This window comes from Bufo bufo, chromosome 10, assembly GCF_905171765.1.
Source record: "Bufo bufo chromosome 10, aBufBuf1.1, whole genome shotgun sequence".
Lineage (NCBI taxonomy): Eukaryota > Metazoa > Chordata > Amphibia > Anura > Bufonidae > Bufo > Bufo bufo.
In genome coordinates, this window is record NC_053398.1 from 109,326,032 (window position 1) to 109,470,210 (window position 144,179).

Sequence of the window (144,179 nt, forward strand, 5' to 3'; positions counted from 1 at the left end):
GGGCACAACTAAACTGCCACACCTTACCTGTTATTACCCTAAAAACAAGAACCACCATCTTTCTTCTGCACCAAGACTACTGGAGCAGCCCAAGGACTTTGACTCTCCTGGATCACCTGGTTTTCCAACATGCTAGCTACCATATCCTTCACCTCCTGGTACATTTTAGGCGGGATTTGCCGGTAACATTACTTGATCGGTGCAGCATCGCCGGTGGTAATTTCGTGTTCGATGGCGGAAGCACACCTGAAGTCCTCATCATGTCTCGAGATTGCCTCCAGCAACTTCTGTTGTCCTGGAGTCAGGGTCTTGCAGTCCACCCCTATCCGGGCCATGATCATTCGACAGCTCCACTGATAGGCTGATCTCCTATCTGGCTGTAGCATGAAGCTCCTTCGTCGAGGAATATCCCCTACAGACACATAAACTTTGGCCAGCAAGGTATTCCCAGGAGCGATTAACTCGCAGTCTTCAACATTGAGGCAGCGTGCAGGCACACATCCATCCTTCAAATTAGCAAGGGCCTGTGCTACCAGTGGGGAAGTCTACGTGTCCTCTTGGTAAGCGGGCTCAATCCGGACCTCCAGTCCATTCAATTGTCATCCAGCCCCCACCGGCAGCATCAATATTTGTTCTTGTCGAGGTGGGATCTTCACCGGGGTCCTCCGTGGCACCCTCACGTGTGCAATTGGCCGACCGGACATGTTGCCCTTTCGCAGACTACAGATCCTCATCATCTGCTGTAGAACCTTCTGGGTTGGCCGGTGTGTGGCGGCCCGTTGACAATACTTCGGCCCTTCTTTGGCATAGAGTTGATGGTCTAGGTCTCTCAGCACGTTCATACCTATCATCACATCCATCCCTCTCCGGGACGAATGGTCCACCAGCACTACACCCTTCTTGCCGACATCTTGCCCAAAAAGCCGTACCCTTCTGGCCTTCTAACTCTGCTTCCATAACAGGGCTGCTGGCATACAGGTCGTGTTCCTCACGCATTAGGCTTAGCTTTCTGGTGTACCGCCACACGACGCCCAGCTACTGCTGCGGTCGGAAGTTTAACGTCGGCTCGGACTTCATCTGTTCTGGGCACTCTCTGGCCATATGGCCATACTGTTGACAAGCCCAATAGAGGGGCCCCCTTTTGATGTGCCCCCGCGCCTAAGTTATCCTGGGTGGATGGTGCAGGGTGCTGGGGTGATTTCCAGGGGCAAGGGATATTCTGCCTTCATCTGGGACTCATCCAGCCAAAGTTATCTCAATTCTGTCGGCAGGGCCTGGAACCACATCCTTTAAGGACTCTGAGTCTTCAGATGCAGACCAACCTCCTATAGCAAAGGTACTACTCACTACTCTCGCCGCCACAGGCATGTACTCTTCCTGTCTCTCCACGGCGGCTAGGAAGATGCTGTAGAATGTCATGTCGGGCGTCGTCCAGGTCATCTGTTGCAGCTTGTCCTGTAAGAATTTGTTGGAGAGCCCCACTATGAACTGGTCTCGTAGCAGCCGATCCACGTCCCGGAAAGTTCCCATGGCCTCTGGATCTCGCCGCTGTATTTCATTTAGCATCTCCTGTAAGGCATTGGAGTACTGCATCTGGGTCTTGCCCTCTCGCTGTGGTCGGTTGAAAAAGTGGCTCCGCAGCTGCACTACTTTAGCACGACCCCCTTGGACTCTCTCCAGCAGGGAGAATATTTTCTCTAGGGTGTCTCTCTCGGATTCGGGCCTTACCATCACTGTCTGTCTGACGTCAGCCTCTAGAGCCCCCAATGCAACCTCTGCCCGCAGCTCAGGAGTCAAGTTACACATTCTAACCGCACTTCGCACCCTTTCAGTCCAGTCCTGCAAAGTCATATTTTTATCGTCAAATTTTGGCAGATGACGCAACAGCGCCCCCATGGGGATATACCCTACTGGGACGGGCATGGCAGGGGCAAGCTGTATCAGCGGTATTGGAGAAAGTTGGTCTTGCACTGCGCACCCTGAGCTGGTCCCGGACCGGTGCCATTGGCAAATAGGGGGAAGATCGACCGCCATAACGGTCGCTGTAATCCTGTCGACTACACCAAGATGTAAGCCGTGTACCGGGGGTGGGTTCCCCAGATACAGTGAAGTCACGAACGAGGAAAGCAACCCCAACCCCAGCTTTTGCCAAAACAGAATTTTACTTAAATGTGGCAATAAACACAACCACAAATGCTGGGAAAATACACTCAATTTACATACACCCAGCCCAAAGGCTTAGATCCTGTGCTGCACAGCACAGTGCCCTCCGATAGATGAAGGAGGAAAGTGCATTAATTTACCTACTGGCGGGCACAACTAAACTGCCACACCTTACTGTTATTACCCTAAAAACAAGAACCACTGTATGGTGTGTGTTACGGGCTATACTATGGTGCAGCACAACAGCTTTACAGTCTTACCAAGTTCTACAGTATTCCCCCTCCCATAACAGGTCCTGTAGCACGTGCCTGAGTATTCCCCCTGAGCAAGAAAATGCCTTCCTGGCTTGAGTTTGTGAGAATTTATCAGCTGTCCAATGTGAAATATCACTTTAAGTTATGGAGTCCTTGAAATGAACAGTAGTAACACTTGTGGCCTGACACAAACAGAAACCCTAACTAACTAACTACAGGCCTAGTCTCGGTCTCTAGGCACCAACACTGTGATAAGGTGCGTGCACGATCCTACCAACCCAGGTCTGCTTTGCATCCGCTGGTGAATCTGAAAAGAACAAATGTCTCTCCAACAAGCTTGTGGTACAGCAGTATATGTTGCTTTGTTCCTCTGCTCTCATCAGCATTCGTGGCAGCAATCCTCCTTCCTCTGGGCAGAATCAGGATCTTGGACACGATCAGCTTCACTTAGCTGCAGCTCTGGTCACTGAGGGATGCTCTCACACCTGGATGCCGTCAGATTCTCTGCTCACCCCAATTACTTAGTTTCACCTCCCTCTAGATGCGTGCTCTCTCTTTCTCTTCTCTCCAGACTCTGTGTAAAAACCCACCTCTCTCAGGAATATATGTGCAGAATGTCGCGGTGTTTAAGAAACAGAGGCATATAACTTCAGGACAATCATGATATGACAACTTTTTTTAATGTTTTGAAGCAACAGTTTGGGAACAACTATGTTTCATGTTACCCATCCGTGCAAGCTGTGACACCTTTGCACTCTCCCACTCCACTCCCACAAAGTCCCATGAACAGTGGATCACAGTTCTATTTTGGTAGCCTTCAGTGTGATTATCCCATAATTCAGGCCTCTCCTGAACCCCGCTGATCAGCATGTCCAAGTGGATCTGTGACAATTTGGCTGGACAACACTTGGCACACCATCTGTGGTGTAGGAGGCAAAGCCAAACCAAACAATCCAGTTTGGCATTCTGCTACGGGGATCAGTTGTCCTCATTTAACTGGAGCAGCAAACACATATGCATGTCTACTTCTCCTATCATCTCTGTGGGACTGACGGATATAGCTGGGTATAAGTGCTTGGCTATCTCCAACATCCCCATAGAGCTAAATGGAGCAGCAGTGACCATGCATGATCGCTGCTCTATTCAAATTATGGAGCAAAGGCCCCGGTTCTTGTGAATGGAGAAGGCCCCCATGGTCAGATCCCGCCGATCAGACACATATCATATCCAATGCATAGGGGATTTGTTGTCTTAATGGTACACCCCTTTAATTCTACCTCAACGAAACCTCTCTGGGTGAGCTTCTAGCAATACTACAAACTAACACTAGACCCCTACACATAGAAGACTGATGGCAGAAAAAGCCCCATGGTCTATTGCATCTGCCCTTACATTATTTCCTTATTATTTTCTCTTAGGATAGATATGTGTTTATCCCAGGCATGTATACATTTACTTACTGTCTTCCCTAGTAACTGCTAGCCACCGGACCTAGTGCAAATGGTAGAGAAGCAATATACATTGTTAATTACAGAACACACAGTATATCCTCATACAGTGTATATACAGATTTACAACAAGAAGAGGAGATCTGTGGCACTCATCGATACACAAAAAACATTGTGACTTCCAAGCAATTAAAATATTGCAGCATGATGGATATATAGACAACACGGGCAATAGTCATCTTGTGCTGTGTGCACTTAGGGCTGAGCACCACCATTTACTGCTGGAATGATAAGCTTGAGATCTGTGAGCGTTGGTGTTTCCTCTCTTCAAGCCTGGCTGATGTACACTGCGTGCAGAATTATTAGGCAAATTAGTATTTTGACCACATCATCCTCTTTATGCATGTTGTCTTACTCCAAGCTGTATAGGCTCGAAAGCCTACTACCAATTAAGCATATTAGGTGATGTGCATCTCTGTAATGAGAAGGGTGTGGTCTAATGACATCAACACCCTATATTAGGTGTGCATAATTATTAGGCAACTTCCTTTCCTTTGGCAAAATGGGTCAAAAGAAGGACTTGACAGGCTCAGAAAAGTCAAAAATAGTGAGATATCTTGCAGAGGGATGCAGCACTCTTAAAATTGCAAAGCTTCGAAGCGTGATCAATCGAACAATCAAGCGTTTCATTCAAAAATAGTCAACAGGGTCGCAAGAAGCGTGTGGAAAAACCAAGGCGCAAAATAACTGCCCATGAACTGAGAAAAGTCAAGCGTGCAGCTGCCAAGATGCCACTTGCCACCAGTTTGGCCATATTTCAGAGCTGCAACATCACTGGAGTGCCCAAAAGCACAAGGCTGTGCAATACTCAGAGACATGGCCAAGGTAAGAAAGGCTGAAAGACGACCACCACTGAACAAGACACACAAGCTGAAACGTCAAGACTGGGCCAAGAAATATCTCAAGACTGATTTTTCTAAGGTTTTATGGACTGATGAAATGAGAGTGAGTCTTGATGGGCCCAGATGGATGGGCCCGTGGCTGGATTGGTAAAGGGCAGAGAGCTCCAGTCCGACTCAGACGCCAGCAAGGTGGAGGTGGAGTACTGGTTTGGGCTGGTATCATCAAAGATAGCTTGTGGGGTCTTTTCGGGTTGAGGTTGGAGTCAAGCTCAACTCCCAGTCCTACTGCCAGTTTCTGGAAGACACCTTCTTCAAGCAGTGGTACAGGAAGAAAGTCTGCATCCTTCAAGAAAACCATAATTTTCATGCAGGACAATGCTCCATCACACGCGTCCAAGTACTCCACAGCGTGGCTGGCAAGAAAGGGTATAAAAGAAGAAAATCTAATGACATGGCCTCCTTGTTCACCTGATCTGAACCCCATTGAGAACCTGTGGTCCATCATCAAATGTGAGATTTTACAAGGAGGAAAACAGTACACCTCTCTGAACAGTGTCTGGGAGGCTGTGGTTGCTGCTGCACGCAATGTTGATGGTGAACAAGATCAAAACACTGACAGGAATCCATGGATGGCAGGCTTTTGAGTGTCCTTGCAAATAAGGTGGCTATATTGGTCACTGATTTGTTTTTGTTTTGTTTTTGATGTCAGAAATGTATATTTGTGAATGTTGAGATGTTAATATTGGTTTCACTGGTAAAAATAAATAATTGAAATGGGTATATATTTGTTTTTTGTTAAGTTGCCTAATAATTATGCCACAGTAATAGTCACCTGCACACACAGATATCCCCCCTAAAATAGCTAAAACTAAAAACAAACTAAAAATTACTTCCAAAAATATTCAGCTTTGATATTAATGAGTTTTTTGGGTTCATTGAGAACATGGTTGTTGTTCAATAATAAAATTAATCCTCAAAAATACAACTTGCCTAATAATTCTGCACTCCCTGTATACATAGCTTTAGGTTATCACATCCAACCTCCATATGTTTGGATCATCACATCCAACCTCTATATTGCCAGCAGTGCCAAGAGGAATAGTAAACGTTGCCATGTCTTATCCCAAGTCTGTCTACAAGGCATTGCAACAAGATGTAGCACAGTCATATACCCAAAACTGATAAGGGTGGACCCACTGGAAACGGAAAGGTGTTCTGCTCACTCTTCAGTATCTGGACATCCTGGGTCCTATCTTGCTTTTTTCACCAGATGTTTTAGGATAGATTGATAAAGGTAACTGATAACCTATTCTCGACACGCAGAATTCCCGCCGATCAGCTGTTTTTTTAAGGCAAAGGCGCTCACAGTAGCGCCGCTGTCTTACCAGGCAGTGCCATACATTGCATAGTGGCTGTGCTTGGTATCACAGCTCAGCCCCATTCACTTCAATGGGACTGAGCTGCGCCTAGGTCTTGGGAGTGAACAACGTAACGTCACATGGCCTAAGTTAAGCTGCGAGAAAGCCGCAGCGCAGCCTATGTCATCAATATAAAGGTTGCTGAAAACCCTTTTACTGCTGAGATGAATACACTTTATTAGTTAAAGGAAAAAGTTCTGTTTCAGGAACAGAGCCGTTAATGTTCATGGACTAATATCGCATCTTAGCCCCATTCAAGTAAATGATAATAAGCTAAAACAGCAGATACAGCCCATGGACATGAAGAGCACAGGTTCTCTAGAAGACAGGCCCTTATTCTATTCCCAGATATCCTCTGTAAATGCTAAAACTAAAATATGACATCAAATTTATCAATAGAAAATATGTGATAATGTATATTCAAATACATTGTGTCCCTATATTATGGAAACTGAGTGAAACCATCTTGTAAACCACAGAACTGTGACCTCACAGTAAGAGATATGTCAAGGCACTTGTAGAACTCCAGTACTGTGACCTCACAATTACCAAGAAATATGCCATAAGTGATGTAATGACATCATTACATTCTAATTCCAAGTCAAACCACTTGACCAAATCACTGCCTCTTGCGACTCGGATAGGAGAGGTGGTCGCTCTGTGTTTCGTTTTAAACGAAGCGATTATTGACATTTACAATGATTTTATTGGAGGAAAGAAGAAGAATCCTAAGAGAAAGGATTCTTCAGAGGATGAGACGGATCATGGGAGATCCGGAACCTTTGTTCACTGTTGGACAAAGGAATCAGCAACCACTGGATATGGATAGTGACACCTCAGAAGTGGTGTCCAAAAGGAAAGATCTGGAGAGAAAAAGAAAGATCAAGAGAGATGCGATCCTCACCGAAAAGAGGATAATGGAGAGCCTCAAAGAGGCTGACTCTGCAATCTCTGCCTATAAACAACTGCAGAAGACCATTCTCAACAACAGAAAGAACATCAGAGAAGAGGTACCTGCAAGACGGAGGATCAACAAGGAGAAGGTCCTCAAACAGCGCAGAAATATTAACAGCGCAGCGTTAGTACTAGAAGAGCTTCTCCAAGTAACACCAAAACGCATCACTTGCCCCAGATCTGAAAGCTCAGAGAGTCTAAACCTCCGAAGATTGGAAACCCAGAAAAGGATTAAGAACAACAGAGACTGGGTTCTCCAGAGTAGGAGGAGACTCAGATATCTGAGCCCAGTGGAAGACAAAAATAGCGCAAACAGGTCCAGGCCATCATCTATCAACACCACATCCAGACAATACGAACATCACAGCTGCATGGTGTCTCCAGCCAATACATCAGGTAAGATGGGAACAGGGAAACAGAATCAACCTGGAGGTAGATGATGGGGTTTGTACTGTTATTTTGTTGCATCATGACATATAATATATAGGATATAGATTTGAGTTCTGTGTTATGTAATATATTATAAGTGCAGATGATCTACAATTACCTGATATTTTTAATGAGGGCCTATTTTAGAGAGCATTTCAGGCCATAACGTGTATAGATAAATAGAGACAATCAGAATCCGATTCAATACGATATATAAAATATTTCTATTACACTAGTTTTTAATGGTCATTATGTTAATTCAGAAAAACTAACTATCCTGATAATGGACTGTGGAAGTATATTTAATAATGTATTTATTATCTCAGCAGGTGAAAGCCTAAAGCCATGTCCTGGCATTTGGCTCATCCCAACTGAGCACTCCAACATCATGGCCCTACCAACAAAGGGCTCAAACATCTGTGACATGCCAGCAGACAGCTCTGATATCTGGGATATGCCATCAAAGGGCGCTAACATCCCGGACATGCCAGTAAATGGCTCTTTTAAGAACTGGGATGTGCCGGCAGAAGAAAGCCTTTCTCCATCATGTGGTCTTATTAACACCAAAACATCTATTGACCATGAGGACCTCCATTTCCTTAAAGAACTCGGAAAAGGAGGCTATGGAAAGGTAAGTGACTGATTTATATCCATTCATAATAGGAATATTCCGTGTCCCAACCAACTTAATAGTAGCTGTAGAGGCCGAAATATAATTTTATATCTGAGTAATAATTTCATTCGATACTTTACTGAATCGCTGTCCTGTGTCTTCTCCAGGTTCTTCTGGCACAAGATCAAGACACCGAGGAGCTTCTGGCTGTCAAAATAATGGACAAAAAGCTCATGAACACCAAAATCTCAGTAGAGCTTGAGATCATGGAACTGGCTGTTGGGAGTCGCTTCCTGACCTACCTGCGAACATCTATGGAGACAGCAAAGTATTTCATCATTGTCATGGATTATATGGCCGGAGGAGACCTGCGCCAATTTATGGCAGGAAAGCTGCCTTTAAATATGGACACAGCAAGGTAAATGTCTTACTGATATATTTGCACTGACGTCTCAGAATGAAGGAAACATGTTTTGGATATGAAAATAAATAGATGTCTCATCATTGTGTGTTCTGTGTATGTTCCTGTATATAACACTGATCAACTCTCTTCTCCACTTCACAGATTCTTTGCATCAGAAATGGTCTGCGGACTTCAGTTCCTGCATGAACACGGCATCATCCACCGGTAAGTACAGCTGTTACATTTGATGACAGGACACAAGAGAACATTTAAATACTGTTTTCTTATATCCTTTCCTGGATTGTTATGTGTAACATATCAATGACACCGTGCTTACCCCAACCTACTGCGGTACACTTACTACACATTGGAGAAGTCACAGACCAGTGGGCTAAATGCGGGAGCTGCCGTAACTTCCTCAGAAGGAACTGCCGTACCTGTGTCCCAATGGATTTCTGGTACCAGCTACGACCCGTAGCTGGAATAGTGACGTCACTATCCACTCGTGAGCGCGCGAAGTACAATTTGTAGAAACGGCATTGTTCCACCGGCCGGGGCACGTACCGTGTAACAAACAACCCAACCAAGTACCCGGTACCACTTTTAACTACAGCCTACAGGAGCAAGCAGCCACGGAGCAAGCATTGGGACACAGGTACGGCAGTTCCTTCTTAGGAACTTACGGCAGCTCCAGCGTTTAGCCCACTAGTCTGTGACTGCTCTATTGTGTAGTAAGTGTACCGCAGTAGGTTGGGGTAAGAGCGGTGTCATTGATATTGAGTTTATACTTTTACATTTGATAGCAGTTTGTGCAATTCTGCTACGGCACTGCAGCTAAGGATACAGAGGAGATAACAAGCGCCAGTATTATTACTTTATGTGTAAAATAGTTTCATCTAATCCCCAATCTAATACTTTTACAATGTTTCTCTCCCCAGTGACATAAAGCCTGCTAACGTCCTCCTAGATAACATCGGACACATCAGAATCGCTGACTTTGGACTATGTGCCATTGGCGTATTTGGGGAGGACATGCAGACAGGCTATGCAGGGACAGTTGGATACATCGCCCCAGAGGTAAGGAATATTCATTATAAATTATTACTGGGCAAAGGAGCTGCAAATGTGTCATGGAGGATGGGATCACCTATCGGTGTAATGTTTGGCATATGTGGACTGTACAAGCGCTACCATATCTGTAGACACATTTGTATATCTGTCATTATGAGGGTAGATACGATCAGTTTGGGATTATACTCAGAAAAATGTAGGTGAGAGATAAGATCCTTATAATATATGAGAAATAACAATGATCTGAAAAGTTCCTGTGTGCATTTCTATTTACTTGCATCAACTTACCTCTAAACTGATGTCATTACAGATGATGAACGGAGAACCTTACAATCATCTGGTGGATTCCTTTTCCTTTGGCGTCACTGTATTCAGGATGCTAACAGGTGATCAGCCATTCAACGGCTACGGGACAAAAATGCAGTATAAACGATCTCTGCAAGAGGACGAGCCTTATTATCCAGCATGGATGTGCCCAGATGCCATCAACATCCTACAAGGGGTGAGTAGGATCATCAGGAGAAGAATGAGGGCAGGGAATAGAAGAAGTGGTGTCAGAACATTAGATTAGACAAGAGAGAGGAGTGTGATTGTGAAATCTAATCCTAATCCTATACAGACCTTTATATCGTGACCTATTTTGTTATATTTATCTGTAATAATCCAGAATAATAATGGTTGATGGTCTCTCATTATGTTTTTAGCTCCTCAGCAAGTCCCCATGTAGCCGCCTGGCAGTAACATCTACCATCAGATCACAACCGTTCTTCAGACCAGTAAACTGGGCCAATGTGGAGTCTGGCAGCACCCACCCACCTTTCCATATGGACATTGTAAGTGTAATACATAGTGACACCCATAGTGTTATCATCCGGCTCTGTGATATCCATATATACAGTATAATTCTCATTATTATGGCCTATGATCTACCTTCATGGCTGCAGACAAATCACACATGATGCACTTGTAATTGTAATAATATGAAATACTTACCTGGAGGTGTCTGTGTGTCCTCTTACAGCGACCATCTCATAGTCCAGAACTGGAAAGGAGAAGACGATCTTCAACATCATCATCATCGTCTTCAACATCTACAGACTCCTAGATCCTGGCAAGTCCACAACATCTGGACACCTCATCTAATATATTAACATCAAGGAGCCAAGGACAGAAGAGTCTTATAATTCACCCTTAAAAAAAAATAAAAAATCCTTACCCTACCCCATCCTTCCCCACCCTACCCCATCCTTCCCCTCCCTACCCTACCCCATCCTTCCCCTCCCTACCCTACCCCATCATAACCCCTTAAAAAGAAAAAAAAAAAGAGAAAATTCCCTACCCTACACTACCCTACACTACCCTACACTACCCTACACTACCCTACCCTTCCCCACCATTCCCCACCCTACCCAACGTTCCCTCATCATAACCCCTTAAAAAAAAAATTGAAAAATTTCATCACCCATTTTCATTTCCAACCCTTTTCCCCTCATTATCACCAAAAAAAGAAAACAAAAAAAATCTCATCATCCATCACCACCACCATCCCTTTTCCCCATTCCCCCTCCCCAAAAATAAAAAATTAATTAAAAAAAATCTATTTGCATGATAGTGTCATCTTTTTTGCACATGTTCTTTATTTACATGATAACATCCTTCCATCTTTAGTGCATATGATAAAGATTTTACTATCTTATATGTGACTGTACATACATATTCCTGGTTGCCAGCCATCCGTAAATGTACAGACAATCCCCAAAAACTTGTTTTTCTAGGCCTTTCGTTTTGTTCAAGCAGAAATTTGCAAGTCAAATACCATCTGCTATGCACAGTGCAGACTGACAGGGTCAGGCAGTGGCTTATTGTTCAAGCCGATGTGACTCTAAGGCCCGTGATCGACTGCAGGACGAGACCAAGGCGCTTCCTGGTTCCAGCCGAGAATGGCAAGACCTTTCGACAGGTTAGGGTGGGTTCACATAGTTTAACATGTACAAAAAATTGTATATGTTAACGGATGCCTCAGCCTGATCCATACAGTGGCATCCATTCACTATAAAGTTCCAGTATTAAAAAAAAAAGTATACTGTTTTATTACCGAACTTTGCAGAATACAAAAGCGCGGTGTGCTATGTTTTTGTATTCCTTTTTTTTCCCCAACGTCAAACAGGTGGCAAAAACATGATATGAAGCCACCCTTAGACCTCATGCATAAGGCCGTTGCCGTATTGCGGCCCACATACAGCAGGTCCGCAATACACAGCTACCGGCTGTGTGCATCCCGCATCATGGATGCGGACCCATTCACTACAGAGTGCTTCCGTGGTGTTTCTGTCCCTGCCTCCGCACTGCAAAAAAAAAATAGAACATGTTCTATGCCGCCGCATGGATGTTGCCCGTGCATTGGGGACCACAAATTGCGGTCCCCAATGCACGGAACAGCTGCACAATGGCCGTGTGCATGAGGCCTTAGTGTGCATTAGGCCTTAGTTACAGTGAAGTCACGAACGAGGAAAGCAACTCCAACACCAGCTTTTGTTAAATGTGGCAATAAACACAACCACAACTGGGAACATACAATCAATTTACATACACCCAGCCCGAAGGCTGAGACCCTTGTGCTGCACAGCACAGCGCCCTCTGATAGATGGTGGAAAGTGCATTAGTTTACCTACTGTTGGGTACAACTAAACTGCCACACCTTACCTGTTATTACCCTAAAAACAAGAACCACTGTATGGGTGTGTGTTACGGGCTATACTATGGTGCAGCACAACAGCTTACAGTCTTACCAACTTCTACAGTATTCCCCCTCCCATAACAGGTCCTGTAGCACGTGCCTGAGTATTCCCCGAGCAAAAAAACTCCAGCCTGGCTTGAGTTTGTGAGAATTTTATCAGCTCTCCAATGTAAAATGAACAGTAGTAACACTTGTGGCCTGACACAAACAATAACCCTAACAAACTAACTACAGGCCTAGTCTCAGTCTCTAGGCGCCAACACTGTGATGCGGTGCGTGCACGATCCTGCCGACCCGGGTTTGCTTTGCATCCGCTGGTGACTCTGAACAGAACAGATGTCTCTCCAACAAGCATGCAGCACCATAGTTAATGTTGCTTTGTTCCTCTGCTCTCATCAGAGTTCCTGGCAGCAATCCTCTTTTCTCTGGACAGAATCTGGATCTTGGACACGATCAGCTTTACTTAGATGCAGCTCTGGTCACTAAGGGATGCTCTCACACCTGGATGCTGTCAGATTCTCTGCTCACACAGTTCCCTAATTTCACCTCCCTCTAAGATGGCTCGTAGAGTCCCATAGGTAGGATGAAGGCCGTCTTCGCTTTGTCCTTCTTGGCCATACCTGCCAATACTCACTGGCCATGTCAAGAGTCGAGAAGAAATTCACATGACTCAGGATGGACATTGACTTCTCAATTCGCGGAAGGGGGTAGGCACCTTGAACGGTCTGGGCATTCAGCTTCCGATAATCCACGCAGAATCGGAGACTCCCATCTTTCTTCTGCACCAAGACTACTGGAGCAGCCCAAGGACTTTGACTCTCCTGGATCACCTTGTTTTCCAACATGCTGGCTACCATATCCTTCACCTCCTGGTACATTTTAGGCGGGATTTACCGGTAACATTACTTGATCGGTGCAGCATCGCCGGTTGTAATTTTGTGTTCGATAGCGGAAGCACACCTGAAGTCCTCATCATGTCTCGAGATTGCCTCATAAAATTTCCAAAGGGTGTCTTTTTTAGCAACTTCTGTTGTCCTGGAGTCAGGGTCTTGTAGTCCACCCCTATCCGGGCGATGATCATTCGACAGCTCCACTGATAGGCTGCTCCGTATAGTAGTAGAATGTATTGGCTCAGATGAGCCAAAGTTATTACTGTGCGAAGTCTCGCGAGACTTTGCATAATAACTTCAGAAATTGATTTATACAGCAAAAAAACATTTTCCTAACTCGGCTTCGGTTCCAAGGTACTACTTGGAACCGAACCCGAGTTCGGGAAATGTTTTTTTACAGTCTAAATCAATTTCTAAAATTATTATGCAAAGTCTCGCAAGACTTCGCAAAGTAATAACTTTGACTCATTGGAGCTAATACATTCTAATATTGTACCCAACAGCGATCAATCATGGGAGGCAATATTTTATGTGGCAGCCTCAGTCCTCTGGAAAAACACGAGGCTGCTGCAGCTATGTTCCCGTGGAGACTGCCTATGGCAATATTGAAATTCTTACAGAATCCAATGCTAATACATTGCAGTCTATAAAAACAAACTAATGATCGTTTGTTCAAATTACCTAGGGGAACTTTTAAAAAGTTAAAAAAATAAAATAAAATAAAGAAATATATAAACAAATTTAAAAAATATTTAAAAGTTCAAATCACTCTCTTCCTCAAAATTTGAATCAAAATAAACAGTATAAATAATAAATATCATAAGCATTGCTGCATTTGAAAACGTCCGTATTATTAAAATATAAAAATACCATACGGTCAACGTTGTAATAGAAAAAATCAAAACAGCCGATTCACCATTGGTTCATTGCTTCACCTCCCCAAAATACTGAACAATAAAGAATGCTAAAAAAGTCACACACACCCTAAAATTGGATAAATAAAAACTACAGATCATCCCACAAATAATGAGCTCCCACACAGCTCCGTAGACATAACTTTAAAGTTATGGGGGTCATAATATGGAGATGAAAAGAAAAAATATTTTCCCAAAGTTTAGATTTTTTTCAGAATTCAAACACAACAAAAACAGATATGGTATTACTATAATCGTACAGAAAGGACACAGGACAGTTTAAACCCTCAGGGAACACAGTAAAAACAAAACTCAAAACATAAACCTGTGGCAGGATTGCTTTTTTTCCAAATACCACTCTGGAATTTCTTTATCTTAAAAAATATTAAATGTTACTTTAAGAAAGTACAACTTATCTTGCAAAAACAAGCCCTCATATGACTATGTGAACTTAAAAATAAAAGTTACTACTTCGGGAAGGCCAGGAGTAAAAAATAGAAACACAAAAAACAAAAAAGACCAGGTCCTGAAAGGTCTGCAGCTATCTCTTGTTTAGCACTATACTGTAATTGACATATTTTGTGTTTTAAAGAGTAACTAAACTTTAATGCCCTAATAATAATTTTTCTTATATTCTTTATTAAGGCATTTTGTATTTGTATTACAGTTTCCACTCCCTAAAGTGCACCATTCCCCGTGCGCTTAAAATTGACATTTCTGTACACCACTGTCAGCTATTAGCTTAGCGAAGTGGGCAGAAGCAGGAGCCCACTCTGCTCAGCTAATCCTGGCATAGCACATGGGTACAGGGTGTGTCAGATAGTGTCAGAGTTAAACGGATCCGTCCCCATTGACTTGCATTGTGGGTCATGACGCATCTCATGACAGAAAGAAAACAGCAGCATGCTGTGGTTTGCTCTCCGGTATGAGAAAGCTGACTTGAACACTCTGAGTGATTGGGCTTAAACTTGGCAAATGAAATTATGCATTTTGGTAGTAAAAATCTCTGTGCTTCATATGTCCTAGGTAATGTAACACTGGGAGAGTCACTTATAGAGAAGGATTTGGGTGTCCTTGTGGATGGTAGATAAAATTACAGCATACAATGTCAATCTTCTGCTTCTAAGGCCACCAGGATATTATCATGCATTAAACGAGGCATGGACTCACGGGGCAGGGATGTAATATTACCACTTTACAAAGCGTTGGTGCGGCCTCATCTGGAATATGCAGTCCAGTTCTGGGCACCAGTCCATAGAAAGGATGCACTGCAGCTGGAAAAAGTACAGAGGAGAGCGACTAAAATGATAAGAGGCATGGAGGGTCTTAGAAAGATTAAAAGAATTGAATTTATTTAGTCTTGAGGGGGGACATGATTAACCTATACAAGTATATAAATGGGCCATACAAAAAATACAGCGAAAAGCTGTTCCATGTAAAATGTGCTCAAAAGACAAGGGGCACTGCCTCCGACTGAAGAAGAAAAAGTTCAGTCTCCAGAAGCATCAAAGCTTCTTTACTGTAAGAACTGTGAATCTGTGGAATAGACTTCCTTAGGAGGTGGTCACAGCAGGAACAGTGGACAGTTTCAAAAAGGGTTTAGACAAATTCTTAAAAGTAAAAAACATTAATGCTTATGAAAACGTGTCTCACTTCCTTCTGGGATTCGCATCCCCACCTATCCCTTGGTTGAACTTGATGGTCATATGTCTTTTTTCAACCGTATTAACTATGTAACTATGTAACGCAACCAAATGGAACTGAATGGATTTTGGAGCATTCCATTCTGTTCAGTTACATTTTGTCCTCTTTGACAATGAAGGGGGACAAAACAGAAGCGTTTTTTCCCGGTATTGAGACCCTATGATGGATCTCAATACCGGAAAATAGAAACACTAATGTGAAAGTAGCCTAAGGTGTTCTTATCAGCAAGCCTTTCAAAACATTCCTAAAAGGATTTGAGGCATTGAGGAACAGTTTACATGATGTAACATGAAGTGAGAAATGATGCAACAGAATAACATTTTATAGGGTGCACTGGTTCATGACAATGAATTATGTAATAATTAGAACCCTAATTGCTTTAGTGACACGGGGCTAAGATGATTTAACTTGGAATGTTAGGAAACAGATTCTAGACGATTATAAGTATGCCAGCCTGCATTATACATGACGTTGGGTTTAGCGTGAGGGATTGTTGGGTTATTAGTGCTTAGAAAATTAAGGTTACTCTCATTTATAACAAAGAACAAAAAGGGATGAGTCTTCATTTTTTCATGAGTAGAATCACTGCACAGAGACAGCTTTAAATTTATGTTTGTAATGATTGCTACGTGCCCCATTAAGACCACCTCTAACTGAACTTAATTTGCAGCAGAAAAATGTACATGTCGACTTATTTTTCAGGATAGTTTATGGTGCATCCTGCACAGCTGTGCCTAACTGATTAAAGCCTTGCAAAATTTAAATAGGAAAGCCATTATGTCGACAGAATTATCTCCATTTGTCATTTACACATTTCCCGTGTAACTCTCAGAGCTTTGTGCTACAGCCTCTGCAATGATTCATTAATTATGCACAATTATGTACTTTCACATTTTATTGCTTGTTTTCCTTTATGTTATTGTTCCCTTTGACCTTTGCTATATTTTTCCTTTTCTTTACACGATTGTTACTTTTACTTTGATTGGATAACAGAATATGTAATCACATTTTGGTTTGTCTTATGTTCTAAAGCAAGTTTTGTTTTTAATTAGTGTTAGGGCCAGTTCAAACAGAGTTTTTTGGCTCTGATTTTGGAGCATTTCTACCTCAAAACCCCCCCCCCAAAAAAGTCCTCAAAACAGCCTCCCACTCATTTCAATGTATAACAGCACTTGCTTTATTTTCCACGTGGAAAAAAGAAGTATGGGGGAAAAAAGCAGCATGCCCTTTTGGCACTGAATCTCCCATAGAAATGAATGGAAAGCATAAAAAAATAGCTCCATGCATTTTTGTGCATTTTTTTTCTGCATAATTTTTTACGCAAATCTGCGCAAAAAACCTTGAGCAATTTTATATTGCAGTGTACACCCACTGGTAAAAAAAAGACACTTAAAAAAACAGCATCAAAAACACGTTGAAATATGTTTGAAAAGAACACGCTAAAAAAATATTGATTCTGCATTGATTTTTTAAGTGTGCTTTTCAAAATCAGTCATGTGAACTGGTCCTTAGGATGCATTCACACTACAGTGAAAAAAGTTCAGTCACTTGGCTATTTTCAGAATGATGGAAGTCTATGGACATATTTACATGACGCTTTTTTTAAAGGCCAGTGAATAACAGTCGCCAAGAAATAGGACATTTCCTGGTTTGGCCATTTTCACAGACGAACGGCCACAATACAATAGAAGGATGTTTTTAACTGCTGTTTCTTAGAAAGCATCCGTTTAAAAAAACAGGCCTGTTTTGCTGTTTTTATCAGACTTTTTTTTTTAAATAGTCATGTGAATACCCTTAGGTCAGTTTTACATCTGTCTAATATAGAGAGTGTCCATGTAAGTGTCACCTTCACCTCTTCGATCTTAATTGGGTTTTATGGGTGAATTAAGAAAATGCAACAGTCTGAACTGATAGAATGGTATTCCTCAAAACCTAAAGACAGAACCCAATCGATAGTAGAGATGAAAACGAAACGAATTTGAGTTCTAAGAAATTTGTTTTCTAATAAAATAGATAGATAGAGAACTGTAACTTTTTATTCACCTGCTGCAAAAATATGGTTCACTGCCAAAAAAGTGCATCTAAATTCGCTCACAAAGCACAAATTTGACCGGAAACTGCATGTAATATTCACACAAGTCCTAAAAGTAGACAAAGATAACCAAATTAAACAAATGTGACTGTGAGTAGTGTGACACAGTGAGGGGTTGTGTCTGGCAAGGCAGGTATTTTTACTCCCAGCATGTGCGGCTGGGCTGGTTTCCAGCCAGGTGAGGTCAAATACCAGACCAGAGTTAAAGTGCCGGTCCGGGTTTTGGCAGCACCTGGCTGTCCTTAAATAGGCAGCTGGGCTCGGCAGAGATGTCTCTGTTTTTGGGAGGGCTTGAGGGCTGAAAGCTGCATGCTAGGGAAACAGGCCCCTAAAGCCTGCTGTGGACTACTAGAGGCAGAACTGCCAGCAAGGTGACTTGTGTTATATGAACTTTCCATTGTGTGTGAATTAACACCAAGACTGCAAAATTACGTGATGTTTTGTGCAATTGCCTCAAGTGTGAATAAACACTGACGTTTGAGTTAAGAGCTTTTATTTTGCCTCTGTACTGTGCCCGCTTACCCTATCGACCAGAGTGAAATCCCACAATTGTTGGATGATGCGGTCAAGAGCAGTGAGGCTGGCGTGAACGCCGATATTTTTGGTTTCTGCATTTTTCAGGCACGGTTTTATGTTGTACATTAAACCAGCTGTATTACAACCAGTGCCCAATGACAAAATGGAGGCTGTTGTAAAGGCCCTCATGGAGGCTAATAAGCAGCAGCAGGAGACTAATCAGTTGCTGCTACAACACGTGATGGCTTTGCAGACAGCAGGAGAAACCCAGAGCGTCCACGATGCCCGGAAAGCAGTCCGTGCCACGATTTCTAAGATGACCGCCGCAGACGACATCGAAACCTACCGGACAATGAACGAGAAAGTGGCCATCAGGGAAAAGCTACCCCATGACCAGTGGGCTGAGGTCGTCGCTTCATTCCTGGCATCTGATTCCCAGCGGGTGTATTTCGACTTTCCAAAAAGCAAAGGGTGAGATTTTGTCAAGACTGGGGGTGAATGTGATGATCCTGGCCCAGCAGGTACATCAGTGGGGGTTTAAGCCGGCTGAGCCTGTGAGGACCTAGTATTATGACTTACTCCACCTCTTGCAAAAGTGGATACAGCCTGATGTTCTGAGTCCCACGGCTATGCTGGATAGACTATTAGCTCTGCCACCCCCTCTCCAGCACTGGATCGCCCAAGTTTCTCCTGGCAACGCTCTAGAAATGGTGGACCTGGTGGAGCGCTATGAGGCTACTAAGACTGTTACAGGGGGTTCTTTTGGGAGGGAGGTAGTCAAACCCCGTAAATCTCCATACCAGACCCGGCGACTTGTACCAACCAAACCCACCCGGGGTGTACCCTCTACGGACCTGGCTCCGATAGTCTGCTGGCGGTGTCAGGAGCCGGGCCATGTAAGATCTGACTGTCCCCATCAGGTGGAACCCATGGATACTAACTATGGCTATCGTCAGTCGCTATATGCCAGGAAGCTGTGTGCAGCAGGTACCCAAAAAACTCTAAACAACCTGTGCCAGGTGGAGGTAGGAGAAAGTCAGGGAGTCTGGTGTCCCTAGTAAGAGCTCTCCTGGTGCGGTCAGCAGAGTATACTGGCTGGAAAGTCAGGGTCATGTGCATCCATGGAGACTTAAAAGACTATCCCACCGCCCTGGTGTCTGTAACCACAGGGGCTGGCAGGTGGACTCACGAAGTGGCAGTTGCCCCAAATTTACACTACGAACTTATAATAGGGAGAGACTTCCCGGGCTTTCCGGCACTGTGGCCTGCTATGAGAGTGAATGATACCCATGAAGCAGGGGTAACCCTATTAGAGTGGCCCAGCTCAGGGGGGAGACCAGAACCCTGGGAACCTGAGACCAAAGGGCCAGCAGTAAGGGTGACCGCCACTTCTGTGGAAGATGGGGAGACAACCCCGCTAAGTGTGATGGTGGGAGATGTGGAGGACTTGCCACCGGGTCCTGAATTGGCAGACCTCAATGTCTCCGGGAATAATTTTGGTACCGCCCAACGTCGGGACCCAACCCTATCCCGCGCCTAGGAAAATGTGTTAATAGTAGATGGTGAACCATAGCAACCTGGGGCAGAGTCAGTGTTTCCCCCCCAGAGGGCATCAACACATCTTAGTCATTCTAGACTACGCCACTCGGTACCCGGAGGCAATTCACTGCGCCATACCTCAGCCAAACTCATAGCTAAGGAGTTAATGGAGATGTTTTTCCAAGTAGGACTACCTAAAGAGGTTCTGATCGACTAAGGGACCCCTTTTATGTCCAAGGTGATGAGGGAACTCTGTAAGTTGCTGCACATAAAACAACTACGGACGTCCATTTACCATCTGCAAACAGACGGTCTGGTAGAACGGTTTAACCAAACATTAAAAAATATGTTGAAAAAGGTAGTGTCTAAAGATTGGAAGGACTGGGACCTCCTTCTGCCCTATCTCATGTTCGCAGTGCGAGAGGTACCCCAGGCCTCTACTGGGTTCTCGCCCTTTGAACTGCTATATGGCAGACACCCTCGCGGTCTCTTGGATGTGGCCAAAGAGGTGTGGGAACAACAACCCACTCCACATAAAAGTTTCATTGAGTATGTTACACAGATGCAAGATCGGATAGAGACAGTGTTGCCTCCTGTTAGGGAGCATATTGAGGCAGCTCAGCGAGCCTAGAGTTGGGTCTATAATCGGCAGGCTTGGGTCCGGATCTTTAACCCGGGTGATTGGGTTTTGGTTCTGGTGCCGACCGTGGACAGTAAGTTCCTGGCTAGGTGGCAGGGGCCCTACAAGGTACTCGAGAAAATTGGAGATGTAAACTACAAGGTACACCAGCCAGGGCAGCGAAAGCCTGATCAGGTTTACCATGTGAATTTACTCAAACCGTGGAAAGATAGGGAAACCTGTACAGAAGACAGGCCAGGGAGTTCGTTAGTCGGAACACGGATTTGTTCTCGGACCTCCCTGGACGCACTTCCATAATCCAGCATGACATTGTCACTGAGCCTCAGGCAAAAGTCTGATTAAAGCCATACCAGGTACCCAAGGCTCGGCGACAAGCCATATCGGAGGAGGAGCAGATAATGTTGCAGATAGAAGTCATTGAGGAGTCAAAAAGTGAGTGGACCAGTATTTATACCCAAACCGGATGGGACGTTGCGGTTTTGTAAAAATTTTCGGAAACTTAACAAAGTTTCCAAATTCAATGCGTATTCCATGCCCCGGGTAGATGAGCACATCGAGAGGTTAGGAGAAGCCCGGTATTTTTTTTTTTTTTACCTCACAAAAGGGTACTGGCAAGTGTCCTTAACGGAGGCTGCCAAAGAGAAATCTTCCTTCATCACGCCCGAGGGGCTGTATCAATATAAGGTCTTACCCTTTGGTCTGCATGGCGCCCCCGCCACTTTTCAGCGACTAATAGACATTGTGCTTCGTCCACATCGTCGGTACGTTTTGGCTTACCTGGACATTATCCTGGACCTGGACAGTACCGACTGGGAAAGTCCCCTACCCAAAGTGCAGGCTGTAGTGGACTCTCTACGGAAAGCTGGCCTAACCGCTAACCCAAAAAAATGTGCGATAGGGTTAGAAGAGACTAAGTACCTGGGGTATTTCTTTGGGCACAAAGTCATCAAACCCCAAGTGAACAAAATAGAAGCGATACGGAATTGGCCCCGACCTGTCACCACTAGGCAAATAAAGTAATTCCTGGGAATGGTGGACTATTACATGAGGTTTGTTCCCCACTTTGCTACTCTGGCCGCACCCCTGACAGGGCTCTTGAAGTGACGAAAATCAGTGAGGGTTCGCTGGGATGATCCGGCGGAAGAGGCTTTTCCCGCTTTAATGTCGGCCCGGTGTAGGTCACCGGTTTTGGTGACGCCCAACTTCAAGAGGGAGTTTGTGGTACAAACGGATGCCTCCGAAGTAGGCCTCAGTGCTGTACTGTCTCAGGAAGTCAACGTGGAGGAGAATCCCATTGTCTTCCTAAGCCGCAAGCTCACCCCAGCTGAAACCAGGTACAGTATAGTGGAGAGAGAGTGCCTGGCTATCAAGTGGGCACTCGAGTCTCTCCGCTACTATTTCTTAGGGAGAAAGTTCTGCCTGGTGACCGACCACTCCCCTCTCAAGTGGATGAGCCAGGCAAAAGGCAGGAATGCCTGGCTCACCAGATGGTTTTTGTCTCTGCAGAACTTTAAGTTCTCGGTAGAACACAGAGCAGGCCGGATGCAAGGAAACTCGGATGCCCTGTCCCGGGTGCATTGTCTGGCATGTGTCCACCCCCTCAGCGTTTAATAAAGGGGGGGTATGTGACACAGTGAGGGGTTGTGTCTCTCAAGGCAGGTATTTTCCTCCCAGCATGTGCGGCTGGGCTGGTTTCCAGCCAGGTGAGGTCAAATACAGGACCGGAGTTAAAGTGCCGGTCCTGGTTTTGGCAGCTCCTGGCTGTCCTTAAATAGGCAGCTGGGCTCGGCAGAGATGTCTCTGTTTTTGGGAGGGCTTGAGGGCTGAGAGCTGCATGCTAGGGAAACAGGCCCCTAAATCCTGCTGTGGACTACTGGAGGCAGAACTGCCAGCAAGGTGACTTGTGTTATATGAACTTTCCATTGTGTGTGAATTAACACCAAGACTGCAAAGTTATATGCTGTTTTGTGCAATTTTATCAAGTGTGAATAAACACTGACGTTTGAGTTAAGAACTTGTATTTTGCCTCTGTACTGTGCCCACTTACCCTATCTACCAGTGCAAAACCCCACAGTAGCAAAAGTATGTGAACCTTTGCTTTCAGTATCTGTTGTGATCCCTTCTGCAGCAAAACATGCAAATAAACATTTCTGTTAATTGTTCTTTAGTTCTTTACATAATTGGAATTTTAATGGGTTTTCTTCCATGAACTGCTTGCTTCAGGTCCTTCGACCACATTTCCATTGGATTACAGTCAGGATTTTGACCATTTCATTAACGTCATTCTTTTTTAACCATTCTTTGGTAGAATGTCTTTTGTGTTTAGGATTGTTGTCTTGTTGCATAACCCACGTTCTTTAGAGATTCAGTTCGCAAACAGATGTCCTGATACTTTTCTTTAGAATTTGCTGGTATAATTCATTGCACGGCAGTGCACGGCAAAAGGCCGCCGGACTAAAAGTCCTGCATGTCCGACTTTTTAGTCCAGCGGCCTCTCACCGCGTACTGCTGTACTGCGCCGGAGCTCCGCCCCGTCCCCATTTTAGGCAATGGGGACGAAACGGAGGTCCTGCGGCACGGCGAAATATCAGAAGGACAGATCCGACAGGGTGAAAAGCCTGACGGATCCGTCCTGCCGCAAGTGTGAAAGTACCCTTAGGCAGATATGTACATTACACACCCCTGTTTCTGACCGGAACATTTCCAGGCCCTTAACAGAAGGAAATTTAGTGTCATGGCACCCATTATGTCTCCTGCCAGTAACAGCCAGCCACCGTTGCCTTTGTTTGCTGTGGTGTCGTGAATAACAAACCTCGACTGCTACAGACTAGAACCGTATTGTCTTTAGTGATGAATCCAGGTTCAATTTGGAATCTGCCTTCGGCTGGATTTGAGTATGGATCCTTTATGGTGTGCGTTCAATTCCAACTGTTGGTGTAGTGATTTAGGGAACCATTTGCATGTGGCAGTCGGTCACCCCTAGTAGTTATATGAGGGACACTAACAGCTCAGCGTAATGTGCAGGGTGACCTGAGACCACATTTGTTGCCTCTCATGGCAGAGCTTCCAACTGGTATATTTCAGCAGGATTGCCCAGGACTGTTTCAGCAAGATTACAATAGTGGGCAGATATATCGCCAGTCAAGCATTTATGGGTTCAGCTGGGATGCCAGCTTAGGCAGCCTACAAGTGTGCATGATCTACAGGCCTAGCTACAACATTTGTGGACAAATATGCCAAAGAATACCATTTGGGACCTATATTCCTCCATGTCCAACTGCATATCATCTTGTATCCAGGCTAGAGGCTGCTTAATTGGATGTTTGAGACTCCTTTCAATTGAACAGATTTCCCCAGGCATATCCTTTCCTTTCATTCAAATATTGTAATCACTTACATATATTATTACTAGTGTTGAGCGCGAATATTCAAATAGCAAATTTTTTTTGCGAATATCAGCACTTCGCTAATTAGCGAATATTTCGAATATAGTGCTATAAATTCGCTATTTTGAATATTCATTTTTTTTTTTTATTGTTATATTTTTTTCTTTCCCACTTCCCAAAATTAGTTTTTACCTGTCCTTAGGATTCCTGGCTTCCTGGGTTGCTCCAGTCAGTGCCCGTTGCCGCTTCTGCTGACTTCCGTGCTCATGGAACGCCTCCATACTATAATGTACTGTCGGATTTGAGAATTACGTTGAAATCGCAATGCGATTAATATGACCTGAAGTAATCGCATTGCGATTTCAACTTAGCACTGCTATATTCCATATTCATTAATTCTAGCCTAGAATTAACGAAGTTAATGAACGAATATGGAATATAGCAGTGCTAAGTTGAAATCGCAATGCGATTAATATAACTTGAAGTAATCGCATTACGATTTCAACTTAGACCTGGTTTACTATGGTTGGCTTGGTAGAATTAGCGAAGATGACGAATATGACGAATGTATTCGTCATATTCCTCAAAACGAAGTTAACGAAATATTCTCCATCTTCGTTTTAGCTCCATATTCGTCAACTTCGCTAATTCTAGCAATCAAATAGGAAGGTTCACTATAGAGACAGCTGTGTTTAATTCGCTATGCGATTATATTACTTTGCTTTTTTTTTTAAATAAATAGAATCATTATAATAATCAAGTATTATAATTATTCTATTTATTTTTTAAAAAAAAGCTAAGTAATATTATCGCATAGCGAATTAAACACAGCTGTCTCCAGTCAACTTTCCTATTTGATTGCTAGAATTAGCGAAGTTGACGAATATGGAGCTAAAACGAAGATGGAGAATATTTAGTTATCTTCGTTTTGAGGAACATGACGAATACATTAGTCATATTCGTCATCTTCGCTAATTCTACATATCAAACCAATAGGACAGTTGCATTAAGTTAAAATCGCAATACGCGATTATTTAAATCGCATATTAATCGCGATAACTAGAATAATGACGAATATTCGATTTTGACGAATATGAGATGAATATTGTAGTGAATATTCGCGAATTTCGCTACAATTGAATATGGCACGTCCCGCTAAACAATAATTAGTACTAGAGATAAGTGTTATCTTTGGGGGTGCACACAGCAGAGAGTGAATAGGGGATGAGGAGGGTATTAGTGCAAAGGAAAAATATATTGTACCATTTTGGGCAACAATAAATAAGGTGATAAATTAGGTTTTTCAATGTAACGTTAAGATTACAATAAAACTTGTTTTAATTCAGTTGTTTGATGTACAACATGCACCCATAAAATCTGCCTTGTGCCTGTTTTTCCTCAACACTGCTAAGATCTTGATTCCCAGGAACTGGCTGAAAACATATCCACCTACTCTAAAAGAGTGTTACATAGAGATGAAAAGAATCCAAAGCTTTGAGAAGATGAGATGGACTTTGGAATTTGATCTAGAAAAATATAATACTATTTGGACTAGATGGACAGCTTATCTTACGTCTTACAAGTTTGCACAGTTCTTGCTTTAATTTCAGCCTTCTTTTTTTCTTTTCTTTTCTTCTTCGTTATTTCTGAATTAATGGTCCACTTGGGTGTTAGCCTGATTAAGGTGAAGTGATACCTGACTGATCAACTATTCCCCTATTTTCTCTATTTCACTCTCTGCTCCTTCTTCCCTTGCTTCCTTGTTTTCTCTTCCTTTTTATGTTTTGTTATTTTTGAATGTATGCCACATATGAAGCTACATCATGTATAGGAATTTTGTTTTCATTACAATGTTATTTTTGTATCAATTTGAGTGCTGTAACTCAACTATATTTTTGTTTTATGATGCTACTGATTGCTTGCATATATTTAAAATAAACAGAATTTACAAGAAAAATATATTTGCCGTTCAGTGATGCAGTTATATGTTCTAAAGCCTTTTGTGTCGTCTATAAGTGGGAAAAAAAATAAGGGCCTATTTGCTGTTCAGCGGTGCAGTTATATGTTCTAAAGCCCTTTTGTGGAGTGTATAAGTGGAAAAAATAAGGGCCTATTTGCCATTCAGCGGTGCAGTTATATGTTCTAAAGCCTTTTGTGTCTTGTATAAGTGGGAAAAAAAGGGCCTACTTGCCGTTCAGCAGTGCAGTTATATGTTCTAAAGCCCTTTTGTGAAGTGTATAAGTGAAAAAAAGAAAAATATATTTGCAGTTCAGCAGTGCAGTTATAAGTTCTAAAGCCTTTTGTGGAGTGTATAAGAGGACAAAATACAAATATATTTGCCATTCGGGGTGCAGTTATATATTCTATAGCCTTTTGTGGAGTGTATAAATGGAAAAAAATAAGGGCCTATTTGCCGTTCAGCGGTGCAGTTATATGTTCTAAAGCTTTTTGTGTCGTGTATAAGTGAAGAAAAATAAGGGCCTATTTGCCATTCAGTTGTGCAGTTATATGTTCTAAAGCCCTTTTGTGAAGTGTATAAGTGGAAAAAAATAAGGGCCTATTTGTCGTTCAGCGGTGCAGTTATATGTTCTAAAGCCTTTTGTGTAGTGTATAAGTGGAATAAAATAAGGGCCTATTTGCCGTTCAGCGGTGCAGTTATATGTATTAAAGCCTTTTGTGGAGTGCATAAGAGGAAAAAAGAAAAATATATTTGCCGTTCAGGGGTGTAGTTATATGTTCTAAAGCCTTTTGTGGACTGTATAAGTGGAATAAAATAAGGGCCTATTTGCCATTCAGCGGTGCAGCTATATGTCCTAATGCCCTATTTGTCATGTATTAGTGGCAAAAAATATATATTTGCCATTCAGCGGTGCAGTTACATGTTCTAAAGCCCTTTTTTGTGTGTATTAATGGCACAAAAAAGTATTTGCCGTCGTGTGGTGAAGTGAGAAAATGACAGCCCTTTTTGGCGTATATTAGTGGGGAAAAAAAGGGCTTATTAGCCATTGTGTGGTGAAGTTAGAAAATTACAAACTTTTTTGGGGTGTTTTAATTTCCTTTTTATTTATTTATTTATTTATTTGATTTAATAGTATGTCAGACAGAGATGTGCCAGGCCCTGCACTGGGGAGTGGCAGAGGCTTAAATATTTCTGGCGCAGGCACAGGTCGCAGCAGAGTAGGGGGGCGTGGCAGCAGAAGTAGCAGCGAGAGGCCTGAGCTCCCGGTGTTGCCTAGCGGTCTTGACCAGCAACCCAGCGGTTCTTGAATGGTTGACTCGGTCGTCCACCTCGTCCCAAGTGACATCAGACTCCCCCAGCCAAGAGTCGTTGGGTTCGTCAGACACAACCCTTAGATGGCCTGAGAGCAAGCCCTATGCCCTCCCCTGTCCTCAACCTGCGTCTGTCCTTTTCTGTTCCCGCAGCCAGATAAGTATTATATGCTGTGGTCTCAGCCCCACTATACAGTGAGGATGAGCTACTAGAGGACAGTCAGCAGCTACTGCCCAGCCAAGATATGGAGGAAACATCTGCCGCTTGCTCCGCTAGGCGGGCAAGTAATGGTGAGGAGAGTGGCGTGGGAGCTGGTGTTGTGAGCGCTGAGGCTCCTGACCCAGAGACCGTTGAGGAGGACATCAGTGACGTGCAGACAGTACTCAATGATGATGATGTAGCTGATCGCACTTGGGAGCCGGGTGATGAAAGGGCTCTATCATTATCGGTAGAAGAGGGTGGCAGCTTGCCTGTGAGGCAGCGGCGGAGCCAGCAAGTCGCTAGCATGACCGGGAGTCAGCAAGGTGGCAGCAGTGGGAGGTCGGAAGACAAACATGCCAGGGGTAGACCATCCACTTTGCAGGAGCCTACCTGCTTAGAAAGTAGTGGTGCAGGGGTTCATGGAAGCAGTCAGTCAGTGCGTAGTGTTGGGGGTAAAATCACCTACTCGCCAGTGTGCCAGTTTTTTGTTAAACCGCCGGAGGAGGTGAACATGGCCATATGTAGAATGTGTGGGCAGAAGGTGAAAGGTGGCCAGGGTGGCAATGTTGGCACCATGACCCTTCATCAACATATGCAGCGTCACCATAGAGTGGCCTTGGAGAACTGTGGCTCCGATGTGGTGGTACAGCCTGCCGCAGCAACCGCTGCATCACCCAGTGGCACACATCCGGTTTCAGGCAGTCAAGGATCCACCACCTAAGCCGAAGGGAGCTGTCTGTCTTTCCCATCATCTGCTGGTCCTGATGCTCCTGCTCCTCCTCCTCCTCAGTCATTCCGTCAGCAATCAATAACCAAAGCAATTACCAAGAGACAACAGTATGCGTGCACTCATCCAACAGTGCAGAAGCTGAATGTGCTCCTGTCCAAGTTGTTGGTGCTGCAGTTCGTCCCTTTCCAAGTGGTGGACTCTGCACCTTTCAGAGAACTGATGGCTTGGGCCGAGCCGAGGTGGAGAGTCCCAAGCCGTCATTTCTTTGCCAAAAAGGCAGTACCAGCCCTGCACACACATGTAAAACAGAAAGTGGGCCAGTCCTTGAACCTGTCGGTTTCTGTTAAAGTGCACAGCACCGCCGACGTGTGGAGCTATAACTACGTTCAGGGACAATACATGTCCTTTACGACCAACTGGGTGAATGTGGTTCCTGCACCTCATTTTCCTGGGCGAACGGAGTCACACAGGGGAGGAACTGCTCTGTGTCCTTCATCAAGAAATTGAATTCCGGCTTTCTCCATGACAAACTCAAAATCGGAACCATGGTGACCGACAACGGGAAGAACATGGTGTTGGTGCTGCATCAAGGAGGGCTGAGCCATGCGCCCTGCATGGCATACATGTTCAATCTGGTTGTCAAGTGGTTCCTGAAGTCTTTCACCCATCTGCAAGACATCCTAACAATGGCCAGGAAACTTTGCATGCACTTAAGCCACTCGTACACCGCCAAGCACACCCCCCCTTGAGCTTTAGAAACAGAACGGAATCCCCCAGCATAGGCTGATATGCAATGTTTCCATCCGTTGGAATTCCACCCTCCATATGTTGGACCGACTATGCGAACAGAGAAAGGCCATACATGATTTCTTGATGATCCAAGCAGACAGGAGTACTCCTCTGTGTAACTTCGTTGTCAGCCAGTGGCAGCTCATGCGTGACACTTGCTGTTTGCTCAGGCCCTTTGAGGAGGACACGATATTTGTCAGACGCCAGGACTATGGGATGAACAACGTCATTCCACTGCTTCATGTCCTGGAACAGATGCTGGTAAATCTGGCTGGTCTGGGGACTAGAGACTTGGCGCCTAGATCTTACGGCCACATGAGCCCTGAGGGGGCTGAACTGGGAGGAGGAGGACATTGGAGTACAAGCAATCTGTAGCGAAATGGCTGCACACAGGTGACAGGAGAGGAGCAGCCAGAGAAGCTAAAGGGTGATGAGGCAGAGGACCCAGACACACCGTGGCAGTATGCAGTGGAGATTGAGGCAGGGAGTCCCTCCGAGTCACTTGCAAAAATGGCCCGATGCATGCTCACTTGCTTGCGTAGTGACAGCCGAATTGTCACCATTCGGCAGAGGGATGACTTCTGGCTCCCCACCTTGTTGGACCCTCGCTACCGGTCCAAAATGCGGGCCTTTTTTACACCTGCTGAGAGGGAGGACAAACTCAACTGAACTACTATTGAGACATCCTATGCAGTGAGTTGGCCGCTGCCTATTTGCTCCATCGTCTATCCTCTCGCAGGTCTGACTGGGAGGCCTTCTGCACTCACGTCTCTCTGCCATGTGGCAGGGTGGTGGGTAGGAGCAGTTCCAGATCCATCAGCAGCAACTTAAGTCTAGAGCCACTGATGAGCAGATATCTTCACCCGCCTAGTGAAGAAACTACTCACCAGAAGCCGCAGCTGGACCTGGAGCAGGACTTGAACCAGCAGGTGGTGGCATACTTGGACATTACCCTGCCACCCCACATTGAAGATCCACTGGACTACTGGGCAGCAAAACTGGATTAGTGGCTGCAACAAAGCTGTCCTGCCCGGTCAGTAGTGTGGCATCAGAGCGGGTGTTTAGTGTGGCAGGGGTCATAGTTACCCCAATAAGAACTCGCCTGTCCACCCAAAATGTGGAGAGACTGACCTTTGTCAAGATGAATCAGGCGTGGATCAGCCAGGATTTCCACCCACTAATGCCTGATGCATCAGACTAGATCATCCATGGTGCCACAACAACACTTTGACAAAAGAGACCGGTTTCCTCTGGCTACCTGCCTTATCTACTATTCTGATGCTGCCACCTGCCTGATGCCACTGATCTGATGACAAGTGCTCCGTCTTTCACCTACCATCTTCAGCTGGTACTCGTATTGCCACCCACCTCCCCACTCTGTCACCGGGTCACTCTGTGGTCTCCTGATGCTGCTGCCACCTCCACACTATGTCACCTTGCCACTCTGGTCTCCTGATGCTTCTGCCACCTTCACATTCTGTCATTGTGCCGCTCTGTGGCCTCCTGATGCTGCCACCACCTCCACACTGTCATTGTGCCACTCTGTGGTCTCCTCCTGATGCTTTCACCTCACCACTATGGTCGTTTCAGAATTGACTTGTGATTTGGTAGCCAAAAGCAGGAGTGGGTACAAAACACAGAAGACATGCAAATATTCCATTCACATGTCATCTCTGTTTTGGATCCACTCCTGTTTTTTTGTTATTAGTAATACTGATGGTTTACTGACCAAATGCTGAGCGAGTGAAGGCAGATGCTCAACAGACAGGATCCATTATTTGGGGGTTATTGTTCTGACGGATCAGAGGAAGGGCAAAATAATCAGTGATGTCAACACTAACTTACTGCTCACACCCTCTCCACTCTGTCAGGGGTGCTCTACTTGTATAAGCGTTTAATAGAACAGGTTCTGTAGACATCTATGTGGAATCAGCTGATGATGGTGTTAAAGGAGTGCACTTCTTGGTGCTAACATCAACCTGTAAGGCTGAGTTCATACGTGAGTTATTCGGTTTGTTTTTGCCCCGTGACTGCCCAAATAAGTGAATTGTGACGCCTGTCATCTGCATGTCATACTAAGGGTACTTTTACACTTGCGGCAGGACGGATCCGACAGGCTGTTCACCATGTCGGATCCGTCCTTCCGCTATTTCGCCGTGCCGCCGGACCGCCGCTCCGTCCCCATTGACTATAATGGGGACGGGGGGCGGGGCTCCAGCGGAGCTCCGGCGCAGCACGGCAGTGCACGGCGAGAGCCGCCGGACTAAAAAGTCGGACATGCAGGACTCTTAGTCCGGCGGAATTTCGCTGTGCACTGCCGTGCTGCGCCGGAGCTCCGCCCCCATCCCCATTATAGTCAATGGGGACGGAGCGGCGGTCTGGCGGCCCGGCGAAATAGCGGAAGGACGCATCCGACATGGTGAACAGCCTGTCGGATCCGTCCTGTCGCAAGTGTGAAAGTAGCCTAACCCACGGTACTATTTCACTACCACAGCAGACTCCCTATGCGTGTTACTGCAAGGTACAGTGTTCTACACCACTATAAAGGATCTCTGCAGACAGGATATAGACTTTTTTTAATGCGATTCACCACAAATATATTTCGATCAAACCAAATTTTTTCTAAAGATTCGGCGAACCGGCCGAATAGAATTTTTCAAAAAAATCACTAATTTCGAATTATTACATTCACACATATAAAGTTTTATTTGTTTCTAAGAACTCCTTGTTGGTGTGTTAGTTTTCTTTTTGTCAATGAATGTATACATGTATAGAGAGAGACTAGATTGACTAATATATTGTCTCAGTTTCTTTGTGCTGAGATGAATTATACAACTAAATTACAGTCATGGCCAAAAGTTTTGAGACACAAAGTTTAGTTTTACACAAAGTTTGCTTCTTCAGTTTTATGGTCTTAATTGCCTCAACTCTAAATTGAAGTGTGATCAGATTAATAGCAATTGATGGCAAAGTCATTTCTTACCATGAAAATGTACTTTATTTCACAAACTCCATTTCCACTGCATTTCAGAACTGCCACAATATGACCTGCCTACATAATTTAAGTGATCTGCTCTTTAGCTCAAGAGAAAGTGTTAACAAGGATAAGGCTGATTTAGAAAAGCAGACTAGTTGCTTTAAAAGTGGGTGGTGCTTGAAATCATTGTCTTCTTTGCATCAAAAGGACTTCACAAGCAAGGGCCTTGCTGCTTGTAAGATTGCACCTAAATCAGCCATTTATCAGATCATCAAGAACTTCATGGAGAGAGGTTCAACTGCTGTCCAGCTAGTGCTAGAGTATAGGGTTACCGCGAGTACAGAGCTTTCTCAGGAATGTTAGTTGGCAGGTCTGAGTGCATCTGCATGCACAGTGAGGCAAAGGATTTTGGAGGATGGTCTGATGTCAAGAAGTGCAGCAATGAAGTCAGTTCTCTCCAATAAAAACAAGGACAGACTGACATTGTGCAAGAAGTAAAGGGATTGGACTGCAGAGAACAAAACACTGAAATTTTGGCTCCATGGCCAGGAAACTCCACAGATCTCCATCCCATTGAGAACTTGTAGTCAATCCTTAAAAAGTAGATGCACAAACAAGTGAGAAATTGTAATAAACACAAGCACCGATTAGGCAAGAATGGATTGTCATTGGTTAGGATTAGTTAGTCATTAGTTAGAATTTTTTGCATAAACTTGATGTATACAGTGTTTTCCGAAAGTCTTCAGACCCTTTCACTTTTTTCAAATGTTATCTTGCGGCCTCGTGATGTGCAAACCTTGTAACATCATACTGAAAAAGACTGGAGGCTGTAATCGCTGACAAAAAGGGGCTTCCACTAAGTCCTGACTAAAGAGTCTGAATACTTATGTCAATGCAATATTTTAGTTTTTACTTTTCAATAAATTAGCAAAAATTTCTAACATTCTGTTTTAACTTTCTTATTATGGGATATTAAGTGCAGAATGATGGGAAAAATGTGAACGTTTTTTATTTTATCTCAAGGCGCAACATAACAAAGTGTGAAGAAAGGGTAAAGGGTCTGAAGACTTTATGATTCTGAATGCACGGTATGTCAATAAAAGTTAAAAACAAAAACATAAAAAGCGCTTTATTGTACTTCAGTACACAATAGAAACAAAAAGACAAAAAGATCTAAAAACACTGAAGCAGCAGAATTTTTAAAAACTAATATTTGTGTCACTCTCAAGACTTTTGGTCACAACTGTAAACATAGTTCTAATAGAAACTCTTGAATAAAGGTCAGATCGGCATCAATGGATGTGACTAAAAGAAATACAATTATTTCCGCAATTTTCAGTTAAAATGCCACCTTTGATGCACTGGATGCAGAAACACACATTGCAATTTGATGAGATGTCAGCTTTGCTTTGAACACATCATATAGGAGGAATGAAAGTAGTAACAGAAAGCAAATATTTGACTTGGGTCATTTAATGTTAATGAGACCTGGAAAGTGGGATGGACATTTCACCTGTGTATTACAATGGAAGCTCTTTTACTTGCCGCTTGATTTCATTTCTGGAATTTTATATTGGAAAAGGGCACATGTCTTACACATCCCAGACACTTGGACCTGCCAGTATGTATGATGTGCATGACCATGCCAGTTCATTTTAATGAATAAATGAAAAAACACATATGGACTTACAGTTTAACTGCACTTTCAAATGATTTTTCGGAATAAGCTATCATGTGAGTCTAAATTTGGTATAACACTATATCCAGCCATCATATGACTTGTATAGGACATTTTTTTAAGTTTTCCTTCTGCAGGCTGTCATGAACTAGCAGGTGTGAACCCACTGTGCCACATGACCAATCTCTTCTAAAGGCGTTGTCTGTGAATCCCTCTTTCTTCACAGTACCCCTGTTGGTGGGGGATAGACTTTCCCAAGGGAAACACCAGGTCGCCACCTCTTGAGTAGGATTGGAACACAAAGCATCTTGTCCAGGTGAACTAGGAGGTACCAGAGCAAGGTACCAAAGATATGGGTGTAATCAACAGGCTGAGTCGTAACCAGGAGCGACAGTGCAAGACTGAGATGAGGGAGAGGGATTATCATACAATCAATAGGCCAGGGCAGGTGGCACAGATACAGGACAGGCAATCCGGATCGGCAACAGAAGAGTCAAGCTATAGCAAGCAAGGATTAGACAGGAAATGGGTTAGGAACACAGGAACTCAAGCCCAGACAAATTCACCTTTGCAGGACACAAGGACATTTGACGCTCAGGCACCTGGGAAGGGCGCTGGACCACTTATATAGATGGCTGGGATTGGTCACACAGGTCACATGTGCAAAACATTTAAGCAACAGAAAGTGACACGTGCTGGCCCTTAACAAGGTGCTACAGGGAACAGGCTGGAAGGCAGGCAGTGTGAAGGCTGGAAGGAAACCATGGAGTGGATTCCAGGATGGACAATGCCTGCAAGGATAGAGCCCACCACTGTGTTGAATGGGAAGACACCGGCAACCGATCATCGCAGCTACCTTCCCCATAATGCAGTGAGTAGTGTTGATCACCAATATTCGAATTGCAAATTTTTATTGCGAATATAGGTACTTGGAAAATTCGCAAATATTTAGAATACAGTGATATATACAGTATTTGTAATTTCGAATATTCAAGATTTTTTTTATTGCGAATTTTCGTAAATGCAAATTTTTATCGCAAATTTTTCAATTGCTGAGCAAAAACATGATTCCTCCCTGCTTCTTGCTTGTGGGCCAATGACTTTTTTTCGAATATTCGCTATATTGCTATATATTCTTGTTTTAGAATATTAGGAATATTCGAAAAAACTAATATATTCATTTTTTTAAATATTTGTAATATTCTAAACCAAGAATATATAGCAATATAGCGAATAATCCAAAAAAAAAAAAAAACGAATATAGAGCAATTTAGCTAGTATAGTGCTATAATCTTCTTTGTCTAATAGTTGTCATTTTTTTCTCATCTGAAGTTCAAATTGTAAAAAAATTACAGCTATTAAAAAAAAAAGATTATAGCACTATATTAGCTAAATTGCTCTACATTAGTTTTTTTTCCGAATATTCGCTGTATTGCTATATATTCTTGTTTTAGAATATTACGAATATTTGAAAAAAGGAATATATTCGATATAGTGCTATGGCTCATGTTTTTGCTCGGCAATTGAAAAATTTGCGATAAAAATTTGCATGACGAAAATTGGCATATTACGCTATCATTACCTTGTCTATTTTTCGAGTAAAAAAATCGTATAATATAACTAATATTCGAATATTCGCTGAATATTCGACTAAATATTTAAAAATATTGCGAATTCGATTATGACCCCTGCCGCTCATCACTAGCAGCGAGTAGGGGAACATCAGCTGTCAGCAACCACTGTTACGCAGGCTATGTATCTATAAGGATCTATCAGGTCTCCCTGAGCTAGTGGGTAGAGACTGGCTGCTGTCATTTCTCCTATAGAGTGTACATGGACCAAACATGAGATTCTGTCCCCTATTATAGAGAATTCTGATTAGTAGTGTTTTAAATAAAGCACTTAGGGAGAGCTAGAACACTTACTATCAGTTGCACCAGCCTTTGTGCCTGTACATATGTTTCACTCAATGCAGTTCACTCCTCCCTGCCCCCCATCTCCATGGACCTATGGGCACCTACAATATGATCCTTTAGTGAGCTGACAGTCTGTCTCGGTCCCAAAAGAGAATTTAGAGTGAATGTTTGTTTAGGAAAGCTGGGGTAGGAGAAAAAGAGCTGATAGCTGGAGAAAAAGACATATTGCATAGTTTCTTATATTCATCAATATAAATAAACCGTTTATGGCAAAAGGATGCCATTGAAAAAGAAAACCATGATGCAAGCACACATGCATACATTCAATGCAGTATATAAATGTTACAAACAGTGTATGACATTACCATACATACTGTTGATGTATAGAGTTGAGCGAACAACTGGATGTTCGGGTTCGACGAGTTCGGCCGAACTTTCGAAAAATGTTCGGGTTCGGGATCTGAACTCGACCCGAACTTCATCCCGAACCCGAACCCCATAGAAGTCAATGGGGACCCGAACTTTTGGGCACTAAAAAGGCTGTAAAACACACCCGGAAAGGGCTAGAGGGCTGCAAAAGGCAGCAAAATGTAGTTAAATCCCCTGCAAACAAATGTAGATAGGGAAATGATGAGTTAACATAAAATAAATGAAAATTAAACAATATTAATTGGAGTGAGGTCCCATAGCACAGAATCAGGCTTCAAGTCACCCACCAATGGAGAAGGTCACTTACTATTATTTTGACCACAGCACCCAGACAAAGGAGAGAGGTCCCACAGCAGAGAACCAGGCATCATATCACCCACCACAGGAGTAGGCCACCATTTAGTTACTTTGACCCCTACACCCAGACGGAGGAGAAAGGTTACACAGCAGAGAATCAGGCATTTAGATCACCCACCACAGGAGTAGGCCACCATTGAATCAGACCCCGGCAACCATGTCAGATGGCACAAGCATAAGCTTTATATCAATCAGCACAGGAGAAGGCGACTTTGACAGACTTTGACCCCTACACCCGGACGGAGGAGAGAGGTTTCAAAGCAGAGAATCAGGCATTTAGATCACCCACCACAGGAGTAGGCCCCAATTTAATGGGACCCCGGCAACCATGTCAGATGGCACAACCATCAGCTTCATATCAATCAGCACAGGAGAAGGCGACTTTGAAAGACTTTGACCCCTACACCCAGACGGAGGAGAGAGGTTTCACAGCAGAGAATCAGGCATTTAGATCACCCACCACAGGAGTAGGCCCCCATTGAATCAGACCCTGGCAACCATGTCAGATGGCACAACCATCAGCTTTATATCAATCAGCACAGGAGAAGGCGACTTTGAAAGACTTTGACCCCTACACCCAGATGGAGGAGAGAGGTTTCACAGCAGAGAATCAGGCATCATATCAACCACCACAGGAGAAGCCACCATTTAGTTACTTTGACCCCTGCACCCAGGAAGAGGAGAGAGGCACCACAGCACATATTCTGGCATCATATCAGCCACCACAGGAGAAGCCACCATTGAGTTACTTTGACCCCCGCACCCAGGAAGAGGAGAGAGGCACCACAGCACATATTCTGGCATCATATCAGCCACCACAGGAGAAGCCACCATTGAGTTACTTTGACCCCCGCACCCAGGAAGAGGAGAGAGGCACCACAGAACATATTCTGGCATCACATCAGCCACCACAGGAGAAGCCACCATTGAGTTACTTTGACCCCTGCACCCAGGAAGAGGAGAGAGGCCCCACAGCACATATTCTGGCATCATATCAGCCACCACAGGAGAAGCCACCATTTAGTTACTTTGACCCCTTCACCCAAACAGAGGAGAGAGGTTCCACATCAGAGAATCAGGCATCATATCAACCACCACAGGAGTAGGCCACAATTTAATGGGACCCCGGCAACCATGTCAGATGGCACAACCATCAGCTTCATATCAATCAGCACAGGAGAAGGCGACTTTGAAAGACTTTGACCCCTACACCCAGACGGAGGAGAGAGGTTTCACAGCAGAGAATCAGGCATTTAGATCACCCACCACAGGAGTAGGCCCCCATTGAATCAGACCCTGGCAACCATGTCAGATGGCACAACCATCAGCTTTATATCAATCAGCACAGGAGAAGCCACCATTGAGTTACTTTGACCCCTGCACCCAGGAAGAGGAGAGAGGCCCCACAGCACATATTCTGGCATCATATCAGCCACCACAGGAGAAGCCACCATTGAGTTACTTTGACCCCCGCACCCAGGAAGAGGAGAGAGGCACCACAGCACATATTCTGGCATCATATCAGCCACCACAGGAGAAGCCACCATTGAGTTACTTTGACCCCCGCACCCAGGAAGAGGAGAGAGGCACCACAGCACATATTCTGGCATCATATCAGCCACCACAGGAGAAGCCACCATTGAGTTACTTTGACCCCTGCACCCAGGAAGAGGAGAGAGGCCCCACAGCACATATTCTGGCATCATATCACACACCACAGGAGAAGGCCTCTTTCAGTGATTTAGGCCTTTGGACCCAGACAGAGGAGAGAGGTCAGAGATTAGCTTCATATCCCCCAGCACAGCAGAAGACCGCTTTATTTGACTTAGGCCTCAGCACCCAGACAGAAGACAGAGGTAGCATGGCAGAGGTTATGGCTTCATGTCACCCGTTAGTTTAACCGGCCACTTTCATCTGGTTAGGCCCCGGCGCCCAGACAGAGAAGAGTTTCATTCAACTGTGGGTTTCATAAAATTTGTATCAAATAAAGAAGTGGCCCGTAGCACAACAAGACATGTTTTAGGCAGTTAATAAGGACTACTCTGCACAAGGGAGGGACAGGTCCTGTGGGATCCATGCCTGGTTCATCTTTATGAAGGTCAGCTTGTCCACGTTGGCTGTGGACAGGCGGCTGCGCTTGTCAGTAATGACGCCCCCTGCCGTGCTGAATACGCGTTCAGATAAAACGCTGGCCGCCGGGCAGGAAAGCACCTCCAAGGCATAACATGCTAACTCTGGCCACGTGGACAATTTCGAAACCCAGTAGTTGAATGGGGCCGAACCATCCGTCAGGATGTGGAGGGGTGTGCAGACATACTGTTCAACCATGTTAGTGAAATGCTGCCTCCTGCTAACACGTTCCGTATCAGGTGTCGGTGCAGATAGCTGTGGCGTGGAGACAAAACTTTTCCACATTTCTGCCATGCTAACCCTGCCCTCAGATGAGCTGGCCGTGACACAGCTGCGTTGGCGACCTCTTGCCACTCCTCTGCCTTCACCTTCCACCTGTTCCCCTGTGACATGTGGGAATGCTCTCAAGAGCGCCTCTATCAGCGTGCGCTTGTACTCGCGCATCTTACGGTCGCGCTCCAGTTCAGGAATTAAAGTGGGCACATTGTCTTTATACCGGGGATCCAGCAGGGTGGCCACCCAGTAGTCTGCACACGTTAAAACGTGGGCAACTCTGCTGTCGTTGCGCAGGCATTGGAGCATATATTCGCTCATGTGGGCCAGGCTACCCATGGGTAAGGACAAGCTGTCCTCTGTGGGAGGCGTATCGTCATCGTCCACCGTATCCCCCCAGCCACGCACCAGTGATGGGCCTGGGCTGCCACCCCGCTGTGAACTTGCGTCATCCTCGTCCCCCTCCACCTCCTCCTCGTCCTCCAGTACAGTGCCTTGGCTGGCGACTTGTGAACCTGTCCTCTGCTGCTTAAACAAACCTCCCTCTGAGCCACTTCGAACAGACTGGCCCGAAAGTGTTAGAAACGAGCCCTCATCCTCCTCCTCCTCCTCCACCTGGGCCACCTCGTCTAACATCATTGCCCTAAGTGTTTTCTCAAGGAGACATAGAAGTGGTATTGTAACGCTGATAACAGTGTCATCGCCACTGGCCATGTTGGTGGAGTACTCGAAACAGCGCAGCAGGGCACACAGGTCTCGCATGGAGGCCCAATCATTGGTGGTGAAGTGGTGCTGTTCGGCAGTACGACTGACGCGAGCGTGCTGCAGCTGAAACTCCACTATGGCCTGCTGCTGCTCGCACAGTCTCTCCAGCATGTGCAAGGTGGAGTTCCACCGGGTGGGCACGTCGCATATGAGGCGGTGAGCGGGAAGGCCGAAGTTCCGCTGTAGCGCAGACAGGCGAGCAGCGGCAGGATGTGAACGGCGGAAGCGCGCACAGACGGCCCGCACTTTATGCAGCAGCTCTGACATGTTGGGGTAGTGGTGAATGAACCTCTGCACCACCAAGTTCAGCACATGCGCCAGGCAAGGGATGTGCGTCAAACCGGCTAGTCCCAGAGCTGCCACGAGATTTCGCCCATTATCGCATACCACCAGGCCTGGCTTGAGGCCCACCGGCAGAAACCACTCGTCGGTCTGTTGTTCAATACCCCGCCACAACTCCTGTGCGGTGTGGGGCCTGTCCCCCAAACATATGAGTTTCAGAATGGCCTGCTGACGTTTACCCCGGGCTGTGCTGAAGTTGGTGGTGAAGGTGTGTGGCTGACCGGATGAGCTGGTGGAAGCAGTGGAGGAGGAAGCCGAGTAGGAGGAGGAGGCTACAGGAGGCAGAGAATGATGCCCTGCGATCCTAGGGGGCGGAAGGACGTGCGCCAAGGAACTGTCCGCCGGGGGCCCAGCCGCCACTACATTCATCCAGTGTGCAGTTAGTGAGATATAGCGTCCCTGGCCGTGCTTACTGGTCCACGTATCTGTGGTTAGGTGGACCTTGCCACAAATGGCGTTGCGCAGTGCACACTTGATTTTATCGGACACTTGCATGTGCAGGGAAGGCACGGCTGTCTTGGAGAAGTAGTGGCGGCTGGGAACCACATACTGCGGGACAGCCATGGCCATCAGCTGTTTGAAGCTGTCTGTGTCCACCAGCCGGAATGACAGCATTTCAAAGGCCAGCAGTTTAGAAATGCTGGCGTTCAGGCCAAGGGCTCGAGGGTGACTCGGGGGGAATTTGCGCTTCCTCTCTAAGGTTTGAGATATTGAGAGCTGAACGCTGCTGTGTGATATAGTGGAGACGCTAGTTGACGGTGGCGGTGGTGGTGGTGTCGGTGGCACATCCTCTGTTTGCTGCTCGGCAGGTGGCAACATTCCTCTCGAGGCGGAAGCCGAGGCAGCAGCGGTAGAGGGAGCAGGGGGAGCCTCAGCGAGTGCCTGGTTTTTAAGGTGTGTACCCCACTGCAGTTCATGCTTTGCATGTAGATGCCTGGTCATGCAGGTTGTGCTGAGGTTCAGAACGTTAATGCCTCGCCTCAGGCTCTGATGGCAGAGCGTGCAAGTCACTCGGGTCTTGTCGGTAGGACATTGTTTAAAGAAGTGCCATGCCAGGGAACTCTTTGAAGCTGCCTTTGTGGGGCTGGGTCCCTGTTGGCGATGTCCAGTAGCAGGCGAACTCTGGGGGCGGCGGCTCGTCTGCTTTGGCCCCCTGCTCCCTCTTTGGCTTCGCTGTTGTCTCGGTCTCACCACTACCTCTTCCTCTGAACTGTGAAAGTCATCGCCACGACCTTCAGTCCATGTGGGGTCTAAGACCTCATCGTCCTCTGCATCGTCTTCCACCCAGTCTCCCTCCCTGACCTCCTCCTGTTCAGTCTGCACACTGCAAAAAGACGCGGCAGTGGGCACCTGTGTTTCGTCATCATCAGAGAGTCGGTGACTCTGCTGTGGTGGTATTCCCATGTCCTCTTCACCTGGAGACATAAGTGGTTGTGCGTCAGTGCATGGTATGTCTTCCTCCACTGGGGAAGGGCTAGGTGGACGCCCCTGGGAAACCCTGGAAGCAGAGTCTTCAAACAGAAGAAGAGACTGCTGCATAACTTGTGGCTCAGACCGTTTCCCTGATATGCTTGGGGGTGATGTGACAGACTGATGGGCTTGGTTTTCAGGTGCCACCTGTGCGCTTTCCGCAGAAGACTGGGTGGAAGACCATGTGGTGAACGTGCTGGAAGCACTGTCGGCCACCCAATCGATTAATGCCTGTACCTGCTCAGGCCTTACCATCCTAAGAGCGGCATTGGGCCCCACGAGATATTGCGGTACATTCTGCCTGCTAGTTGAGGGAGTTCGTTCCCTACTGTGTGCGCCTGGGGCCGAACGGCCACGTCCTCTACCAGCAACAGAGGCTCCACGGACACCACCACGATCGCGTCCTCGTCCCTTAATAGTATTTTTCTTCATTGTTGCGATTCAACTCGCACCACAATGAAATATATTATTTTTTATAAGCAAAATCCCCTCACTGGAATACTTTCAGTCTTTTGACTGTATGGATTACAGATGGAATGACTGTTATATGTGAGTACCGCTTTCTTTGACAGATTCTAGTATGGGTACATATATGTTTTCCCAACCCCAGCACATTAGTTTGCTAATTCCAGATGTATGAAACGCAGGCCTAACTGTATCTAGTATATTGAACGCCAGATAAACTAACTTGGCCTTTTTTAAATAAAAAAAAAATTCCCTCACTGGAATACTTTCAGTCTTTTGACTGTATGGATTACAGATGGAATGACTGTTATATGTGAGTACCGCTTTCTTTGACAGATTCTAGTATGGGTACATATATGTTTTCCCAACCCCAGCACATTAGTTTGCTAATTCCAGATGTATGAAACGCAGGCCTAACTGTATCTAGTATATTGAACGCCAGATAAACTAACTTGGCCTTTTTTAAATAAAAAAAATTCCCTCACTGGAATACTTTCAGTCTTTTGACTGTATGGATTACAGATGGAATGACTGTTATATGTGAGTACCGCTTTCTTTGACAGATTCTAGTATGGGTACATATATGTTTTCCCAACCCCAGCACATTAGTTTGCTAATTCTAGATGTATGAAACGCAGGCCTAACTGTATCTAGTATATTGAACGCCAGATAAACTAACTTGGCCTTTTTTAAATAAAAAAAATTCCCTCACTGGAATACTTTCAGTCTTTTGACTGTATGGATTACAGATGGAATGACTGTTATATGTGAGTACCGCTTTCTTTGACAGATTCTAGTATGGGTACATATATGTTTTCCCAACCCCAGCACATTAGTTTGCTAATTCCAGATGTATGAAACGCAGGCCTAAATGTATCTAGTATATTGAACGCCAGATAAACTAACTTGGCCTTTTTTAAATAAAAAAAATTCCCTCACTGGAATACTTTCAGTCTTTTGACTGTATGGATTACAGATGGAATGACTGTTATATGTGAGTACCGCTTTCTTTGACAGATTCTAGTATGGGTACATATATGTTTTCCCAACCCCAGCACATTAGTTTGCTAATTCCAGATGTATGAAACGCAGGCCTAACTGTATCTAGTATATTGAACGCCAGATAAACTAACTTGGCCTTTTTTAAATAAAAAAAATTCCCTCACTGGAATACTTTCAGTCTTTTGACTGTATGGATTACAGATGGAATGACTGTTATATGTGAGTACCGCTTTCTTTGACAGATTCTAGTATGGGTACATATATGTTTTCCCAACCCCAGCACATTAGTTTGCTAATTCCAGATGTATGAAACGCAGGCCTAACTGTATCTAGTATATTGAACGCCAGATAAACTAACTTGGCCTTTTTTAAATAAAAAAAAAATTCCCTCACTGGAATACTTTCAGTCTTTTGACTGTATGGATTACAGATGGAATGACTGTTATATGTGAGTACCGCTTTCTTTGACAGATTCTAGTATGGGTACATATATGTTTTCCCAACCCCAGCACATTAGTTTGCTAATTCCAGATGTATGAAACGCAGGCCTAACTGTATCTAGTATATTGAACGCCAGATAAACTAACTTGGCCTTTTTTAAATAAAAAAAATTCCCTCACTGGAATACTTTCAGTCTTTTGACTGTATGGATTACAGATGGAATGACTGTTATATGTGAGTACCGCTTTCTTTGACAGATTCTAGTATGGGTACATAAATGTTTTCCTAACCCCAGCACATTAGTTTGCTAATTCCAGATGTATGAAACGCAGGCCTAACTGTATCTAGTATATTGAACGCCAGATAAACTAACTTGGCCTTTTTTAAATAAAAAAAATTCCCTCACTGGAATACCTTCAGTCTTTTGACTGTATGGATTACAGATGGAATGACTGTTATATGTGAGTACCGCTTTCTTTGACAGATTCTAGTATGGGTACATATATGTTTTCCCAACCCCAGCACATTAGTTTGCTAATTCCAGATGTATGAAACGCAGGCCTAACTGTATCTAGTATATTGAACGCCAGATAAACTAACTTGGCCTTTTTTAAATAAAAAAAAAATTCCCTCACTGGAATACTTTCAGTCTTTTGACTGTATGGATTACAGATGGAATGACTGTTATATGTGAGTACCGCTTTCTTTGACAGATTCTAGTATGGGTACATATATGTTTTCCCAACCCCAGCACATTAGTTTGCTAATTCCAGATGTATGAAACGCAGGCCTAACTGTATCTAGTATATTGAACGCCAGATAAACTAACTTGGCCTTTTTTAAATAAAAAAAATTCCCTCACTGGAATACTTTCAGTCTTTTGACTGTATGGATTACAGATGGAATGACTGTTATATGTGAGTACCGCTTTCTTTGACAGATTCTAGTATGGGTACATATATGTTTTCCCAACCCCAGCACATTAGTTTGCTAATTCCAGATGTATGAAACGCAGGCCTAACTGTATCTAGTATATTGAACGCCAGATAAACTAACTTGGCCTTTTTTAAATAAAAAAAATTCCCTCACTGGAATACTTTCAGTCTTTTGACTGTATGGATTACAGATGGAATGACTGTTATATGTGAGTACCGCTTTCTTTGACAGATTCTAGTATGGGTACATATATGTTTTCCCAACCCCAGCACATTAGTTTGCTAATTCCAGATGTATGAAACGCAGGCCTAACTGTATCTAGTATATTGAACGCCAGATAAACTAACTTGGCCTTTTTTAAATAAAAAAAAAATTCCCTCACTGGAATACTTTCAGTCTTTTGACTGTATGGATTACAGATGGAATGACTGTTATATGTGAGTACCGCTTTCTTTGACAGATTCTAGTATGGGTACATATATGTTTTCCCAACCCCAGCACATTAGTTTGCTAATTCCAGATGTATGAAACGCAGGCCTAACTGTATCTAGTATATTGAACGCCAGATAAACTAACTTGGCCTTTTTTAAATAAAAAAAAAATTCCCTCACTGGAATACTTTCAGTCTTTTGACTGTATGGATTACAGATGGAATGACTGTTATATGTGAGTACCGCTTTCTTTGACAGATTCTAGTATGGGTACATATATGTTTTCCCAACCCGAGCACATTAGTTTGCTAATTCCAGATGTATGAAACGCAGGCCTAACTGTATCTAGTATATTGAACGCCAGATAAACTAACTTGGCCTTTTTTAAATAAAAAAAATTCCCTCACTGGAATACTTTCAGTCTTTTGACTGTATGGATTACAGATGGAATGACTGTTATATGTGAGTACCGCTTTCTTTGACAGATTCTAGTATGGGTACATATATGTTTTCCCAACCCCAGCACATTAGTTTGCTAATTCCAGATGTATGAAACGCAGGCCTAACTGTATCTAGTATATTGAACGCCAGATAAACTAACTTGGCCTTTTTTAAATAAAAAAAAAATTCCCTCACTGGAATACTTTCAGTCTTTTGACTGTATGGATTACAGATGGAATGACTGTTATATGTGAGTACCGCTTTCTTTGACAGATTCTAGTATGGGTACATATATGTTTTCCCAACCCCAGCACATTAGTTTGCTAATTCCAGATGTATGAAACGCAGGCCTAACTGTATCTAGTATATTGAACGCCAGATAAACTAACTTGGCCTTTTTTAAATAAAAAAAAAATTCCCTCACTGGAATACTTTCAGTCTTTTGACTGTATGGATTACAGATGGAATGACTGTTATATGTGAGTACCGCTTTCTTTGACAGATTCTAGTATGGGTACATATATGTTTTCCCAACCCCAGCACATTAGTTTGCTAATTCCAGATGTATGAAACGCAGGCCTAACTGTATCTAGTATATTGAACGCCAGATAAACTAACTTGGCCTTTTTTAAATAAAAAAAATTCCCTCACTGGAATACTTTCAGTCTTTTGACTGTATGGATTACAGATGGAATGACTGTTATATGTGAGTACCGCTTTCTTTGACAGATTCTAGTATGGGTACATATATGTTTTCCCAACCCCAGCACATTAGTTTGCTAATTCCAGATGTATGAAACGCAGGCCTATCTGTATCTAGTATATTGAACGCCAGATAAACTAACTTGGCCTTTTTTAAATAAAAAAAAATTCCCTCACTGGAATACTTTCAGTCTTTTGACTGTATGGATTACAGATGGAATGACTGTTATATGTGAGTACCGCTTTCTTTGACAGATTCTAGTATGGGTACATATATGTTTTCCCAACCCCAGCACATTAGTTTGCTAATTCCAGATGTATGAAACGCAGGCCTAACTGTATCTAGTATATTGAACGCCAGATAAACTAACTTGGCCTTTTTTAAATAAAAAAAATTCCCTCACTGGAATACTTTCAGTCTTTTGACTGTATGGATTACAGATGGAATGACTGTTATATGTGAGTACCGCTTTCTTTGACAGATTCTAGTATGGGTACATATATGTTTTCCCAACCCCAGCACATTAGTTTGCTAATTCCAGATGTATGAAACGCAGGCCTAACTGTATCTAGTATATTGAACGCCAGATAAACTAACTTGGCCTTTTTTAAATAAAAAAAAAATTCCCTCACTGGAATACTTTCAGTCTTTTGACTGTATGGATTACAGATGGAATGACTGTTATATGTGAGTACCGCTTTCTTTGACAGATTCTAGTATGGGTACATATATGTTTTCCCAACCCCAGCACATTAGTTTGCTAATTCCAGATGTATGAAACGCAGGCCTAACTGTATCTAGTATATTGAACGCCAGATAAACTAACTTGGCCTTTTTTAAATAAAAAAAATTCCCTCACTGGAATACTTTCAGTCTTTTGACTGTATGGATTACAGATGGAATGACTGTTATATGTGAGTACCGCTTTCTTTGACAGATTCTAGTATGGGTACATATATGTTTTCCCAACCCCAGCACATTAGTTTGCTAATTCCAGATGTATGAAACGCAGGCCTAACTGTATCTAGTATATTGAACGCCAGATAAACTAACTTGGCCTTTTTTAAATAAAAAAAAAATTCCCTCACTGGAATACTTTATGGCTTTTCACTGTATGGATTACAGGTGGACTGGTATTAGTAGGGGTGACACAAGCACACCCAAGTCCCTGATGTAGGATTTCTATGGCACAGACCACTATTACAAGTGATTAATGGACGTTGGGAGAGATTGTGCTGCAGCACTAGTCCCAAGATGGCCGCCGCCTATCAGCCCAGTAACATGTGCCACAAAATGGTCTGCACAACCTTTAAAAAAAATAGCCTTGGACTGTGCTGCTAAATCGCTATTGGTCTGAATCCCAGGTGTAGATGTCTGACTTGTTTGGAGCTTTGGAATGCACACTGTGGCAGCTTCTGCTGCAGCACTACAAGTCGCAAAATGGCGGCCGGCGGTCAGCCCAGGTACATGTGGATGGAAAAATCACTCTGGCCACTCTAAAAATAGCCAATCCCTATCAAAAAAGCAGCTCAGCTGCAGTTGTTCAGATGAATCACAGGTGGAGGAGAGAAATTTGCTTCCAGTTATTCAATTATCCCTGCCTATTCTCGCCCTAGCATCAGCTGCGTCTATCCCTGTTCTATTCACATCGGGAGTGAGCACGTCCCGACGTGCGCACAAGCTTATAAAGAGGCTGAGTCACATGCTGCACTTGGCCAATCACAGCCTTGCCAATAGTAGGCATGGCTGCGATGGCATCTTAGGGCAAGTAGTATGATGCATGTTGATTGGCTGCTTTGCAGCCTTTCAAAATGCGCCAAAATACATGCCGAACGACGAACCCGAACCCGAACTTTTACGAAAAAGTTCGGGTTCGGGTCCGTGTCACGAACACCCCAAAATTCGGTACGGACCTGAACTATGCTCGAACTGTTCGCTCAACACTATTGATGTATAAAAGTTATAAATGAAACAAAAACATATATTTTTTATGTTACTGTGTAAAGCAGGGTTGATAACTGTGTTGAATGATTGCCTTCTATACCAAGAAAGCTCGCCCAAGCTTTGACTAGAGACATACTGTGCCTTTGCATAATAAAAATACAGCCTATGTGCTTACACGCTAATTATAACAAATCATAACTATCATAGATGACTAGACTTAATGTTTTTTTTCTACCATTAGAAGCCGTATCTCTTCTGACTGCCAGAATACTCAGTAATCCAGAGGATGAAGGCACCACACCAAGTTAATAGATTATTCCTGTACAGGAGCAATCCTATAGACTGGCTGTGCAGAGAATGCCAAAACAAAAAATAGCAGAAAATAGCAAAAAAAAAAAAAGTTTGGTCATTAAAGGGGTGTGCCAAGTTTTTAAGTTATACGACCAACATACATATAGGTCTCTCAGGAGGTGACCAAAACAAACGCGATACGTCAGAGGTAAGAGACAGAGCGTCATCAGTGAGGGACGGACAGCACCATCAGAAGGCGCCCTCTGATTGGCCGAGTGGTAGGCACACAGGAGAGAAACGAGTGCCGATTTGCACACTGACTTCCGCCCATACAAACAGAGTGTTTAAAGGGCCGGGACCCGCCCCCAAGTCCAGACAACTGCAATTCTCCTGAAGACGCCGTGGAACGGCGAAACATGTAGGGAAGCAGTAGATAGATTTTAGTTCAAGATCTGGGAGACAAGGAATAGACTAGAGACGCACACAGCCAAAAATACAGCTGAGACAAAGTACAAGCCAAGTTAGACAGAGAGCAGAGGTAGGAGGGATACCTGAGGCGTATCAGGTACCTCCAGAACAGGCTGTATAGTGGCGGAAGTGAATGTATTAAAGTATAAAACACAGAACCCCACTCCAGATCTTGAGGAATTTTAATGGTGTGTGTTCTCCTGATAATAACAGGACATTTTTTTAACTTAAACCTAATAAAATACACGTTTTACTAATCAGTCAGAGAGGAAGAAGGGCCACAGATGGTCCTAGAGACCCTTGAAGAATTTTTTAAGTTTTTAAGTTATCCCCGATCTACAGGATTGGGAATAACTAGCTGTTTGCTGGGGGTAAGACTATTGAGACCCCTACCGATCATTAGAGGTAGGGTCCCGTTCCCCTGTTCTGATGGAGTGGCAGGTTGTTCATGCACACTGCCACTACATTCATTCTTCATGGGAGTGCCAGCAATTGCCAAGTACAGCGCTCAGTTACAGTATCTCCAGCACCCCCGAAGAGAATGAATGGAGCTGCAGAAGGACATAACTGATCTGTGTCTTCATCAGAGCCGATGTACGGGACCCCTGTTCTTGTGATTGATGGGGGTCCCAGCAGTCCCTTCCCCCAGCAATCAGCTAGCTATCTTCTAACTTAAAAACTTGGCACAACTCTTTTAAGCCCAAAAAGAGTACTATCTGAATAAGTTCAAAAAGATTTAAAAAAAGCATTAGGTAAGCAATATGAACATAAAAATTCCCAGTGATAACCAGTATGACAAAATTCATTAATTCAAGTGTACAAAATTTGAGAAAAAAAATCTGACCACACCAACTTTGTGAAAATATACTAGAAGTAACACATGGACCTGTGATTTTCTTTCAAATGTTGTAAAAATATGTCACGTAGCATCTTGAAAAGCAAATAATGTGCACATCTGTAGCTAATGTCAGGCAATTCTTAATATGAAAACTCAGCATGGCTTTGCATTAATGAAGAACACAGAAAGCTTATGTAGGTTTTCATTGCACCAAACCAAAAGCTGTCAAAACAAAGAGGTTCTTAAATGTTAGCTGAAATTTTTATGAAAAGTATTGACAAATACTTATATTGGATACTGATACTGTATCTCCCATCATGTAGGCCCTGTTTTATCAAGATGAGCGTGTGCAGGACTCATCATAAATGAAATGCCATCTCCGGCAGTCCATGCGCCAGTCTGAAATCTGGCATAGATTTCAGTCAATATTTACACCAGTTTCTGGCATAAATAATGAAAACAGGGGCTAAGGTTAATGGCCTACATCTCACCCTCACCCCTTCCCTTTTCAGAAACCTGGCGAGGAAGGTGTAAATATGCCTACTATGACTTAACAAAAGTCACAACGACACTTATAATATGGGTTTATGATTTTTTTATGATAGAAAACTGACTTGGAGGAATGATGATGTGAGGAACCAGCGGGTGTGAACTGTATCCTATTAAGCTGCATGCACGCGACTGTTGTAGAAATGCCTATTCTTGTCCGCAAAACAGACAAGAATAGGACATGCTATATTTTTTTGTGGGGCCACCGAACGGTGCAACGGATGCTGACAGTACACGGAGTGCTGTCCGCATCTTTTGCGGCCCGATTGAAGTGAATGGGTCCGCACCCGAGCCGCAAAAAATGCGTCTCGGATGCGGACCACAAAAAAAACGGTTGTGTGCATGAGGCCTAAGAAGAATAACAGAAGAAAACTGAACCGAAATCCAAGCGCTTTCTCCAGAAGACGTCTAGACAGGTACATATAAAATGTAGCTTTATTTGGTTGTTCACACATTTCAAGGGCGAAAAGCCTTCTTCATCAGGAAAAAAATCACATGGATAAACCATGTTGACATGCGTCTGGATTTCAGTGCTGCTTTCGTCAGTGATTCTTCTATTCGAAGCTTGCAGCTTCCGTCTACAAGGTGAAGCCAATGGAGGAACCGAGGCTACTGCCCCACCTGACCGCTCACTGTGTGAGATAAAAATACAGAAGGTTCTCAGGGTGCTGTGACCTTGACAACACATAGACACAAGCATGGTACATACAGTGTGCTCATCCATACACTCTTATGATTCTCCACATGAAGCGCTGCCTCTTTGTTCTTTCTTTTCTATTTCCAACAACATAACCACAAGAGTTTTTAAATAACCCTTGTAACAGACACATCTTCAGGGGTGCTAACTTGGAACTTGGGGTTCATGTGTCAGCATATCATTCTGGCGTGGCCCTATCAAATCCAATGCATTTATGGGCATTTATAAGAAACCTAGACAGAACATAGTTTACCACAAGAAGATTGTATTATTGGATTGTCCCAGTAGACAAAGCTTCGGTCTGATTCATTTTAGGTTCCCCGTTGAGAAAAGGTAAGATCAAATAATATTTTATCCCTCTACACACATAGAAGTCTTAACATTTAATTGCCAGTTAGTGAATGCAGCCAGTTCATCAAGAGCATTTCTTTGGCCCAATGTTGCAATTACCATGAGTAGCTTCTACATAGCTACAGTATGACTTTTTCTTGTAATCCTCCGAGAGTCATTAGCGTAAGATATCCACAAGCCACAATTCAACCAAACAGCCACAAACCAGTCATGAGTAATGTAAAGGTGAATAAGACAGCATATGACTAATCTGTTATCTCATATAAGAAATTATTAACCAAGCCCTAGAAATTGTGTGTACAACTTTGTAGCCCGGCATTTTCAGTTCTCTACATGTAGCTCCACATCCTTCGGCATCTACACAAACAAACAGCATAACCATATTTAATAGCATTGCAGTGCATTGTATTAGCATCACTTACAGCAGGTAAATACTGGCCGCGGTATCTAAAGCGTTTTTACAGAATAGGAGATTCTCTGTGTCCATGTCCACTGGGTGTCGATGAATTTACATATGTGATACTATGACAATTGTAACAACCCTTAGAATAAAGTTAACTTATTATTTATACCACAAGGTTCATCGTGTAAAAAAGGGGATTTGCAGTTTTTCTTTTCCCCTTTCCAAAAAATTTATAAAAATTAGTCAATAAATTACCACCAAGAATAAAAAATAAAACTCAACTCGCAAAAAAAGACAGTAAATGAAAGAAAGTTATGGTTGTTAGAATGTGGTGACATGAAAATTACATTACAATATTTTATAGTACAAGGTATCAAAACTAAAATATACATATTTAGTGTTGCCAGATTTTAATTGCCTTGAGGAATTAGGTTGACATTATTTTTACTACAAAATAAGTAGTGATAAAATTCAAAAAAAAGAGAGAATTGCTGTTTTTATTGATCTTACTCATCCCAGAATGAATAAAAGTTAATCAATAAATGATATAGACCCTAAAATGGCCCCATTGAAAAATACCACTTGTCCCACAAAAAACAAGCCTTCACACAGCAACATCAGCACAAAAATAAAAACTATGGCTCTTGGAATGTGACAATGGAAAAACAAAAAGAAAATTTAGTCCAACCCAAATGGGAAGATTTTTTTGGCTACAAATCATGTTTTCATTTAATCTTTATAAAACAATGTTTTAAGTTTTTCTTCTGTAGCTTTCAGTTTCACTGCATCAGGAGACGTTTGCTTCTCTATGCCATCAGGGCCCTTATCCCCTCAGACAGATCCCAAGAGATGGAAAAGTAACAGCCTGCAGATGCCGTGAAAATGAATGCAGCAGAGAAAAAAATGCTAAAAATGATTAATAAAGGTCAATTGAAAAAATGTTGTTTTTAGCCCAAAATAAGTAGAATCCAGTAATATAAATTGCCTGGTTTGCAAAACCTTTACAGAGTTAAAGGCATTGTATTCAAGATTATTTGATATTGGTAATTGATCTGCGGATTTTGACTATAATTAAAGGTATTGTCCAGTATTAGAAAAACATGGCTGCATTTTTACTGGGACAGCTCCACCAGTTGTGCCTGGAACTGCAACTCAGCTTCCGTGAAGTTAATGTGGTTGAACTGCAATACTACACACAACCTGTGGCCAGGCATGGAGCTAACTTTAGAATAAGCTCTCTAAAGCTATGCAACTACTTTAGGGCTCCTTCATATATGAATTTGGTTTGGCTTTTTTGTCACAAAAAAGTCACTAGTAACACGTCCCGTGTATTTTTTATCGCTTTGTGGTGGATTTTTTCTCTTCGGAAATACTGAATTGTCTTTTTTAGCTTTTTTTTCGCCAAAAAAATGGGCAATGCTCTGTTGCTATGGAACCGAAAGCTTATTCCTGGGCTGCTTCTGATGTGATCATCAAGGTCTACTACAAGGACAAGCAGGATTCTGTTAAGAGTATCAGCTCCTTTTAGTTACTGTCTCTAAGCTGCAAAAAAAACTGTTTAAGGTAAGGGTAGATAACTTAACTTTAATGAAACTGTGACATAACTGAATGTCATTGACCACAAAACTTCTGGAGAAAAGCCCAAAAAATAAAATAAAATGTGTATGCTGGACAATGTGGCCAGAGCTGAGGGGGTTTGTCTCTAAGGTCTCATGCACACAAATGTATTTTTCATCTACAGTCAGGTCCATAAATATTGGGACATCGACACAATTCTAAATTTTTTGGCTCTATACACCACCACAATGGATTTGAAATGAAACGAACAAGATGTGCTTTAACGGCAGACTGTCAGCTTTAATTTGAGGGTATTCACATCCAAATCAGGTGAACGGTGCAGGAATTGCAACAGTTTTCATATGTGCCTCCAACTTGTTAAGCGACCAAAAGTAATGGGATAGAATAATAATTATAAATTAAACTTTCACTTTTGAATACTTGGTTGCAAATCCTGTGCAGTCAATTACAGCCTGAAGTCTGGAACGCATAGACATCACCAGACGCTGGGTTTTATCCCTTGTGATGCTCTGCCAGGCCTCTACTGCAACTGTCTTCAGTTCCTGCTTGTTCTTGGGGCATTTTCCCTTCAGTTTTGTCTTCAGCAAGTGAAATGCATGCTCAATCGGATTCAGGTCAGGTGATTGACTTGGCCATTGCATAACATTCCACTTCTTTCCCTTAAAAAACTCTTTGGTTGCTTTTGCAGTATGCTTTGGGTCATTGTCCATCTGCACTGTGAAGCGCCGTCCAATGAGTTCTGAAGCATTTGGCTGAATATGAGCAGATAATATTGCCCGAAACACTTCAGAATTCTTCCTGCTGCTTTTGTCAGCAGTTACATCATCAATAAATACAAGAGAACCAGTTCCATTGGCAGCCATAGATGCCAATGCCATGACACTACCACCACCATGCTTCACTGATGAGGTGGTATGCTTAGGATCATGAGCAGTTCCTTTCCTTCTCCATACTCTTCTCTCCGCATCACTCTGGTACAAGTTGATCTTGGTCTCATCTGTCCATAGGATGTTGTTCCAGAACTGTGAAGGCTTTTATAGATGTCATTTGGCAAACTCTAATCTGGCCTTCCTGTTTTTGAGGCTCACCAATGGTTTACATCTTGTGGTGAACCCTCTGTATTCACTCTGGTGAAGTCTTCTCTTCATTGTTGACTTTGACACACAGACACCTAACACCAGGAGAGTATTCTTGATCTGGCCAACTGTTGTGATGGGTGTTTTCTTCACCAGGGAAAGAATTCTTCGGTCATCCACCACAGTTGTTTTGTCGTGGTCTTCCGGGTCTTTTGGTGTTGCTGAGCTCACTGGTGTGTTCCTTCTTTTTAAGAATGTTCCAAACAGTTGTTTTGGCCACACCTAATGTTTTCGCTATCTCTTTGATTGGTTTGTTTTGTTTTTTTTCAGCCTCATGATGGATTGCTTCACTGATAGTGACAGCTCTTTGGATCTCATCTTGAGAGTTGACAGCAACAGATTCCAAATGCAAATAGCACACTTGAAATGAACTCTGGACCTTTTATCTGCTCATTGTAATTGGGATAATGAGAGAATAACACACACCTGGCCATGGAACAGCTGAGAAGCCAATTGTTCCATTACTTTTGGTCCCTTAACAAGTGGGAGGCACATATGCAAACTGTTGTAATTCCTACACCGTTCACCTGATTTGGATGTAAATAACCTCAAATTAAAGCCGACAGTCTGCAGTTAAAGCACATCTTGTTGGTTTCATTGTCCCAATATTTATGGACCTGACTGTATGTGCTATCTGCATTTTTATTGATAGCACACTAACCCATTCATTTCTAGGGGGCCATACTCGCATTCACATCTTTTGCAGACCCCCGTGGCTGTTCCACAAATTGCAGTCCCATTCTTGTCCATATTGGAGACAATGAATACAGACTTATAGAGATGGGAGAGTGAAAAATATAGCTTGCACACTGAAGGTATCTGTATTTTGAGGATCCGTGAAATACAGACATGGTCATGTGCATGAAGCCTTAGCCAATGCAAAGTGAGAGATGTGATACATAAGCCTTGTTTGTACAAACTGGAAAATACTGTTTTTTGAAAAAACATAGTGTGTTTTTCAAACCCCAGAAAATTATGGGTGTATTTCTACCTTAAATTGCACACTGACTAATACAGATGTTGTAAATTGCCCAAAAAGTCTTTTTTTTCTAACAGAATATGAAAGCTGTAGATATTAAACTTGAATTTAACACTTGCAGATCTGGAAAATACTGTTATTTTTTTTTTAAAAGTGTGTTTTTCAAACCCCAGAAAATGATGGGTGTATTTCTACCTTAAATTGCACACTGACTAATACAGATGTTGTAGTTTGCCCCAAAAAAATGGTGATTTGCAATGTCCAAAAGCTCAGATGCAGTGCTGGTGCACTGAGCATGCATAAAATGGCCGCCGCCACCCACCTAACTAACAGAATTCTAAAAGTTAGTATTTTTTGGTCAATGAGCTCAGGGAAGGGTAAAACGATAGTGCTATTTGTCTGTAGATCGCTGAGTTAGATTCTCTCCTATGCTCTCCCTGAAATCACAAGTCCAGCAGCATCCTCTCCCTACACTTGTAACAGCAGAGTGACGTGCAGCGCTACGTGACTCAAGCTTATATAGAGCCTGGGTCACATGCTTCTCTGGCTAATTACAGCCATGCCATTAGTAGGCAAGGCTGTGATGGCCTCTTGGGGCAAGTAGTATGACGCTTGTTGATTGGCTGCTGTGCAGCCTTTCAAAAAGCACCAAGAAAGCGGCGAACACCGAACCCGAACCCGAACTTTCACTAAAATGTTCGGGTTCGGGTCCGGGGTCCCAAAATCCTAAAGTTCGGTACGAACCCGAACTTTACAGTTCGGGTTCGCTCAACCCTATTGGTGACGTATGATGTCATCATGTCGGCCAGCGTGACGATGTAACCTCACGCCCAACTGGGTTTCGGCCAAGATCTTCAAGCAATATGGATGCTGGTGGCTCGTCACAAGGTAAGTTTGAATTTTTTAGTTTTTTATACTATTTCAGGTTAAATCGATTCGCTGTCATGAAGCACAAGGAAAATCTCTAGCTTAAACTAACAGAACAGTTTGAAAAAAAAAATCAGTTGGAGATTGGAGTAGTCTAATTCATGTTTTCAATGTGATGCTACAAAGTATCTGTGACATGAGATTTCTTTATAAAAATGAATTTGTGCAGCACACAGCATGCCATTGTGTTACAGCAAATGCTATCTATTCAGTTGTATAGGTTGTAGAAAGTTGTAGTTGACATTTTGACAAATGTAGTCTTGGCCGTTTTTGCTGCCCTTTGTAGACTCTAATTGTAGATTAAGTGTTCTAATGCAGTTTCAGCAGGGTGTTTTGATCAATATAACTTTTATGAAATTGTTTTATGAACTATTTCTTTAGTGTTACATCAAAGCTACTTTTAACACTCCACAATATACACTATAAGCGATAAAATGTACAGTGCACACTAGTGATATAATATTATTAACCAAGGAGACAATAACAATGTATGCTTCATATCATACATGAGCACTGCCCCCAAGTTTGTTTGGGTTGTTTGGGTTCAGAGCTGAACCAGGACATATCCCCATCTTCACCCCTCTGACCCCCCTGATATGAGCATCGGAGCATGGGGACTGCCAGGCGTAGTCTTCCACCCAGCAGTGAGCCCGCACTAATGTGTGGCTTTAGCTCTGCCCTAGCCTGTAAAACCGCTAGGGCAGCGCTAAGGTCTACCCATCAGAGCTGGTGACGTCACCGGGAACACTGCTAGGCAGAAGCCTCTGCCTAGCAGTGTAATAATATAAACAAAAAAGACCTTGTCCTGCGCGATACAGCACAGGGAGAGCATAGGAGCATGAAATGCTCCGATGCTCATGTCAGAGGGGGCGAAGGGGTGAAGATGGGCATATGTCCTGGTTCAGCTCTGAACCCGGACAACCCCTTTAAGAGGTTGGTTGCTTTAAGTTAAATTTAACTAATGTGATCAATATATGCAAATTACTAATATAAGCTTATTACTAGACATGTGCAAATTGATTCTAAAGCAGAATTTTGATTCAATTCATGAGAATCTTAGAGAGAGAGAGAACATTTATAGAAGTTTTCTTCTTTTTTTTTAAAGTGAGAAATGAGAGACAAAATATAATTTCTAGGAGATCCCAGGGAGTCATACCCAATATTCTGGCCAATTGGAGCATTTTCAATTTGAGTAGAATTGATTTGGAAAATCAAAGCTGAATTTTGAATGATTCGCTCAACTTTATTTATTACATGTTCATCTGTGGCATGCCGAATTGTGCTTTATGTCATTAAAGCATAAGGACTGAGACTACTGCCATCTTGAAAATGGCCACTGACAAAGGGAGATGTGATCAGCCTCTTCTACTAAAAACACTGTGCATCCCACTTGTTTTTTTAACCCCTTTGCGTCTTTAAACATGGCGCCCACTCGCCTATGAAGCAGGTACCATAGCAAAAACTCATGGCACATGTATGCGATACCATAAGGTTGATCTCATACATTTGACCCTTGAGATGTCATGGTCAAATGTGACCACTGCATCTGAGCAGTCCAGAAGCGTTAGAAGCGTGCTCCCACTCCCGTAACAGTGCTCCCCAGCTGAGATCGGCGGACCTCTTACAGTATACTAATAACCCAAAGCCTCAAGCAGGCTTTGGTGGCTATTACTAGAATATATAAATACAGGCCACTAGGTGGCAGCACTGTATTCTTATATTAAAAAATGGAGTGTTCAATGATAGCTATATAGCCATCAATGAACACAAAGGGCAATCTAATGATTGCCAGTTATAGTCACCCAGGGTAACTTAAAAAAAAGTTGTAAAATAAAAAAGTTCAAATCAACCCCCTTTCCCAAAATCAAAATAACCAAAAAAATAAGCCTCATGGGCATTGTCGCATGCAAAATCACCTATACTGTCAAAATATAACAATATTAATCCCATATGGCGAATGGCCATACAGAAAAAATTAATAAAAGCAACTAATTTGCCATTTTTTGTCACTTCAACTCCTCCAAATTCTTTTTATAAAAAGTGAGCAAAAAGACACACACATTTCAAGATGGTATCACTGAAAAGTACAGATCACCCACAAAAAATGAGCACACAGCTCCATACATATAAGTACCAAAAAGTTCTAGGGGTCAGAATATAGTGATGAAAAAAATATTTTTGAAAGGTTTTTCATTTTTTTCAGTATTAACGGAGGAAAAACTATACTATAGCAGGCGTCTGCTATACATGGCCCACATCTGAGCCCAGGTCTCATGGAGGGCCCCTATCTGAGGGCTTGAGTCTGTTTGGATTATCTGTAACAGTGTCATCTTTATGTAAAGCACCTAGAAGATTTCTACTGGAATAGTATTGGATATACTTAACTTTGGTCCCCTGAGGAACCAGTATTTAGCTGGGGAAACGTAGCGTCGGGACGCATTTAAAGAGGGACGTTTTGATTACCTACAAGTGACTATTTACCCCACTCCTAGATTGTCACTGTATAATCTGGAATGTATCAAAGAAGGGATGTCCGTAAGCATTTTTTCTCTCTTTTTTGATTTATGGGACGTATCTAAAGAGGGATGCTTTGATTATTGATAAGTTACAGTTGGCCCTATTTCAGACCATTACCTTAAAGAGGACCTTTCACCTTGAAAAACATTGTGAACTAAGTATGCTGCCATGGAGAGCGGCGCCCGGGGATCTCACTGCACTTACTATTATCCCTGGGCGCCACTCCGTTCTCCCGTTATCCCCTCTGGTATCTTTACTCACTAAGTTATAGTAGGCGGTGTCTGCCCTTGTCCTGTGGGCATCTCCTTCTCCTAGGCTGTAGCGCTGGCCAATCGCAGCGCACAGCTCACAGCCTGGGAGAAAAAAACCTCCCAGGCTGTGAGCTGTGCGCTGCGATTGGCCAGCGCTGCAGCCTAGGAGGGGGAGACGCCCACAGGACAAGGGCAGACACCGCCTACTATAACTTAGTGAGTAAAGATACCGGAGGGGATAACGGGAGAACGGAGCGGCGCACCAGGGATAATAGTAAGTGCAGTGAGATCCCCGGGCGCTGCTCTCCATGGCAGCATACTTAGTTCACAATGTTTTTAAAGGTGAAAGGTCCTCTTTAAGGCCTGAGACAAATTTAAGAAGGGGCATTTACTTCCCACATAAGCGTTTTCTCTTTTTAGACTTATCTAAGTCTTTTTAGGAATTTTTGGACAGTTTGTCATATTTCATAATTTTTTGTCCATATGGGACCGTAGGCTATCGCAGATAGGGCATCAATAGAGATTAGAGAGGGCTCTGCCTGTCGGCAGGGGTAGGTGAGGGACTTTATAGGGACAAGTATGCCTTTTGGTCCCAGAGGATAAAAGTATACACATTTATCCTCTGCTTTAAAATGAAAACCATACAAGCCTCTGGTCCTGAATATTACATATGGTCAAGGTTCCATCTTGGAATTAATTAGTCTATGAAACGTGAATGAGTCTACAAACTGTAAGTAAGAAGGACACTAAGAGGTCCCTCCGGTAAGACTTGGCGTCTCATGTTTTAATAAGAAATATCTGTGTAGCAACTAGGCCAAGTAGACAAACAATTGATTTGTGGAATTTTGGGTTGTTTTTGAGTTTTTTTTTGTCATTTATATTTTAAGGAGAATTTTTAAGGTTAATTTTTAAATGTAGGAAGGGTTCCAAGTGGTATTAAGTTTATTGTTAGTGTATGACTTTTAGCGACTGTGGGCCCTGGTAATAAACTTGAATTTAAATTATATTTTTGTACTGTGCAAAGCTGCATGAAGGTGCATTTTTTTTTTTTTACTTCTATTTATGGCATTAAGAATATTTTGTATTGTATAAAAGATGCTTTCACTAAATTTGCATCTAGGGTGTATATTTGGTTTGTATACTACAGGGATCAGCTTAAGTAAGCATTTTAGACACAAAGTTGAGTTCTCATACAAGTTTAGCTTAAAGTCACTGATGCAAAGCTGCACTAAAGGGATACTTGCATCAGAAAAAGGGTATTTCTTAGACTCTGTATCAATAGAAAACTTTTTTTGGGCTGCTTTACTTTCTCATTTTCGCTGTGCTAAATGTAAATGCAAAATAGTCTCCTTCTGTAGCAGTCAGCACTGATAAATGATACTCCAATATCAATTGGTAATCCAATGCCAGTTTACTATTGCTGTTAAGGGAAAATGTTATCTGAAGGTTTATTCTTCCAATTAATATTAGTTTTAAAATTGCTGACAACTCTATTGTTCTCTTTACATACCTACGTGTAGATAAAGATGCCCCCGAAAGAGCATTGAACATATCAGTGTAATGTGTGAGGCTTTATTTAAGTCACCCATCCTCTTTCCCTCTCTGGTCGGAGAGAATGATCTGGCTGAGAAAGTCAAGCAAGACTCCTTACGGTGCCAAGCAATGGAGTAAGAGCCAGAAAAGCAAGTAGAACACATGATATGACTTCATGTTTTTTGCAAAAAAAACACATAAAATATTCAGTTATAGACTTTTCATTTGTGAATCTACTCCCAGGGTGTCCCAATGAGTGTGTCTAAGTGAGTTTCTAACACCTTCACCTCTAGGTCAGGGTATAGAGATAATATCACCACCCCCTCACAGTATCAGACTCGGATTTTCAAAATCACCACCTCCAGGAAAACTTTGTGACAAGGCATCTGCCTTGATGTTCTTAACCCCAGGATGATAAGTGACAATGAAATTGAATCTGGTCAAAAACAAAGACCATTTGGCCTGCCTCGGGTTCAGTTCAGCCAACTCCAGGTAAGCCAGATTTGTGTGATCTGTGAACGTCGTGATCGGATGAATCGCCGCTTTCAGTCAATGACGCCACTACTCAAAAGCCAACAAAATGGCCAGCAACTCTCTGTTACCCACATCGTAATTTCTCTCTGCGGCAGAGAGGTTTTTTTTTGAGAAAAATGCACATGAGCGCCATTTACCAGATGATGGGCCCTGCGATAAGACTGCTCCTACCCCGACCTCGGACGTGTCAACTTCTACAATGAAAGGTTGTGATACATCTGGCTGCACCAATATAGGTGCAGAATCAAAGCACTACTTAACCACAGAAAAGGCTCACAACGCTGAATCAGACCACACTGAAACACCCATCCCTTTCTTATTCATGTCCGTTAAGGGTTTCACCACTGTCGAATAGTTCTGAATACATTTTCGGTAATAGTTGGTGAACCCCAGAAACCACATAAGAGCCTTCAGATTTTCCTGTCGATCTCAGTTGAATACAGCACGGACTTTCTCTGGATCCATTCGAAAACCTGAAGATGACAGTAGGTAGCCCAATAATTGCACCTCATGTACAGCAGAAACAAACTTCTCTAATTTTGTGTACAATTTATTATCTCTTAGGATCTGTAACACCTGTCTAAAGTGATCCTGATGAGTCTCCACGTCTGGAGAATAAATTAGTATGTCATCCAAATGCACGACAACAAACTTCCCCACCAGGTGATGAAAAATGTCATTCACAAAATGCTGGAAAACAGCAGGAGTACTGGTCAACCAAAAAGGCATGATCAGGTTCTCAAAGTGACCCCCTGGGGTATTAAAAGCTGTCTTCCATTCATCCCCTTCCTTGATCCTCAAGAATCAAGAATCAAAGGAAGGGGGTAAGGATCACAGACAGTAATCCGATTGAGCTCACCGAAAAAATCCAGACATGGCCTAAGAGTTCCGTCCTTTTTTTTAACAAAGAAAAACCCTGTTGCCACCGGAGATTTGGAAGGTCTTATGTGTCCTTTAGCCAAACTCTTGGAAATATACTCTCTCATGACCGTTCTTTCGGGTCCAGAAAGGTTATACAACCTAGATTTTGGCAAATAGGACAATCATGTTCGCAATGCGGAGGTAAATCCTGGCATCCACTTTCAGAAAATACATCGGCAAAATCAGATATAAAAAAGGGTAATGTTTTAGTGGTTGAAGCAGAAAAAGATGTATTCAGGCAATTGTCAATGCAATTATCACCCTAATCCAGAATCTGTGTAGCTTGACAATCAATGGTTGGATTGTGCTTGCTTAAACCACGGTAAACCGAGAACCAACGGAGCAGGGAGACCCTCCAACACAAAACATGAGATGAATTCCTGATGAAAGTCTCTTAATCAGATGTCATGCACCATCTGAGATAAACACTTCTGGAAATGGAAATGTTTTTCTCTAATGCACTTGGAGACAACCCATGCATACGGACGAACTGAGCATCAATCAGGTTCACCCCTGCCCCATTGTCGATAAACACCTCAATCCCCACAGTCTTGGACTCTTGGACCTCGGCAGTCAGGAGGAATCAGGTACTACCAGTCAAAGACATGCATGTTCTCTGACTCTCCTCTCACCCCTCCAAGAGTCAGATGGGAATTAGACGTCCCCTTTTTTTTTCTTTTTGACGCTGAATGCATGGACATACATGGCTAAAATGTCCCTTTTGTCCACAGAAAAAACACACTCCCTTCCTATGACTATGACAGACTATGATCCGGTCGGTAGAGAAAAAGCCCATGACTGAGCGTCCCCTTTAAGCAAAGAAATAACCACACCAACTCTCTGAATCTCATCCCCAGATAAGTGTGGACGTAGCCTAAAAAACAATTTGCAAGCTTCCCTAAACAAAATAAAATTATCACTTGCCCCAGAGAATCTGTCCGGGAGGGCAACTTTAGGCTCGAGACAGGCCTGGTAACCACCACCACCAGGACCAGCAGCCTGTGGTCTCTGGATCTGCGAGATGGTCGTGCGGAGGTCAGCTACCTCCAAAGACAGCCCCTGCAGCTGTCTGGCCAGTGCAGCAATAGGATCCATGGCTGTACTGAAAAAAGCAAAAAAATTACGCTTTTGGCGGTTTATATTGTCACGTTCGGGTGTGGAAGGGAAACACCACATCAAACATAGGAGGGAAAGGGATGAGGGAATAAGGCCTGGAAACTAGAGAAAGGAGATGGACACCTCCTAGTAAAACTCTAATCAAAGTCCTGACTAACTACCAGTATGAATAGACCCCCAGAGGTAGGTGAGTTCATACACAGGAATACCTAGTGTCCTAACTCACCCTATAGGACCCTGGTACTAATGTCAGGACTGAGACAACCTGTTCCTTCAAAAGGAAGGAAGAACAGGAGTCTCCCTCAGGCCTTAAAGGGTTTCTACCACCAGAAATACTGTTATGTAGCTGACTGACATTAGCGATGCGCTAATGTCAGCACTACATAACAGTATGCTTTTTTACCTTTCTCCCTGCAGCCGTTTTGGTAAAAAAAAGCACTTGTATAATATGCTAATGAGCCTCTAGGTGCTATGTGGGCGTAAAATCAGCACCTAGAGGCTCCGTCTACTCACCCTTTATCCTGCCCAGGTCCCCTGTTCTGCCCGCCCCGCTCCTCTTAATTGATGGCATGGTCCGCCGCATCGCTGCCGAAATCCCGCACCTGCGCCGTTCACTTCTGTATTCGGTGCAGGCGCAGTGAGTGAAGGCCGCTCTCCTGATGCCGGCTTCCTCACTGTGACATATACAGAAGTGAACGGCGCAGGCATGGGATTTCGGCACCGATGCGGCGGACCGTGCCATCAATCAAGAGGAGTGGGGCGGGCAGAACAGAGGACCTGGGCGGGATAAAGGGTGAGTAGACGGAGCCTCTAGGTGCTGATTTTACGCCCACACAGCACCTAGAGGCTCATTAGCATATTATAAAAGTGCTTTTTTTTACCAAAACGGCTGCAGGGAGAAAGGTAAAAAAACATACTGTTGTGTAGTGCTGACATTAGCGCATCGCTAATGTCAGTCAGCTACATAACAGTATTTCTGGTGGTAGAAACCCTTTAATACAAATGACAGGGACATGCAACACACAAAATAACCCAAAAAAAATACAAAGGGGAAAGAAAACACTTAACTTCAAGTAGCTATGGCATCACCAGGATCCACACACCAGCTACCCACAACTCCAACAGAAGCTATAAACCGCATAGCATAGTGGGAGAAACAATAATAAATAGAGAAGTTTAAATGACCATAATAGCCACACCTGGGAAAACAAGGTGTGGCAAGCACCAGAAACAACACAGACGTCATTTGATCCTAATGGAAAACATGTTAGATCAAACCACATGTTGCCAGTCTCACAGATCTCCTGCCACCTGTTGCGGGAACCTCCATGACAGATGTAGGTGGCCGGCTCTTCGCAAGCAAATGGATGAGGGTAACTATGATTTTTATTCATAAAAAAAAAAAAAAATTCACACCAGATTATTGCTATCAGATGCCATGATCCTGTATTAACACAGCATCTGAGGGGTACAATGATGGGGAGCGGCGCAATCGCTGCTCCCTGTCATTGCACCCACTACTTATAAAGAAATGTGCTTTGTGGCAAAGTAATTAATCACAAAGTGATTTTTTTTTGTAAAGTTTTTTTGTAAAGTTCAGTGAAGCACCCGAATGGTATTTTCCAATACTTAACTCATCATCACTAATGTCAACGCCAACTTTCTCATGTCTAAAACCTCATAATATAGCCTACTCATTCTTGGAATATCCCCAGGGTCCCTGCTATATTTTTGAGTTGGTCTCCTTGAACATTGTTCATCTTCAGCACTCAAAATGTTCTCTTCTAAACTTAGCAACTCAGTTCTTGACTGTGAAATAGGAAGGGCGCTTTTCAGCTGTAACTGTCTTATCACTATAAATGTAGCTGAATTCTCATTCAGAAAAAAAGATATTTCATTTCTGTATGGTGCTTCTTTGCAGTGAATACTCAATTTGCACCATGTTCACTTCAGATCTGCAAAGAAAAATCAAATAATCAAGCCACAATTATGAAATTTAGGTCAGTCACATAAAAAAACTACGTATTTGATTTGATAAAGGAATTAGTCTAAAAGTAGATGAAATTGGAAAAGCCAAAGACTTATCAGTGATTCCTCGCACATGTTGCTTAATTTACCCTTGGTGTATTCTATACCTTACAGTGTTCTGTATGTCTATGTCTATCTGTTTATATATGTGTCTAAGAAACAATCACCCTACATTACTTATGATTAGATTGTGATTTAGTTTACAAAAATTGGATATATAGCAGAGGTGTAGCTAAGCTATCCGGCACCCCTCACAGTAGTAATGCCCACATTGTGCCCGTCACAGTAGTAATGCTCACAGTGTGTCTCCTTCATAGTAGTAATGCCCACAATGTGCCCCCTCACAGTAGTTATGCCCATATTATACCAGCACATTGTGCCCCCCTCACAGTAGTAAAGCCCTTATTGTTTCCCCTCACTGTAGTAATGCCCTCATTGTGCCCCCTCACTGTAATTAAATGCCCATATTGTGCCCCCTCAGAGTAGTAATACTCTTTTTGTGCCCATTTAGGATTGCCTCCTGATTCACCAGGTAAATAAACTGCCTGGGTGTGCCCTCAACCTTCTGGGCCTGGGGCACGTGCCCCACTTGCCACCCCTAGCTGCACCCCTAGAGAAATTTACCAGAGTGGATGTTGAGAGGAGTTTTCCAGGCTCCTGATATAGATGTAACATCCTCAGGATAGGTCGTTAACAGTGTCGGACTGGGTTACCTAGGGCCCACCAGTAAAATATATTTTGTGGGCCAACCGTACAGATACATTAAAATATAATAAATTATCTAACAAGTTTTTTATATGAACATAGGCTGGTTGAGGTGTGGTACATTGAATATATATATATGCAGTGCAGGAAAATCTAATGTGTTGTGTGCCCTTTGTGCAGGGGGTGGGATACTAGGGGCCCACCTTGCTCAGAGGCCCACCCGGGGATTCCCCTGTACCCCTGTAGGCCAGTCCGATCCTGGTCATTAATATCTGACCGGTGAGGGTCCTACACCCAACACATCCACCGGTCAGCTTTTCTCAGCACTGAATGGAACAGGAAGCACAGCTCTATTTAAATTGAAGTGGCTGTGTCTGGTTACTGCAGCTCAGCACTAATTGAAGTGAATGGATAGGTCATCAAAATCTGGAGCCTGGAAAACTACTTTAATGCCTCAATTTTGGTTCATAGGTGTTATCTTGTTAAAGGGGTTATCTGGCCTAGGAGCAGATCAACCCAATCTTTAGAACCTATGTCAACTAAAAAAAACTATTGTGACTAGTGGTGAAGTGCCTTTCTGGCACCTATGAACCCTGAAGCCAGTGATTGGACAAAGCAGTCATGGGACCAAGGCACTGCCAGTATGCGAGGAACAAGGTCGTGAAGGGGGAAGGTGAAGACTGCTGAAAGCTGAGTGTTATTTGTTGTTTTTTAGCTCTTTAAAGAGGTTGTGTTAGAAATCGTATTCTACATTTTTCAAACCAACATCTGGACCTTAATACTTTTGTAATTGTATGTAATTTAAAATGTAGTATAGCCAGTGAGCTATTCAATAAAATGTATCTGTATAGCACCACCTGCTGTTTGTTCTCTTCCTTATTTCTTGTCCATCTCACTGAGCTGATTGCACATGCTCAGTTTAAATTTTTAACTGCCACTAGCCATATGTCCTGTTAGAAGCTGTGGCAGATACGGGGAGAGAGCTGCATCAGAAAGGACACACACCCTGACCTGCCCGACTGAAGATAATCTAGTAGAGTCGTGTTTCTCAACTACAGTCCTCAGGGCCCACCTGCTGGTCATGATTTAAGAGTAACCCAGAGACTGAATACCTGTGGTAAGTCCTGATGCCCTTATATGAATTATATCACCTGCTCAATACTAAGGAAATCCTGAAAACATGACCGGCAGGTGGGCCCTGAGGACTGGAGTTAAAGGGAACACTGAGGGCAGCATAAAATAGTGACAGAAATGCTGATGTCAGCGGTGTGTCACTCATGAGCTAAAAGTAAGTGGTTGCCGAGAACTGGCATCATAATCATTGCAGCCCAGGCCTCGAAAAGAGTCCAATCTACCTGAGAAGAGTCATGGTTATTCCTAATCTCCTGCTCTCCCGCCCATCTGCTGATGATTGGCAGTTCTCTCCTAGAGAGAAAGGGAGAAAACTAGGTAGAAGACGGTCAGTCATCAGCAGGTGGGCAGAAAGCAGGACTTCATGAATAACCAGGACTCTTCTCAGGTGGCCGGGACTCTTTTCCAGGCCCAGTCTGCAATGATTGTGATGTTGGTTCTCGGCAACCACTTACTTTTAACTATTAAATGACAGACCGCTGAAATCAACTCGCCCGTCTCTACTTTATGCTGCCATTAGTATGGGCAGCATAAAGTTGATGACAGGTTCCCTTTAAGGAACACTGTCGTAGAGCAATGAATGGGGAGATCTCTGGATCCATGTAGGGTACAGGGCTGGTTCTAGCTTTGTTAGACAGAGATTGTCATGTACTATATAATATCTATATTTTTTTTTCAAATCAATCATGGCATAACCCCCTTTAAGCAACAGTCACCGCAACAATCTTCAGAGCATTACTTGCTTACTTGTTTCCATAAAAGTAAAAGCTATTCACATTAGCGGCACACAAGCTCATTTCAGTTTTCATCTTGTTGGTATCTGGTAAACTTTACCCTGAAAGGGAAACACACTGACTAGCTTCCAGTCTTCTAATTGGGTGTGTGACTCCACACGGAAAGATTCTGTTATGTCCATGCCATAGGATGTGAACCTATTGATAACATGAAGGTAGAGGAAGTGAACCTTGTTGATCACTCCATTAATGTCACCAGCTGATCCCATATTAAGCATCTTTCAGTCCTACTCTTTGCCCTAACATCAAACTTATTCTACATGTCAATCAAACATGATGAATAGAGAATGCCAATCTGACCCTTAATTTGACATATTCTGCTTTTTTCTGACATATTCTGCTTTTTACTCTTCTCCACTATGACATTTGTTGGAGTGTACAATATGTAACAGTCAAAGCTCCACTGGGCACACAAACGTGAAACCTTGATAAAAATTTGGCATTTTCGTCCATTGATCAATGGCTGAGCGGCTAACAAGCATTGAAATGTTTTGTGATATTTAGCTGAACTTGCCATAACATATTTGTGTTATGACAATACATTGTAGTGTACATTTTCTAAAGTGACGCTGGAAAATCGAAATTGCTAGCATAACCCTTTTAGCCCTGGACAATTTTTCGTTTTTGTGTTTTTTTCACTCCCTGCCAACCTGGAGCCATCATTTTTTTATTTTTCCATTCACATAGCCGTATAAGGGCTTGTAATTTTTTTGTGGAACACGTTGTTAAAAGTTTCGTCACAGTTTTACAGTTTTTATGGCGTTCCATATGCAGCAAAACTGACGTCAGCTTCACTCCATGGGTCAGTACAATTACTGCCATGGCACATTTATATAGTTTTATTTCTGTTTTAGCATTGGAAAAAAAATAAAAAATTAGCGTTGCCATATTCTGACCCCCATAACCTTTTTATAGTTAGATCTACGGAGCTGAGTGAGGAATCATATTTTGAGAGGTAGTTTCTATTTTTTATTGATACCATTTTTGACTGTGTATGACTTTTTGAACTTTTTTTATAAACTTTTTTTTCTAGGGGGGGCAAAGCACCAAATGGTGAATTAGCCATTTTGATTATTTTTTTTCTGTTACGGCAATTACCTTACAGGATATTACATTAAAATTTTAATAGTATGGTGTTGCAGTGCAAATTATCTTTTTTTGTTTTATTTTATTTTAAATATAGGGAAAGGGGGGTGATATGAATTTGTATATATTTATTTATTTATTTAAATATTTTCAAAAACTTTTTTTTTACTTTTTTTAACCCTTTAAGGACTTAGGGCGTACCGGTACGTCCTAAGTTTAAATCGCAATTGCGGCGGCGCGGGGGTTAATCCGAACAGGATGCCGGCTGAAATAATTCAGCCGGCATCCTGTCACAAAGCCAGGGGGGGTCATGTGACCCCCTCGTATCGGCGATCGCCGCAAACCGCAGGTCAATTCAGACCTGCGGTTTGCTGCGCTTTCTGCAATTTCTGATCCCCGCGGTCTCTGACCGCAGGGATCAGAAACTTAAAAATGCCCAAAATGTCGATTTTTTACCCCCCCCCCCTGCACCTCTGCATGATTTTTTGCCGGCGGGTGGTGCAGGGAGGGGGTTGTGGGCGGTGCGGGAGGCGGGAGGTGCGGGAGGCGGGATCGCGATCCCCCGCCCGCCTCCTCTTGAAAATTCGTTGGTGGCCAGTGGTTATACCAGAGTGTCAGCACATTGCTGACACTCTGGTATAAACCGCTGTATGGAAAAGGTAAACTGTCAGGGTCAGGGAGCTCCCTCCCTCTCCCATTGGGGGGCTGCTGTGCCTTTGCAGCCCCCAGACAGGATGGGGTCACAGAGGGAGGGAGCCCCCCTCCTTACCCTTCCTCGTCTGCGAAGTTGTGGCCACAACTGAGCAGACGGGGAAGGTTCCCATGGCAACAGGACGCCTTCTCAGGCATCCTGCTGCCCATGGTGCTGAACTGATCTGAGCTAAAGGAAGAGATCTGTTCAGACAAAGTGTAAGTAATATACAGTGCAGTAGACTATATAGTGTACTGTACTGTATTATACAGACATCAGACCCACTGGATCTTCAAGAACCAAGTGGGTCTGGGTCAAAAAATTGAAAAAAAAAAAAAGTGAAAAAAGTAAAGATTAAAAAAAACACATTTATCACTGAATAAAAAAGAAAAAAAAAAGACACTACACATATTAGGTATCGCCGCGTCCATAACGACCTTATCTATGAAACGGTCATGTTACTTTCCCCGCACGGTGAACGCCATAAAAAAAAAAAAAATTATGAGAAAATTGAAATTTTGCCCACCTTACTTCCCAAAAAAGGTAATAAAAGTGATCAAAAAAGTCGCATGTAAGCCAAAATAGTACCAATCAAACCGTCATCTAATCCCGCAAAAATCATACCCTACCCAAGATAATCGTCCAAAAACTGAAAAAACTATGGCTCTTAGATTATGGAAACACTAAAACATGATTTTTTTTGTTTCAAAAATGAAATCATTGTGTAAAACTTACATAAATAAAAATAAAGTATACATTTTAGGTATCGCCGCGTCCGTATCGACCAGCTCTATAAAAATATCACATGACCTAACCCCTCAGGTGACCATCGTAAAAAATCTTTTAATAAAAAACGGTGTAAAATAAGCCATTTTTTGTCATCTTAAGTCACAAAAAGCGTAATAGCAAGCGATCAAAAAGTCATATGTACCCCAAAATACTGCCAATCAAACCGTCATCTCATCCCACAAAAAATGAGACCCTATCCCGTAGTTTCTAAAATGGGGTCACTTTTTTGGAGTTTCTACTCTAGGGGTGCATCAGGGGGGCTTCAAATGGGACATGGTGTAAAAAAAAACTGTGAAATTTTTAAATTGTATCTCTATTTTCCATTAAATCTTGTGCAACACCTAAAGGGTTAACAAAGTTTGTAAAATCAGTTTTGAATACCTTGAGGGGTGTAGTTTCTTAAATGGGGTCACTTTTATGGAGTTTCTACTCTAGGGGTGCATCAGGGGGGCTTCAAATGGGACATGGTGTCAAAAAAACCAGTCCAGCAAAATCTGCCTTCTAAAAACCATACGGCGCACCTTTCGCTCTACGCCCTACTGTGTGCCCGTACAGTAGTTTACGGCCACATATGGGGTGTTTCTGCAAACTACAGAATCGGGGCAATAAATATAGTATTTTGTTTGGCTGTTAACCCTTGCTTTGTAACTGGAAAAAAATGGATTAAAATTGAAAATTTGACAAAAAATCTAAATTATGAAATTTTAACACCATTTGCCATTAACTTTTGTGGAACACCTAAAGGGTTAACAAAGTTTGTAAAATCAGTTTGAATACCTTGAGGGGGTCATTTTTGGGTGGTTTCTATTATGTAAGCCTCGCAAAGTGACTTCAGACCTGAACTGGTCCCTACAAATTGGGTTTTTGAAAATTGCTGAAAAATTTCAAGATTTTCTTCTAAACTTCTAAGCCTTGTAACATCCCCAAAAAATAAAATATCATTCCCAAAATGATCCAAACATGAAGTAGACATATGGGGAATGTAAAGTAATAACTATTTTTGTAGGTATTACTATGTATTTTAGAAGTAGAGAAATTGAAACTTGGAAATTTGCAATTTTTTACAAATTTTGGGTAAATTTGGTATTTTTTTATAAATAAAAATGATTTATTTTTTTTTACTTCATTTTACCAGTGTCATGAAGTACAATATGTGACGAAAAAACGATCTCAGAATGGCCTGGATAAGTCAAAGCGTTTTAAAGTTATCAGCACTTAAAGTGACACTGGTCAGATTTGCAAAAAATGGCCAAGTCCTTAAGGTGAAATAGGGCTGAGTCCTTAAGGGGTTAAGTTCCTCTAGGGGACTTTAACATGTGATCATTAGATTGCTACTCCCACCCATAGACTGCACTTATGTATGAATGCAGCCTATGGGAGGTTCAATATATTCCTAGGGAGCACTGCCACCTGCAGGCCTTTATAGGAATGTACCTGTGGTAAGCATGATAACCTCAAGCAGGCTCAAGGCTACCACCACCAATGAACAGCTTCACCGATCTCAGCATGGGGAAGACATTCAGACCCTGGGATCAAAGCGCACCGGGAAAAGTCACCTCAGCTTCCGTGGTCACAACTGACCATGGCATGTGAGGGATAAAATGTCTGCAATCAACATTATCCACGATCCCAGTCTTTAAACACTCGATATTTGCGGTACATGTATGGCTAGGTTGGGAAGGGGTTAAAGAGGTTGTATCAACAATAGTGTTGAGCGAACCCGAACTGTAAAGTACGGGTTCGCACCGAACTTTAGGATATTTGGACCCCGGACCTGAACCCAAACTTTTCAGTAAAAGTTCGGGTTCGGTGTTCTGCGATTTAATGTCGCTTTTTGAAAGGCTGCAGAGAAGCCAATCAACAAGCGTTTAACTTGTGTGCCCTTAGAAGCCATCACAGCCATGCCTACTAATGGCATGGCTGTGATTGGCCAGGGCAGCATGTGACCCAGCCTCTATATAAGCTGGGGACACGTAGCGCTGCACGTCACTCTGCTCTGATTAGTGTAGGGATAGGATGCAGCTGCTGTGAGGGAGAGAATAGGACAGAATCTTTAATCTGAAGTGCTTGTTAACTCAGCGATCTACCTAGATTTTGTTTTGTGGGTGCAGTGCACAATCTTTTTACCCTGCCCTGAGCCCAGTGACACAGAAAAATAACTTTTATCCGTCTGTTCGTTAGGTAGGTGGCGGCGGCCATTTTATGCAAGTTCACTGCACCAGCACAGCATATGTGCATTTGTGACAGTCAAATAGAAGCTTGAAATACCGCAATTATATTCTGGGTTTAAAAAAATCACCCATTTTTGGCAAGACCCTACATCTGTGGCCTTTGCAGCATTTGTCATTGTTAAATACAAGCTTGAAATACAGCAATAATTTTCTGGGTTTAAGAAAGCACCCATTTTTGGCAATACCCTCCATCTGGGGTCTATGCAGCATTTGTCAGTGTGCAATTTTAGCTTAAAATAATGCAATAATTTTCTGGGTTTTAAAAAACACCCTTTTTGGGCAAAATACTAAATTTTACAGCCCTTGCTGCATCTGTCAGTGTGAAATACAAGAGTTAGATACTGCCTTCATATTCTGCTATTAAAAAAACACCCATTTAGGGCAAAATCCTAATTTTGCGGTGTTTGCTGCATCTGTCATTGTTAAATACAAGCTTGGAATACAGCAATAATTTTCTGGGTTTAAAAAAGCACCCATTTTTGGCAATACCCTCCATCTGGGGCCTATGCAGCATTTGTCAGTTGACAGTTTAAGCTTGAAATACTGCAATCATTTTCTGGGTTTTAAAAAACACCCTTTTTGGGCAAAATACAAAATTTTACAGCCCTTGCTGCATCTGTCAGTGTAAAATACAAGCGTTATATACTGCTGTCATCTTCTGTTATCAAAAAAACACCCATTTATTGAAAAATACAAAATTTGCAGCCTTTGCTGCATCTGTCAGTGTGAAATACACGTGTTAGATACTGCTGTTATATTCTGTTATTAAAAAAACACCCATTTTGGTCCAAATACTAAATTTGCAGCCTTTGCTGCATCTGTCAGTTTGAAATACACGTGTTAGATATTGCTGTTATCTTCTGTTATTAAAAAAACACCCATTGTGGGCAAGATCCTAAATTTGCGGAGAATGAGGAGAGCATCGAATAAGGGACGTGGCCCCCGTCGTGGTGCTGCCGGTGGAGCTCCTGTTGCAGGGAAAAGACGTGGTCGATCTGTGCCAGCTACACATACAAGTAAAACCACTTCCTCAGGTGCGAGTAGGCGACAGAACCTTCAGCGTTATTTGGTCCGGCCTAATGTGGCTCTACGAATGGTGAGGCCAGAACAAGTACAGGCGATAGTAGATTGCGTTGCTGACAGTGCTTCCAGTTCCTTCACATTGTCTCCCACCCAGTCTCCTGCTGAAAGATCAGAGTTAGCACCTGCAGCCAATGTCCATCAGTCTTTCACCTCACCCCCTTGCAAATCAGCCAAGCAGTCTGAGCCCCAAGTCATGCAGCAGTCTCTCCTGCTTTTTGATGTCTCTGCTAGCAGGGTTTCCCAGGGCCATTTACATAGCCCTGCCCCAGAAGTGGAAGAAATTGAGTGCACCGATGCCCAAACACTTATGTTCCAAGATGAGTACATAGGAGGACCACCGCAGAACGTCTCGGATGATGACGAACCACAGGTGCCAATTGCTGGGGCTTTCTGCAGTGTGCAGACCGACAAGGGGGGCAGGGGTGAAGACTGGGTGGAAGATGATGTTGAGGACGATGAGGTCCTCGACCCCACATGGAATCAAGGTCATGCGAGTGACCTGTGTAGTTCGGAGGAAGAGGTGGCGGTCGCACAGAGCCACCAACACAGCAGAAGAGGGAGCAGGGTGCAAAAGCGGAGCGGCCGTCCCATAGACAGTACGCCTGCTACTGCACAACGCAGCAAGGGACCGAGCACACCAAAGCCAGCTCCAAGGAATTCCCTGGCGTGGCAGTTCTTCAGACAATGTGCTGATGACAAGACACGAGTGGTTTGCACACTGTGCAATCAGAGCCTGAAGCGAGGCATAAACGTTTTTCAACCTGAGCACAACCTGCATGACCAGGCATATAAGTGCAAAGCACGAGCTGCAGTGGAGTAGACACCTCAAAAACCAAGAAAGGTCTCTGGCTCCTCCTGCTTCTGCTTGTGCTGCAGTCTTGGCCTCTTCATCCACCCCTGGAGTGTCAGTGCCACCTGCCACCCCGCAAACAGAGGATCTGCCAGCAACACCACCACCTGGGTCACCAAGCATCTTCACAATGTCCCACGTAAGCGTTCAGCTCTTCATCTCCCAAACACTGGAGCGGAAGTACCCCCCTACCCACTCGCCATCCGTGGTCCTAACTCCACCTTGTACATGCTGGCCAGATTGTGCGAGCAGCAGCAGGCGATAGTGGAGTTTCAGCTGCAGCACGCACAGGTTAGTCGCTCTGCGGAACAGCACCACTTCACCACCAATGACTGGGCCTCCATGCGAGACCTGTGTTCCTTGTTGCGCTGTTTCGAGTACTCCACCAACATGGCCAGTGCCGATAATGCCGTTCTCAGCGTTACTATACAACTTCTATGCCTCCTTGAAAAAACGCTTCTGGCAATGATGGAAGAGGATGTGGCACAGGAGGAGAAGGAGGAAAAGGGATCATTTCATAGTGTTTCCGGCCAGTCATTCACAAGTGGCTCTGAGGGTGGGTTCCTGCACCCATAAATGCCAGGTACACAATTGTCCAGCCAGGGCACAGTTCTGGATGATAATGAGGGGGAGGATGAGGAGGAGGAGATGGAGGAGGAGGAACCATGTTCACAGCAGGGTGGCACCCAAACCAGCTCATGGCCATCACTATTGCGCGGCTGGGGGGATACAGAGGACACAGACGATACACCTCCCACAGAGGACAGCTTTTCGTTGCCTCTGGGCAGCCTGGCACACATGAGCGATTACATGCTGCAATGTCTCCGCAACGACTGCCGAGTTGCCCACATTCTAACTTGTGCTGATTACTGGGTGGCCATGCAGCTAGATCCTCATTATAAGGACAACGTACCGTCCTTAATTCCGTCACTGGAGCGTGATCGTAAGATGCGCGAGTACAAGCGCACGCTGGTAGATGCCCTGCTGGTGGCATTCCCACCTGACAGCGGGGGCACAGTGGAAGCATAAGGCAAAGGCAGAGGAGGAGTAAGAGGTCGCTAACGCAGCTGGGGCACCGCCAGCACCTCAGAAGGCAGGGTTAGCATGGCCGAAATGTGGAAAAGCTTTGTCAGCACGCCACAACAACCAGCACAACCAACAGCTGATATGGAATGTCTTAGCAGGAGGCAGCATTTCAGCAACATAATGGAGCAGTATGTGTGCACTTGCCTACATGTACTGAATGACGGGTCTGCCCCCTTCAACTTCTGGGTCTCCAAATTGGACACATGGCCTGAGCTTGCCCTTTACGCCTTGGAGGTGCTGGCCTGCCCTGCAGCCAGTGTATTGTCCTAACGTTTGTTTAGCACGGCTGGAGGGGGTTTTCACAGGTTATATTTCCCAATTTTTTGGGGTGTACCCTAATTTAAACAAAAAAAAAAAAAGCAGTGTATTCTACCTCCTCATCCTCCACCGTCGCTTCCACCTACACCGCCACATCCACTGCCTCCTCAACCTCCTACTCTATATGGACCTCGTCCTCCAAGATCAAGATTATTATTTTTTATTTTTACGTATTTTATGTTATTTTAAGTCATTTCCCTATCCACATTTGTTTGCAGAGTACTTGCCATGCTCTTAACAACATTTTGCTGCCATTTGCGCCCCTTTAGCCCTTACCATGACTTTTTTACAGCCATTTTAGTTCTCCAAAGTTCGAACCCGTCTAACCCGAACATCCAGGTGTCCGCTCAACTCTAATCAACAACAAATGTAAACAACTAATTTATTCTAAATTACTTTCTGCTACAAAAATGTTTTTCCCTTTTTCATCATTACAATGGTGCCCCCATTGTTTATTCTGTATCGTAATGTGCATATCTTGCTGTTGAGCTGAATCAGTATGGTCAAACATGCTCAGTTCTATCCTTCAACTGCCACCAGCCAGGTCTTCTTGTACAGCTGCAAGGAGAGAGCTGCTCCACGTACTCCCTGAGACAGGTTTCATGCCACCTAAGATGCCATCTTAAAGGAAATCTAGAAGGAGTAACAGGTGCAGTAAATGGAGAGAGCTCTGGTTCCATGTTAGATACAGGGTTGGTTCTAGCTATGTTTGAGATTGATATCTACTATGAAATGTCTAGTTTTCATTATTTACATTCATCATGGGATGACCTCTTTAATTGTATTAATTCAAAACTCTGAGTTATTAAAGCAATGTGCACTAAAATGCATGCAGATAATAACAATAGATATAAATGATAAGTAAGGGGCTGCATAAAGACCTCATAGAGGGGTTTTCCAAATAGGAACCTCCTTTAAAGTGGTATTCCCTTGCATATAAAATGTCCCAATGCATATAAAATGTTGTAGCAAGATATCCTCTATCCACTGGGGATTACAGCACGTGGCTAATTCCATAGAGATGAATAGACTAGCAGTGCACATGCTCAGCCAGCTGCATTTTTAGTGGTTCTTTCCCGTTTAATTCCTTGCAATATAGTTGGGTAGTGATACCAAATACCAGGCTGCATTTCTAAGATCTAAATTAATTGTATATGTGTACTGCACACGGAAGACCTTTAAAAGGGACTAGGAGGGGACAGGAAGCTACAAAATATTGTAGACAAAGCACTGAGCTCCATTGAGGACATCATCAGAAAAAGATGCATCTTGTGATTGTCACCTGTTTTTGTATCATATGGATGTCGGTCAGATGCCATGTTGGGAATCGGTCAATGGGGAGCTTGCTCATTTGTTCATGGCCTGGGTGACTGTTACTTACTTTACTCTGTATATTATCATTTGTATGTATCTATTTTATCTTAGTAAACGTTTATGCACCTAAGCCGTGTCAAGCCTATTTTGATCTCAGAATTCCCAGTGAAACCAGAATCAGACCAGAAATTTCCATTTGATGACTAGACAGTTGGTTCAGAGCATACCCAAAGGGTGGGTCTTGTGGGAAGATCCCCAAACACAGTGGTAAGTACCGTCTAAAAGTGGCCCAAAAAAGGAACACTGGTTAACCTGCAATAGGGTGCCTAAGACTTATTGATGGGCGAGGGGAGTGAAGGCTAACATGTTTGCATCAATCCAACAGAAGAGCTACGGTAGCATAAATCTCTAAAAAATATACCGCTAGCTATGATAGCAATGTTTCAGAACACATAGTGCATAGCAGCTTGCGGGGTATGGTGCTGTGTAGCTGACCCTTGTCCAATACCAAAAGCATCAAAATGGGCACAAGAGTATTGATCGTTGGAGGTGATGAGAGGCATAATGGCTGATAATGGGGTCTGATGAGAGGAATAAGGGTTAATAATGGGGGTTGATAATGGGGACTGATGAGAGGCATCAGGGCTGATTATGGGGGCGGATAAGAGGCATAGGGGCTGATATGGGGGCTGATGAGAGGCATAGGGGCTGATATGGGGGCTGATGAGAGGCATGGGTACTGATATAGGGGTGATGAGAGGCATAGGGGCTGATATGGGGGCTGATGAGAGGCATGAGGCTGATGAGAGGCATGGGGCTCTTATCTGAGGTCTGATTGGGGGTCATTTAACATTGGGGGTCTGATTGGGGCTGTCAGCTGGGGTCTCATTAACACTGGGGGTCTGATTGGTGGTCTGACCAGAGGTGTAATGAAAAATAGTTTTTACTTATTGTCCTCCTCTAAAACCTAGGTGTGTCTTATGGGCCGGTGCGTCTTATAGGGTGAAAAATACGGTAATTTGTTTTTAATGCTGAATTATGTAAAATATTATTTAATACAATTACAATGTTATATATTTATGGATGACATTTCTATTTTTCCCTTTATTTTATATATATTTTGTGACCATTTACCCCCCTAGATAAAGGTGATGTCTGATTTCATTTCTAAATGCTTCATAATAATCATTGTCATCAGTGAGTGTAGTAGGTGGACAGAGCTCATGGATATGAGGTAGGGATTAGAGAGTGGGTGGGGGGTTGTTGCCCCAATGCAGCCCCTTCTTCCATACACTATAGGGAAGAAGGCTTCATTGCTAGGCTATATGATGCTTTGTTGTTCATGCTTGTGCAGTAGATCACTTCCAGACATTGTGGTAGGGGAATCACTGAAGCTATTTATGTTTTTAATATAAGTACATTGTTATTTTCACAGATTATGGTCTAGACATGAGGCATGCTCTTTTAATTCCTATGGATATTAGATGGCTGCACTTTTAATATCACCAATGTAGTCTATGCACATCTGTATATAGCACTGTGGTTGTTTATGAGGTTGCATGATTATTTAATTTTCAATCTCATGTGACTTTATCTACATGTATGGTAGCACTTTATTTTTGCTTGAAAAAGACCCAGGTGGGGGTTGAAGCATGGCTAATGCTTAAGGAAATAAAGATGAATGACTTCATAATTCTCAGAGTGTTGTGATGTCTTCTCGAGAATTGATCTTGTCTGGTGGACCAGAACTTCGTCGCCTGCACCCACTTATAATATTGGACAGCCTGAAGACCCTAGTTTTTTTTTTTGGGCTGTTTGTGGAGCTGATTTGGTGTGTTCATAGTTAAAAACAATAATATCAAAATTTTTCACGTTACAAAATAGTCCCCCTTTATACAAAAATGAGATCCAACAATTAGTTTGGTCCCAGAAACATGGGTGCTTCTTCCCAAGCAGTAGTAGCCTCTAGAGTATTGCACGGTAACAATACACTATTCCTGTATGCCAATGCTGAGTACGTGTAAATTAGGTCTTAAATTCAGTCTTAATATGAGCTCTGTACATCCAAATGCTTCACTAAAGACTGACTTGAGCTGATATTGCAGGGCAAAAGGAGCTAATCAAGATGCCTGCGAGGTAAAAGAAGCTCAGGCGAAACATTAATTAGTGGATGAAACCGGCTATAAGTGACTTTGAGCAAGCCTGTGAGAAAAACTAAAAGGTCAACTGCTTCAGTTTGGAGCATTCTCTGCATTAACCAAATAACAAATGTCACGCAGTGTATGTTGGCTGTGCTAGCTGAAAGCTACAGGAGACAATATGAATATTCCTTGGCTTTTACCTTCCCTTCCTTATATTTGCTTCCTTCACTTCGACCCAAATGTGCCCTACATTAGCAGCTTAAAATACATTTGCAGGTGCATCATCCTTAGCTCCTGGGACATCAAGCTTCTGTTCTTCCCATTTTTCTTCTCTCCATCAATTTTAATATTACTTTCCACAAGGTCAAATACACAAATCAGAGGCACATAAAAAAAGAAAATGAATGGCCCCTTGGTGGGGTTAATGTTTTTGAGATGTAGCAAACCTTTTCTGATCTGTTGTGACCCTGGTGACATCATCTTTCTGTGCCTCATACATCAAAATTAAATGATAAACTCTTTGGGGAATACCCGTGATTGCAAAATGCCATACAGAAAGCTACACGACTATATAGCTGAGACAGAATACATTGGTTATGTGTGCATTTTCAGACGTGTAATTGAAATGGTTGAATTAAGAAGTGCATAGTCAATAAAAGAGTGCTGAGAACAATCCCTTGATTTGGACACCAGTATGACTGGTATGCATTGTTCACTAGAGATATATATTCGTCATCTTATTTTCTACTCCGTTACAGGATGCTTGAAAATGGAATATACAAGTTGGATCTATCTAATCCCTTTGCAGAACAGAGCAATCTCTTCTATGGGTGCAATATAGGTGTGTAAGATACAGCTTGGATCACCATTGAAATAATTTCATCTTATCATTTCACGTTGATGAGTTCTTGAAGGGTTACAAAGACAGAACTATGAAATTGCTGACTGAAAGTCTAAGAATATTATTTTTTTCTGTCTTACAGGGGTCTGTCATCAGATACATTGCAATAAAACCATGTCACCTGAGTCATGTGAGCTTGACAGTTGAACATCATGGTTTTGGTCCCATCTTCCTAGGTGCACACATTCTTGAGAATATTGATGCTTTATAATATGCAAATGCGCTTTGACAGGGTAAGGGGGTGGTGGAGGGATCATATTATAGTCTCTCTGCTTTTTCCTTTCTATGAGAGGGGAAAGGAGGAAAGAAAAGCAGGTGGAGACATTAAAGGGAATCTGTTTGACCCTATTAAACTGTTAAAATAGCAATGTGCAATAAAGAACCTTCTTACCTACATGTGTCTTCTTTCTTTTATTCAACTTTTCATTCTTATAAAAAAGCAATTTTTGTGATATGTAAATGAGGTTCCAAGGTGCCCAGAGGGGCGTTATTACTCTGCTCTGGTGCCCAGTAACACCCCTCTGCAGTGCCCAGCCGGTCTTTCTTCCAAGCCCAGCACGCCTCCTCATAAATAAATGTCCTCCCACATACTGGCCGAACGGCGCCGACCCCTCCCATTACGTCACATGTATTCATAGCACCGGCCCTCCCTTCCTCCTCTCCTGTCCTCAGAAATCCCACGCAGGCGCAGTATCGGTGAGTGCCTGCGCCTGCACGATTCTCCTGTTCCAGAGGGCAACAGCCTTAATATTGTCACTGGGCATGCGCCGAGCCCAGTGACATAATGCCTCTGAGACAGGAGAGGAGGAAGGGAGGGACGGTGCTATGAATACATGTGACGTAATGGGAGGGGGCGGCGCCGTAGGCCAAGAGAGGAGGAAGGAACGCCCAATCAAGTGAATAAATTAAATGACGTGGTGGGGAGGGGGGGGGCGCCTTTCGGCCAGTATGTGGGAGGACATTTATTTATGAGGAGGCGTGCTGGGCTTGGAAGAAAGGCCGGCTGGGCACTGCAGAGGGGCTTTGCTGGGCACCAGAGCAGAGTAATAACGCCCCTCTGGGCACCTTGGAACCTCATTGACATATCACAAAAATAGCTTTTTTATAAGAATGAAAAGTTGAATAAAAGAAAGAAGACACATGTAGGTAAGAAGGTTCTTTATTGCACATTGCTATTTTAACGGTTTAATAGGGTCAAAATAGGTGACAGATTCCCTTTAAAGTACACAGCACAACTCTAGCATCACACCAGAAAGTACCTGCCCATAAAGGCAATAAATGTGGACCTTGATATGGGCTTGTCCTGATGGTGATATTCTGGAGGTTCCCTGTTTTTCACTCTTTAAACTCTATATAGGAATCTGGCCTTTGCTACGGGGGAGACACTAGGCCGATATCTCTTGAAAGAGTATTTGGCTGGTGACCCACTGTGGTCAGAGACACCGATGCCATACACCAGAGACCAGGCAATACTCATAGGAAACAGGCAGAGATCAGGGCAGGCAGAATACATGTAAATCTCAGTCCAGAGGTCAAGGCAGGTGGCTCAGAGTCAGTACGGTAAACAAACAAAGGTCAGGTCAAGCAGCAGGGGGTAAGCATCCAGGAAACAGACAAAAGTCAGTGCACAGACAAATGATTATAGCTCCTTTGCATGGCCTAGCAAGCAAGTGAAAACAAAAGTAATCTAATGGATTGCTTAGTCAAGGGGTGGAGCAAGCAGCCCAGCATATATAGGAGGGCTAATGAGCGCATAACTCAAACAGCTGAACACATAGGGAAATCAACTCTTGCAATGCTGCAAGGAGAGGTTCAATGAATACACACACATAAAGAGACCTAGCAGCCAGGTGGCAGCCTGAAGTATGGGACACAGGAGTCTGGTGGCCAGTCCTGGGCAGAAGCTAAGTGAGTGATGCTGCTTCTCTGCACACCCCGGATAGTGGGATGGTGGTGGGCATGGAGCGTTGCCATGACCCCCAATAAGGAAGCATGGAGAAAAAAAAATATGAAAATTTACTAGAGAAAGAAAAGGAACAAGACTGAAAATATAAAGATTAGGCATAACCCTTCTGACTTCACAACTTGTGATTTACATTAGTAGCAGCCAAGAATTTTTAATTTGTAATAATTGGTACTCTCTAAAACCATAAATAAGAAGCTACATACAGACTGCACTGTTATTCTGAAGGTCAAAATCAGCCAGATCCTAAAAAGGGTTAATTTGGTTCCGTGTTACATCATTTCCATTCTTTTAAGCCTAGGTTTGCTCCTGCTCAGTTATGTTGCACACTATTTAAAGTCTGTCAGCTCCTTGCCATGGTCTCCTTAGTAACAGACTACATAGAGTCAGCCAATATTCACTGATAAGTAAAACAAATAGTCTTTTGCCAAGGCAACCATAAGAAACAGCTGACACAATGAAGCATGCAGCAAAACTCAGCATGTCTGCACCTACTGTATGGTTATATTGTGATCGGTTTCTACACTTCAGTGCAGGAAATTTTATTAAATTCTATTCATAGATTAAATCAATCCTTTTTGAGCACATTGTCATTTGATTCTGTATTCCTAGAATTGACATTGATGCCTTAAAGCGGTTGTGTCATCTCAAAAGATAGGGGGTTAGGATATGCCACCATTGTGTGATAGGTGTGGCTTCCACCTCGGGACCCGCACCTTTCTTGTAAACAAAGCTGGCAAAGTCCTGGAGGGCGCACATGCGCGGCTGTCCTCCATTAATTTCTATTTCTATTCACCTTTCCTAAAGAAATTAATGGTAGCAGTGGCCGCAAAAGAGCAGTGTGCTCCCATTCATTTCTATTGGGATTCCAAAAATAGACAAGTGCACCGCTCGGCTATTTTCGGTGGGCCAATAGGAAGCTTTGGTGGTGGCCGACCTCATGTTAGGGTTCGTTTTAGAGATAGGTGCGGATCCCAGAGGTAAGACCCACACCTATCAAACAATGGGGGCATATCCTAGCAATGTGATGGGAATATCCCTTTAAGGATAGGAAATCAATGTGTCCCCACCAAACCCAAAGAATGAAGAAACCTCAACTAATACCACTGTTATGTACCTGGGATAGCCCTGATTTTGAAGATTTAATTCCTTTCGTAAGACTCAGGTTCTAATCCCTGCTGTAACACTTGTGGTGATATGTACAGTATAAGTGCTGGGAGGTGTGTATATCCCACCCAGATACCTCATCTGGGTGAGATACCGTAACAGAAATCCAGAAAGCTGCAGTGGTTTCAGCAAAATGTAGTTTGCCGAGACAGCTTTGTTTAGATGTTGTTCTGAGCTGAATTTCATGTGGACTGGGGGATAGGTTTAGTAGTGGGATCTGCCAGTCCACACCCTTCCACTACATGTATTGTCTTTTGCCAGAGGTGATCGCAGATGAGGCCTGCTGCTGTAATCAAGGAGGGATAAAACAACCCTCTGTGTATGACTTAGAGGGAGAAAGGCTGAGGAAACCTATGAGAGAGGGGAGCCTGAGAGGCTCTGTGTGGTCTCAACCAGGAGGGCTGAGGGGCCACGAGGCTTTGTAAAGCCTGAAGTTTGGGGAGGGGGGGGGGGCAGCGATACCTATGGAAAGAAAGTCGCACAGTCAGAGTTTGGAGGACTTCTGGACCATCTCCCCACAAGGGTGCTGGTGTGATTACAGCCTGGAGGCTGCTGGACCGTATATGCCTGAGGAAGCCGGATCCTGTGTGTGCATAGCGCTCTATCGGTAAGGCATTGACAACACGTGTATTAGGTAGAGCCCAGACTGCAGGTGCTAATTTTCGATGTTTATGTGTGTGATGGTGCTGAAGTGCCAAAATAAAGCATCTTTTGGATTTGAACCCCATTGTCAGAGGAGAAGTTTGTGATTGTGATCCCCTGAGAGAGACCGATCCCTTACACCCTTTAATCATTCTCTACTTCTGAGTCCTGATGAGTCCTCCTAATTATGTGCACAAGCTCAGTAGTCCTGTTATGCAAATAGGCATTACAGAAGCCCTCCTATCTGCTCTAATATACATTATTCCAGCCATCCCAACAGCTGCTGATTATGAATATTCAATAGGTGGGACAGAGTGCAGGGAAGTAAAAGCAAATTGGCATAAAATGTGCATGAGCTAATGCGTATTTCAAATCAGTGTTCTTCATATGATGCATTGTTTCTGGCAACTTAATGGGGTTGTCAGGTGGTGACTAGTGTTGAGAGAATTCCGTTATGGATTCCGCTACCACGGACCCTAGGTTACGGTCTGTGGTAGAGGAATCCATAACGGTATTCTTAGATAACCCGAACCTTGTACGCCGAACTTGAAAACATAAGTTCGCTCAACACTAGTGGTGACAGATTCCCTTTAAAGTATTAGATATAAAAAGTCATAGAAGGTGGAAGAATGTATACAGTGAAACAATCTCACACCTTTGGCAGTCCTGGTGAGTGGAGTGCCCCATGGAGAGCATCATATCTAGAAGTTACATACTCGTATTATAATAAAAAATAGACAGAGGTGAGGAAGAATACAGAGGTCATCATCCGGGACCACCACGAGCAAACTCTGCAATAGTGTACCTATCTATCTTCCTTAGTGTTGGTCGAGCACCAAAGTGCTCGAGTGCTCGAGTAGAACACCTCGGCTCGGGATGTTCGGGTGCTCTACAGAGCACCCGAACACAATGGAAGTCAATGGGAGAACCAGAGCATTAAACCAGGCACCCCCTGCTCTGAAGAGGAGAGGGTGTCTGGTTCACAGGAAAAGGTCAGAAATTGATGGAAACACCACTGTAATGGTTCGGGAACAGCATGGGGAGGATGTCTTGATGCATCTTGGACTCCCAGGTCGCTGCTGGGAACGATGTTGGCCGATAGTACTGGCAATGATACACACAAAACCGAAGGTAAAATTGATTTTAGAGGAAAAATTGTTAGGAAACATTCTTGCCTGTATATTTACCTGTATATACTGTAAAGTGCAAGTGCTGCCAAAAATTACAAGGAAGAGGCACTCCGATACAACCTGTCTATCACAGAAAGGAGGGTCTTATTTACATTGTGGTACAATTGTTCAGGTAGTGGGACTCCTACACTCATAAAGCCTATGCAAGTGAAAGGGCTGCAAAAAAATAACAAGGAACCGGCACTACAATACACCCTTTATTACACATAAAGGAGGGCATCCTACACACCCTTGAAAAATTATGATTGATGGCCTGCTGGTGACCCTCAAAAACTATTGGAGCAAGTGCCTGCTGATCTGACCATGTAAAACATTAGGGGAGAGGACCTGCTGCTGATGTGACCATCTAAAACATTAGGGGTAAGGGTCTGCTGCTGAGCTGACCCTCTAAAACATTACGGGCGAGTGCCTGCTGCTGATCCAACCTTCTAAAACATTAGGGCGAGGGCCTGCAGCTGATCTGACCATCTAAAACATTATGAACAAGGGCCTGCTGGTCACCCTCTAAAACATTATCGGTTAGGGCCTGCTAGGGATCCTCTAAAACATTATGGGCGAGGGCCTGCTGGTGACCCTCTAAAACATTATGGGTGAGGGCCTGCTGGTGACCCTCAAAAACATAATGGGCGAGGGCCTGCTGGTGACCCTCAAAAACATTATGGTTGAGGGCCTGCTGGTGACCCTCAAAAACATTATGGGTGAGGAGCTACTGCTGAGCTGACCCTCTAAAACATTAGGAGCGAGGGCAGCCTAATAAGCATGTTGATATGATGGAGGAGGAGGATGAGAAAAGGGAGATTAAACCATATACCCTTTTTAGTGGTGGAAGGGGTGCATGGGAATACAGTGTATTCAATAAATTTAGAGTGCCTTTATGTTCAGCCACTTTCTTCTGGTGGAGTAGAGAAGTCAGGGGCAATCCAGGCCTTGTTCATTGTTATAAGAGTCAACTGGTCAGTATTTTCAGTTGACAGGTGGATGTGCTTATCAGTTATTAAGCCCCCAGCAGCACTAATACACACTCTGACAAAACGCTGGTGGCGGGCCAGGCCAGCATCTCCAAGGCGTAGAGCGCCAGTTTTTTCCATGTGTCCAGCTTGGACACTCAATAGTTGTAAGGCACAGAGGGATCACTGATGACGCTGACACGGTCTACTACATACTCCTTCACCATCTTCAAAAAAAAATTCCCTCCTTTTGATACTAGGCCGCACATCATGTTGAGGGTGCTGGCAGGGTGTAAAAACTGCCACAGACCTTGGAGAGTGTTGCCCTGCCTCTGTTGGAACTGCTGTGTGTTCCGCTCGTATCCCCTCCTCGGTTGGCCAAGGAACTATGTACCCTGCCACCGGCGTTGTCAGCTGGAAATTTTTGGAGCAATTTTTCCACAAGGACCTTCTGGTATTGCACCATTTTGCTCGTCCTCTCCACCAGAGGAATTAGAGCCGAGAAGTTATCTTTGTGGAGGGGGTCAAGAAAGGTGAACAAACCAGTAATGTGTACTACGTGACGGTCACGGGAAAGGCAGCCAAATATAATATGAACCATGTGTGCCAGAGTCCCAACAGACAAGACTTCGCTGTCCTCATCAGGAGGATGACTCTCAATCTCCTCATCCTCTTCTGCCCATCCACGCTGAACAGATGGAAAAAAAAACTTCCATGGGTACTACCCTCTGTACGGGAGGCAATCGTCTCCTGCTCCTCCTCCTCATCATCATCCAATTCGCGCTGAGAAGACAAACTGAGGGTGGTCTGGCTATCACCCTGTGTACTGTCTTCCCCCATTTTCACCTTTTCCACATGCAAAGCGCCCACCTTAATTCTGAGCAGCGAGCGTTTAAGTAGACACAGAAGTGGGATGGTTACGCTGATAATAGCGTTATCGCTGCTCACCATCTGGGTTGATTCCTCAAAGTTGCGAAAAACCTCACAGAGGTCAGACATCCATGCCCACTCCTCGCTTGTGAAGAGCGGAAGCTGACTGGAAAGGCGATGACCATGTTGCAGCTGATATTCCACTTCTGCTGCTCACAAAGCCTGCCCAACATGTGGAACGTTGAGTTCCAGCGCATGCTCAGGTCGCACAACAGTCGATTAGCTGGCAAATACAAGCGCTGCTGCAGTGTTTCCAGACCGGCGGAAGCTGTTGATTACTTGTGGAAATGGGCACACACGTGGCGCACCTTCACCAGTAGCTCAGCCAAATTGGGGTAGGCTTTGAGAAACCTCTGAACCACTAGGTTGAACATGTGGGCTAGGCATGGTATGTGTGTGACATTGCCGAGCTCCAAAGCCGCCACCAAATTACGACCATTATCAGACACAACTATGCCTGGTTCTAGGTTGAGTGGCGAGAGCCACAGCTCAGTCTGGTCCCTTATCCCCTGCCACAGCTCTGCGGCGGTGTGTTGTTTCTCACCTAAGCAGATCAGTTTAAGATGGCCTGTTGCCGCTTCCCCACTGCAGTGCTACACTGCTTCCAGCTACTGACTGATGTCTGACTGGTGCTGCAAGATGAGAATTCAGAGGTGGAAGTGGAGGGGGAGGCAGAGGAGGAGAAGGGGGGTTGCAGCTACTACTGTAGGTGGTGGAGTAAACCCTGATAGAAGTTGGACCCGCAATCCTTGGCAACGGTAGCACCTGTGCCATCCCAGGGTACGACTCACACTCGGCCTCCACAATGCTCACCCAGTGTTCCATCAGGGAAATGGAGCGTCCCTGGCCAAAAACACTTGTCCATATGTCAGTTGTGAAGTGGACCTTCCCAATAACTGGTTTGGTCAGGGCACGGGGGATGTTACGGGACACATGCTGGTGTAAGGTTGGGACTGCACACCGTGAAAAATATTAGCGGCTGGGGACAGAGTAACGCGGGACGGCCACTGCCATCAGGCTGCAGAAAACCTCAGTGTCCACAAGCCTAAATGGCAACATTTCCGGGGCCAGCAATTTGGAAAGGTGCGCATTTAGTGCTTTGGCCTGTGGGTGGGTGGCTGGGTATTTGCGCTTTTGTTCAAAGGCCTGGGGTATGGACATATGTACGCTGCTCTGGGACACAGAAGTGGATGTGCTAGCTGATGGTGCTTGCGAAGGTCCAGGTGCATGGTAGGAGGCATCAGTGTCTGCGTCTGGGAAAGTAGATTGGCAAGCATATAACACAGGGGAAGAGGAGGTAGTGGTGTGACCCTCAGACACTGATTGTGGACCCAGGCGTTCAGCCCACCTATTAGAGTTCTTTTATGCCATGTGGCAGATCATGATGGTAGTGGTGAGGTTGCTAGTGTTCACGCCCCTGCTCATTTTGATACGGCACAGGTTGCAAATAAAAATTATTTTATCGTCCGCACTTTCCTCAAAAAAGCGCCAGACTGCGGAACACCTACCCCTTGGCAAGGGAGATTGCAGCAAGGGGTTGCTCCGGGGAACAGTTGTGGGCCTGTTTGGTATGGCCCGCCTTCTCCCTTTTGCCATCCCACTGCCTCTTCAGCACCCTTGTGGGGAGATGGTCCAGAAGTCCTCCCAACTCTGACTGTGCGACTTTCTTTCCATAGGTATCGCTGCCCCCCCCCCCAAACTTCAGGCTTTACAAAGCCTCGTGGCCCCTCAGCCCTCCTGGCCCATCATATTCCTCCCCCTCTGTACTGCTGTCCTCGCTCGGCTTGCCACCTTCCCAGGTTGGGTCAGTGATTTCATCATCCACCACCTCCTCTTCCACCTACTCACTCTGGTCATCCTCGAGACTTGTTGACCTAACAACAACTTCAGTAATTGACAACTGTGTCTCATCCTCATCATCAACCACTTGAGACACCAATTGCAGTTGACTTTTTGGCAACTGTGTCTCATCATCATCATCCACCTCGTGAAAAACTAATTGCCATTCCCAACCGTCATCTTCTTGTGACTGTGGATGCTCAAGAGTTTGGGAATCAGGGCACAATATCTCCTCATGTCCAGAGGCCCAAATCAAGGAATGGCGATGAAAACACCTCCTCGGAATATACGAGTGTGGGATCACTTGTTTGCCAAGACTCTCCATGGTGGGAGGAAGGAGGATCAGGGTGAGGATTCTGTTGACCAGACTCTTGGCTACTGAGAGTGGACTTTGTGGAAGACAGGGTGGTGCTTAACCGACTCGAAGCATTATCTGCTGCAATCCAACCAACCCCCGGTGGCACTGGTCTGACTTCGAGAGTGGTATCCAGCACCGCCCTGCAAACTGGGAAATGAAGCTAGGTATCGTGGATGAGTGTGTTTCTTGTGCTCTGGCAGCAGGCACAGTTTCACCGTGCCCAGGGCCACGGCCTCTGCGTGTACCATTAGCAGCACGGCCACTTCCCCATCCCTTACTGCTCGCCTTACGCATATTAAATGGTATAAATGCTTGCAAGTATGTCACACGTCCAGTAGCGCAGGTTTTGTAAGTGTATGCGCAAATAAAGTACACAGAATGTCACAGATATTTTTTAGATGCGCACACATTAAACAGGAGATGTAGCACAGATAATGTTGCTGTCCGCAGTGTCTATGAAAAAAGTACGCTGAATGTCACAGTTAATTTTAGGATGCGCAAACGTTATACAGGAGGTATAGCACAAGTAATGTATAGCGCCTAATAAAAAATTACACTGAATTAATGTCAATAAATATTTAGGATGCGCAAACGTTATACAGGAGATGTAGCGCTGGTAATGTTGTCACCAGCTGCCAAACAATTGCGCTGAATTTCACAGATATTTAGGCTGAGCAAATGTAAAAAAAATGATGTAGCAGAGGTTGTGTCACTATCAGAAGCGGTACTAACAATTGCACGCAATTTCGCGCAGGTTGCACTAATATTATATATTGCAGCAAGATACAACTATAGTCCTTAAAAGGACTTTTGGGTCTCTAAAAATTCCACGCAATTTAGCGCAGGTTACATTAATAATTATATTGCTGCCAGATACAACAATAGTCCGTATAAAGGACTTTTGGGTCTCTAACAAGTTTTTTCGCTAAAATATTACTATTTCACTCCCTACACTATATGTCCCTTCTTCAGCACAGCTCTCCCTGACTAAGACTGAGCCGAACACGTGTCATTGGGTGCTATATAGCACCTGATGCCGCGTTCCGTCCAGCCAATCACTGTAATGCCAGTAGCCAACATGGCTATGGTATTACAATGAGTGCCAGTACCTCAGGGCAAGTTTATTGGCTGTGTAGCAGCCAACAAACGTGTGGGGAGGAGACTCTAGCATCGCGCTCGAGCACAAGTGGTGTTTGGCTGAACACAGCGATGTGCCGAGCATTGCGATGCTCGAGTAAATTTAGTGTTCGGCAGAGCATGCTCACCCACCACTAATCTTCCTTCAACACTCTGGTTAGTAGATCTAAGGCTAACCTTATATGTTCATCAGAGCCTGCTGCAAGGCAATTTGGATTTGGCTGCTAGGGACCCAGGTCCTGTGTGCAGAGTCTGGCGACAGAAAACAGGTGCAAGCTCACAGTTACTAGACATATCAGATGCAAAGCTGTAGAAGGAGACAAGTACAAGCCAAAGTCTAATCAAGGAAAGAGAATTAGAGCCAAATCAGTAAACAATGGGTTAATCGGGAAAGAAGCCTAAACGGGAGAAAATGCTCCAAACCCAGACACTGTAGCGTGTCTATAACCGGGGGAGATATTCCTCTGCATGCGGTCCGCAGACAACGACAATCCCCAGCAAACAATGTGTACAATAGAGGATGCCGGGGCGGACCGCATGCACGACAAGAACATCTTACACAAAATGATACATTGTGCAGATTTTAAAAAATACATACACGAATCACTGCAAAAAATGCACCAAAATAATACGCAACTGACAATGCTAGCTAATTCCTCAGGCCGATGTTAAAAGCTGAGAACTTTGCCAATATCTTCCAGTCAGGAACACATCGGCGCCCCTCGTGCACCACGTCATGGTGTCTCAGCAAGCATGGGGTCCTACCACTCAACTGCCCGTGGTGTGTGAACAGGGTCTGAACACTGCTATAAACCTACTCACAGCCAGACTCTCACATGCCTCCATAGTGGTATCACCAATGCACTGTGAGGTAGGATAAAGCTGTGAGCCTCACCCATAACAGACCATGTGACACAGAAGCTACCAGGTGCAAAATAATGTTACCAACAAATAAATGTGGCAAATTCCATACACATGAAGACAGTGATTTGTGTATGTATATTTTTTCATCTGCACAATGTATCATTTTGTGTTTTGTGGTGCATGTGGTCCGCCATGGCATCCTCCATTGTACACATTTTTTGCTGGGTATTGCTGTTGTCTGCAAACCGCATGCAGAGGAATTGCTCCCCCGGTTATAGACACGCCACAGTGTCTGGGTTTGGAGCATTTTCTCCCGTTTAGGCCACTTTTTTCAGTGAGTTTTTGTCTTTATGTGTATGGAATGTGCCACTTTATTTTGTTTTCACCTGGTAGCTTCTGTGTCACATGGTCTGTTGTGGGTGCGGCTCACAGCTTTATCCTACCTCACAGTGCATTGGTGATACCACTATGGAGGCATGTGAGAGTCTGGCTGTGAGTTGATTCTAGCACTGTTCAGACCCTGTTCACACACCACGGGCAGTTGAGTGGAAGGACCCCATGTGTGCTGAGACACCGTGACGTGGTGTTCCGATGTGTTCCTGACTGGAAGATATTGGCAAAGTTCTCAGCTTTTAACATCAGCCTGAGGAATTGGCTAGCATTGTCAGTTGCATATCATTTTGGTGCATTTTTTGCAGTGATTCGTAATCGGGAAAGAACCCAAAGTCAGTTCATCAGGAGAGGAAATTAAAGCCAACTCAGTAGACAAGGAGTTATTCCAGAGACAAGCCAAAGTCAGTTCATCAAGAGTTCTAAGCAGGCATTGAAAGATACATGCAAATCATAGACACTGACATGCAGCCAGTCTTAAATTCCCTGCCTAGCTCTGGGATTGAACACTAAACCAGGAACCTGATTAGCTTGACTGGTCAGCATGGCAACTCTCCTAGAACAGCCGTGTGCTCGATTATGGGTGGGTAAGTTCCTGACAATAATAAACCTAATGGTAAACTTCCCCATATTGATGTAGCAAATGTGCCTGTTAGCTTATATTAAGAATGTGTCATATGAAACTATTTCCCATTGTATGGGAAAAATAATTTTTTACTAATAAGAAGCACAATATACAAATGAATGTTAATATTCATTGGCTTAATGTTAGTGATCTACAGATTTGGCTTGGGATTACTGATATGGGTGTTGTCCTGGCGGCCCCCTGGTCTTCAACCCTATACAAGGATATGGGCCAGGCTTCAGGAGAACATCCAGACCTCTATCCCCTAGAGTAGTCTCTGTTCAGTGATAGCTGGTGACTGCTGTCCCACAGGTAAGAGGCACTGGTGTGGAGCACCAAGGGATCAGGCAAAAACCATAGTCAGGAACAGTCCAACGTCAAGGCAGGTTGAGTTCATACAATCCAGTAAACGGGCAAAGGTCTGGTATAGTAGATCAGAATTCAGCAACTTGAAAAAGTCCAGCTTCAGTAGAGAAAGGTATATTTATTTCAGCGACTTTGTAAAAATAACAGGACAAATTGTTACGCGTTTTGGACCAGATTAGTTATTATTACAAAGTCGCTGAAATAAAGATACCTTTCTCTATTTTGGCAATTGAAGCTGGACTTTTTCAAGTTGTTGAATTCATGATTGCCAGCACTTTCCAGGGGTTGCGTCCGTGCTCATTGCAAAGTAACACAGGTGAGAGCTGAAGACACACCTGTTTTTGCGGTAGATCAGAATGAAATGAAGCGCATCTTTGTAGGGAACTAGCAAGCTTGAATCCCAATTGCACAATTAACCTTCCATAGGGGAAGGTACCTTAAAGGGGTTGTCCGAGTTCAGAGCTGAACCCGGACATCCCTCCATTTTCACCCCGGAAGCCCTCCTGACATGAGCATCGGAGCAGTTCATGCTCCGATGCTCTCCTTTGCGCAGGGCAAAAGGCTAAATTGCGCTAAATTGCGCAGGGCAAAGGCATTTTTTGGAGATCTGGTGACGTACCGGGGCTCTCCATGGGGCTCCCAGGAACCCCGGTGACGTCACCGGCACTGATGGGCGGGATTTAGCTCTGCCCTAGCCAGTAAAACAGCTAGGGCAGAGATAAAGCCCGCCCCTCAGAGCCGGTGACGTCACCGAACACACTACCGGGTGGGAGTTTACGCCCGGCAGTGTGTTATTGAAAACAAAAGAGCCCGTCCCCCCGCGATTTAGCGCAGGGCAAGGGAGCGCATCAGAGCATGAGACGCTCCGATGCTAGCATCAGGGGGGCTGTCTGGGTGAAAATAAGGGTATGTCCGGGTTCAGCTCTGAACCCGGACAACCCCTTTAAGTACCCTGGAAAGGCTCTGCCACTGACTGGCAGATTAAGAAGCATGTGCTAGCCCTTTAAGAGTGGAGGAAGTTTGCTCAGCCTACAGACAGATAGAGGAACTGTACGTAAAGAGCATTCCTGAATAGAACATCACTCCTCTAGCAGCCATGCCTGCCTGAAAGGAGCAGGGAGATGATGGCAGGCACAGAACCCCAAGAGATCTGAACAGGGGGATAAGTGGGTATTCTGACGTTCATGCCCACCAGGAGTAGGGAGGCACAGATTTCCGGAGTTACACTATATATGGATTCAGATATTGCCATCCAGAAATCAAGAAATATAGTGACAAAAGAAAGTGTATGGGTAAGATTACTATAATTAGAGATGAGCGAATCGAAGATGACAAAGTGAAATTCAATCCGAATTTCAGGGAAAAATTAGATTCGCACCGAATTCGAATTTCCTGACGCTTCGTTGTAACGAATCGCAAAATGGCTACTGCACATGTTAGGACATGGAGCAAAGAACTCTGGGAACGAGGGATCACCCACAATGCTATGCATGCAGCCAATCAGCAGCCAGCCATCCCTGTGATGTCACAGCCCTATAAATAGCCTCAGCCCTCTTGGATTCAGCCATTTTCCAGTCTACTGTCAGGAATCATCCTGCTTCGTCTGTTTAGTTCAGATTGTCTTGCCCTCAAGTTCTCCCTCAGTTAAGATGGTGGATTGTGTCTCAGATGGGTGCCATCTTACTTCCTATTTCACATTTAAACCTCTCAAGCCTGTTACTAATTGCTTGAGTATTGTGTTTAGCTTTTGCTCGTGCAGTCCTCTTGCTTGGAACTAGCTCTCTGGTTTGTTCCTCCTACTTGCGGTTTACCCTGCTACTTTGTGAGATCCTGCTTCCTCCTGTTGCCGACCCGGATTGCTTGACTACTTTCCTGTGCCACCTGCCCTGACCCATTGCTTGTCTGACCTCGGCTCTGCTGCATTCTTCAGTCCTGCACCGTTGCTACCGGTAACGCTCCGCCTGCCTGGCTCTGCTGCATCCTTCAGTCCTGCACCGTTGCAAACGGTTACGGCTCCGCTTGCTTGGCTCTGCTACATCCTTCATTCCTGCAACCTCCTATTCAAGACTCCAGTGCTTCCAGTGTACAGGCCTTGTCCCTGCCGTTGGATTCCAGCAGTATTCCACTGGTATCATGACAGAATACTCAAGCAAAAAAATGGAATCCGCTGGGACTGGGAGTTCAGAGGTTCGCATTAAACAACTGCAGACTGCTATGGCTAATATGAGCACCGAGATGCAGAATTTAAAAAATAAATATGACGCCTTTGAAGGACAGACTTCCCACAACATCCAAATTTATGGGCAAACGATTCAAGAGCTACGTGGTACAGTTCAGACACTATCCGACCTGATAGTCCACTTGGAGAATCGAGTTTCTGTACCACCCGCTACAGTGCCTGATATGACCCCTAAGTTACCACCATTCAGATTTGGCGGAGACCGCGACAAGTTCCGGGGGTTCCTTAACCCCTTAAGGACACATGACGTATCGGTACGGCATGTTTCCCGAGTCCTTAAGGACACATGATGTACCGGTATGTCATGTGTTGTTCCGATCACTGCCGCCCAGCCGGCTGTGATCGGAACAAGGTGCCTGCTCAAATCATTGAGCAGGCACCTCGGCTAAATGCGCGGGGGGGTCCCGTGACCCCCCCATGTCCGCGATCGCAACAAGCCACAGGTCAATTCAGACCTGCGGTTTATTGCGATTTCTGCCGTTTCTGATCCCCGCGATCCCTGACCGCGGCGATCAGAAACTTTAGTGTGGCGAAAATATATATTTATCACCCCCCCTGCACCTCTGAAAGATTTTAGCCCGGTGGGAGGTGCAGGGGGGTGTTGCGGGCGGTGGGGGCGGTGCGGGAGGCGGGCGGTGCGGCAGGCGGGATCGCGATCCCCCGCCCGCCTCCCATTGAATAATCGTTGGTGTACAGTGTGTATACCAGGGTGCCAGCACATTGCTGACACCCTGGTATAAACGGCTGACATCGGTGATGCGATGTCAGCCATTTAACCCTTTCCATACAGCGGTCCGTACGGACCGCTGTATGGAAAAAGTTAACAGTAAGAGGGAGCTCCCTCCCTCTCCGATCGGGGGGCTGCTGTGCCTTTGCAGCCCCCCGATGGGAGAGGGAGAGAGCTCCCAGACAGCCCCCCGCCAGCCCCGTCCTCACCCTTCCCCGTCTGCGAAGTTGTGGCAGACGGGGAAGGTTCCCATGGCAACAGGACGCCTTCTCAGGCGTCCTGCTGTCCATGGTGCTGAACAGATGTGTGCTGAAGGCATAGATCTGTTCAGTGTAAGTAAAATACAGTGCAGTACCCTATATATTGTACTGTACTGTATTATACAGACATCAGACCCACTGGATCTTCAAGAACCAAGTGGGTCTGGGTAAAAAAAAGTGAAAAAAAAGTAAAAATCAAAAAACACATTTATCACTGATTAAAAATGAAAAAAATAAAATTCCCTACACATGTTTGGTATCGCCGCGTCCGTAACGACCTGATCTATAAAACGGTCATGTTACTTTACCCGAACGGTGAACGTCATAAAAATAAAAAATAAAAAACTATGATGAAATTGAAATTTTGCCCACCTTACTTCCCAAAAAAAGGTAATAAAAGTGATCAAAAAAGTCGCATGTACGCCAAAATTGTAGCAATCAAACCGTCATCTCATCCCGCAAAAAATGAGACCCTACTTAGGATAATCTCCCAAAAACTGAAAAAACTATGGCTCTTAGACTATGGAAACACTAAAACATCATTTTTTTTGTTTCAAAAATGAAATCATTGTGTAAAACTTACATAAATAAAAAAAAAGTATACATATTAGGTATCGACGCGTCCGTATCGACCGACTCTATAAAAATATCACATGACCTAACCCCTCAGGGGACCACCGTAAAAAAATAAAAATAAAAACGGTGTAAAAAAAGCCTTTTTTTGTCATCTTACATCACAAAAAGTGTAATAGCAAGAGATCAAAAGTCATATGCACCCCAAAATAGTGCAAATCAAACCGTCATCTCATCCCGCAAAAAATTAGACCCTACTTAAGATAATCGCCCAAAAACTGAAAAAACTATGGCTCTTAGACTATGGAGACACTTTTTTTTGTTTTAAAAATGAAATCATTGGGTAAAACTTACATAAATTAAAAAAATTTAATACATATTAGGTATCGCCGCGTCCGTGACAACCTGCTCTATGAAATTACCACATGATCTAACCTGTCAGATGAATGTTGTAAATAACAACAAAAAAAATGGTGCCAAAAAAGCTATTTCTTGTTACCTTGCCGCACAAAAAGTGTAATATAGAGCAACCAAAAATCATATGTACCCTAAACTAGTACCAACAAAACTGCCACCCTATCCCGTAGTTTCTAAAATGGGGTCACTTTTCTGGAGTTTCTACTCTAGGGGTGCATCAGGGGGGCTTCAAATGGGACATGGTGTCAAAAAACCAGTCCAGCAAAATCTGCCTTCCAAAAACCGTATGGCATTCCTTTCCTTCTGCGCCCTGCCGTGTCCCCGTACAGCAGTTTACAACCACATATGGGGTGTTTCTGTAAACTACAGAATCAGGGCCATAAATAATGAGTTTTGTTTGGCTGTTAACCCTTGCTTTGTAACTGGAAAAAAAATATTAAAATGGAAAATCAGCCAAAAAAGTGAAATTTTGAAATTGTATCTCTATTTTCCATTAAATCTTGTGCAACACCTAAAGGGTTAACAACGTTTGTAAAATCAGTTTTGAATACCTTGAGGGGTGTAGTTTCTTAGATGGGGTCACTTTTTTATGGAGTTTCTACTTTAGGGGTGCATCAGGGGGCTTCAAATGGGACATGGTGTCAAAAAACCAGTCCAGCAAAATCTGCCTTCCAAAAACCGTATGGCATTCCTTTCCTTCTGCGCCCTGCCGTGTGCCCGTACAGCAGTTTACAACCACATATGGGGTGTTTCTGTAAACTACAGAATCAGGGCCATAAATAATGAGTTTTGTTTGGCTGTTAACCCTTGCTTTGTAACTGGAAAAAAAATATTAAAATGGAAAATCTGCCAAAAAAGTGAAATTTTGAAATTGTATCTCTATTTTCCATTAAATCTTGTGCAACACCTAAACGGTTAACAACGTTTTTAAAATCAGTTTTGAATACCTTGAGGGGTGTAGTTTCTTAGATGGGGTCACTTTTATGGAGTTTCTACTCTAGGGGTGCATCAGGGGGCTTCAAATGGGACATGGTGTCAAAAAACCAGTCCAGCAAAATCTGCCTTCCAAAAACCAAACGGCGCACCTTTCACTCTGCGCCCCGCTGTGTGGCCGTTTGGAATCCTTTTGTCTCCTAAAATCCAAGTTCACTACAGCCCCTATATTAGTTCATCCCGACCCAGAACTCGCCTTCATTGTGGAAGTAGATGCTTCAGACTGTGCTATAGGGGCTATTCTGTCTCAAAGAACCGGAGAGAAGGGTTTATTGCATCCGTGTGCTTTTTTCTCCCAACGTTTATCCCCTGCTTAGAAGAATTATGATGTGGGGAATAAAGAACTGTTAGCTATCATTGCAGCTTTTAAGGAATGGAGACATCATCTTCAAGGAACCTCACAGCAAATAATAGTTCTGACTAATCACCGTAATTTGGAATTCGTTAGATCTGCCAAATGTCTATCCCCTCGCCAATCTCATTGGAGTCTCTTCCTCAATCAATTCAACTTCATAATCTCGTACAGGCCCGATTCCCGTAGAGGCAACGCAGATGCCCTATCTAGAATCTTTTCCAATGATTCCACTTCTACGATTCCACCCAAAACCATTGTTCCTAAGTAAAATTTTGTAGGAGTAATCCATAATAAGGACTTGCTTGAAGGGACAAAAGAGGCCTATGACACCTACTCCTTGCTGTCTCGACCACCTGATGATGTGCATTTGGTGCTTAAGAACAAGGTGTGGACCTATGGGCAGCAGCTATAATTAAGCGAAACAATAAGACTTTAAATTCAAAAATTAGTCCATGATTCTAAGATTGCGGGTCACAAAGGAGTGCAGAAGACACAGGAATTTTTATCCCGTTTCTTTTGGTGGCCCAGTTATCAACAGGATGTAAAGAAATATGTCATGTCATGTGACGTTTGTGCTAGATGTAAGACTCCACGTTCTTCACCCATGGGTTTATTACAGCCTTTGTCGGTCTACTCTCGTCCCTGGGGTTCTATTTCCATGGACTTTATCGTAGATCTACCTACCTCTAAAGGAAAAAACACAATTTTGGTAGTAGTTGACCGGCTCACCAAGGCTGCACATTTCATTCCATGTACCGGCCTACCCTCTGCTAAAGATACTGCTGACCTTGTAGTTCAGAATGTGTTTCGTTTTCATGGAGTCCATGATTAAGTAATCTCGGATCGTGGGGTGCAGTTTACATAAAAATTTTGGCGTAGTTTTTGCACAGCACTTGAGATTGATATTAATCTATCAACCGCCTTTCACCCACAATCAAATGGACAAACTGAACGCACAAATCAGACTCTGGAACAGTCTTCAATGCTATATCTGCCATTTACAAGATGATTGGGTTGATCTGCTTCTGGTGGCTGAGTTCTCTTACAATAACTCCCAAAATGCTTCCACCAACCAAATTTAGGCTATCATCCAAATATTCTTCCCAAATTCCCCGCTGTTTCACCTATTCCAGCAGTCGCAGAAAGGATCTCTGCATTACAGCAAAATTTAGAGCTACTAAAAGGAGCATTAGAGAGGGCTCAAGAAAATTACAAGAAGGTGGCAGATAAATTTCGTAGACCAGTACCAATGTTTAAAATAGGCGATAAAGTATAGCTTTCCACTAGGAATTTGAAACTTAAGGTTCCTTCACCAAAACTTGGACAGAAATTTATTGGGCCTTATAAGATCATCGGGATAATTAGTCCAGTAGCTGTTAGACTCAAGCTTCCACGATCTATGAAGATTCATCCTGTTTTTCATGTGTCCCTACTTAAGCCTGCCATACCCAATCCTTTTCCGGGAACGTATCTGTCCTCCTCCCGATGCTGTGGAGATAGATGGGCAAGAATAATTTGTTATAGAGAAAATCCTGGACTCTAGAATTTTCCGGAACCATCTACAATACCTCATTAAGTGGCAGGGTTATGGGTCTGAAGAGAATTCTTGGGAACCGGTGGATAATATTAATGCTCCCCGACTGATCAAACAGTTTCATCAAAGACATCCTGGGAGACCAAGTCAGGTCTCGTCCGGAGGCCGCTGTTGAGGTTGGAGTAATGTCAGGAATCATCCTGCTATGTCTGTTTAGTTCAGATTGTCTTGCCCTCGAGTTCTCCCTCAGTTAAGATGGTGGATTGTGTCTCAGCTGGGTGCCATCTTACTTCCTGTTTCACATTTAAACCTCTCAAGCCTGTTACTAATTGATTGAGTATTGTGTTTAGCTTCTGCTCGTGCAGTCCTCTTGCTTGGAACTAGCTTTCTGGTTTGTTCCTCCTACTTGTGGTTTACCCTGCTACTTTGTGAGATCCTGCTACCTCCTGTTGCCGACCCGGATTGCTTGACTACGTTCCTCCGCCACCTGCCCTGACCCATTGCTCATCTGACCTCGGCTCTGCTGCATTCTTCAGTCCTGCACCGTTGCTACCGGTAACGGCTCTGCCTGCCTGGCTCTGCTGCATCCTTCAGTCCTGCACTGTTGCTACTGGTAACAGCTCCGCCTGTCTGACTCTGCTGCATCCTTCAGTCCTGCACCGTTGCTACCGATTACGGCTCCGCTTGCTTGGCTCTGCAACATCCTTCATTCCTGCAACCTCCTATTCAAGACTCAAGTGTTTCCTGTGTACAGGCCTTGTCCCTGCCATTGGATTCCAGCAGTATTCCACTAGTATCGTGACATGTACTTAGTGCAGGGAGAGACGTCAGCAGGCGCTAGGGAAAGTGCTAGGAAAGACTTTAAAACTTTTATTTTGCTGAATAGAAGTTCAGGGAAAGATAATTAGAAGTATAGGGAAAGGATAGGCAGGAATTATTCCACAGTATTGAAGCAGAACAGTGTCCAATAGGGGAGTGTACAGCCTGGGTAATATGAACAATCTTATTACACCTTGCTGCACTGACTGGGGATCCAAATTGCCATTATACTGCTGCTTTCAGGTTTGCAATAGATGATACCTCAGTAATTCCAGCAAACCTTTCTTGTTATTAGGGTGCAAGTGCTGTGTGATACAGCCATTAACAGGGTGTATTACTAGGACATATTTATTTGTCTTATTAGTACATGTGCAGTGCCGTTATATGTTCTAAAGCCTTTTTTGGCGTGTATAAGTGGAAAAAAATAAGGGCTTATCTGCCGTTCAGCGGTGCAGTTATATGTTCTAAAGCCTTTTTTTGGGGTGTATTACTGCAAAAAAAAAAAAAGCTTATTAACTGTTGTGTGGTGAAGTGAGAAAATTACAGCCTTTTTTCAAATGTGTACTAGTGGAAAACAAAAAGTATTGTTTGCCGTTCAGCAGTGCAGTTATATGTTTTAAAGACTATTTTGGCATGTATGAGTGCAGAAAAAGGGGCTTATTAGCCGTTGTGTGGTGAAGTGAGAAAATTACAGCCTTTTTTGGGGTGTATTAATTTTCTTTTTAGTTATTTATTTGATCTAACAGCATGTCAGACAGAGAAGTTACAGGCCTGGCACAGGGGAGGGGCAGGGGCCTGAATGTTTCCGGCACAGGCACAGGTTGCAGCAGAGTAAGGGGACATGGCAGCAGGGTCACTTTGAGAGGCCTGAGCTCCCAGTGTCATTTAGCTGTTGTGTATTGACCAGCAACCCAGCAGTTCTTGAAAGGTTGACTTGGTCATGCACTTAGTCCCAAGTGACATCAGACACCCCCAGCCAAGAGTTGGTGGGTTCGTCAGAGACAACCCTTAGTTGGCATGGCCCGGGAGCAGACCCTGTGCCCTCACCTGTCCTCAACCTGCCTATGTGCTTTTCTGTTCCCTCAGCCAGAGAAGTATTATATGTTGTGGGCTCAGCTACCCTATACAGCAAGGACAAGCTACTAGAAGACAGTCAGCAGCTACTGCCCAGCCAAGATCTGGAGAAGACAACCGCCGCTTTCTTCTGGTAGGCAGGCAAGTAGTAATGAGGAGAGTGACATGCTAGCTGGTGTTGCAAGCAGTCAGGCTTCTGGGTCAGAGACCGTTAAGGAGGACATCAGTGACGTGCAGACAGTACTCTATGATGATGTAGCCCAATGCAATTAGGAGCCTGATGACGAAGGGGCTTCATCATCATCGGGAGAAGAGGGTGGCAGTTTGCGGGTGAGGCAGCAGTGGAGCTAGCAAGTCCCTAGCGTGGCTGGGAGTCAGCAAGGTGGAAGCAGTGGAAGGTCAGGAGACAAACGTGCCTGGGGTAGACCACCCGCTTTTCAGGAACCTACCTGCCCTGAAAGCAGTGGTGCAGGGGTTCACGGTGGCAGCGGCAGTAGCAGTAAGTCAGTGGTGAGCGTTGGGGGTAAAAAGTGTAGCAGTTTTTTGTTAAGCCACTGGAGGAGCTCAATATGGCCATTTGCCGAATCTGTGGGCAGAAGGTGAAGCATGGCCAGGGTGCCAATGTTGGCACCACGGCCCTGCGTCAACATATGCAGCGACACCATAAGGTGGCCTGGGAGATCCGTGGCTCCAATGTGGTGGTCCAGCCTTCCGCAGCAACCACTGCATCACCCAGTGGCATGCACCTGATTTCAGGCAGTCAAGGCTCCACCACCTCAGACGAAGGATGCTCTCTGTCCTTCCCATCATCTACCAGTCCTGATTCTCCTGCTCCTCGCCCTCCTACTACTCATTAGTCATTCCGCCAGCAATCGATCACCGAAGCGATTGCCAAAAGACGACAGTATGCGTGCACTCATCCAACGGCGCAGAAGCTAAACGTGCTCCTGGCCAAGTTGTTGGTGCTTTAGTCCCTCCCTATTGCACCTTTCAGAGTATTGCACCTTTCAGAGAACTGATGGCTTGTGCTGAGCCGAAGTGAAGAGTCCCAAGCCATCATTTCTTTGCTAAAAAGGCAGTATCAGCCCTGCACAAATATGTAGAACAGAAGGTGGGCCAATCCTTGAGCCTGTTGGTGTCTGCGAAAGTGCACGGCAGCGCCGACGTGTGGAGCAGTACCTGTGGTCAAGGACAATATATGTCCTTTACACCCCACTGGGTAAATGTGGTTTCTGCCTAGCCAAACCAGCAACGAGTCCTCAGTCTTCACTGCAGGGACAATTCACAGCAGCGTACCACACACAGCATACCACATGTGCAGGGCACGGCAGTGTCACGCTGTTCTACATCTCGTTTGCCTGGGTGAACGTTGTCACACAAGAGAGGAACTGTTCCGTGTCTTTCATCAAGAAATCAAATCCTGGCTTTCTCCGAGACAACTGAAAATCGGAACCATGGTGACCGACAACGAGAAGAACATGGTGTCAGAGCTGCATCAAGGAGGGCTTAGCGATGCGCCCTGCATGGCACATGTGTTCAATCTGGTTGTCAAGCGGTTCCTGAAGTCTTCCACCCATCTGCAAGACATCCTAAAAATGTCCAGGAAACTTTGCATTCACTTCAGCCACTTGTACACCGACAAGCACACCCTCTTTGAGCTGCAGCAGCAGAAAGTCGTCCCCCAACATAGGCTGATATGCGACGTTTCCACCCGTTGGAATTACACCCTCCATATGTTGGACCGACTATACGAACAGAGAAAGGCCATAAACGATTTCTTGATGATCCAAGATGACGGGAATACTCCCCTGTGTAACTTCGATCTCAACCAGTGGCAGCTGATGCGTGATACCTGCCGTTTGCTCAGGCCCTTTGAGGAGGCCACGTTATTTGTCAGTCACCATGACTATGGGATGAACAACGTCATTCCACTGCTTCATATCCTGGAACAGATGCTGGTAAATCTGTCTAGTAAAGGGACACGAGAGGTGGCGCCTACACCTCATGGCCACATGATCCCTGCGGGGGCCGAACTGGAGGAGGAGGAGGACATTGGAGCACAAGCAATGTGTAGCAAAATTGGTGTTTTTTCTTCACAGGTGACTGCAGAGGAGGAGCAGAAGCAGCCGGGGAGCAAGAAGGAGACGAGGAAGACAAGGCAAATAACCCAGGCACACTGTGGCAGTATGTTGTGAAGATGGAGGCAGGGAGTCCCTCCGAGTCACTTGCGCATATGGCTCGGTGCATGCTCACTTGCTTTGGTAGTGACAGCTGAATTGTCACCATTCGGCAGAGGGATAACTTCTGGCTCTCCACCTTGTTGGACCCTCGCTACCGGTCCAAAATGGGGATTTTTTTTTACACCCGCTGAGAGGGGGGACAAACTGAACTACTATAGAGACATCCTATGTAGTCAGTTGGCCGCTGCCTATCTGCGCAGGTCTGACCGGGGGAACCTCTGCGCTCTCGTTCTATTGACATGGCTGCTGTAGCGGGGTGGGGGGGTGTAGGAGCAGTTCCAGCTCCAACAGCAGCAGCTTGAGTCTAGAGTAGATCATGAGCAGCTTTCTTAACCCGCCTAGTGAAGAAACTACTCACCAGAAGCAGCAGCTAGACCTGGAGCAGAACCTGAACCAGCAGGTGGTGGCATACTTGGACAGCACCCTGCCACCCTACATTGAAGATCCACTGGACTACTGGGCAGCCAAGCTACTTGTGGCTGCAACTGGCTGAGTTCGCCCTGGAAAAGCTGTCCTGCCCGGCCAGTATTGTGGCATCAGAGCGGGTGTTTAGTGCTGCGGTAGCCATAGTTACTTTAAGGAGAACTTGCCTGTCCACCCAAAATGTTGAGAGACTGACCTTTGTCAAGATTAATCCGGCATGGATCAGCCAGGATTTCCAACCACCAATGCCTGATGCATCAGATTAGATCATCCATGATGCCTCACCCAAACCTTGACAAAAGAGACCAGTTTCTTCTGGCTACCTGCCTCAGCTACTATTCTGATGCTGCCACCTGCCTGATGGCTTTCTTATACCCACCCTCATCAGTGGGTACTGTTATTGCTACCCACCTCCCCACTCTGTCACCTTGCCACTCTGTGGCCTCCTCATGCTGCTGCTAACTCAACACTATATCACCTTGCCAGTCTGTGGCCTCCTCATGCTGCTGCCACCTCCACACTATGTCACCTTGCCACTCTGTAGTCTCCTCATGCTGCTGCTAAATCAACACTATGTCACTGGGCCACTCCGTGGCCTTCTCATGCTGCTGCTGCTGCCACCTCCACTCTATTTCACCATGCCACTTTGTGGTCTCCCTATGCTGCTCCTAAATCAACACTATGCAAATATTCCATTCACGTGTCATCTCTGTTTTGTAGCCACTCCTGTATTTTTTTGGCTTTAGCAATACTGATGGATTACTGACCAAATGCTGACCTAGTGAAGGCAGATGCTCAATAGACTGGATCTGTTTTTTGGGGGGGTTATTGTTCTGACGATCAGAGGAAGGGCAAAATAATCAGTGACATCAACACAAACCTCCCGCTGACACCCTCTCCACTCTGTCGGGGGGGCTCTATTTGTATAAGCGTTTAACAGAACAGGTTCTGTAGAAATCTATGTGGAATCAACTGACGACGGAGATCTTGGACCTCTGCACGGTTCTTCATACCTGACGATAACATCGACCTGAGTTATTTGGTCAGTTTTGGCTCTGTAACTGCGCAAATAAGTGAAGTGTGCAGTGATGTGCATGTCATACTGACTCACAGTATTGTTTCACTACCACAGCAGACTCCCTATGCGTGTTACTGCAAGGCACAGTGTTCTACACCACTATACAGGCTCTCTGCAGCCAGGAAATAGCTGTTTTTTAACGTGAATTGCCGCAAATAAATTCTGATTGAATCAAATCTTTTCGGAAAATTTGGCGAACCGGCCAAACCGAATTTTTGAGAAATTTGTTCAACTTTAACTATAATGTTAGCGTTTATGACATTTTCACCACACTCTCCAAGCAACAGTTGTGTCTTACCTTTGTGAGTACTCAAGGGCACGCTCAAATGACAGATTCAATCTGAAACTCAATGGCGTAAGTTCTTTCTTCTCTCACCAGTTTAAATCAAGTTATGCGCTTGCATGCATGCCATTAAGGACAAGTTCAATACATTTCAGTGACTGTACTGTTGACATTTCCTTGACATGTGGATTAGCCCCAGGATTGCTTTGTAATATTTTGCAAGCTTCTGCACGCTAGTAAGAGTTAATATATTAGAAGCTATCTGGCAGCGTAGTTGAAAAATATCCGGCATTATCTTCTCTGTTAGGAAAAGTTCATTGTAATGATATATCGTTGGCATTATAGATTGCACACAACACTGGAGCATTTGTTTTGACGCCGTTGACACATACATTAGATTTTTATTGTAACCTCTTACAGTACATTTCCGATCAATCTGTTTGTTGTTCATGGGAAAGAAATGAAAGCATCAAGTTTTCTTTTTTTCCCCTAAATATCAAAGAAAGGCTTTCAAATAAATAATTTTCTAGAAAGAAGCTAATAAATTGCTATGCGTTTAATGCTTTCCAGTACAAGGCATAGGATAGCCCTACAAGTCAACTTATAACAATTCTGGATGAACAGGTTTTCAGGATGGTAATAAGCACTCAAGCAAATACACTGTAAAAATTAAAATAATACTGTGCATTGATATAATGACAATTTTTTTTCTTGACAGAAACATTTTACTTTGTTGTTATTATTTTTCCATAATTATAAAGATCAAAGCTGTCCTTTTACTTGTCCAATTGCTTGTAACATACAATCACCTCATTAATCCCTGAGATGTTCAGATCTATTATATCTGTCCACTTTGTTATTAGCAATACATACTGCTCTAGCAATTGACAAATCCATCTCTATCCCAAGTTTGGTGAATAGTGGCAAAGTCTAATCAAGCATTCTGTTCCTTAAAGGGGTGGTCTGACTGACAAACCAAATGGTCCGACTCCTAACCTGTATCCCATAAAAAACACACTTATACTTCCCAGCAGGACCAGGAAGTGGCTTAGTCCTGTGACAGATGTGTCCAGTCACAGGCCTCAGTGGTCACATCTACTTGACCAGCACATCAGAGCAGTTAAAGGGGTTTTCTGAGATTTTTTTTAACTGATGACCTAGGTCACCAGTATCTGATCGGTGAAGGTCTGACACTCAGGACCCCCGCTGATCAACTGTTTGAGAAACAACCAACGCTTACAGTAGCACTGCTACAGTGGCTGTGCTTGGTATCTCATCTCAGCCCTGTTCACTTCAATGTGGCTGAGCTGTGAACAGGCCGTGTGACCAAAGAAGCTGATATCACATGGCATAGGCAAAGCTGCGAGAAGATCACAGCGCTACTGCGAGTACTGGTGCCTTTTCAAACAGCTGATCGGCGGGGATCCCAAGTGTCGGATAACCACTCATTAGATACTGATGACCTATTCAGAGAGTACATCTTCAGTAGTGTTGATCAAGCACCATAGTGCTCGGGGGCATGGGCCGAACACATCGGGATGTTCGGGTGCTCTACCAAGCACCCGAGTATAATGGAAGTCAATGGGAGAACCCGAGCATTAAATCAGGCACCCCCTGCTCTGAAGGGGGGAGAGTGCCTGGCTCATAGGAAAAGGTCAGAAATGGATGGAAACACCACCAAAATGGTTCGGGAACAGCATGGGAGGATTTATGGATGCATCTTGGACTCCCTGGTCGCTGCTGGGAACGATGTTGTCTGAGCAGTAAGCCACTTTTACAGACTGACAATAATACGCACAAAACGAGATAAAAAAGATAAAATTGATTTTAGAGGAAAAATTGTTAAGAAACACTTTTTCCTGTATATTCACTTGTACACTGCTCAAAAAAATTAAGGGAACACAAAAATAACACATCCTAGATCTGAATTAATTAAATATTCTTCTGAAATACTTTGTTCTTTACATAGTTGAATGTGCTGACAACAAAAAAAAAAAAAATGGAAATCAAATTTTTTAACCCATGGAGGTCTGGATTTGGAGTCACCCTCAAAATTAAAGTGGAAAAACACACTACAGGCTGATCCAACTTTGATGTAATGTCCTTAAAACAAGTCAAAATGAGGCTCAGTAGTGTGTGTGGCCTCCACGTGCCTGTATCACCTCCCTACAACGCTTGTGCATGCTCCTGATGAGGTGGCGGACGGTCTCCTGAGGGATCTCCTCCCAGACCTTGACTAAAGCATCTGCCAACTCCTGAACAGTCTGTGGTGCAAGTGACGTTGGTGGATAGAGCGAGACGTGATGTCCCAGATGTGCTCAATAGGATTCAGGTCTGGGGAACGGGCGGGCCAGTCCATAGCATCAATGCCTTCGTCTTGCAGGAACTGCTGACACACTCCAGCCACATGAGGTATAGCATTGTCTTGCATTAGGAGGAACCCAGGGCCAACCGCACCAGCATATGGTCTCACAAGGGGTCTGAGGATCTCATCTCGGTACCTAATGGCAGTCAGGCTACCTCTGGCGAGCACATGGAGGGCTGTGCGGCCCTCCAAAGAAATGCCATCCCACACCATTACTGACCTAATGCCAAACCGGTCATGCTGGAGGATGTTGCAGGCAGCAGAACGTTCTCCACGGTGTCTCCAGTCTCTGTCACGTCTGTCACGTGTGCTCAGTGTGAACCTGCTTTCATCTGTGAAGAGCACAGGGCGCCAGTGGCGAATTTGCCAATCTTGGTGTTTTCTGGCAAATGCCAAATGTCCTGCACGGTGTTGGGCTGTAAGCACAACCCCTACCTGTGGACGTCGGGCCCTCATATCACCCTCATGGAGTCTGTTTCTAACCGTTTGAGCAGACACATGCACATTTGTGGCCTGCTGGAGGTCATTTTGCAGGGCTCTGGCAGTGCTCCTCCTGTTCCTCCTTGCACAAAGACGGAGGTAGCGGTCCTGCTGCTGGGTTGTTGCCCTCCTACGGCCTCCTCCATGTCTCCTGATGTACTGGCCTGTCTCCTGGTAGCGCCTCCATGCTCTGGACACTACGCTGACAGACACAGCAAACCTTTTTGCCACAGCTCGCATTGATGTGCCATCCTGGATAAGCTGCACTACCTGAGCCACTTGTGTGGGTTGTAGACTCCGTCTCATGCTACCCCTAGAGTGAAAGCACCGGCAGCATTCAAAAGTGACCAAAACATCAGCCAGGAAGCATAGAAAATGAGAATGGGTCAGGTCACCACCTGCAGAACCACTCCTTTATTGGGGGTGTCTTGCTAATTGCCTATAATTTCCACCTGTTGTCTATCCCATTTGCACAATAGCATGTGAAATTGATTGTCACTCAGTGTTGCTTCCTAAGTGGACAGTTTGATTTCACAGAAGTGTGATTGACTTGGAGTTACATTGTGTTGTTTAAGTGTTCCCTTTATTTTTTTGAGCAGTGTATATAAAGTGCAAGTGCTGCCAAAAATTACAAGGAAGAGGCACTCCGATACAATCTGTATATCGCAAATATAATATACACTCACCTAAAGAATTATTAGGAACACCATACTAATACGGTGTTGGACCCCCTTTTGCCTTCAGAACTGCCTTAATTCTACGTGGCATTGATTCCACAAGGTGCTGATAACATTCTTTAAAAATGTTGGCCCATATTGATAGGATAGCATCTTGCAGTTGATGGAGATTTGAGGGATGCACATCCAGGGCACGAAGCTCCCGTCCCACCACATCCCAAAGATGCTCTATTGGGTTGAGATCTGGTGACTGTGGGGGCCATTTTAGTACAGTGAACTCATTGTCATGTTCAAGAAACCAATTTGAAATGATTCGAGCTTTGTGACATGGTGCATTATCCTGCTGGAAGTAGCCATCAGAGGATGGATACATGTTCTCATTCTGTTTACGCCACATTCGGACTCTACCATTTGAATGTCTCAACAGAAATCGAGACTCATCAGACCAGGCAACATTTTTCCAGTCTTCAACAGTCTAATTTTGGTGAGCTCGTGCAAATTGTAGCCTCTTTTTCCTATTTGTAGTGGAGATGAGTGGTCCCCCGTGGGGTCTTCTGCTGTTGTAGCCCATCCGCCTCAAGGTTTTGCGTGTTGTGGCTTCACAAATGTTTTGCTGCATACCTCGGTTGTAACGAGTGGTTATTTCAGTCAACGTTGCTATTCTATCAGCTTGAATCAGTCGGCCCATTCTCCTCTGACCTCTAGCATCCACAAGGCATTTTTGCCCACAGGACTGCCGCATACTGGATGTTTTTCCCTTTTCACACCCTTTTCTTTGTAAACCCTAGAAATGGTTGTGCGTGAAAATCCCCAGTAACTGAGCAGATTGGGAAATACTCAGACCGGCCCGTCTGGCACCAACAACCATGCCACGCTCAAAATTGCTTAAATCACCTTTCTTTCCCATTCTGACATTCAGTTAGGAGTTCAGGAGATTGTCTTGACCAGGACCACCCCCCTAAATGCATTGAAGCAACTGCCATGTGATTGGTTGACTAGATAATTGCATTAATGAGAAATAGAACAGTTGTTCCTAATAATTCTTTAGGTGAGTGTATATCAGGGGTCAGTACAGAGATCTATCCCATCATCTATTTATCCCCAGGACTGTGACTGTGACGAGGGGACATCCTCTGCGTCTGAAGGAAAGAAGGTTTGTACACAAACATAGAAGAGGATTCTTTATGGTAAGAGCAGTGAGACTATGGAACTCTCTGCCTGAGGAGGTGGTGATGGTGAGTTCACAAAAAGAGTTCAAGATGGGCCTGGATGTATTTCTGGAGTGTAATAATATTACAGGCTATATCTACTAGAGAGGGGTCGTTGATCCAGGGAGTTATTCTGATTGCCTGATTGGAGTCGGGAAGGAATTTTTTATTCCCCTAAAGTGGGGAAAATTGGCTTCTACCTCACAGGTTTTTTTTTTTGCCTTTCTCTGGATCAACTTGCAGGATAACAGGTCGAACTGGATGGCCAAATGTCTTTTTTCGGCCTTATGTACTATGTTACTATGTTACATAAAGGAGGGCCTCATTCACATTGTGGTACAATTGTTCAGGTAGTGGGACTCATAAAGCCTATGCACTAAGTGAAAGGGCTGCCAAAAATTACAAGCAACCGGCACTCCAATACACCCTTTATTATGCATAAAGGAGGGCATCATACACAGCCTTGAAAAATTATGATTGATGGCCTGCTGGTAACCCACAAAAACATTTGGAGCAAGGGCCTGCTGATCTGACCATCTAAAACATTATGTGCGAGGACCTACTGCCGCTATGGTGACTCTAGATAACCTGGGCGAAGATCCATTCAGATGTCTGCCCTATCAACTTTCGATGTTATTTTCAGCGCGAACCATGGTGACCATGGGTAACGGGGAATCAGGGTTTCATTCCGGAGAGGGAGCCTGAGAAACAGCTACGGCTACCACTACCAAGCAAGGCAGCATGTGCACAAATTACCTATTAGGTTTAATTAGGTTTAATTAGAGCTGACCCTGTTAAAGATTGTAGGTGAGGACCCCCAATGTTAATAAGACCCCAATAAGACCTCAGATCAGACCCCAATGTGAATGACCCCCAATCAGACCTCAGATAAGAGCCCCAGTGCCTCATATCAGCCCCCAGTGCCTCATATCAACCCCCAGTGCCTCTCTTCAGCCCCCCATCAGCCTCTCTTCAGCCACCCAGTGCCTCATATCAGCCCCCCAGCAGCCTCTCTTCAGCCCCCAGTGCCTCTCTTCAGCCCACAGGGCCTCATATAAGCCACTAGTGCCTCATATCAGCCCCCAGTGCCCCTTTTCAGCCCCCCAGCAGCCTCTCTTCAGCCCCCCAGTGCCTCATATCAGCCCCTCAGTGCCTCATATCAGCCCCCAGTGCCTCATACCAGCCCCCAGTGCCTTATATTAGCCCCCAGTGCCTCATATCAGCCCCCCAGAAGCCTCTCTTCGGCCCCAGTGCCTCTCTTCAACCCACACTGTGTCATATAAGCCACCAGTGCCTCATATCAGCCCCTAGCGCCTCATATTAGCCCCCAGTGCCTCATATCAGCCCCCCAGCAGCCTCTCTTCAGCTCCCAGTGCCTCCCTTCAGCCCCTAGTGCCTCATATTAGCCCCCAGTGCTCCTCTTCAGCCCCCAGTGCCCCTCTTCATCCCCCCAGTGCCCCTCTTCAGCCCCCAGCAGCCTCTCTTCAGCCCCACAGCAACCTCTTTTCAGCTCCCCAGCAGCCTCTCTTCAGCTCCCAGTGCCTCATATCAACCCCCCAGCAGCCTCTATTCCACCCCCAGTGCCTCAAATCAGCCCCCCAGCAGCCTCTTCAGCCCCCAGTGCCTCCATCAGCCTCCAAATAAAAAAAATAAAAAACACTTACCTTTCCTGCCCTGGATCCTGCCACTCCTCACCGCCCCCCACTTGGTAATCCTCTTGTACAGTCTGCTGTGTGGGCGCGCACAGTGTGAGGTCACAGCGTGGCCTCACACTGTGCGCAGCCTTCACAGTGAAGCGCCGAGGACCAGGAAGTAATAGGTGAGTATAGCGCTTCCCGGCCCTGACAGAACCCAGTCGGCTTGATTAGAGTGTGCCCAGGCACACCCGGCACACCCCGTGCACACGCCTATGTTTAAGACGTGGGCTAGGCATGGGATTTGTCTGAGCTTGCCGAGCTCCAAAGCCGCCACCAAGTTACGGCCATTATCAGACACAACCATGCTTGGTTCTAAGTTGAGTGGCGAGAGCCACAGCTCAGTTAGGTCTCTTATCCCCTGCCACAGCTCTGCGGCGGTGTGCTCTTTGTCCCCTACGCATATCAGCTTCAGCACGGCCTGTTACCGCTTCCCCACTGCAGTGCTACACTGCTTCTAGCTATCGACTGATGACTGACTGGTGCTGCACGCGGATAATTCACAGGTGGAAGTGGAGGAGGAAGCGGAAGAGGAGAAGTGGGGGTTGGAGCCACTAATGTAGGTGGTGGCGGAAACCCTGATCGACGTAGGGCCCGTAATCCTTGGCGTCGGTAGCACCTGTGCCATCCCAGGGTACACTTGCTCCTGGCCTCCACAACATTCACCCAGTGTGTCGTCAGGGAAATGCAGCATCCCTGGCTGAATGGACTGGTACATGTGTCCGTGGTTAAGTGGACCTTCCCAGTAACTGCCTTGGTCAGGGCACGTGTGATGTTATGGGATACATGTTGGTGTAAGGCGGTCACGGCACACCTTGAAAAATAGTAACGGCTGGGGACGGCGTAAGGTGGGACGGCCGCCGACATCAAGCTGCGGAAGGCCTTAGTGTCCACAAGCCTAAATGGCAACATTTCCAGGTCCAGTAATTCGGAAAGCTGCGCATTTAGTGCTATGGCCTGTGGGTGGGTGGCTGGGTATTTGCGCTTGCGCTAAAATGCCTGGGGTAAGGATGATGGTGCTTGCAAAGGTCCAGGTGCAGGGTGGGAGGCATCCGGGTCTGCGCCTTTGACAGGCGATTGGCCAGCACGTAACACAGGGGAAGAGTAGGCAGAGGTGTGACCCGCAGACACAGATTGTGGACCCAGGCGTTCGCACGGTGCTTTGATGCCATGTGGCAGATCATGATGGTGGTGGTGAGTTTGCTAGTGTTCACGTCCCTGTTCATTTTTGTATGGCACAGGTTGCAAATTACAATTCTTTTGTCGTACACACTTTCCTCAAAAAAGTGCAGACTGTGGAACACCTACCCCTTAGCAAGGGAGATTTCTGCAAGGGTTTGCTCCGGAGAACAGTTGCGAACCTGTTTGGTGTGGCCTGCCTTCTCCCTTTTGCCACCCCCCTGCTTCTTCCAGCCTGTTGCGGTGCAGCAGATCCCTCCCCCTCTGTACTGCTGTCCTCGCTCGGCTTGCCACCTTCCCAGGTTGGGTTAGTGACTTAATCGTCCACCACCTCCTCTTCCACTTCCTCACTGTGATCATCCTCCTGACTTGTTGACCTATCTACTACCTTAGTGATTGACTGTGTCTCATCCTCTTCCCCAACCTCTTGAGACAGTAATTGCCGTTGAGTTATTTGCAACTGTGTCTAATCATCATCCACCTCATTAAACGCTAATTGCCTTTTTTCACCGTTATCTTCTTGTGATTGTGGATGGTCAAGAGTTTGGGAATCAGGGCACAAGATCTGTCCCTCTTAAAGCGTGCTTGGCGAGAGGGCCATATCAAGGAATGGCGCTGAAAAGAGCTCCTCGGAATATCCGAGTGTGGGATCACATCCCCAGACTCTTCATGGTGGGAGGAAGGAGGATCAGGATGAGGATTGTGTTGAGCAGACTCTTGGCTACTGAGACTGGACTTGGTGGAAGAATGGGTGGTGTTTAACCGACTGGAAGCATTATTTGCTACAATCCAACCGACCACCTGGTCGCACTGGTCTGACTTCAAGAGTGGTGTCCTGCGCCGCCCTGCAAACTGGGACATGAAGCTAGGTATTGTGGATGATTGTTTTTCGTGTACTCTGGCAGCAGGCACAGTTTCACCGCACCCAGGGTCACTGCCTCTGCGTGCAACATCAGCATCACGGCCACTGCCCCGTCCCTTACTGCTTGCCTTCTTCATATTAAATGTTATATATGATTGAAAGTCTGTCACACAAACAGTAGAGTAGGATTTGGAAGTGTATGCGCAAACAAATGTAAAAAGTATTTGGGATGTTGAAACGTCACATAGGAGATATCCCGCAGATAATGTCGATGCTGTCACCAGCAGCTAATGAAAAATGACAGGGAATGTCACAGGTATTTGGGATGAGGAAACGTTATACAGGAGAGGTACCACCGGTAATGTCACTGTACGCAGCGTCTACGTAAAAAATTACACTGTATGTAACAGATCAATTTTTGAAGCGCACATGTTACACTGCAGATGTGGCCCTGGTAATGTCACTGTCAGAAAGGGACACCGCCTATTGACAAAGTTCACTGTATGTCACAGATACATTTTTTAACCGCACACATTACACTGGAGATGTGCCCCTGGTAATGTCACTGTCAGAAGCGGACACCGTCTATTGAAAAAGTACACTGTATGTCACAGATATTTTTGGATGCGCACACTTTACACAGGAGATGTGGCGAAGCTAATGTCACTGTCCGCAGCAGAAACCAACTACGAAAAAAGTACACTGTATGTCACAGATAAATTTTAGAAGCGCACACGTTACACTACAGATGTGTCGCTGGTAATGTCACTGTCCGCAGCGGACACCGTCCACGGAAAAAGTACACTGTATGTCACAGATATTTTTTGGATGATCACACTTTACACAGGAGATGTGGCGCAGCTAATGTCATTGTCTGCAGCGGACACTGTCTACGGAAAAAGTACACTGGATGTCAAATATTTTTGGAAGCGCACACTTTACACTGGAGATGTGGCGCAGCTAATGTCGCTGTCTGCAGCGGCCTAACTATTGTACACTATTTAGCGCAGGATGTGCTAAAAATAGATACTGCTGCCACACACAATAGTCCTTAGAAGGACATTTGGGTCTGTTAAGTTTTAGCTATTCAGCACAGGTTGCGCTAAAAATATAGATTGCTGCTGCCACACACAATAGTCCTTAAAAGGACTTTTGGGTCTCTGGAAAAAAAATTGTACAAAGGATATTCTTAAATCACTCCCTACACTCTCCATCCCTTCCTATGCTCAACTCTCCCTGACTAAGAATGAGCCGAACATGCGTCATCGGGTGCTATATAGTACCCGATGACGCGTTCCGGCCAGCCAATCACTGTAATGCCATCAGCCAACATGGCTACGGCATTACAGTGAGGACAGTACTTACCTGCACGTTTCTTGGCTGTGTAGCAGCCAAGAAACGTGCGAGGCGGAGACTCGAGCATTGCGCTCGAGCACATGCGGTATTCGGCCGAATACCGCCATGTGCCGAGCATCGAGATGCTCAAGCCGAACAGGTGTTCGGCTGAGCATGCTCGTTCATCACTAATCTTCAGTTAAAATATCTCGGACACCCCTTTAATCAGGAATACTCAATAGAAAATCCAAAGAACAGTCTTAATGAGAGACCTTAAAACTTTATCTAAGGAACAGTTGGTCAAAGCTTTTAAATTTGAAGCACTAATCATTTAATCTGTGTTTCATCTTGCCTATGGCTCTTCTCTATTTCATGCACAGGGTCTACTACCTTTATCCTCGCATCTGCACATTGTCCATCACTTAATTCATTTTATTATTGTACGGATGCCATCTAGCATATGTTGCAGCCGTCTTCTAACCTTTTTTCAGCAGAATTTTCCAAAGCGATGTCAATATCTGAGACACATATGGCTGTGCTCTTTATTCTTCTATGCACTAACCAGCAACCCATGCTCTTCTTGGACCACCACAAAGGAGAGCAGCAAGCTCAAAAAAACTGATAATCCATATCATTCTTTGTCTGTAGATTCTCCAACAAAGATTTTGTAGAAAATATCAAACATATGGAAATGGTCAAACTATGAAAGGATTTCCTTCAACTTCCTACTGGGATCAACTGCTTATTGGAAATAAAAATGTAATTTAAAGTGGCTGTCCTATTAAGACAACGTATCCCTTAGGATAGGGGATAAGTGCCTGTTCTGTGGGGGTCCAGCCACTGATAATGAGCATGTGGGTCAGTGCCCCCCATTTGAATGAAGTGTTGGTCACACATGCGGGCTGTTGCGTGATTTTGCTTTATGGAACTAACAGAGAAAGTCAAGTATTAGTACTAGGCTATCTCCAGCAGTCCCATGCATGTGTGCTGCTCCATTCAAGCAGGGAGCATGGCCTCCTGTTCTCATGGTCATTTGAAGCCCCACTGATCCGACATATAGTGATAGATAGTGGAGAAGTTGTCTTCATGGGACAACCCTTTAATAAATCATTAGGGCTATCAAATAAAGGTACATAGTTGGCATAGACAGTCACAAGAAAAATATAAGGCAGCTCTCACTTTCCCCTCCTCTGTCCGAGCTCGGATAACGCACCTGGATGCGGATTATTTTATGACAAAAAATTTAGGAAAATCCAGCTCCAAGATAGCGAAGAATGGTAGCTTTATTTGCGTTTTTTAAAAATCTTCAAATAACAGGATAAGTTCAGTTACGCGTTTCAGACCATAGGTAATTTGCGGTCCTTCCTCATGACACATAGAACTTCCAAATGTTTGCACCATATATGCCATTGGCACACCTGGCCAAGTAATCAAAGAGTCACATGGCCAAGAACAGCACAGATGGTGCAATCAATACAACTAGCCACCTCCAGACAAAATTGCTTAGTGTGCATATAGCAAAAAAAAACACATAATAAAACAAAAACCATATACATGTGTGCAACATGCAAAAAAATGCACTAAAAACAATAGCAAAAATGACTCTCCTAGTAATGTAATATATGGTCATGTCTTTTATTCAGAACTGTGGGTTGTCTGGAACCAAGTTGGAAAATCCAGTAGGCCTCCCTTTTTAAAAGTTTCCTTCTGTGATCTCCCCCTCTGACAGGAAAACTGACTCTTTCTATTCCCTGCACAATTAATCCAGAGGTATCACCCCCGTGCATAACCGCAAAATGTAAACTGGCAGCAGATACATTGCGGCTTTTAAAATGCGGAACATCAGAGATGTGCTTGTGTATCCTTGTTTTTATTTTGTTTGTGGTACAACCCACATATTGCAGTTTACACATCTCGCATGTTATCAGGTACACTGCAAACTTGGTATTACAATGAATGTAGGACTGTATAGCATACTCCCTATTGTTTGCAGTGGACCTGAAATATCTATAAATTTTAGTGTGCTTTTTTTATCCTGATAGAGACTAGGACTCAACATGCTGCCCAATGTCGGAGCTTTTCTAGCCACACATTTCACCCCATTTGTCACAATATCCATCCACTGTTTATCGCAGGACAATAATGGTAGATATTTTTTGATGATCTTACAAATATCATCAAATTCCACACTATACTGTGTCACAAATGGGGTGAAGGTGCGCTTGCATTCAGACATAACCCCACGTTGGGCCCGTGGTATTTTTTTAGGGAAAACCAGATATTCTCTATTTATCGCTGATACCTTGTTGATCGAAGATGACACACGCCTCTGTGAGTAGGACCTACTGGTTAATCTGTTCATTATACTTATGGCCTCTTGAGTAAATGTGAGCATATCGGAACAGTTACGACGAGCCCTTATTAATTCTCCTTTGGGAATGTTGCGTATGGTGTGGGGCGGATGACAGGAGGCAGCGTGTAAAATAGTATTCCAAGCAAGTTCTTTCCTGTACGTGGCAGTGATGACTCGGGAGGTGGTAGAGTCCCCCCTCAAACACAAATCCAAAAAATTAATTTGTAGCGAACAGATTAACCAGTAGGTCCTACTCACAGAGGCGCGTGTCATCTTCGATCAACGAGGTATCAGCAATAAATAGAGAATCTCTATCATTCTTTTTCTGTAGATTCTCCAACAAAGATTTTGTAGAAAATATCAAACATATTTAAGAAATGGTCAAACTATGAAAGGATTTCCTTCAACTTCCTACTGGGATCAACTGCTTTTTGGAAATAAAAATGTAATTTAAAGAGGCTGTCCTATTAAGACAACGTATCCCTTAGGATAGGGGATAAGTGCCTGTTCTGTGGTTTTCCCGCAAACAATAGGGAGTATGCTATACAGTTCTACATTCATTGTAATACCAAGTTTGCAGTGTACCTGATAACATGTGAGATGCGTAAGCTGCAATATGTGGGTTGTACCACAAACGAAATAAAAACAAGGATACACAAGCACATCTCTGATGTTCCGCATTTTAAAAGCCGCAATGTATCTGCTGCCAGTTTACATTTTGCGGTTATGCACGGGGGTGATACCTCTGGATTAATTGTGCAGGGAATAGAAAGAGTCAGTTTTCCTGTCAGAGGGGGAGATCACAGAAGGAAACTTTTAAACAGGGAGGCCTACTGGATTTTCCAACTTGGTTCCAGACAACCCACAGGTCTGAATAAAAGACATGACCTTATATTACATTACTAGGAGAGTCTTTTTGGCTATTGTTTTTAGTGCATTTTTTTGTATGTTGCACACATGTATATGGTTTTTGTTTTATGTGTTTTTTTGCTATATGCACACTAAGCAATTTTGTCTGGAGGTGGTTAGTTGTATTGATTGCACCATCTGTGCTGTTCTTGGCCATGTGACTCTTTGATTACTTGGCCAGGTGTGCCAATGGCATATATGGTGCAAACATTTGGAAGTTCTATGTGTCATGAGGCAGGACCGCAAATTACCTATGGTCTGAAACGCGTAACTGAACTTATCTTGTTATTTCAAGATGTTTTTTAAAAAATGCAAATATAGCTACGATTCTTCGCTATCTTGGAGCTGGATTTTCTTAAATTTTTTGCCATAGTTGGCATAGACTTTTTTTTTTTCTTTTAATTTTATTTGAATGCATACATATGAAGGAATGTGGTATAAACCTAGTGTTAGTTTTTAACTATAAATAACATAATAATAGTACCAAAATGTGTTTATATGTCATTTATATATTTCACTATTATTTACTTTAAAGGAAATGTTTCAACTCTATTCTTTACCAGTTAAAACTAGATTCTGATATATATTCTTTTTTCCAATCTGTCTTTATTTTCAGATTTGCTTATATTATCTCCTATGCATGATTATGGGACAGCCATATTGCATGATCTGCTGACAACAGCATTCAGATATGTGCATTACAGCAGCCACATAGACCACAGACAAAATAGACAAGCAATGTTCATTGACTTCTATAGGAAAGTTTTCTTGACATGCTCTGTGGTCTATACAGAGGTCAGTGTTCTGGGAGGGGGAGCAGATGAGCTGTGGCATCATCTATTGTGGATGGTGGGTTCTGTGTTATCTATATACAGGAGTTCCCTTTCATTGTAATCTTGCCTGTGATGACAATGAGAAGACTGCTGAAAAGTGCTCTCCACAGAACAGCTAGTATTAGCATATTATGAGACTTAGTGGCCTAAAGCATTATTCTTTACAATTTGAATAGTGACAGGATAAATAAAAAAAATCAATCACTAAAAATCCTGAAAAAAATATGTTTATTATAAAAATTTGAGTAACCAATAGACATATTACCTTTAAGATTAAATTAGTTTTTCAGGTGGTTACTATTGATGACCTATCCTAGGATAGGTCATCAATATAAGATCGGTAGAAATCCTCCCGCCAATTGGCTGTGTGAGTCGGCGGTGGCGCTCTACTGAGTGCCGCAGCCTCTTTGCAACTTACCAAACACAGACAGCACCATCTACTTGGTATTGCAGCTCAGCCCCTTTGTTTCTGGTTTTGCAGCTTAGTCCAACTCAAGAGAACACTAGGGTCCTGGGTTTGAATCCAGAATCCTTCCACGAACCAAAAACATACTGTTTAATGTAGAATTTAGATTGTGAGCGCTGATAGTGATAGGGGAGAATGTCAGTGATGAGAATTTCTGTACAGACTTGTTGAATAAAATTAATATTATCCTATGAAGACATTTGTTCTGTTCCTGAAGCATTAGGTCTTTATATTTTCTAATCTTATACAACTCCTGTAAGATCATTACATTCCTGGTAACCAAGCTGCTAAATAAATAATGATTTCCCTAATATTCTTACTGCCACAAAATCTCATAGAACATGACTCGGGTTTGTGATAAGCTCCAAAATAATACATTGAAAAGAATCTCTTCAAATAATGAATTTTGCACCTGATGTCATAACAAATACAACACTGGGGCAAGGACACTGACGGGAATTATAGAAGAGTATGAATAATTTCCCATTCAAGGTTAAGGGGAGATGTTTAAACATTTTATAAATAATTTAAAATCAGAATAGCATTTCTTTTCTCTGCACAGCTGAGAATTGTAAGTTGAAAATCAATCTCTCTCAAGGGCAGGTTTCCTAAACACCAGATAAATATGGGATTTTATTGGCAGCAGTTTTCTTTTGATAGATTGGGTGGTCTCATGCTAGTTTGTTACAATGCATGGGCTCTTTGACTAGGTTTACTTAGGTAGCACACCTCCTACATACAAAGGCGCTCAACGCCAATTAGATACAAATTGGTAACAACTTTTTCAAATTACACAATTAATATCATTAAAAGCAGGTAAAATATGCTAGGGTAAACAATTGTGTATCAAGGTGTGACTAGGGTTGAGCGAACCGGAACTGTAAAGTTCGGGTTCGTACCGAACTTTAGGATTTTTGTACTCCGGACCCGACCCCGAACATTTCAGTAAAAGTTCGAGGTTGGGTTCGGTGTTCGGCGCTTTCTTGGCGCTTTTTGAAAGGCTGCCGAGCAGCCAATCAACAAGCGGTTAACTGTCTGACCTTAGAAGCCATCACAGCCATGCCTACTAATGGCATGGCTGTGATTGGCCAGAGCAGCATGTGACCCAGGCTCTATATAAGCTTGAGTCACGTAGCGCTGCACGTCACTCTGCTGTTACAAGTGTATGGAGAGGATGGTGCTGGACTTGTGATTTCAGGGAGAGAATAGGAGAGAATCTAACTATCTACATAGAAATAGTTGTGTGGGTGCAGGGCACAATCGGTTTACCCTGCCCTGAGCCCATTGACCAAAAAAATATAACTTTTAAAATTCTAGTTAGGTGGGCGGCAGCGGCCATTTTATGCAAGCTCAATGGACCAGCACTGCATCTGAGCTTTTGGGACATTGCAAATCACAATTTTTTGGCAATCTACAACATCTGGATTAGTCCGTGTGCAATTTAAGGTAGAAATACACCCATCATTTTCTGGGGTTTTAAAAACACACTTTCTTGCCAAAAAACTGTATTTTCCTGATCTGCAAGTGTAAAATTCAAGTTTAATATATACAGCTTTCATATTCTGTTACCAAAAAAACACTTTTTTGGCAATCTACAACATCTGGATTAGTCAGTGTGCAATTTAAGCTACAAATACACCCATCATTTTCTGAGGTTTTAAAAACACACTTTTCTGACAAAAAACACTATTTTCAGGCCTTGTAGCATCAGCCATGGCATCAGCCATTTGGTGCACCAATATTGAATTCAGGCCTACACTGGTTCAGGCCGTGTGAGATACACACTCTACATACAGGGGTTTGATTCAGGCATTTGAAATACAGCCATTTTGGGCAAATAAATATTTAATTCAGGCCTACACTGGTTCAGACCGTGTGAGAAACACCCTCTACATACAGGGATTTGATTCAGGCATTTGAAATACAGTCATTTGAAATACAGCCATTTGGGGCAAATAAATATTTAATTCAGGCCTACACTGGTTCAGACCGTGTGAGATACAGGGGTTTAATTCAACATACAGGGGTTTGATTCAAGCATTTGAAATACAGCCATTTAAAATACATCCATTTTGAGCAAAGAAATATTTAATTCAGGCCTACACTGGTTCAGACCGTGTGAGATACACCCTCTACATACAGGGGTTTGATTCAGGCATTTGAAATATAGACATTTTGGGCAAAGAAATCTTTAATTCAGGCCTACACTGGTTCAGGCCATGTGAGATACACCCTCTACATACAGGGGTTTGATTCAGGCATTTTAAATACAGCCATTTTAAATACAGCCATTTTGTGCACAGAAACATTTAATTCAGGCCTACACTGGTTCAGGCCGTGTGAGATACACTCTCTACATACAGGGGTTTGAATCAGGCATTTGAAATACAGCCATTTTGGGCAAAAAAAATCTTTAATTAAAGCCTAGTCTGGTTCAGACCGTGTGAGAGACACCCTTTACATACTGTCGTTCTATTCTACTATTAATAAACACCCATTTAGGGCAAGATCCTAAATTGTAAAAATATTAGGAGAGCGTCAAATAAGGGACGTGGCCCAGGTCGTGGTGCTGCTGGTGGAGCTCCTGTTGCAGGGAGAGGACGTGGTCAATATGTGCCAGCTACACGCACAAGTGAAACCCCTTCCTCAGGTGCGAGTAGGCGACAAAACCTGCAGCGGTATTTGGTCGGGCCTAATGCTGCTCTACGAATGGTACAAACAAGTACAGGCGATAGTAGATTGTGTTGCTGACAGTGGTTCCAGTTCCTTCACATTGTCTCCCAGCCAGTCTCCTGCTGAAAGACCACAGTTGGCACCTGCAGCCGATGTCCATCAGTCTTTCACCTCACCCCCTTGCAAATCAGCCAAGCAGTCTGAGCCCCAAGTCATGCAGCAGTCTCTTCAGCTTTTTGATGACTCTATTAGCAGGGTTTCCCAGGGCCATCCACCTAGCCCTGCCCCAGAAGTGGAAGAGATTGAGTGCACTGATGCCCAAACACTTATCTTTCAAGATGAGTACATGGGAGGACCATCGCAGGACGTCTCGGATGATGACGAAACACAGGTGCCAACTGCTGGGGCTTTCGAAAGTGTGCAGACCGACAAGGAAGGCAGGGGTGAAGACTGGGTGGAAGATGATGTGGAGGACGATGAGGTCCTCGACCCCACATGGAATCAAGGTCATGCGAGTGACCTATGTAGTTCGGAGGAAGAGGCGGTGGTCGCACAGAGCCACCAGCACAGCAGAAGAGGGAGCAGGGTGCAAAAGCGGAGCAGCCATCCTCTATACAGTACGCCTGCTACTGCCCACCGCAGCAAGGGACCGAGCACACCAAAGTCAGCTCCAAGGAGTTCCATGGCGTGGCAGTTCTTCAGACAATGTGCTGACGACAAGACACGAGTGGTTTGCACGCTGTGCAATCAGAGCCTGAAGCGAGGCATAAATGTTCTCAACCTGAGCACAACCTGCATGACCAGGCATTTAAGTGCAAAGCACGAGCTGCAGTGGAGTAGACAGCTCAAAAACCAAGAAAGATCTCTGGCTTCTCCTGCTTCCTCTTCTGCTGCATTCTCGGCCTCTTCATCCACCTCTGAAGTGACAGTGCCACCTGCCACCCCGCAAACAGAGGATCTGCCATCAACATCAACACCTCGGTCAGCAAGCATCTCCACAATGTCCCACGGAAGCGTTCAGCTCTCCATCTCCCAAACGCTGGAGAGGAAGAGGAAGCTCCCGCCTACCCACCCGCGATCCCTAGCCCTGAATGCCAGCATTTCTAAATTACTGGCCTTTGAAATGCTGTCATTCTGTCTGGTGGAGACGGATAGTTTTAAAGGCCTTATGGCGGTGGCTGTCCCACAGTACGTCGTGCCCAGCCGCCACTACTTTTCAAGGCGAGCCATCCCTTCCCTGCACAACTTAGTAGGGGACAAAATCAGGTGTGCACTGCGCAACGCCATCTGTGGCAAGGTGCACCTGACTACGGATACGTGGACCAGTAAGCACGGTCAGGGCCATTATATATCCATAACAGCACACTGGGTAAATGCAGTGGCGGCTGCGCCTGAGGCGGATAGCAGTTTGACGCATGTCCTTCTACCACCGAGGATTGCAGGGCACTTCAGTTTGCCTCCTGTTGCTTCCTCCTCCTACTCTGCTTCCTCATCCTCTACCAGCTCCTCATCCGGTCAGCATAACACCTTCACCACCAACTGCAGCACAGCCAGGGGTAAACGATAGCAGGCAATTTTAAAACGTATCTGTTTGGGCGACAAACCCCACACCGCGCAGGAGCTGTGGACGGGCCTTGAACAACAGACCGATGAGTGGTTTGTGCCAGTCAGCCTCAAGCCCGGCCTGGTGGTGTGCGATAATGGGCAAAATCTCGTAGCAGCTATGGGACTAGCCGGTTTGACGCACATCTCTTGCCTGGCGCATATGCTGAATTTGGTGGTGCAGAGATTCCTTAAAAATTACCCCGATATGTCAGAGCTGCTACAAAAAGTGCGGCCGTCTGTGCGCGCTTTCGGCGTTCTCACCCTGCTTCTGCTCGCTGCCTCATATGCGATGTGCCCACAAGGTGGAACTCCACCTTGCACATGCTGGCCAGGCGATAGTGGAGTTTCAGCTGCAGCACGCACGGGTGAGTCGCTCGGCGGAACAGCACCACCTCACCACCAATGACTGGGCCTCCATGCAAGACCTGTGTTCCTTGTTGCGCTGTTTCGAGTACTCCACCAACATGGCCAGTGCCAATGACGCCGTTCTCAGCGTTACTATCCCACTTCTATGCTCCTGGCGATGATGGAAAAGGATGTGGCACAGGAGGAGAAGGAGGAAGAGGGATCATTTCGTAGGGTTTCCGGCCAGTCATTGCCAAGTGGCTCCGAGGGTAGGTTCCTGCACCCACAAACCCAAGGTACACAATTGTCCAGCCAGGGCACAGTTCTGGAGGATGACGAGGTGAAGGATGAGGAGGAGGAGATGGAGGAGGAGGAACCATGTTCACAGCAGGGTGGCACCCAGACCAGCTCATGGCCATCACTGGTGCATGGATGGGGGGATACAGAGGACACAGACGATACACCTCCCACAGAGGACAGCTTTTCATTGCCTCTGGGCAGCCTGGCACACATGAGCGACTACATGCTGCAGTGTCTCCTCAACCACCGCTAAGTTGCCCACATTCTAACTTGTGCTGATTACTGGGTGGCCACGCTGCTGGATCCCCGTTACAAGGACAATGTAAAGTCCTTAATTCCCTCACTGGAGCGTGATCATAAGATGCGCGAGTACAAGTGCACCGAGTAGACGCGCTGCTGGTGGCATTCCCACCTGACAGCGGGGGCACAGTGGAAGCACAAGGCGAAGGCAGAGGAAGAGGTCGCCAACGCAGCTGGGGCACCGCCAGCACCTCAGAAGGCAGGGTTAGCATGGCCGAAATGTGGAAAAGCTTTGTCAGCACGCCACAACAACCAGCACCACCAGCTGATATGGAACGTCTTAGCAGGAGGCAGCATTTCACCAACATGGTGGAGCAGTATGTGTGCACACGCCTACACGTACTAAATGACGGGTCTGCCCCCTTCAACTTCTGGGTCTCCAAATTGGGCACATGGCCTGAGCTTGCCCTTTACGCCTTGGAGGTGCTGGCCTGCCCTGCAGCCATTGTATTATCCGAACGTGTGTTTAGCACGGCAGAGGGCGTCATCACAGACAAGCGCAGCCGCCTGTCCACAGCCAATGTGGAGAAGCTCACGTTCATTAAAATGAGCCAGGCATGGATCCCAGAGGACTTGTCCGTACCTTGTGCAGAATAGACATGTATACCGGCACTAATAAGCCATTGTTATACTGCAGCGCAATTTCTTATTCTTGTATTTTCGATATTTCAAATTTTTTTAGAGTGTATCCTAATTTAAAAAAATTAAATTAAAACCAAAAACCTGTGTTGGCTACCTCGTCCTCCTCCACCACCGCTTCCACCTACACCGCTACGTCCTCCTACTCCATATGGAACTCCACCTCATAAATCAAATTTTTTTATTTTATTTGTACGTATTTTATTTTATATCATTTCACTACTTTGTCATTTACATTTTCGGGTGAAATTCACAAATTTTTAGGTGTATAGTACCACTGCTATAACTAGTAGGCTGGTTAAAAAAATAAAAATTGTCATTAACATTTTCGGGTGAAATTGACCAATTTTTGGATATATAGTACCACTACTATACTTAGTAGGCCGGTTAAAAAAAAAAATGGTCATTTACATTTTCGGGTGAAAGTCACCAATTTTTGGGTGTATAGTACCACTGCTATACCTAGTAGGCCGGTTGAAAAAAATAAAATTGTCATTTACATTTTAGGGTTAAATTCACCAATTGTGGTGTGTATAGTACCACTGCTATACCTAGTAGACCGGTAAAAAAAAATAAAAAAAAAATTGTCATTTGCATTTTCTGGTGAAATTAGCAAATTTTTGGGTGTATAGTACTACTGCTATACCTAGTAGACCGGTACAAAAATAAAAATAAATTGTCAGTTACATTTTCTTGCAAAATTAACAAATTTTTGGGTGTATAGTACCACTGCTATACCTAGTAGACAGGTTAAAAAATAATAATAATTGTCATTTACATTTTAAGGAGAAATTAACCAATTTAGGTGTGTATAGTACCACTGCTATATCTAGTGGAAAAAAGAAAAATTGTCAGTTATATATTCTGGTATGTAGTTATATACACCTTATATACACCTGCTATGCATAGACACTTTGAAATGTTGTCACACTTTTATGCTTTAATAATTTCTCCCATATTTCAACTCTATAATTTTAAATTTGAAAAAATGAATCCTACCTTGGATGTGGTCTCTCTTTCTCATGCTCCTTCTCTGGCCTGGAACCCTGATTCCCCGCCACCCGTGATCACCATGGTAGGCGCATAAAAGAACATCGAAAGTTGATAGAGCAGATATCAAATTAGATCGTGAACATCACGGGGACGTGCGACATGGTGGGGCAGTAAGTATGCACACGCCTACACGAACTAACTGACAGGGGTCAGCCCCTGCAACTTCTAGGTCTCCAAATTGGGCACATGGCCTGAGCTTGCCCTTTACCCCTTGGAGGTGCTGGCCTGCCCTGCAGCCGGTGTATTGTCTGAACGTGTGTTTAGCATGACTGGAGGGGGTTACCACAGGTTATATTTCCCAATGTTTTGGGGTGTACCCTAATTTTAAAAATAAAATTTAAAACCAAAAACCAGTGTAGGCTACCTCCTCCTCCACCGCCGCTTCAACATACCACCTACACCGCCACATCCACCGCCTCCTCAACCTCCTACTCCATATGGACCTGGTCATCCTAGATCAAGATTATTATTTTTTATTTTTACGTATTTTATGTTATTTGAAGTCATTTCCCTATCCACATTGGTTTGCAGAGCACTTGCGAAGCTCTCAACCACATTTTGATACCATTTGCAGCCCTCTAGCCCTTTCCATGACATTTTTACAGCCATTTTAGTGCTCAAAAGTTCGGGTCCCCATTGACTTCAATGGGGTTCGGGGTCAAGTTCGGGTCCCGAACTCGAACTTTTTTCTAAAGTTCGGCCGAACCCGTTGAGCCCGAACATTCGGGTGTCCGCTCAACTCTAGGTGTGATCTATCACTAGGATCAATATATAACAATAAAATGCAAGTGCTAATAAAATACATAAATAATTAATGAGATTATCCAGGAATTGATATTGATGACCTATCTTGAGGACAGGTCATCAATATCACATGAGTCCTGACACCGCCTTAGATCCGCTGTATAGTGGCTGTTCTTGGTATTGCAGTTCAGCCCCATAAACTTGACTGGGACTGAGCTGTAAATAGGCCATGTGACCGATTTATGGTGATGTCTCTGGCCTAAATAGAGACCTATGTGCTCAAGGAGCACTGCAGCCTCTTCTATCAACTGATCGACAGCGGTCCTGGGAGTTGGACCTCACCAATCTGATATTGATGACCTATGCTTAGGATGTCTTTGTTAAATGTTAATCATAAAGTTTCAGCCAAGATTCCTGCCAGGAGGCTATTGAAGGTAATTATGTTTATAGTATATGAAGATCAAGCTGAAGATCAAGCAGTTTTTTGCCAGGCAAATCGGTGGCAAATAATTTCAGGAAGCTGTTTTGGATTATTCAGGATTTGTGTGATGGAGAGGGAGATAGAGTAATACTCTCAACTCTGTCAAGGAATTTGACTGAGTCATGTGGGACTTTGTTTGGGCCATCTTAGGAAAGATAGGTTTTGGTGAGGTTTTTAGTAGTTAAATAAAATTGCTATATAAAGGGAGCAAGGGCATGTGTTAGCGTGAATAATAGGGCACCTGTCTTGTTTGATTTATACCGTGGAATAAGACAGGGTTTTCCCCCTTCACTTTTAGTATTTGCCTTGATTTTAGAGCCGTTGGCAAAGTTAATTAGGGATAATGTAGAGATCAGAGGTTTTAGGCATGGTTTATTGGAGGATCGCTTATTAATGTACACTGATGACATGGTACTGCTTGTGAGAGATATGTCAATCTCAATTCCAATAGTAATCCAATTAATTGAAAGGCATGGTAGATACTCTCAGATAATAATAAATTGGGATTAAACCCCTATTTTATTTTTAGATCAGATACAGCCTGGGGTTGGATTAGATGGTAATTTGTTAGTAGTTGATTCATTCAGGTATTTGGAAATTTTGGTCACTAATAAAATTGAAAGATATATACAGCAGAGTTGAACGTGCTTCCACTATTACAGAAGTAGAGAGATAGGATAAAAATGTGGGAAAGATGTATTTTCCAATGGCATCAAGTCTCACTCTAAATGAAATGATAACATTTAGCACAAATATTATTTATATTACAGAATAGTCCAGTAGGCAGAGTTTTTTTTTAAACACTAGCTAGAAGCCATCCTGAGAGATTTCGTATAGGAATGGACGGAGGGCATGAATAAAATTGGTCACTTTATATTTACCTTGGGAGAAAGGGGGTATGGCACTTCCCAATTTAGAAAATTAGTATTTGGATCCACAGTTATACCTTGTTTCTAGAGAAGAAAGGGTTTTGGTGAAATATTATTTGAGTAAGAAAGTGAAGCGCCACTTGGGAAGATATAATATATTTTAGATTTTGCAGGCAGGTTTATTAGGCACAATGTAGAAATATTATTAGGCACTATTGAAATATCTATTATTGGATATTTCATTAGCAGATAATTTGGCCCTGCTTGCTAAAATATATGGGACTTTGGGGCTGGTTTGAGTGAAAGACGTTGATGTGGTAAGCTTTAGTAAATGGAGGGAAATGCTTGGTTATTTGATTAAAGATTCATGGAACGAGGCCTTGAAACATTGATTAGACACAGAATAACTCCCTTAGGATTCAGAACTGTTTACTTTTCATTAGGCACACTGTACACTATGATTTATCAATAATTGTGTTGTTAAGAATGAAAACTCACTGCCTCTAGAAACATTTAAAATAAAACAAAAAATAACTTTATTAGATATTAGAGTTATATATTAGATATATTATCTGTAGTAGTGACAGTACATCAGTAGGTGGGTCTGATGTGGCTGGCGTGCTAATGCTCTGCATATTATGTTGCTCCATTCAGCTCATGATGAAACACTTACCTGTCTAGAAACGCGTTGAGTGAGCATTACGAGCAGTACCCTTGAGCATGTTACGTTGCTCTAAGACATTCACACGCAATAATTCACGTGAAATAATTAATGTGATCTTTTATAGATTGAGTTGCAATAGATTAAGCAATACCAATTGCAGTTTATTAAAAATATATATATATTTTTACCAATGAATAATGGCAAGATAAAGGGGATTTTTTAATTTTATATTTTTACATTTTTTTAATTTACTTTTTAAGTCCCACAATGGACTGATCACTAGTATAATACACTGCAATAGTTATCTACTGCACTGTATTTTACCTGTCAGTTATACATTGAGACTTCACCTATCAGACCTTACCTCTGGCAGGACCTGATAAGCTTCCATACATGGTAAACCTGGAGGCTTTTGCAAGGCCTTTAGTTGCCATATCAAACTAGGAAGCCCTGTGATTGCGCCACGGGGGTCCAATGGGGTAGAGATGGAGCCGCCTACCTTTGTAAACCACTTAGATGCCATAGTCACTACTGACAGTGGCATCAAAGGGGTTAAAGGCCAGCATCAGAGTTAGCCTCGATTTCTGCTGTTGCAGCAGGGTGTTATTTGTATGATACAGCTGACACCCACTGCTGATGGTGATGGCTCAGTTTCTGAGCTGGCGCCATTGCTATACCATAAATGCATGGCATGGTCCAGGAATGAGCTACGTGCCTTGCCATACATTTACAGCATGGTGCAGGAAGGGGATGAGTATTTATTTTTTGGCTTGGTATTTTTTTAAAGAGCACACATCCACTGATTATCAATAAGAAAAGATAGAATACTAAAGCTTCACTACATTGTATTATTATTTTAAAATATTTCTAATATGGACATTTAATTTACATAATTTTCTGTCAAGTCCATGACATTTTTGGTAAGTCTGCTCTATTGTGATGGAAGTACACATGCAGAAACCATGAAGGACAAAGCAATCTGTCCAGCTATTCACTAAATGGAGTAAACAAATGTATCCATGGTTACTGGAATTGTACCTTGCACTGTTTTACCTTGAATACCACTAAAGGTAAGTACACTTAGAGAGATGTAGCCTGAAGAGCAGCAGCAAAAACAATCCTACATTCAAACATAACCATTCAAGACCACAATAATCTGACAAGTACAGAACATTATCATGTGTTTTATATTTGTAGGTTTGAAGGCAATTAAATAGAGAAGCAACGGGTAGCGGGTACGGAGATGAATGTGGTATATTTGTCACATGTTTAGAGAAAACTCATATCTTATGTTTTACTGTAGAGTAGTAAACATAAAACAATCTGTTCCAGGTGCTCAGTTGGATAGGATTGCTAGGGAACATGTATGTATTATCATACTCACCGCCCATTGCTTTTATAGATGAGCAAATCATTAAAAAATATATTTTCTCTATTGACTTGCCAATAGATGAATCCATTTAGATTGCTGCAAATATTAAACCTGGCAAATTGATTATTTCATGATAGAGAGAGAGAGAGAGAACATTAAAAGTGTTCCTGCTAATTTATTTTCTCCGTAAATCTCTAGTGAATGTGACTATAATAAACAATGCACTATTTCTTATTAGGAGAAATTAACCCATTCCTGACAGAGCAATTTTCCCTTTTTGCATTTTCATTTTTTACTCCTTGCCTTTTTGCAGCCATAACTTTTTTATTTTTCAGTTCACATAGCCATATGATGGCTTGTTTTTTGCAGGACAAGTTGTACGTTTTATTGGCAACATTTAATATTCCATAGGAAGTATCGGGAAGCTGGAAAAAAAATTCCAGTTTTATTGGTTTATTGCTTGTGTTCAGTATGTGGTACAACTGACTTGTTCTCTTCATTCTCCAGGTCAGTATGGTCAGTATGATTACAACGATGTGTATAGTTTTTTCTTGTGCTTTAATACTGAAAAACTGCAAAAAAAAAAAAAAATTCTTTTTATTTCCATATACGGACCCTCACAACTATTTTATAATTACATCTATGGTGCTATGTGAAGACTAATTTTTTTGTAGGACAATAAGTACTTTTCATTTTGGGGTGTGTATGACTTTTTAATCACTTTTTGTTCAATTTTTTGGGGACGTGAAGTGATGAATTAGCCATTTTGAAATTTATTTTCCATTATGTCATTCACCGTATATGGTAAATATTGTCATACTTTACCAGCATTTTCATACACAGTGATGCCTATGATTTTTTTTTTATTGTTTATTTTTATTTTGGGAAAAGGGGTGATTTGAACATTTATGTCTTTTTTACTTTAATTTTTAAAAACTAATTTTTTTTAACTTTTTTTTTAAGTCACCTTAGATGACTATAACATGCAATCATTGGATTGAAATTTGTATAAAGTAATGGAATTGTATCCATTACAATATACAAAGATTGGTATAGTTCAATGCAGTGCTGCCACCTGCAGGCCTGTATTGGGATATACCAGTAATCCGCATCGGAGCCTCAGGCAGACTCCGGCCTATTACTACAGCATACCAGCTCCCACAATGTCAGTGAGGGGTGGCTGTTACCAGCCAGAAGGCACGCAGATTTCCCTTTGGATGCCTTGGTCACATTTGACTATGGCATCTTAGGGGCTAAATGTCTGCGATTGGCACCTAGCGGCTATGACACCCACTCAACTCCACTCCAGAGAGCGAGCCATTTTTAAAGACCCATAAAGACCCATAATGTACTATTACATCACGTGTCGGGAAAGTATTAAAGTGGAAAGGGCAACTATTGTACAGGCTGCTGGAAATTTAAAGGGGTTGTCTGGGCTTGAGCCCACAACCACAGGGGTCCTCCCCCGTTCATCTCAACATAAAAAACCTACTCTCCTGTCTATGGTCCTGCCAGTGCTCTATTCACAGCTGATTCCATATCCATAGGTCCAGTGACCACTGTGGCCAATCACATGTCGAAGGGGTGATAGTGGCTTAAATGCTACGCCACAGCAGTGATGTGTTGGTAAATCCTTTAGCGTAAAACAGTCAATTCTAGAAGGGGATGGGGATCATGTTACATTCCCTCTGCCTTAGCCTGTGAATGACTCTCATGCTGTTCGACTGAAGGTGGAGCATCAGATGAGAGGCCGCTGAACAGTTGGAGCACAAAGCCACACACTTTATCCACTTGGTACAGTTATAGGCAGAAAATGAAAATTTACAGGAATGATACAAAAAAAAAAAACTATAGAAAGTTGCCTTGCATATTGAATCCTAATATGGTATACCTTGGTGATACGATAGGGCAGAGGTAGGCAACCTCCGGCACTCCAGGTGTTGTGAAACTACAACTCCCAGCATGCATACTTGCTCTGCTCTTCTCAGAACTCTCATAGAAATGAATGGAGCATGCTGGGAATTGTAGTTTCACAACAGCTGGAGTGCCGACGGTTGCTGATCCCTGCGATAGGGAATATACCTTTAACATTAGTTCCATGCTAAAAAAAAATGATTTGCTGTTATGTTTTAATAACCTTTCTTAATTTCTTTGTCTTGCATATTTTCCTATATCTTTATCAGAAATTATGAAACAAAGCATTCTGTTGTGTTAATTATGCAGCAATTAATTACATTTAGAATTGTTTCAGTTCTGAGCTTTGTGTATTCGTCCTTGATCTTTTAGAAAATGAATTTATTTTTGACATCTTCATGTGCAAGCCCATTCTTTTTTTTTTTTTACTATCTTCTGAGTCATTAGCAATTGTCTTATATTTGCAAATGCTAATATACTCTATTGATGACATCTGACTGCAGGAAGGTTTACATAATTTAAGAAACTAAAGAAATATAGCTTTTATTATTGCAATTTATTTACAAATAACTTGAAAAATCCTCTTAAAGGGACACTGATATCAAACATTTTTTTATTGCACATTAACAATCTATTTGCGAATATTTTCTATGTGTGGATGGTTTTCTTGACATTTTCTGAAGACACTCCATTTATACTAGTCTTTGTCCAGAGTCTTTAACTTCTCCTCTGTCTGGACTGTTAGCACCGCAGAGGGTCTGTAACATTATTTGGAAGGCTATCAGTCAGACCAAGGAGGAGTGAGGATTCAATTAGAGAGCCACGCTTTCACTTTGTTATGCCATTACTGTGGCTGTTCAGGGCTTCAAATATTACAGTTGCAAGAAAAAGTATGTGAAACCTTTTGAATGATATGGATTTCTGCACAAATTGGTCATAAAATGTGATCTGATATTCATCTAAGTCACAACAATAGACAATCACAGTCTGCTTAAACTAATAACACACAAATAATTAAATGTTACCATGTTTTTATTGAACACACCATGTAAACATTCACAGTGCAGGTTGAAAAAGTATGTGAACCCGTGGATTTAATAACTGGTTGAACCTCCTTTGGCAGGAATTTCTTCAACCAAACGTTTCCGTTCAGCAATATTCTCGGGATGTCTGGTGTGAATCGCTTTCTTGAGGTCATGCCACAGAAACTCAATCGGGTTGAGATCAGGACTCTGACTGGGCCACTCCAGAAGGCGTATTTTCTTCTGATTAAGCCACTCTGTTGTTGATTTACTTCTATGCTTTGGGTCATTGTCCTGTTGCAACACAGAAGATCTGTTGAGCTTCAGCTGGTGGACAGATGGCCTTAGGTTCTCCTGCAAAATGTCTTGATAAACTTGGGAATAAATTTTTCCTTCGAGGATAGCAATCCGTCCAGGCCCTGACGCAGCAAAGCAGGCCCAAACCATGATGGCCCCACCACCATACTTCACAGTTGGGATGAGGTTTTGATGTTGGTGTGCTGTGCCTCTTTTTCTCCACACATAGTGTTGTGTGTTTTTTCCAAACAACTCAACTTTGGTTTCATCTGTCCACAGAATATTGTGCCAGCACTGCTGTGGAATATCCAGGTGCTCTTGTGCAAACTGTAAACGTGCAGCAATGTTTTTTTTTGGACAGCAATGGCTTCCTCTGTGGTATCCTCCCATGAAATCCATTCTTGTTTAGTGTTTTACGTATCGTAGATTCGCTAACATGGATGAAAGCATATGCTAGAGACTTTTGTAAGTCTTTAGCTGACACTCTAGGATTCTTCTTCACCTCATTGAGCAGTCTGCGCTGTGCACTTGCAGTCATCTTTACAGGACGGCCACTCCTAGGGAGAGTAGCAGCAATGCTGAACTTTCTCCATTTATAGACAATTTATCTTACCGTGGACTGATGAACAGCAAGGCTCTTGGAGATACTTTTATAACCCTTTCGAGCATTATGCAAGTCAACAATTCTTAATCGTAGGTCTTCTGAGAGCTATTTTGTGCGAGGCATCATTCACATCAGGCAATGCTTCTTGTGAACAGCAAACCCAGAACTGGTGTGTTTTTTATAGGGCAGGGCAGCTGTAACCAACACCTCCAATCTCATCTCATTGATTGGACTCCAGTTGGCTGACACCTCACTCCAATTATCTCTTAGCGATGTTATTAGTCTAGGGGTTCAAATACTTTTTCCACCTGCACTGTGAATGTTTACATGGTGTGTTCAATAAAAACATGGTAACATTTAATTCTTTGTGTGTTATTAGTTTAAGAAGACTGTTATTGTCTATTGTTGTGACTTAGATAAAGATCAGATCACATTTTATGACCAATTTGTGCAGAAATCCATATCATTCCAAAGGGTTCACATACTTTTTCTTGCAACTGTATATCAAATTATACTAATCCGTGCATTGCTCCTCTGTCTACATGTTTATCTATACCTATAAAGAGAAAAGAAGAGCTGTCTGGACCCACTGTGCCATGCAACCAACCTCCTCTAAGAGCATTGTCTAAGTCAGGGGTGGGGAACCTCCGGCCCGAGGGCCGTATGCGGCCCACGGTATCATTTCATGTGGCCCCCGGCCCCCTGCCAGAACATAATGTGAAAATGCTTATGACCCCTTCCATTATGGAAGCGGTCATTAGCATACGGGAGGCACAGGAAGGTGAGAACAGCACTGCACTGGCTGTCCTCACCTTCCCTGGTCTTCTTTCAGCCCCACACTGTGTCCTGACACATCCAGCGTCAGGACGCAGTGCACGTAGACGTGCACTATGACCTGACGCTGTGCGGTGTGAGGTGACAATATAGTGCGGCAGGAAGAAGAACAGGGAGGGTAAGTAAATCTGCCAAGAGGCAGCGCCGTACGGAGCTGGAGAGGTAAGTTTATTTGTTTATCTTAAATACAGTATCTGATCTGATGTCTGATTGGGGCTGATCTGAGGCTAAAGGAGGGTGGGGAGGGTCTGATGGGGGTCTGATCTGAGGCTTGGGAGGGTCTGATCTGAGGCTGGGGGTGTCTGATCTGAGGCTGGGGTTTGATAGGGGTCTGATCTGAGACTAGGGGGGCTGATGGGGGCTGATCTGAGGCTGGGGAGGGTCTGATGGGGGCTGATCTGAGGCTAGGGAGGGTATTATGAAGGTCTGATCTGAGGCTGGGGGGTCTTATAGGGGCTGATATGACCCTGGGGGGTCTGATGGGGGCTGATCTGAGGCTGGGCGTCTGATCCGGGTCTGGTCTGAGGCTGGGGGTCTGATGGGAGTCTGATCTGAAGCTAGGAAGGGTCTGATTGGGGTCTAATCTGAGGCTTAGAGGTCTGATGGGAGTCTGATCTGAGGCTGATGTAGGCCTGGGGGGTCTGATAGGAGGCTGATTTCAGGCTGATGGAGGTGGGGGCAGATATTTTGCTGAGAAAGGGACAAAGGCAGGGACAGTTGCGAAGAAAGAGGCAGGGAGAGTGAAAGCTGGGTGAACCCCTCTCTGGACCCCCTGGGTTTAGCTTCCTGCCATTAATGTCAAATAAGTAACATTCTGAACTTAAAAATTAGACTGCTATGTGTGGTCAATATGGCGCCTGTATTGTATGTAATATACTGTATATATATAGTGCATGCGCTATTTTGTGCTGCAAAAATACAGCCCTCTAGATTATTTTAATTGAAGTGCAATTTCTGTAACTTATCCCTAAGTCAATTATATGTTTGACCAAATACAGCAGTAAAAAATTTTTATTGAGAATTTTGTATGGCCCCCGAATGATGTTACAAATATCCAAATGGCCCTTGGCAGCAAAATGGTTCCCCACCGCTGGTCTAAGTGAACGTCTCATTCTTCACAGTACCCCTGATGGTGGCAATAGGCTTTCCGAGGAGAACAATAGGTCGCTTCTTCTTGAGGTAGCTTGGCACACGAAGCAGCTGGCCCAGGTGGACCAGGAGGTACCAGTGCAAGGTACCAGAGGTATGGACATAGTAAACAGGCCAAGTCGTTATTAGGAACGACAGTGCAGGACCAAAGGATGAGGCAGAGGTAAAGTCAAATAAGCAGCGCAGGTGGTACAGGCACATATCAGGTGATCTGGTTCAGCAACAGGAGAGTCAAGACGGAGCAGGCAAGGATCAGACAGGTAGACAAGCACGGGTCAGGAGTTCAGAAACACAAGCACATATGAAAGCAACTTTACCAGGACACAAGGACATTTGATGCTCAGGCACCTGAGAAGAGGGCTGGACCACTTATATAGGTTCAGGAAGGCTGGGATTGGTCAGAAGGTCAGAACAGGTCACACGTGCTTAACCCTAAAATACCAGGACGTGACGCGCGCTGGCCCTTAACAAATATAAAGACACAAATGCAATAGCACTCTGCAACCAGCACTCCGCCCTGCCTTTCATGCTGGATGCTGGATGAGGCATTGGTGTACATTTTGGCCAAAGCGTAATAAGCCACTCACCACGTCAAGGTTGCCTCTATGAGTGGTCCCTAACACTAGTTCCTACCTGTTTATGGGCCATGACAGCCACACAAAGTCCAGGGAGCGCAGGTACAGCATGAACGCCAGGGACACTCTGCTTTTAACCCCGTCCGGTGCCGTTACAGCTTTCATCGGATCCAGGGATGCAAGTACCAACATGCATGCTGAGCCCACTATATACTTCTCCTGGAGCCAAATGGCTACTGGTAGGCCCTGTAGAAGTAGACTCAGTTTTATACTGACTTTAAAACCAGCCTCCAGGGCAGATTAACTGGTCAGGTGTGCATGACTGCATGGAGATCGCCACGCCTCCAATATAAACTACAAAGAACAAATGTGGGGGATTCAATCAGCACAACCCTATATGCAGGTGCACATCGCTATGGCGAAATACATATACAAAGAAAAAGACACCAATGCAATAGCACTCTGCAACCAGCACTCCGCCCTGCCTCCATGCTGGATGTTGAATGAGGCATTGGTGTACATTTTGGCCAAAGCGTAATAAGCCACTCACCACGTCAAGGTCGCCTCTATGAGTGGTCCCTAACACTAGTTCCTACCTGTTTATGGGCCATGACAGCCACACAAAGTCCAGGGAGCGCAGGTACAGCATGAACGCCAGGCACACTCTGCTTTTAACCCCGTCCGGTGCCGTTACAGCTTTCATCGGATCCAGGGATGCAAGTACCAACATGCATGCTGAGCCCACTATATACTTCTCCTGGAGCCAAATGGCTACTGGTAGGCCCTGTAGAAGTAGACTCAGTTTTATACTGACTTTAAAACCAGCCTCCAGGGCAGACTAACTGGTCAGGTGTGCATGACTGCATGGAGATCGCCACGCCTCCAATATATACTACAAAGAAAAAATGTGGGGAATTCAATCAGCACAACCCTATATGCAGGTGCACATCGCTATGGCGAAATACAAATATACTACAGGAAACAGGAAGGCATGCTACACCCAGGACTGGAAGGAAACCATGGTAGCAGCATCCGGGGAAGACGGTGTCTGCAAGGAGAGAGCCTAGGACCATGGTGGTGAATATTGAGACACCGGCAGTATATTGTGTGGCACAGTGTAGGCTATATGTGTATAACATAAACATATTTCACATGAAAACTTACAATTACTTGGCTTGGCCTTGGGGATCTCGGACACCACTTCAACACTTGGCTGGGGGGCTCGGCGGAGCTGATGATGTGTTTTATCCTAATGAGAAAGATTTCATAATAAGGATTTGGAGAAGGGGCAGAGGGATAGCAGAGCAGGGAGCAGAGCATAATGCCCCCCCTCAGTAGAAATCATTCTCATTATAATAGACAGTGTAAAAAATACCCCCTTGTAATGCCCCCAGTTGAGCTAATGTTCCCATAGTGTCCCCCATAATGTCCCAGTATAAAATACCCCTATATAGTGCCCACAGTAAATGCCCCCATAGTACTCCTCTCCCCCCTTTCTCCTAGTGCCCCCATAATGTACCAGTATAAAATACCCCTATATAGTGCCTCATCAGATGCCCTCAGTGTCCACTATAATTTGCAAGCATAAAATACCCCTTCTTAGTGCCCCCCAGGGATGACCCCATAGTACTCCTCTCCCCCTTCCCCATAGTACCCACCATAATGTGTCCCAGTATAAAATGCCACTGTACAAAGCCCTCCATATAACATACCCCTTCTTTGTGGCCTTAGTAGATGCCCCTATAGTGCCCACCAATAATGTGCCATCAAGAAGTGCCCCCATAGTGCCACCTAATAATGTGCCAGTAAAAAGTGCCCCCAATAATGCCCCCCGGCCTTAATGTCCCATTACGCCCCCTCCATCCATGTCACATTTCTCCCCCTCCATGTCACATCACCCCCTCCTTTTTACATCACCCCCTTTGTGTCACATTTACCCCCCCCCATAGCACCCCCCCCAATGGCACATTTCTCCCCCTCCATGGGCCTTACAGCAGCACATCTTACCCCCCCTCATGGCACATTACTCCCCCTCCATGGGCCTAGCAGGGTGGCAGCAGCACATCTTACCCCCCCAATGGCACATTTCTCCCCCTCCATAGGCCTGGTAGCAGCACATTTTACCCCCCCAATTGCACATTTCTCCCCGGCTAGCCAGTGAGGGGAGGAGGGGGGCACAGCGGCCAGCAGGACACACACCTGAGTCAGGTGACCACCTGGCCTTGGGATTCTTCTTCGGGCACCAGTCCACAGTGAGTCCACTGTCTTCGGGGCAGCGCCGGCGGCAGCCAGACACGGACACACACAGACATTAAGTGAGGTGAGGTCAGGCAGGGCCCTGGCGGCTGGCTCCTTCTCCCTGGCTGCGCAGCGCTCTGAGGGCGGGGCTGCCGTTGCGTTCAGTTAGAGACGTGCCTGTGCGACGGCACGCTCCGAGCCCTAGCAGCCACTGCTCTCTTAAAGAGGCAGATGGGCTCAGAGCGGCTTGGCCACGGCGGCTTTCTACTTATCTTGTCTTTTTAGCACTCTGCGCACTGCTCTGCAGGCCACCCGGTCCGGAAGCCAATAAAATTGCGGCGGTGTCAGGTGCGGGTGGGAGCCAGAGCAAGGCCCCCACCAACTCGAGGCCTTAGGCGGCAGCCTAAGTGGCCTAATGGAAGAGCCGCCTCTGCCGGCAGTAGACCACTAGAGATGTCGCGACCATAAAATTTTCAGTTCGCGGATTTCCTCAAATGTTCGCGAACGGGCGAACCGCCATAGACTTCAATAGACAGGCGAATTTTAAAACCCACAGGGACTCTTTCTAGCCACAGTAGTGATGGAAAAGTTGTTTCAAGGGGACTAACACCTGGACTGTGGCATGCCGGAGGTGGATCCATGGCAAAACTCCCATGGAAAATTACATAGTTGACGCAGAGTTGGGTTTTAATCCATAAAGGCATAAATCACCTAACAATCCTAAATTTTTTTGAACAACGTGGTTTAAAACATCCAGTGTCTATATACGATCAGGTATGATGTTGTATCGATCAGGTAGTGTAAGGGTTACGCCCGCTTCACAGACATTGACAGACCAAACTCCCCTTTTAATGCACCGCAAACAACCGCAAACAGTCCATTTGCCCAACCGCAAACTCCCCATTTGCACAAGGTTGGATACCAAGATAGCCATGTCCCGTTGATGTCATTGAAGGTTTCTTCCTCCACCCAGCCACGTACAACACCAAGGGTCCCCGAAAGGTGAATTGAATAGATTTTTCGAACGGGGAGATGGTTAAAAAAACGCTGGCTCCCTCCCCTTTGTTTGAATCCACGGTCAATGCGTCTGCGCCGTGCAATTTACTCTCACACCCGATATGAGTGGTATTTTCTGTAGTTCTCTTCTCATTAGTTTAATCCCTGTTACGTCCCCAATCTGGGCATCCATTTATTGAATTGATTTTTCGAACGGGGAGATGGTTAAAAAAACGCTGGCTCCCTCCCCTCTGTTTGAATCCACGGTCACTGCGTCTGCGCCGTGCAATTTACTCTCACGCCCGATATGAGTGTTATTTTCTGTAGTTCTCTTCTCATCAGTTTAATCCCTGTTATGTCCCCAATCTGGGATCCATTTATTGAATTGATTTTTCGAACGGGGAGATGGTTAAAAAAACGCTGGCTCCTTCCCCTTTGTTTTAATCCACGGTCACTGCGTCTGCGCCGTGCAATTTACTGTCACACCCGATATGAGTGGTATTTCTGTAGTACTATTCTCATCAGTTTAATCCCTATGAGTGGTGGCCTGGCCAGTGGCCACAGTACAGTCTAGGGGCCAGACACTCACTGGCTTGCAACTGCGATTATATTTATTACAGAGAAAAAAATAAATTGACTTTAGTTTTATCTGCAAGGTATTGTGACACCCTGTAACGGTATGAGTGGTGGCCTGGCCAGTGGCCACAGTACAGTCTGTGGGACAGACACTCACTGGCTTGCAACTGCGATTATATTTATTACAGAGAAAATTTTTTTTTTACTTTAGTTTTATCTGCAAGGTATTGTGACACCCTGTAACGGTATGAGTGGTGGCCTGGCCACTGGCCACAGTACAGTCTGTGGGCCAGACACTCACTGGCTTGCAACTGCGATTATATCACAGAGAAAAAATTAATTTACTTTAGTTTTATCTGCAAGGTATTGTGACACCCTGTAACAGTATGAGTGGTGGCCTGGCCAGTGGCCACAGTACAGTCTGTGGGCCAGACACTCACTGGCTTGCAACTGCGATTATATTTATTACAGAGAAAAAATAAATTGACTTTAGTTTTATCTGCAAGTTACTGTGACACCCTATATAAATGGTGTGCACACAGTACAGTCTGTAGGCCTGCAGCCTCTCACACACGGGCAGGCAACTGCAATATATATATATATATATATATATATATATATATATAAATAAAAAAAAGCAGACTGATGTACCAGCCCTAAAAAGGGCTTTTCGGGGTGCTGTCAGGACGCTGAATGGTGTGCACACAGTACAGTCTGTGAGCCTGCAGCCTCTCACTGTCTGGCAACTGCGATTATATATATAAAAAAAAATAGACTTTTTTTTATCTGCAAGGTATTGTGACACCCTGTATGAATGGTGTGCACACAGTACAGTCTGTAGGCCTGCAGCCTCTCACACACAGGCAGGCAACTGCAATATATATATATATATATATATATATATATATATAAAACTAAAAAAAGCAGACTGATGTACCAGCCCTAAAAAGGTATTTTTGGGGTGCTGTCAGGACGCTGTCCTTACAGCAGATGAGTCTGTGGATTAAATCAGCAGCAGCAGCACTGTCCCTCCTCTCACTAAGAATGCAGCTTCCGAAGTAATCTAAAATTGATGCTGTCCAGGAGGTGGGAGCATCTGGGAGGGAGGGTCTGCTGCTGATTGGCTGGAATGTGTCTGCTGACTGTGAGGTACAGGGTCAAAGTTTGCTCAATGATGATGTATAGGGGGCGGACCGAACATCGCATATGTTCGCCCGCCGCAGCGAACGTGAACAAGCCATGTTCGCCGTGAACTGTTCGCCGGTGAATAGTTCGGGACATCACTATAGACCACCACTTCTACCGGCCCCACAATGCCCCTGGATGCGGACAATGACAGAGGCGGCCAGGGGGGACAGTGCTCTCCTGAACTCGGAGCTGGGTACCTTTTTCTATATCTGTATCTACTACTACATTAATGCGGGTTATACTATATATTGTATAGGTGTTTGGTCCGTGGTCTTTATAACACACTGCCAGGCCTCAGCACTTTTCTTTGGTCTGAGTGCAGTAATTGTAACAAATTAACTCTTGGTGGCCATTTTCTGTTCTGTGGCTCTCTAATGAATATTTCATTGCTGGGCTTCAGTTTTTTGCAAGTTCCTTACAATTTATAAAAAAATAAATTGTTATCTCATGCTGGACTATCCTTCCTATGATAGTGAACTGTGTATTAACCCTCATACAGTCCCCTGAAGAACTGACACTCAAAACGGTGTTGGGAATAGTGTTGAGCGCAAATATTTGAATAGTGAATATTATTTGTTAATAACAGTTCGAGAATTTGCGAATATTTAGAAAGTAGTGCTATATATTGATTATATCGAATATTTGGCATTTTTTGCCACATGGGTGAATAAATCTTAGTTTTTTTACCTGGAGTGCTGTCCGATTTTCCTTTTACATTTGGGCCCTGGGACATAGCACCCGCCGTAAGTTTTTTCGGTGCTGCCATTTTTTCCATATATATATATATATATTTAAATCACCCCTTTCCTCAATCCCAAAATGCCCAAACTATTAAAATATAAATGTATTTATTCCGTACACTGAATGCCATAACGCGAAAAATCTAAATGGCCAATTCAATGTTTTTTCATCTCTTCGTCTCCCAAAAAAAAATTAATAAAAAAGTGATCAAGAAGTCATACATACTCCAAAATGGTATAAAAAAAAACTCAGCTCCTTAGACGTAAATATAAAAAAAAAGTTACGAGGGTCAGAATATGGAGATGCAAAGAAATTTTTTATTTTTTGAAAAGTTTTTATTGAATAAAGTTTTAAAAACACAAGAAAACCTATAAAAATTGTATCATAGTAACCATACTGACTCTGAGAATGAAGGTCACAGGTCAGTTTTACCGCCTAAGGTACACCGTAAAAACTAAACTCATAAAACTATGGCAGAATTGTTTTTTTTTTTACAATTCCATCCCTTTTGGAATTTTTTTCCAGCTTCCTCTACATTAAATGGTGTTATTAGAAAGTACAACTTGCGCCGCACAAAACAAGTGCTAATACGGCTATATGAATGTAAAATAAAAAAAAGTTATGGCTCCGGGAATGCAGGGAGTAAAAAATATAAAAGCGCAAAAATGACGCTGCATAATATAGACTGACTATTTGTAACTTTTTTGCTTTGGCTAATGATCAGTGACCTTATCAAAGTCGGATATAACATAAACCAGGACTAGATATAAAATGTGTTGTTGACATAGAAGGCAGGTTTCCAAAAGTGATTAGATTAACTTTGGGGGTTATGTAAATGTTGATGAGGACTCCCCTTGAAACAAAGAACATTGTTTTACACTTTCTCCTTTCTTGTGGGAGCAGCATTACTTACCTAATCAGATGCTTGGGACGCTGAGAACTCATTTAGAAAACAGTTAATCCCATATTTCAAGTTTAGCTGCCAAAGCTACTCTTCATTTCTCCCTTCGGTGGCATGGATCTTACACACGTAATTCTAAAACACCTAATACATGGAAAATGTACTTCCGCTGCAGATGTTGCGCAAATGTAATTCCCACCTTACGCTACGTCTTATATATCTCATCTCCTTGACACTCTTAGAATAATTAAGGAAGGGTCTCAAAGAAGCATCAGAGGAATGAAACTAAATTACTGCATGTTAA